General features: G+C 39.3%; 4 protein-coding genes across 5 annotated transcripts; 2 read left to right on the top strand and 2 right to left on the bottom strand.

Moving 5' to 3' along the window:
• The first annotated feature begins 46014 nt into the window (after positions 1–46014).
• RXFP1 (relaxin family peptide receptor 1) lies at positions 46015–82278 on the top strand. The gene is given in 21 exon segments (XM_086612495.1): positions 46015–46078; positions 46878–47033; positions 63576–63595; positions 63597–63620; positions 63622–63682; positions 64538–64643; positions 65843–65914; positions 67528–67599; positions 68652–68662; positions 68665–68722; positions 69527–69598; positions 70366–70440; positions 70723–70794; positions 71765–71836; positions 72598–72669; positions 74654–74725; positions 77173–77244; positions 77474–77703; positions 78977–79387; positions 79890–80108; positions 81977–82278. Coding segments are annotated over 21 exon segments (2313 nt in total).
• Positions 82279–84076: 1798 nt separating this feature from the next.
• C5H4orf46 (chromosome 5 C4orf46 homolog) lies at positions 84077–85599 on the bottom strand. The gene is made up of 2 exons (XM_086612200.1): positions 85414–85599; positions 84077–85300 (listed from the first exon to the last, which is right to left on the bottom strand). Exons 1-2 carry the CDS (start codon positions 85573–85575, stop codon positions 85145–85147), a joined length of 318 nt encoding a protein of 105 aa, XP_086468326.1. The 5' UTR covers positions 85576–85599; the 3' UTR covers positions 84077–85144.
• A 454-nt stretch (positions 85600–86053) lies between these two features.
• Positions 86054–105523, top strand: ETFDH (electron transfer flavoprotein dehydrogenase). Its single transcript, XM_086612588.1, has 13 exons — positions 86054–86118; positions 87794–87940; positions 88761–88990; positions 89893–89974; positions 90240–90358; positions 90673–90750; positions 93461–93607; positions 95413–95553; positions 97548–97691; positions 101441–101609; positions 103424–103606; positions 103953–104174; positions 104479–105523. Exons 1-13 carry the CDS (start codon positions 86085–86087, stop codon positions 104640–104642), a joined length of 1860 nt encoding a protein of 619 aa, XP_086468714.1. The 5' UTR covers positions 86054–86084; the 3' UTR covers positions 104643–105523.
• A 28-nt stretch (positions 105524–105551) lies between these two features.
• On the bottom strand, positions 105552–121097 carry PPID (peptidylprolyl isomerase D). Of its 2 annotated transcripts, none has more exons than XM_086612590.1 (10): positions 121012–121097; positions 119041–119181; positions 118493–118599; positions 113933–114121; positions 113035–113157; positions 111474–111580; positions 108766–108907; positions 106378–106464; positions 106254–106296; positions 105552–105682 (listed from the first exon to the last, which is right to left on the bottom strand). In XM_086612590.1, the coding sequence occupies exons 1-10, from the start codon at positions 121094–121096 to the stop codon at positions 105591–105593; spliced, it is 1116 nt and encodes a 371-aa protein (XP_086468716.1). In that variant the 5' UTR covers position 121097; the 3' UTR covers positions 105552–105590. The 2 variants fall into 2 exon arrangements, with proteins under 2 accessions (XP_086468716.1, XP_086468715.1); XM_086612589.1 differs by having other exon boundaries at positions 105552–105679.
• Between the last annotated feature and the right edge of the window lie 23082 nt (positions 121098–144179).

The following is a 144179-nucleotide window of genomic DNA, read 5'->3' as shown; positions in this document are numbered from 1 at the left end:
ATTGTGGCACATCTATTAATAGAAAGTAATTTCAAGATCTATTTATCTAAAGTCAGCACCCAAATAAGTCAATTTTAACACAACACTCTTAACCGTGACAGCAGCATGGTTTAGTGGGTGTGGAGGGACGTGGGTTTTTTCTACCTTGTGATACTTTTGCTACATATAGGTGAATACTGGACTTCAAAAAGAGAAAATAAAACATCCTTTATTTCCATATATTCATCCAGGAAAGCATATTTATAAGATATTTCTGAATTTTTATGCAATATTTTCATGATTTTATCATTCAGATAAAATATTCAATTCAGGTTACATATTAAAGGTATATAAAAGAAATCCCTCTGTCACACCTACCTTAGCTTTTCAAATTAGCTTTATTCTGGGCCTTCACAAAGATGCTAGCTGGCCTAATTTGGTCAGAATTCCTTCCAAGACTAGACCAGCAGTGCCCTGGTAATCCTACAACTGCATCTGCATTGCAGTAATATGAAGAACCTTTCCTTGCAACTAAGTGCTACTTAAAAAATGAGCTCATACACACCTGAGATACATGTTATAGAAAACCTGGTAATAATAAATTCTTCCATTTATCACAAGTGCCTTTGAAGAATTTTGGTATAATGGGGAGCTAATAGCTTATTTTTGCTGTTGCCAAGACTGTACCTTTTGTTCTGCTGTAAGTATTGAACTCTCTTTCATTTTGTAGTCAGAGCCACAATGGTATGTCTTGTCTTCCAGTTAGGATAGAATTTTTCCACTTTGAATAGAAAAGCTCCCAAATAATTCACATCTACAGAATTACTAGCACACACCAATTGCAACAGTGTCTGTAACAACACAGCTGGTTTGGGCAATGAGGTCAGCCTCCCCTTTGCTTTCAAATTTTGATGAAATTTCATGGGAAAACTCTCGGGGAATTTTTTTATTTTTCACCCTTAGTGAAGCCATGTTGGCTGTCACCAATCATTATAGGATGTCTGAAATTGGCCACGGGTTTCTTCAATGTTTCTATGAAGGAATTGGTCAAAGTAACTTGTTTCTAAGTTCTGAAATGCTGAAGCTGTTGATAGGAAAGACAGCAGAGCTCTGAAGCTGATGGGAGAAGCTCTCTGCTATGAGTTTTTTCCTACCAAGCCTTGGTACAAAATAAGTTTGCACTTTTATTAAAAATAAAACAAAACACACACACACACACACAAAAACAAACAAACAAACAAACAAACACAAATGTAGTGAGGTTATGTGACACTGTTTTCTGCCAGAAAAGCCTTTCATAAAAGCAACATAAAACTTGGGAGTTTCATATTTCAGAGGAAATGACAACTATTAATTTGTTCAGTGTTAAATTTGCAGTTGATTTTCTTTTAAAACCCTGAGCTGAAGCTGTTTTTAGGAACTTCCAGATATTCTTCATTTTATTTATTATTGTCTTCATCTTAAAATCATGTTACATTTTAACATGCAGCGTTCATCCACCTATAAGTTGACTTTTCACCTCAAATAACTCTGGGAATATAAAGTCATTTTGGTTCCTGTACCATATGTAACACTATGTAACAAAACACATTGTCTCTAAAACAAAATTATCTACAAATTTTTAGTCCCACAAATGGCCATTTTCTTTTTGACTGACTAATTACTGGCCAGGTGGATGACGGCGAGTAAATCATCGTTGTTTTCTGCATGTCTTTTGTAACTAGCATTTGTAAGACAGGAATTACTGTCACTTAGCAAGGTATTCAACACCTCCTCGCTGGAGATCTTAGCAGGTACCCAAAACATGGCAGTGAAAAGAGAGCATGGAATCGTTGTTGCTGAAGGCAGGGCCAGCAGGATATTTTTGGTAGAAAATGTGGATTAAAGCTTGTAAGAAGGAAGTAGAGCTTAACAGAAAGTAGAGAATTATTCAAAGCAGGAAGTGCTGTGAATAAAGATGTGAAGTCTAGGATCTAAGGAGACAGAGGAGTAATAAGTGAAAGGACTAAACAGGCAGCAAGAGGTAAATATGACAGATATAAGGTGCAGACAATCATTTAGGGAGTTCCAGCTTTAGACAAAATAGATGAAACTAATGAGGGAAGATTTTAGCAAAAGATTTCAAAGACAGGATTGATCTAACACCAACAAAGACGTTCTAACACAATCTCATTTTGAAAGAAATACTGGTGGGGAGGAAGAGACTAATAGAAAATTTTTCAATGTAAGTCGTAAACACAGCAAACAGTTGAAGAGTAATAGGAGCTGTTTTTTCATGTCACAGGAAGAATACAGTGATTTACCTTAGTAAGAACAGGTGGAGTGACAAAGACAGAGCATTACTGGAGAAGAAGACAGCCGATTAACTACGCATGAGAAGTAATAGACATTCTGGGGACATGGAAACACACCTCAGACATTGATATGAAGAGGCAAGTAGTGTTAGGAGGAAACAATTTCAAGGTATAAATAACTATAAGGCCAAAACAGAAGCAGCAAAGCTTAGACCCTGTGTACAGGAGGAAACAGACATTCAGCCCCAGTGGGTGTGAGGACAGTGCACCCCTCAAACCAAGTGTAGGGGCATGGGTCCCAGAAAAGGGGCAAACAGCAGCTCTTGCAGCTTTCTGGGACAAACAGTTCAGAGCCTAAGAGGTTGCCTTTTATGCAGACCTGGGTGAAAGCACCGGCAGCTTTGGTTTCTGTGTGATATACAAGCCCCTCCACAGAGGATAAAAGGAAACTAGCGGAAAAAATATAAGAAAGACAGGGGCATGAAAGCAAGAGAGCATGCAAAAAGGGACAGCAGATGAGTATGGTACCAATCATTCTTACCCAGCTGGACTGAGTTGAGATAATGAACTACTAATTACTAATCAACTCAAGGTACCTATCCTGCCTACAAGAGGCAGGCCATTTCCTCCTGGCTGTGGAAGATGCAACAGCGTCCCTGGTGCTGCAGCCCAGGCTGGTGAGCAACAACTGGTGACCCCGACGTGATACATCCGTGAGACCCTGGGAAGCCCTGAACTCCCTTGCTGAGCCGAGAGCCTGAGCCAAAAGAGCCGGAGCCGGGAGCTCGAGCGAGAGTCCTTCGGAGAAGAAGGTAAAGCTGCAAGCCCTGACATGGTATTCGTGGGAGGGAAGCGTGCTGGAGTTGGATGAATGGGCCGGGTCTCTGCTCACCCATAGAGCCTTTGTGAAAACAAAAAATGGTAAAACAAAAAGGGGGAATTATGGCACCAATCATTCTTACCCAGCTGGACTGAGTTGAGATAATGAACTAATTACTAATCAACTCTAGGTACCTATCCTGCCTACAAGAGGCAGGCCATTTCCTCCTGGCTGTGGAGGATGCAACAGCGTCCTTGGTGCTGCAGCCCAGGCTGGTGAGCGACAGATGAGAATATGTAGGCACTGGTAAAAACCTGGAGGAAGATGACAAGAAGGAGAAAAATAGATTAAAAAGTAAGGGAGTAGAATAAGAAAAGGAGAGGAGAGCAGAAGAAGCAACAGGTTTTAATGGTAAAGCGTATTATTTCTATAAATACTCTGAGAATCATAGAATTATTTGATTGGAAGGGACCTCAAAGATCATCTAGTTCCAACACTCCTGCCATGGGCAGGGATACTTGCCACAAGCTCAAGTTGCTCAAAGCCTCAAACCTGGCCTTGAACACTTCCAGGGATGGGGCATCCACAACTTCTCTGGGCAATTTATTCCAGTGCCTCACCACCCTCAGAGTGAAGAATTTCTTCCTTAGATTTAGTCTAATTCTACTCTCTTTTTTGACATTCAGTTAGGCATTAAAAGAAAGAGAGAAACATATATCAAAAGCCTTTTGCTCCCATTCTTTTTTAAACATGTATAAATTACTTAAAACAGGATTTCATTAAATGTGAAGTTGAGTTGTTTGGATTGCCTTTGAAAGAAACACGAGATAGAATCATAGACTCATAGAATCATGGAATGGTTAGGGTTGGAGGGACCTCAAAGATCATCTAGTTCCAACCCCCTGCCATGGGCAGAGAAACCCTCCACCACACCAGGTTGCCCAAAGCGTCATTCAACGTGGCCTTGAACACTTCCAGGGATGGGGCATCTACAACTTCTCTGGGCAACCTGTTCCAGTGCCTCAGCACCCTCTGAGTGAAAAATTTCTTCCTTATATCTAACCTAAATCTGCCCTCTTTCAGTTTAAAGCCATTGCCCCTTGTCCTATCAGTACGCGCCCTTGTAAAAAGTCCCTCTCCAGCTTTCTTGTAGGCCCCCTTTAGGTGCTGGAAAGCTGCTAGAAGGTCTCCCTGGAGTCTTCTCTTTTCTATCCTCAAGAACAGGCTCCAGCCCTTGGATCATCTCTGTGGCCCTCCTCTGGACTTGCTCCAATAGGTCCATGTCCTTTTTATGTTGAGGACCCCAGAGCTGAATGCAAAACTTCAGGTGGGATCTCACGAGAGCAGAGTAGAGAGACAGAATCGTCTACCTGGGCCTGCTGGCCACATTTCTTTGGATGCAGCCCATGATACGGTTGACTTTCTGGGCTGCAGGCACACCTTGCTGGCTCATGTTGAGCTTCTCTTCAACCAACACCCCTAAGTCCTTCTCCTGAGAGCTACTCTCAATTCATTCTTCACCCAGGCTGTCCTTGTGCTTGGGATTGCTCCAACCCATGTGCAGGACCTTGCACTTGGCCTTGTTGAACTTCATGTTCAGCTAAAAGACAGGTAAAAAGAATGTCCTGTGATCTGGATTTGGGAGTGAGATGGAGTTGAATAAAGGGAAAATTAATCACTCATGAAAAACAAATGTTTTATTCAAAGCATAAAATTATAATAAATGGTTTAATTAAATGTTGCTTACTACATATCTTGTGCATGCAAAGCATGCAGAAGTATTCCTTATCTATGAAACATTTTTTAACCAGTTACTAACTTCTGACTGTTAGATTCTGAGCTGAGAGCTAATATTGAAAAGAGAATAAGAGACAGGACTTATCTACCATGTTGGTGCCAATGCTCTATTCAAAGCTTAGTTGCTGACATTATAAATTGCAAGCTGGCCAAATGGCAGCTATGCCCGCTCTTTTTGCTTTCTCCCTCCCTTCTCCCCATCCTTTTTAAGGTTAGTGATCACACAGCAAATAGGCAAAGCAGAAGGATTTGTTTACGGAGGCCACACTTTCATACCACCTCATTAGTTTCAAGTCCTTCTGAGAACGTTCAGTAGGTGCTGCAGAAGGTCAATATCTTCTAAGAATAGTTCAATACTATTCTAGACCTTCTGCTAATTGTTCTGTACCCTTAGACATCGAATGAACAGCAAGACAGTTTGTCAGAAAATGCTTTTTATTTTATCTTGGGAACTAGGGTGAATTTTGGAGTGAATATTTTTACGTGCATAAATTCTACTTTTAAAATTTCTTTTTTTGGGGGAGGACAAAAAGTATAGATTCTAAATCCATTTATTCTTACTGTGTTGGCATTACCCTGTATTTCAAGTCAATGTGCTAAAATGCAGCCACTGAGGTATATGGTTTTTAATGTTAAGCTTTCCCGTCTTTTCAATAGGGTCAAGAGAAAGAGAAGAGAAAATTAAATAGTTATCTTCAAAGTCCACCTTGCATAGAGCCAACATGTGACCTGAAACCTGTTTTGGAGGAGTTGATGAATAAAAATGACATCAGTTGCTTAGTATCTATTTCTTATAGTAAAAGTTAATAAACTATATGAGGAAATAGATGCAAATAAAGAATGTAATAGTAACATTTGGTATGTAGACTAATGGTGCAATATGTGGATTTTCCTAACGTTTTATGACCTGAAATCATAGTGTTACGCACAGACCTGTATATTGGAGTATATGCCTAACTAGAAGCATGTGAACAGTTCTATAATATTTGAAGAATTCAGGACATAAAGAACCAAATAAACATTAGAATATACATTATGCAAAAATATTTTCAGATAAATGTTTGTTGCAACTCTTTGTTAGCAGAGACATACTGTTAAGTGCAGGCAGGCTAGATTCTGAGGCTGAAAGAAAGTGAATACCAGGAGAGAAAAATGTATCTTTTATGTCCCAACCATAATACAACAATCAGTGGGGTTATAATATAAATCTTGAAAATATGATTATACCTTTTCTCTGGAGTCAGTTAAGTTCATTCAGATGAATCTTTCATTCCAAGAATGCCTTTAATGTGCCTGAATATTTTTGGCTGAGGTTTTTGATATTCTGTTCACTCTTGCACCAAAATAAAGCATAAACTGTAACTCTCTGCATACATCAGAAGTCTTCATCAGCTACAATCACTCTCTATTCTCTTAAAAAAATGAAACAGATGTAAGTACTAAATAATATGGAAAGAGAAAGATGGAAGAAATTTCAAAAATAAGAAAAAGTATTTGTGTAAGGTAATCCTATTAAGTATGCTGTTACTAATTGAGAAAGGGATTTCATTGTTTTAAGGGAAGTTTGCACCAACTAAAAGATGTTAATATGCACTGAAAATGGTGGTGTGTCCCCACAAGGAAAAAAAGAGAAGATTTGTGAGCAACGTTAGGTGAGGCTTATGAGTGCAAGATACTTCTAGCAAGTAGCTAGAAATTCAGGGGAAAATGGAAAGGACAGGTTTTTTATCTTGTCTGATTTCAGTCCCTTGACTTAGTCAGAAAAAGTTCAGAGACATTAAACAGAATTTCTTGGATGAGCAAGTGGAAGAAGCTTTACTGTTCCTGGCCAAAATTCATGGTAATTACAGGAAAAACTTTGGGGACTGAAAATCTGTAAATGGTTTAGTGGAAAGGTTAAGATGGAAAGAAAAAAAAACACCAATTCAAAAAGAGTTCTGCAAGTCTACCTGCTCAAATCATTGAACTATTTTTTTTTTTGTTCTCCTTGTTTTTAATGATGTATTAACACATTCTATTGCACTGTGGGATCTACATATTTTTCACATCCTACTTCAGAGAAGTGATTGAAAGGAATATCTGAAATTAAAATTCCTGTGTAAATCAATAACCGTCTCTCTTGCCTTTATATAAGTGAAAATATTACATAAATATAATATACTTTGAAATCTGGCAAAACCAAGGATAGGGCTAATTTATAGACAGGTAGTTCACAAGTTCAAACCAGAATTATTCTTGTTCAGCTGTTACGATAACAAGCTTTGATTGTATAGTGTCTATATGCAAACTTGTCCATGCCTGAGTCAGGATATAGGAAATCCATCTTCTTTCCCACTTTCATTTTGAAGCTGTGTCAAGGTACTGGATTATTAGCCCTTTGTCACTACCAGTGTTTCATACACTACTAATCTATGCTGACTGCAAGCAAAATTAATTAACTGTCTAGTAAGAACATACATATTGTTGTCATACAAATGACTATTTTCGGATAATTGTGACCATTCTTTCAATAGGCCAAGATATTACCTTTTGGAAAAAGTGGTCATCATTGCTATTCACCAGTGAAGTACGGGGAGGAAATAGCTGCACCTCAGCTAAATACAATAACTTAACAAATGTGATTTTGATAGCTACCACTGGGCCTGTCACAAACATCTGTCTGGGCTATTGTGTAGGTAGGTGCATGTGGAAATATACTCCTTTGCAAAATGTATGCTACTTTTATTCTAATCACCTCCAAAGAAACTGTATTACATTATTAGGTTGTTTCATGTATCCAAGAGCATCTACCTTCTACACTATATGAATTTGTTAGCAAAATGTAAATCTTTGAGAATCTTTGAACAAGATTCTGAAACAGAGTTTGAATTTCTATTTCCCTAAGCAGATGGTAGAAAGACAGTTGGTGCGGCCGTCAGCTGTAAGCATGAGGCTTTGAAATTGGTACTTTTGTTCACTGATCCCAGTGTCTGTTCTGCAAAATGCGTGTTACCTGCTGTCCTCCCTCTGTGCAGGTCATGGAAGGTTTTATGGAGTAGGGTGAGGCGTGACTTTCTTACTCCATCTGAAAGAGCTGCTACTTGCTATCATGAGAGCAACAAACACAATTTTATTAAGGACTCATATGAATAATCCCCATCCAGACTATTGTAGCTGAGTAACATTACGGGAACAAAGATTTCTTCAGGATGTGCTTACATTACTACCTAAAATGTTAGGTGATAACAGTAGCTATCTACTAGAGGCAAAATCAAACACTTTTCAAAGCAACAACCATTATTCAGATATCAGTCAAAGTAAATTTAGCAAAGTTAATTAAAATTAACATCATTACTTTGGATTTAACAATAATCAGACAGAGACAAAGAGTACAATTATCAGATGCTCAGTATTCCTAGCTTGCGATCTTTCATTTTAATTCATCTCTATTACCAGAAGTTACCCTTTAAAACACATTCTGATGCCAGATGTTGTTCATTAAATAGTTATTGAAGATCTAAAACTGGGAGATAGCCACTAAATCATACGAGTGGACACTGTCAATGACTTAAAGCAGCAATTGTCCAGCCAATGCAACAGAAACCTTATTGCAAGGAGCACCAGGGCCACACTGAAGCAACTACTGATCGTAAACCATACTGTTTTTCTCCAGGTCTTTCCCTGTCTGAGTTACCGATATAATTATTCTTCCCCAATAGCTTTGCTCTGCGTGCCAATGTATGCAAAAAGTTTGCAAAAAGTTGTTTAAAAGGCCTTTTAAACCTTTTAGCGCTCTAACTTTTTGTTGAAATCCTACACAGATTTGAGATTTTGCATCCTTTATTTCATGCTTCTTCTGTGGTCTGAGATAAATTCATTACTTGCATGTCGAGACAAAGATATGTTGCTGCTATTTAACACACACTTTTAACTAAACAATGTCTTTACTTTAGATGTTTGTAGTACTAAAAATATGTAAATGGCTCTTAGTGTAGGTGACCTCTTTCTAAATGTTAACCTCACTGCCCAGACTATAGAAATGCTAAGTTAGCTTAATGACATGGACTATTACTCAAAACTGTAAGAAAAAGAGATAGATATTTTAATACTCATTCTACTTTACCAAAAGTATTGAAAAATTTAGGAATGGAAAAGGAATAGAATTATCTGTGAAATTCAAGTAAAGTTTAGAAAAAAAAATAAAGGGAAAGGATCACATGCATTTGGAAGATAAATTATATTAAAAGGATATTTTCCTCAGAATATTTTTTAATCAGTGTGAGGCAGATATTTACATCAGTTACCTTGTGAATATTAATTTGCTAACATTTTTGAAGTGATTAGTATTTAGCATGAGATGCTAAATATTTTTACTGTTACCAGTTAGGATTTTGTTTGAGGTTCAGTATATTTTTTCATAAACTATGTTTTTAAAGTAATAACAGGCTTAGACACATGATATTCTATATTTATGAAACAATTAAATATTTTGTCATTCCCTATTAAAAATAGCACAAGTACAGGAAGATATTTTTTTAAGCAGTAAAATGCTAGAATCCTGAAACAATCTTAAAGTGCCTTCTTTTTTTTTCCTCTCACTTTCTTTAGAATGAACAGAGTAGTCATGTAGTCCAGTTGAAGCTGCTACCACTGTACTCAGCAGCTGGATCACACGTAAGGATTTGAATCACAGCCCTCAAGACAGAATCATAAGTTGATTTTTGATCAATAAGAAAATCTATAGACTATGAGGAGGCAAGAAAAGAGTATATAAATTAAGCAAATTCTGTAGAAAAGACAGATATAAGTAACAATAAAAGGAAACAACAGCACCATCTCTGTCTTGAGATGGTAGTAGAATTAGAGAAATAATCTCAGCGAGGAGTGTGGAGCTCTATTTTCAAATAATCTTACACATCGTGACAACATATTTACTATCCTTCTGTTGCAATAATACAATAGAAAGCAATGTTTCCTGAGTTCATAAAACTGATTCCAAAGTTCCTGTACCAAGGAGTCTTTTCTTGCTTCCTTAGGATAATTATTATTATGATATTTTAAAAGAAAATGAAACTAAAGGGAAATTCATTAACTCCTTATAATATTAGAAGGTTACAATTCTAGAAAGACAGCAAACAAAATCAAAGTTTATTTCACATCTCTGCCAGAACCAGAGTATATTTGGCTATTTAAGTCTGAAAAAATGATGAATGGATCAATAAACACTGATTGTCCATTTCTATCAGTGCTGACTGTACAGCATACCTGAAGAGAGACAACATAGTGATTTTTCTTGATGGCTTTTCTTCAGTCTTAGAATGAATTGCCTGAGGAAAATGTCTGCCCAGGAAAGTGCTGGGCTTTTTAAAGAAGAGTCCGAAACAAATCTGTTTTCCAGTTCTGTAGTTTTGTGTTACTGCCCATCTATGTGCTAGCTAGAATTTCATGCTGCCAAATCTGATTGCAGGATCAAAGTCATAATTGTTTTACTTTCCTCACAGGAAAAGTAAGATGTAATCTTACATGGTGCAATCTGCTTCATTCATCTATCCCTTGTACTTAAATTGCGTGTTCTACAAAAAAAAAAGAACGAACGAACGAAAGTCAAATTTCCAGAATCTTCAGAGAACTCACTGCAGCTCTTTAAGCTAATAATTTCCACCTCTAAGTCACAGTGGCTTACAGCATTTTTCACCTGCAGGCCCCAATATTGTTTCAAGCAAACTCTAATCCTATTGCTATAGGAGGTTCTCATGGGAGGCCACTGCCATGGGTGTAAGAGTCTCTCCTTCTTTCCCCTGCTTTGTCCTGCTCCTAATTTACACAGTGGGTCCCAACAAGGACCTGAATAGCAAACCAGCATAAAACACCTGCACCTGCTCAGAGTGCAGTTTGAGTGGGCCCTGGCAGAGACTGGGCACTTATTGCGAGAAAAGTATCGTGCGGGGAAACGTGTTGCGCTGCAGAGGACACCCAAAAGGAGGAATCTGCCTTTGGGATGACTCTGTTGCTTCTCTTCCCATATAGCCACTGGGCAGTTTTCCCTTTCTCTTTTATTTTTCCTTTGTGGTTTGTTTTTTTCCCTCAAAAAAAAAGAAATTTTCACCATTAGCGTCTATGTGTGTAATCAGCCATGAACCTTCCAATAAGTCTCTGTGTACATAAGCCTGTGTAAAAAATGAATAAGAACACAATGTCATCACTCTAAAAATCCATTTTGACATCCCCTAGGACTAATATAACTACAACAGCATAATCCGTTCATTGGCAAGTGGTGTCTTGATGTTGAACTAAACTTTTATATTTAGATGTACTCTGAGGATAGCACTCTTCCTCCTTGAGTTATATCACATCTCTGCTATTTTAACCGCTGTTTTTCACTTGTTACTGTGACTAACAGCTAGAAACACAATGAGAAAAGTGCTACAGCATGAGAATATGATTGCATACAACTCCATATATCATGCAAAGCTGCAGATTTCAGGGTAACTAAGCACGTGTTTCTCTTACTCTTTACAGCTACTTTCTGAGTCTAAACAAAAATTAAAGTAATATTTGAAATACAAACAATTCTGAGGAACAACATTAAATGAAAATTACATGCTGCATTTATCAAAGTGTAGAGACTTAAGTGAACTATATAAACTTGAGTATTATTTATTATGCCTTTTTTTTTTCTCAATGCACTGACTGCAGATTTTCTCCCTGAGGGGATGAAAGCACACAGGTGCAATTAGAAAAAGATTCAGTTGGAAACAGGTGAAGTTGTATGCCCTAAGAAGCCAATTATTCTTAAAAAAAAAAAAAAAAAAACAAAAAAAAAAACCCAAATTATTGTTATTCTTACATTCTTTTATAACTTGCTGTTAAAATAATTGCGTACGCTCAAATGTTTTAAAACCTAAACTTGAATAAGTTACACTACTGAATGTATATTTGAAAAAGAACTTCTAAGATAACTCAGTTTATTTTTTTCAAGCAATATGCTTGATTTAAAGGTAGTTCTGGGCAAGAGCTTGTATAATTTCCAACACAAGGAGACTGTAATGTATCGCATTTGCTAAGCAGGAATTCTTTCTTCAGGAAAATATATCTGACATGTAAGAAAGGAGGCCGTACACAGAGCAAATTAAAAAAAGAAGAAACATCATAGGAATCCTGAGAGGGTTGTTTTCATCAAATAGATTAACTCCAGCCCAATTGAAAGCAGTCTGGCAGACTTAAAGTGCGATGTTAGCAACAGTATTTGGTGAGTATGAGTAAAAATGTAAACATAGCTAAATTTTACTTCACACACTTCAGCAGTCTCCAGCATTTTATAACGGCTGTCTAGAGCTTCTGGGAGTACATATATAGAAGCTAATTCTTAAGTATCCCATCCCAGCTCCCTCTAGTCAGCTGAGCTTTTCCAAAGAAAGTAAGAAACTTTGAATAATCCTTGTAAATTCCACTGGATACACAGTAACATGAGGTTTCTATTACACACATCTAGATTAGGTGCCTAAAGCTGGAGTATGTGAATTACCTTTCTCAGTTTCATTAATTTGCATTATTTTTTTGAGAGAAGGAGCTGTTAATACAAGTCAGCACAAAGAAATAGTTTTCTGTTTGTTTCTATACATGAGTAACCAGGGATGCTAGGAAGTCTGCTGTCTACATTTTTTAACTCCACTGTATTTGTTGCCAAATCAAATTCTCTGGATGAAACAGCTGAATTGATCCAATACCTTTAATTCAGAAAAAAATCCAGATTTAAAGCTTGATCAGCATTAAATGACTCAATTTCACCTCTGGACTCTGCAGTAGTGTTAGGAGGCCTTCTAAATATTGCTCTCTGAATCATTACAGGGCAATCGAGTTTCTCCTGATGGCCTTAGTCAAAGAAGCTGTGGTAGACTCAAATATGAGCTTCACAGGCATTACGTGTGAAGAGGTTTTTTGCATTATTGGTGTGCGGAGTCACACATTGGTGTGAGATCTCTTTAAAAGTGTCTTACAAGAACAGCCCAGCTTTTCATGACTGTTGTTCAGAGAATTTACCAACAGGGTAGACAATAAAGACGCTGACATGAAACATATGAAGGAATGTTGAAAGTAGTGATTTCTACTTTAACTCCATGTAGAAACTGGTCTTTCTTTGGGAGGACAACCCTAATGGCTGCCCCGTGATCTCACACATCAGGAATACTTATTCACCATCCGTGGCCCCCAATATATACTCAATTAGGAAACTGCATGAGGTTTAGCAGTTTCAGAGCTATGGCCAGGACTGTTCTAGCACTTGCAATTGTTTTTAGACTCCCGCTGTAAGTAGGAGGACCTGGATCTGTTTAAGATAACATATATTAACTGACTAAATGCTCCATCTAATGGGACCAACAAATGTAGTGAATGAAAGAGGAGCTTCATATGGATGCTGTGAAAAGTCACTGCACTCTTATGAAAACCATTGACCAGCACACAACAGTAGAATTCTAAGGAAATCCAGCATATGAGTACTGGCAAACGTTTTCTGTATGCCTGTGGCATGCAGATCTACCACGGTGTCCATGTTCTCGTTGTAAGTGAGACTAGGAAACCAGTGTTCAATACGGTTTAATGTCTCAGAGTGGCAAAGGAAACAAGAGATGCAGCACACAATCACCGTCCATGCCGCATGGGGAGATTTTGAATGATCAGCTACTATGTCACGTGTCATTTTGCCAATTTTGAAATATGGCGAAGCACGTTGTACTGATATGCCTCAGAGTTTTAAAGTGCCTTCTGATTGTATTATTTATGCCCCTGCAGAGAGGGAACCGCTGATCTGTAGGGGACATATTGTACCAGGTTAATTTTATAGACCATGTTGAAGAGGGACTTATGTCTTTTCTGAATAAAATTTCAATTTGAATGTAACTCTGCTTGTTAGTCTAGAAATGTGGAGCCACGTTTAATTGGCTTGCATTGATTGTTTGAAACTGCTTATTAGTTTAATACAGTGTTTTGACAAAACTGTATCTTTCTGCTTCCTTTCAAATAAATGGAAATGGAGGTTACTACTAACAGAATTCTATTCAACTTTTCCATTTCCCAATAAATGGATGTATTAAAAGCACATTTATAACCTCTGAAATTTGCTGGATTTTTAAATTACGTACAAAAATGGAACCTGAAAAAAATGAAAATGTGGAGGCTGACAGAAAAGCATGACTTGTTTCTTTTTTATGTAGTGGTTGATGTATTTGTGTCCCAAGGAAATACTAATGATTTTGAACAGACAGAAGAGTAGTGCACCAAGAGAATAAGAAAATGGGAGTCTGCAATGTCCCTTAACAGGCAATTAAGCATTTATAAAGGGTTATGTGCAACACTGAAGACAAATAAATTAGTTTCTCTATCTGCGTAAAGATTTTTCAAACCTGCTGACCATTATTAGTGTGGTGTTCAAGTAAAAATTGCCTTGCCAACTCACTAAACAACAAAATATCCTGCAAATAACACCCACTAAAGTGGGAAGAGAGGAAAAAAACCAAACAAACAAACATAAAACTGATGAAATAAGTATCACTTGATTGCTTGGACTTCCTTTGGTCTCATTTTCAAGAACCTCTGCTGAAGGGGAAAGATAAAACCTGACTGGTCTGAACATTGCCACTAGTTCATCTTTGGAAAAGCTGCAATCCTCAGGAGCTTTGCTGGAAAAAACAGGATCTGTTGACTGTTTGCAGGGTAAGGAACCACTCCCTCCAGTCACAGCTCTGTCTCTACTAGTGCTCAGTAACCCCTTCATCATGAGGTCGTAGCACAACCTTTATATTTAAGTCTTTGAGGTATACACAAGGGAAGAGAGACTTATTGCTGCCTCAGTGGTCTGGCTAATCGGGATTGTCAGAGCTCTTACCATGGTAAATTCTGCTTCAGAGCAAACTTTCAACAGTGTGATTGACTTGATTGAAGTTGTTCTGTTTTTACACCAGCCTTGCCTGCTGGCTCCAAACAAATTACACGTTCACACCTGAAGATGCCCCTACCTTTTCTTCATCTGTTGTTCACACTTTTAATTGACAACTCTTTTGAACTATTGAGTAACTATACCCATTAAGCTGTTATGTAGACTGTACTAAGCTTTACTTTGTTGTATTATGAAACTTGCAGTTTCATTTTCTAGGTTGGACTTTTGCCGAAAAGGACTTTAAAAGTCCACACTAAAAAACACTGAGTTCTTTAAGGTAACATTATTATGTTTTTATTCTTTGAAACAAAGGAACAGAGTTTTTCCAAATTCTCAGTGACATCTACAGAGCGTCTGTGGGTGAATGTGATTCTATATTACAGTATCTGCCATGCCAGAACAAAGGACATTTCAGGCTTTTATAAACTCGTTATAATCCAAATAAAATACGCATGTCTTAGCTGGAAAGTAGTTAAACTCTGATCAGGTAATAAGTAATAAATGTATATTGTCTGTTCTGAGATGTAATCTAGGGCTCCTGCACAGCGTCACTGTCCCAGATGAAAAAGCATATTTATGCTGTTGTTGGTCATGTGGATAAATGAGAAGAATTTCACAGATTTTAAGTCCATAAGCAATAGCTGTGGGGAAGAGGACATATCGCACACATAATTCTAGAGATATTTCCCCCAAATAAGCCCAAATTATATGTGTGTTGACTAAAGCATGGTTTATACAGTGCTTCCTGTGGTCGTTTATTCCACTGATTAGTGTCCTTGTCATTAGAAAGCCATACATTATTTTTTGTTTGTGCTTGTCTGGCTTTCAGCTCTTAGCTGCTGCCTCATATTACATCTTTCTCTTTTATATTAAATAGCCCATTAATACCCCAGAAAAGTAACTGCAGGAAAGTGTTTATAGACCATAATCAAGTTACCTTTTGATCTCCATTTTGATAGAATACAGAGAATGACTCACTAAAGCTTTTCTTTTTTTTTTTTTTTATGTTTTCAGCATATTTTCCTAGTTTTTAACTTCCTCTTCCACAAATTTTAGTTTATACAAAACTTCAGGAAATTAGGTCAAGTATTCATGCCCTTGCCTGTTTGCGGATATAACCATTAACATCTCTAATTGACTTAGCCAGACGCTCAAGGCACTTTGGGGTAAAGATCATTGGGCCAGGACAGTAGGAAGATATTTGACTTATTTACATATACCGCAAAATGTTCTTCACCTTTTTGCCCCTTTTTGTTGCACTTATGTTGGCCACCAGATCACCTTGAACTTTTGAGTGAAAACATCCAGATAAAGAGCATTAGACACTCTAAAATACAATTACACTAAACATCCTTCAGCAAGCACAGTCCCAGCCCTGTCCTTTCTTTTTAAATAATGTGGCCAACAATTTCTTGTTCTTCTTGATGTCCCTTGCTAGTTGCACCTCTTTTTGTCATTTTGGTTATCTGGTTTTCGCCAGCGTGCCTGATCTATACCTTTGCACTCTTTTCAGCAATCTGGTTTCATTTCCGTTTCTAGTACATTCTCTTCTTGTATTAGAGGGCAACAAAAAGGTACTGATTAAACCTAGCAGATTTTTTGTTACTCTGCCTTTCTTCCCCCCAGAATAATATTGTTTGCACTTTTATTCTAAATGCTGCATCTCTAAGGAGGTGAGGGATTTCTTCTTCAGCTTTTTTTTTTTTTTTAGATCAGTATCCCAGAAGAGTTCATCTATGAAACAGTTGATTTATGAAGTCTGCTTTTTGAAGCTTACTATTTACTGCACCAGCTTTTCAAGCCAAAGCTTCCCTGCAGCTGTATTTTCTCCAAACATGTCAAAAGTTTCAGGCCATTTATGGTTTTGTTAAATTACATGTGGATGCTATAAAGAAGCAATAACAATCAAGTACATGTAATAAGGATGCAGAGAACAATGACTGTCTAAAGGTGGCAGCTTCTTTGTCAAAGTATCTTGTGACATTTTTTATTTCAACTCACGGGGAAATCAACAGGAGAGGAAAACTTGCCTCGAAGTAAAAACTGCATGTCATTGCAGCAGAGTTGCAACATTTTAAAAGCACATGCAGTAGTACGCATGGCTAAAATCACATGCACTGGACTAAATGGGAGCCTTATGCCAAAAGAAACACAAAATTCATTTAAATCAAAACAAAAAATTAATTTTAAAAAATTTTGAACAGTAGCCTGTCCCACCTAATGACTTTTCATGATCCATTCACGAAGAAAACCTCTGAGAAAAATCTGTCTTGAGTTCTTTTAATGAAGATTACTTAGACTTATATCTTGTTTGATGACATGTCCTAGAACAGATTTGACCTGTAGCACTAGACAATGAAAAGGATTCCACAGAAATAGAAAGAGCAGATATTTCATGTAATATCTTGAACCTTTCATTCATATGAACAGATTTTGAAAACTTTTGAATAACTGCTAAAAATCTGCTGAATTTCTCTTCCCTGATTACTGCCTTATCCACACATAGAAAATCCTGGCACAATTTCTTAGAATTTCCAACAGTTACCAAGAACTTTCAAAAATGTATTCCATGTTTGACAATCTAGTCCCTCAGTCATTTATAAGAATTTTGATGCTGTGATACTTAGTTTCCATTTTTCAAGGATAATATTGATTAAAATACTCTAATTTCCCAACCCAAGCATATTTGTCTTTAAGATGCTTCAGTAAAAGGAAAGTGTTTTTTAAATTATATTCTTAGGTGATAGGGAACTACTTCCAAAATTAAGAATTAAAAGAAATGACAAGTGTGAGCCAGACCGTAACATGAGACTGACTGGTATCCAATACCAGTGCATTTCTACCACAATAACATGCTGACTTCGGCAGTTTCCTTTCAAAGTAGTAAGCATCATGAGGCTGCAGGATGAGTGAACTTAAGCCAAGCCAAATCCCTAGCTTCAAGATGGAAGTGTTATTATTAACAGCAAAGGCAATGCTATAACAATTTGTAGTATATAGAGGGCCATTTCCAAGTGCTGCCTGCATTCCCAGATTCAGATAATAGATTAGATTATCAGTGCAACACTTGCAGATATCACAGAAAAGAATTGCTCTATCTATGCTGGGAAATAGAATCATTAGTTCCTACTGGTCAGCTGCTCAAGATGAGGAGAAGAAATTCATTAATGTATCATCTAAATTCTTATTACTTTCAGTGTTTTTGTTTTGCCCGGTCCATGAAAGAACTTTTTAATCAGTTCTTATGACTAACGTAAAAGGAGACTAAAGGATTAAACTAAATGCAGGCTAAAATATGGGGAAAATATGGGAAAAAAAATAATGAGCTTTTGTTCAAAACTTGAAAAAATATTATATATTTCGTATTATTCTGAAAATTAACTTTACTGTTTAATCATTTCTTACTTGTTTTCTAACCTTTTCTGTTCTAAAAAGAAGTAAAATAATGGAAAGATTTTATAGTAAAGGTCAGGTAGGAATAAATTAATCATCACACAAGAACTATTCAAAACCCTTCCCTCAGAAATCTGTCTTTTGACGAGTGACAAAGCGTTATTTTCTCCTCTTTGTTGTTTCTATGTTGTTCTGAAATATGACTGTTCTTGAAGAAGGTGTATTTGTAATTAGAGGACACTATATGAAGCATTTTCTGCAGCCTTCTTAACCATGGAAGAGGAAACTTGATATTCAGGAGCTGTGCTCATGCTTCTTAAACGTGCCGTAATAACCATATCTAAATAAAAACGTTCATCTGGCTCAGCAGCTACTAATAAGAAACTGATTTTCAGTTTGCTGATGCGGGTAAAAGAAAAATGAGTGCAGTCAATGCAAATTTACTGTGCTACTTGTCTCAACAAATTAACTGCTGACCTGGTGCCTAGGCATCGTGTGTACCACACACAGAAAACAGAGAGATGTATTTGCACAGTGCACAGGAGCGCAGTGTATTTTCTTCATGTTTCCCAGCATCCAGAACTGCTGGATGAGGTGTGTTAGGGCATACAACCCTGCCTAGACCTTCTAGAGACCACACATGGCCTTGTAGCCCTTGGCTTTCCCTAAGACCCTTTGAACTGCTGACACTCTCAGGCTCCGCAGCAAGTGGAGTGCCTCCTGGGTGAAGCGTTTGGGCTGGAAGCAAATGCCCAAGCCCCTCCCCAGGCTATGAGAACGGACCGGGACATGGGAAACTGCTGGATCCATGCTCACAACTGCTGGCTGTGAGCGATTACACGGGAAGAAGCTGCTAAAGGTCACAGATATAACCCCTGAGGGATGGCTGGATTTCGCTGGAGGCAAAGATTGGGAATTCTGGCATCCTCATGTCAGGGCCAGTCCCAGGCCGGATGGCACCTTCCTGACCAGTTCCTGACGTCAAAAAGTATGTCCTTTTCCCTGATATAGAGAAGTTGGTCTCAATGCCTCCGGTACTGCAGGATTTGCAAGACAGCAGGATGTGAGTTTTACTTATTATGCCTTAGGGCAATACCCTGATTAGTCAGTGTTTAGATCAAGGCATAAAAATTTACGTGCTTTTCATCCAATAGTGTTTCACGAGGAAGCACATAGCTTAATGTGAGGAAAAACAATTTCAGGAGAGATTCAGAGCAGCAAGTGCTTCTCGCTCCAGTCCCAGGGGGGACAGTCTGTAAGACACTTCATTCTCCTCTTCATTTCCTAATGGCCGCATCAGAAGGGTCCTTGCCTCAGGGGCTGCTGTTTTCACCCACCTTCATCTCCCCACGTTTCACGTCTGTGACATCCAAAAGGTTGTAGTGGCAACAGCAGTTGCACTGTAGTTCTTCAGTGATTGCGGGGATGTAGCATCAGAAGTGACAAAACGTGATAATGGAGTTGATAAAATGTGGACAGTAGCCTACAGGACTGCCAAAAGTGCTACCGTAAATCACATAATCTCACGTAAGCCAGCTTTGTGTTAGCCAGGATAAGTATGGCACTACTGTGGCCTTGGGAAGACATCCCAAAAGCTTGATTGGTTTTACACTTCAAACAAAGTGTAACTGTTGTCGGTTGCAGCATTATTGAAATCTAGCTATCTGATTTTAAAACCAGATATGTGTTTGTATGGATTCCCACCACAATTTTAGATTGCAGGTTACAAATATTTTTCTAAAAAGGAGCAAATTTCCCACCTTGTTCTGGAAGGGCGCCAGTATACCTCTAGCTGTGCTGAAAGTGGATTTTCCTTACGCTGAATGCTTTGTGTTTAGGGTTTTGGATTTATACTGCATATTATTGGAATTCAATTATTTATGCTAAAATTATTTCAGCACACAGTTATTGATTGGTCTTTTATAATAAAAAATTTAAAAGCTTTATATATTGATAGAGAAATACAGATCTGGAGGAAGCCAACACTGCTAACAAGGCATTTAAATGATGCCTGGATAAAGCATGTATAGATCAGGAATACAATAATTGTTGCTCTTAGAATTATACACATCATTTCCTATTTATTTGTTTTAACATTTTGGGCAATTACAAAGTCAAAAAAGGAATAATAACTGTTAATCTGTATTTCCTCAGATGCCTGAAGACAAAAGCCTACAGGTAGAGATGTAGGTAATGGAAATATGTACATTAAATTGTACAAAATCAAAACCTGTATAAATGTACTACATCTTTTAAGCAAGGAATGAGAGCCAAAGCTAAAAAGAACATCAGATTGTTGAAATCATATAGCATCTATACAAGTAAAATTCATTGCTAAATTGCTCCTTCCAGGCCACTGGAGACCCAGTTTGTTACCTTCAGGTTAAAGCCCCGGCGAGTTTTATTTTATTTTACTTCAATGGGATCCAGAAACCAGGTATTCATCTACCTAAGCCCTGTGAAGACTTAATTTCAGAGCACACCTGTACACCAATATAGAGTCAGCCTCCATACAAAGCATAATGATGGCCTCTGCTGTTTCCTTTCACATAAGTGGGTGTCAGCACCAACCCGGACTGATCACACTGTCTCCTTTCATGTCTTAGCCCAACGTTTAAAGCTTTTGAGCAGGATGCGGAAAGTTTCATTCAATTCTCTCATATCTCAGAGAAGTGCACAAGAGATCAACGGGAAGAGAATTAACTGTTTCTTTTACTGAAGCTACATTCCTGAACAAAAAATAGTCCCAGACTGAGCCAGAAAGAGAGCATAAGATATAGCATGCCACTACAATGCTAGTGGTTCAAGCGCTTGTCTAGGATTTTTGTCGTCTTACCCCTGCCACAAGGATATTTTCTAGAATTGACATGGAAATTGTCCTAAAATACTAAAACAGAATAAATGCATTTTTTAAAATTGTCTCACTGTCTGTTAAGATTATACTTCATATTCTTAATGGTATTAGAACATTCAAGATAATCAGAAAAATTACCAACAAGGGGAAAAAAGATTTTTACAGTGTTAGTCAGCCAAACACTTGGGGAAAATACTAAATATTTTTACTTGAAATCTTGATTTTGTAGAGCTATCACTCAATCTTGCAAACCCAGCAGTTTCAGCTATATTTCAAAATAAAATCAGAAAGCAAACAAGAAAAAAGCTGGAGGTCATACCTTCCTATGGCTTAACCATGCATTCTACACAGCTACTTTGAAAATATTTTCTCCTCTTGTATCACTCCCCGTGCTTTAGAACTGTATGATTAATATTGAAATAAATTCCTCGTTTTGGCTCAAGCTGCTCATAGAAATATTGATTTTTTTTCATACACAATTTAGTTGGAAGAAAGGAAGAAAAACTCACCTAAATAAAAAAATCTCTGTTCATATAAGCTCCTTCACCACAGGCTATCAGCTGTTCCCAAAACCAACATCTTTCCTAGCTCTGTCAAGCAATTTTCATTTTACGCTTCTCAAAAGCTGCAGTATTAGATACAGATAAATGCTGTACTTTCTTTGCTGATTGCGTCAAATGTGTGTCTGTGAAAAAGAAAAAATCTAAATGGCACCCTAAAAAATGAACTCAAATTCCCAATGAGTTTAGGTCCTGGATATTTACTAACACTAAGAGAATGTTATTTACTGGTCACTTGTAATTATATAGTGATGACCTTGGGATTTCTGAATTTCACGGCTCCTTTTGCTCTTTCTGTTCTGTTTTCTGTAGGCTGTTGCAGAAATACAAAATTGGAATTGTAAATTAAGGTATTACATAAAAGCCACTGGATTGGAAATCATACCTACTTCACAAAATGTGGGTTATTTTACAGAGTTGATTTTCTTCACAACAGTGCAGTGGAAACTTCTGGTATGGCTAGTCCTACAAATAATCTCTCAAATGCATTCTTCATTTCAGTGGTTCCTACTTTTGATAGTGTCTTCCGATACTATATATTTGCTCTTTAATAAACCTTTAATAAACCTTGTTTCCTCATACTGTAACTCTCAAGGGTTGGTACTGGGACCAGTATTGTTCAACATACTCATCAATGACTTGGATGAGGGAATAGGGTGCATGGTCAGCAGGTTTGCTGATGACACTAAACTGGGAGGAGTGGCTGACACACCTGAAGGCTGTGCTGCCATTCAGAGAGACCTGGACAGACTGGAGAGTTGGGCGGGGAGACATTTAATGAAATACAACAAGGGCAAGTGTAGAGTCTTGCATCTGGGTAAGAACAACCCCATGTACCAGTACAAGTTGGGGACTGAACTGTTGGGGAACAGCACAGAGGAAAGGGACCTGGGGGTCCTGGTGGACAGCAGGATGATCATTAGCCACCAATGTGCCCTTGTGGCCAAGAAGGCCAATGGCATCCTGGAGTGTATTAGAAGGGGTGTGGTTAGTAGGTGGAGAGAGGTTCTCCTCCCCCTCTACTCTGCCCTGGTGAGGCCGCATCTGGAATATTGTGCCCAGTTATGGGCCCCTCAGTTCAAGAAGGACAAGGAATTGCTTGAGAGAGTCCAGGGCAGGGCCACAAAGATGATTAAGGGAGTGGAGCATCTCCCTTATTAGGAAAGGCTGAGGGAGCTGGGTCTCTTGGAGAAGAGGAGACTGAGGGGGGACCTCATTAACGTTTATAAATATGTAAAGGATGACTGTCATGAGGATGGAGCCAGGCTCTTCTCACTGGCATCCAATGATAGGACAAGGGGAAATGGATATAAGCTGGAACATAGGAGGTTCTGCTTCAACATGAGGAAGAACTTCTTCCCAGTAAGGGTAACAGAACACTGGAACAGGCTGCCCAGAGAGGTTGTGGAGACTCCTTCTCTGGAGATGTTCAAAACCTGCCTGGACGCGTTCTTGTGTGATCTGATCTAGGTGGTCCTGCTCAGGCAGGGGGATTGGACTAGATGATCCTTTCAGGTCCCTTCCAATCCCTAACATTCTGCGATTCTGTGATTCTGTGATTCTTCTCCTCTTCCTTCTCACTTATGAGTTTTAGAGGGTTTTGGTTTTATTATTTTTTCAGTTTAGCATGTGTTTATCCTACATGTCTAATTGGCCGTTCCTTTTCCTGAATTTCAGTTGAATATTTCCTCAATTCAATTTATACCTTGCAGGGAACACTGTGGGTTCACAAGTAAAGGCATGGATGAGTAAGGAAGACATAAGCAGTCCAGGAGGCTCTTGGAAGTGTATTGAGGATAATTTCTTAATCCAAGTGATAGACAGGCCAACTGTATGACCATTCTGGTACCACAGATCTGTTTCTCTCTGACTTTTAAGTTGGCTTTGATAATTCTTTAATGCAAAAATTCTCATAGCTGCTTTATCAAAAAGCCTTGCCTCCTCAAACCTTTTAAACTACATCTTTTTAAAGCTCATTCTATCAAAGTATGGCTTAGTTGTCAACGAAAATGTTTGGCACAATCTCATGTTAAAATATGTAAACATATTGTTAGTGAACAATTTATCAACTTCATATCTTCCAGTATTGTATATTCAGCTATTCATATTTCAGAAGTTTGCCTTTTTCTTCTAGAAACTTTGATGCTCTAAAACAAAAATTGCAGTGCCTATGGAAAAAGTGTCACACTGAAAAAGCAGGATGTCATATACAATTCTTACGACATTCCCAAATGGTATAGTGACTTATCAAAGCCATTGGTGTCATGCTTATAATCATACACAATCACAGAAATACTGCTACAATATTAATCAGTCAAAAGACTGAAAATGTCCAATTAGGAAAAGATATAATTGGCAAAGCTTATATGTTTGGTTATTTTGAAAGAAATGTATTTTCGACATTCCAGTGGCAGTTTCGAATAGGGCACATAGTGAGCTTGTATTTGATTTAGTCAAAACACCCAGCTGGAACAGACATCTGAAGAAAACTGGGGAAAATGAGAGAGGAAGTGAGTAAGTTTGTTCTGACTGAGAACCTTCCTCCACATCAGCTATAGAAGCACACAGCTGGGCAGGGTCATCAAACCACCCAGCAGCAGAGACTACCTTTTGCAGAAGAAGGGAAAGTATTTCAATGAGCTCAGAGCTAGCTAGATACTGCTGCTCATACACTATTGTCTACAGCCAATCTAGTGTCTCATTTACAAACAACAAAAGATGTGTAAGGAACAAATATTAATCCCTGAATCCTTCCTCCTCTTCTGTCTGCCTTTTTTCCTGTGGAAAAGTGAAACTCATTGTCCGTGTTCCCCTCTGTAGCTACAGCCATGGACCTAGCAAGGGAGTTAGGATGGCTCTGCAGCTGGAAGCTGGCACTAGAGCCAAACTTTCACAGAATCACAGAATGTTAGGGATTGGAAGGGACCTCAAAGGATCATCTAGTCCAATCCCTCTGCTGGAGCAGGACCATCTAGATCAGATCACACAAACTTTGTACAATTGCTTTAGCTTAAAATAAGGTTGACAGAACTGATTTATATTTTGAAACTTTTGGTGGGTTTACATATGTACTGAAAAAAAAATTCTATAATAAAGCCCTTCAGGAGAGAACATATAGCTCAGGTAGTTTTTCCAGCAGAGGAAAATCTCCTCCCCTCTCTCCGGATGCAAATGCCAGTAATCCCAGCTCAGCTGCAGCTGTGCTGATAAAGAGGGTCTGGAGAGGGGAGTGAGAAGTCAGGAGGCCCTACAGCAAAGGCAGTTAGCCTGGCCTGTTAGGCCAGGTGTCCTAGGCTATTCAGGTTTTTTGGGAGGTAAATCCTATTAAATCTCTGCAATTGTGCAATGGGGAAGAGTAATCTTTATGAAAAGGTAGCACAGTCTTACAATACTAGTTGAATTGCAAGGGTGTGAGATAGATAAAAGTACTGCAGTACAGCTTATTGTTTGGGAAGAGCTGCTGTAGATGAGGTCTTTTCTTATCTTTGTGCTTAAACTGCTTAGATATTCTTGTAGTCTTCTTAAGAGGTCCTTTAGTTTGCTTTGCTCTGAACTCAGGGAACCTGACAGTAGGTGTTAAATAAGGATTATATCACCCAAAGGTAACAGTTGCCCTGTAAAATATAAATGCCCTCTTCTCAGTTGCACTGTCTGCAGAGCATATCGACAGAGCTTTGAAAGCAATGTGAACTAAATATAATTAAGCCAATTATGTTCATTTGCACAGTTAAATCTTTTGGATTGTAGGATCGACATACATAATGGAGGATTTACATTTTAAATGCTACGTTCTGAAGTCTTATCTGTAGGCTAATTATTCACATCGCTATAATACAAAAACCTAAAGTTTGGCCATCAAATAGCTGAGAAAGCAAGAGGTTTGCTTCTTGGGGTATTGTTGCTAAATATGAGCTATACAGTCTTCATCACTGCGGGTGTCAACATGGGCCCAGTTTTACTTTCAGTGCTTCATTCTGCATTCCTTGTGTTTCCCTAGGGCAGCAAAACAGCTGACTATCTAGTTAGTATTTTCAGCTGAAAATTTATTTTGCTTAATGAGCAACTCTTAGTTATCGAACCACCATTGACATTGTCTTGTGGGTCTTTGATTTGATACATGACATAAAGCATCCTCAGAACTCTCCTTGATTAAACCAAGGAAAATTCCCACATTAGGAAAGAGCAGAAGTATCTCTGAGACCCGTACAACTTTGTACTTGGAGCAGCATGGTAACATAGAATTTGCATGCATCTATCTGACCCATATAGGCTAAAACTTAGAGATACCTTTGCTTCCACCTGTACTAAATCTGCTTGAAGCTTGTCAGCTGTAACATTAGGCATGCTAGGGTCAGAGCTTGAGGTGAAATATTTGTTAACCTCCAAGGGACTAGCCGCAGCCTGGGGGTAAGTAAACACTTTTCTTTAAGCTGAAAAGGACTTTTAACTTATTTCTACAGTAGCGATGATTTACAGCTTAGTGTATTTTTATTTTTAGTGGTGACACAACAGTGATGCATACAACTATGGTTTGTTTACTTCTATGAATATTGTTCTATGTAGCACTTAACTACAGAAAAGACTACGAGATACTAGAACTTCACTAGCAATGTTTATCTGAAAGTGTCTCATAGTTACCACTATCTAATTTTAAGCCCTGTATACTCAATTATATTTCTAACACTTTGTAATAGAAACATGAGGTGACTCTTCTTGATAACATAATAGCCATAATTATTTAGATTTAGTGAAACAGTTCATTAATGTCTCCTGCTAGTTTGTGATTTAGGTGGCACACTGTTGGTTGAGTGTCTGCGGACAGGGGTGGGAGGATGTTCCCCATAGATCTGACAAGTAGGTTCCTACAGTTTTAAAACTCTGTAATTTTAGATACCCTATAGCTATGAAGACAGAAAGTCAAATTACAAGCATTTGTCAGTAACCAGTAAAGAAGTCAAATGACACCTTTTTATTCCAGTGAATTCAGTTTAACCTGCTCATTTCTTGGAACTCAGAGGTAAAGTAAGCATCTGCATCGTAACCCACACTGGTTTTCTGTGATGTATTTGGAATTTCACTTGTGGAATTGCTGCAGAGTAGAAATACAATCAAGTACTGAACGTCCTAATGAAGTGGAATGTCTCCTCAAAGTTGTTTGAAACAAAGATGTAATTCTGATATTATTTCTTTGCTCTGTAAATAATTACCATTTAAATCCTATTGTTTTCTTGAAAAGAGAGTTCTCAAACACCAAAATGTTGTAGTTTTTTATATATCAGGCAGGAGGGAAGTGCTGGTTGCCTTTCTAACGCACAGAAGCGTTTCTTCAAAGAAGGAAATATGCTTTCAAGTAAGGTAAGTCAAAACTATTTTTCAAAAGCTACTAATGTCCTATTTAATGTTTTGCTCTAATAATGAGCTTGCCTCTTGTCCTTTTCTGCTCTGCATTCCAGAGTTCAGCAATGTGTGTGTTTGTAACTCTAGCTTCTTGGCTTAAATATAATTACTTTGAGAGAATGGGCTGGAAAGTGCTGCTGCTTCTTTATGTGTTATTATGAATGTATAAGAAATTTAGAAGAGGGAAAGTCTCAGGGTTTTTCCATAGAGCAAGTGTTTGCAGCAAAATCAACTTTAACGAGTATCCTTGCTAAAGGTTCTTGAAAAAGAGGAAGGTTGGAAAGTGACATCTCCCGTTGGGGCAGAGCTTAAGAAAATGTATGTGGGTGGTATGGATTGCATTTTGGAGTTTTCCCTATTTACCCTGAGGTAAAAAATCTTGAGCTTTTGTAGCGAGTCAAACTACTTTTTGAAATAACAACTTGCTTGATTTATTATAATATCAGGTAAAAATAATCTATTCCAAAAACATATATGGTTCCTACATATGTCAAATAGGGGTGACTAAATCAGAAGCAGAAAGTCACAGAGGAAAATATGCTAGAAGAAAAAAACTTTCTCTAGAGCATCAGTTCTGTCTCATCATGCGGTAAAGAGGAAGAGCTTTTATTTTAATTTTCCTTGAAAGTATATTTCTCTCATTCTTGACATTCTTGGTTCAGTTTCTTCCTCTTATTTTCTCACCTTGGAAGTCCTTTTCAGCTCAGTCATTAGCTCTAGAGTATCTAGATGTTAGCTTAACTCTCGAATATTTCTTTGAGGCAAGTGTGCCTCAAAGTATAAATTACTTGATATGCTCGAAAGCTAGTTCCCACCATCTTTTATAGCTCCTTAACTCACTTAATCCATTTTCGTCTGTGCACTGCCTAGTACTGGTATTGGTAGAGCAGATGTCAACATACTTTCAACATACTTGTTTTCATAGACAAGAACTTTTTGTTTCAACCCCTTCTATATTTTGTATTCTTTTATATTGGAAGTCAAGAGACTGGCAGTTCATAGTACCTATTTTATAGACAACTTTGCCATGGCAACAATGTAGACTTTGCTTTTGACTAGGATTCAGATTTTTCCCATTCTCTAAATTCACTATTTTGTGTATGTGTCCATGCAAGCATGTATTTCCTTAGTCCATGAGGCTTTCTTCCGTAAGTACCTGACATAACTGCTGACACATTACCAGTGTTCCCTGACCCTTGTCATCCTGGTAAACAGTTAAATCTATCAAGCTTTTTTTAAAAAAAAAAAATACTAAAAATTCTTAATCTCTTTGAGGGCACATAAAAATTATCTCCTCATCCTGATTTCACCTCAACTAACCGACTCATTTTGAAATACATCTTACTGTGCTGATGAGTCTTAGCATTCACACCATAAAAAATTATTTTTAATCATGTGACCGTATATGTGATGGAATATACCATGATCTACTGGTAACAGTAAAGTCAAGGGCCGGATAGGAATGTCTCCAAGTATTTAAATAAGAAGAAAATCTGCGGAAAATTTTACTCTCATACAGTATATGTTTCCGAACATCCTTCTTTGTTCTTTCAAATTGTTTTCTTCAGCATTCATCAGGGAGTGGTTAATCTGTAAAAACTGACATGCTGTTATTGGAAATACATTACATTGTGCATTTTTCCATATTTCAGTGAGTGACTGGAGTGCTATAAAGGGACTGTGTTTATAAATTTCACTTCCCCTTACTTGAGAAACCATCAGTTTTTAGTCTAAACTATAGTGAATGTTTGGTTTCAAACAGATTTGCCAAAATAAAACTGTACTTTTCAGACCTCTCACAGTATTGCGTCTTAAGGAAAAAAAAAATTGAATGATTGCTGACAGTTCTCTGGACTTGGCTGTGTTTTGTACAGCAGCAGCTTTCCTTGGGGCAGACCCATGTCCATGCGCACAGCGCAGCCTTCGCCTGCCGCAGAGCAGACCCCATCCTGTCAGGGAGAGCCTGAGGAGCCGGTGTCATCCCAAAAACTTTTGTGTGTGTGTGTGTGCCAGAGAGGGGAGGGAGAGGGAGAGGGAGACCTAGCACAAAGGAGAGTCAGGGAGGAAGGCAGGAGAGAGAAGGGAGCTTGCTTCATGCACTGCTGAAGGCTGTCAGAAGCAGACCGAACGAGCAGCACGCTGGCTGGTGTGCAATTTAAGGGACAACATTCGTTGACTTTATTCATTGAATTGCTGAAGGACAGATATGACATCCAACTGCTGCTTCTATATGTTCTTGCTTATTGGTACCAAGGGTAAGTGTATCTGGCTTTTTTTTCTTGTTTTGAACATTGCAAAGCAGGTAGCTGATAAACTTCAGTAGTGGATTTTTTAAAAAACTGTGATATCTCAGTGTTATTTTACAGTTCTTCATGGCAATCATTCTTTGATAGAATTGAAGTGTAATGCAGTCTCTCAAGGTTATTAGCTACATGTAAAGATCAAATATTTTTGTACTTAATGCTTTGAGAGTTGCTATTAACAGTTATGAGCTGAAATTAAAAAATAAGAAGCGATTTAATCATTGCACAAATACTTGCTGTAAATATTTAATGAAGGCACATATAGAACCAAATTAAATTTAAGTTTTCCTTCAGATGCAAATCCTTTCAGGATGGTGGACGTTACACTTGACCTTCTGCTTACATTAGTAATGTTTTCTTCATTTAATTCAAGTACTCTGTTTCTTAAGTGCTGCTTTTGACTTGGGTAAAGCAGTCCCTGTGAAGCTGCTGATACTGATCTATATGTTGGATTTCCTAAAGATTGTAATTTTCTTTAGTTGTAATTTTTGTATTAAAAATTGATTTTTGTTGCTTTATCAATACTAAAATAATGTTTTATTGATTTCGTAGATTACATCACTACCCTTTGCAATACCAACCTTTTTATTAGACTAACAGGAGCATAAGGTTGAATTCTGCGACCTTCTTCTGTATTGAACAATAGCTTGCTCTCTCTCCTGCTTTTAAATTAAACTTTTTGGGGTTTACATGTGCATACTATGTTGCTTAACATAAGATTTGTAAAGGGTATTGCCCACACTAGGAGTCTGGGAAACAGAGCTCCACATGAAGCTATTATTACAGTACGAAGCTTAGGTAAATCTGTGGAAAAACTCTAAGCAGTATGTTTTGGAGAAATATCTAATATGTGAGCTGCAAACATTAAGAAAACAGTGATATTAATGTATTTGGAATTAAATAGACTATGATAACGAGACCTCATCAAGCCTGTGAGCTTCATATCTGTGTTATCCGTGGGCAGTAATCCAATATTTAAAGGTAGTACTACAAGGTATGCAGAATAAAAGCTAAGGGATTTCAAACAAATTAAGTCTTTCAGATTACTGCTTCCTAGATCTAAACAGTAAAACATTGAAGCATTCTTGCAAGATGTGCAAATTATTAGTAGTATAATTTCTGCTGGGTTAAATTAATATATTTTAATAGGTTTTACAAATTCCACAGCTGAGATTAAAGTATATTGGAAAATAGGATAGCAGATGAGGACTGTGTATGAGCACAGGTCTTCTAGTATTCTAGTTATGATGGCAATTACCTTTTTAGGTGTTTATTGACTCATCATATAGAGAGTATTATAACACTTTATAAGAAAGCTACGTGGCTTATCTAGATTTCGACTAGAGCAGCAGTGCAGTCGTAGATTAAAGCATGTGCATGCCTGGAGTCTCTGTAGCCTGCCAGTGCTCTATTTCACACCAAAATTAGTTCCTGTTTAGTGCTACTTCTCCTAACCTCGCTCAGTGCACAGTTCATATTTTCCCTGCCTTTCGGAGTTTTAGCCAGCAAGCTGAATTGAAACCGCATCTACAAGTTGACTGATTTCATCCATGCAGTAGATTTAAGCTTTGCTCAAGTCTTTAGGCTAGCTGACGTTAAAACAAACACTTGTGAAGTAAGTATAGTTGTGCTTAGAAATTAGGTTTGTTGTATATGGACTGCTAGTAGTTCAGTTGTAGAATTTTTGTGGGTTTTGGTGGTGGGTTTTTTTTTATTTCTATAACTCACAGATGGTCCTAATTTTAAACAAATGAGAAATATCTGTTGTACAAAAGCTACTCTTGCCTGACCCATCCATATCAATTCAATCTACATCTGCTTAGTTTTCCATTCAACAGCTTAAGTTGCCTACAAATAACTCCAATAGCTTTTTTTTATTTTGCTCTCTTCCTTCAGATTCTTCATTAAGTCTTTTTATATGAAAACATTTCTTTCTAAAATCAAACTAAACCAAATAATCTATGTAGCTTTTTATGCACCAGCCATTCCTGGCGACTGCCTGACTACTTTCCTATATGAAATATATTATACAAGGTAGAGGGTTTCTTTGAAAACAAGGCAGCATTTATACTATGGTTTTCGTCAAAGCAACAGCATCAATTGTAACATGGAGAAAAGTAAATTTCAGACTTCAGTTGCGGAACCCGCAGCATTGAATGGGTAGCCAGGACAAATACCTGCCTGGGTGGCTCACTCACCTTGAGAAGCTAGCAGGTCATTTGGGCATGTGGCTGGCACTGCGCTGGCTGCTGCTGCATCTTCTCTCTCAGTAAAATAATCAACTGTAATTGCTACGACAACCATCGCGCATGTTTGTGCCTTTAGAGTCCCTTCGGTTAGCTTTCTGGGGACAGAAACTATTTCGTCCTCCTGGGCTTTGGCTACGTGACAGGCTCTCAAACAATTCAATTATCAATCATAGAGAAAAACAGAAGAACATTGGTATCTAAAACTATTCAAAGTGAATTCTAAAAGGTATTTGGCAGGCTCCTTGTAGAAAACAATTGCGACTGTTACTATTTTAACCCTATATGCTCTGTGCTCCTACCTGAAATTTTCCAATTCTGCTTGTGCCCACAGTTTCCCTTTCCTCCTCTTTCAGTTCTTCCCCTCCTACACTTTGTTTTCCTTCCCTCACTCTCACTTCATAAGGCCAAGGAAAACTTTCTTAACACCATCTGAAACTTGTTAGCCCTTCTGGTGCTGCATGCATGTGACAGCTGTTTTCAAGGCCAAGATCTCTTACACCAAATGCTTTCTGTTAAATGTGGGAAAGAAACCATCCCAAATCTTTTGGAGAAGTGCAAACTTATGATTGTTCAGAGTAGTGCTCTGGTTTACATAGTTTGTAACGAATTTTAAGATCCATTCCAGATTCGTAAATAAGAAAGTGAAATTACTTCAGCCTTTGCAGAAGCTCAAATAACCATTGTGTAATAATAATTTTTGGTTAATTTCTCTTTGCTTTCATTTAACTTGACCACAAATCTGACTGGCTTCCCTGTGGCTAGAAGAATAATGTCCATCTGGTATATCTGTGTTTACAAGAAAAATTAAAATCTTTACAGAAAATCAGAGATGAAGATGATTTTCTGAGGAAAATTTCCTCTAATGTCAGTTAGAGGGTAATAAAAAGTCTACACAGTGATAAACTAAAGCTCTGAATGTTAGATCATTGTCATCTGCTCAGGCTGGTCTGCCTGTGACTGCTGTGTGGGCAAGGCTGCTTGTACCTCTCCGTTAATAGTTCATGGGACTACTCAATTTGCAAACCTATCCTGACTGTTTATAGTAACTCTACCAGACTTGGACCATTTTCTCTGAAATTTTATGTGCAATGAGGACTTTTTTTCACCTTAAGCAAGGGGACAAGCAAAGCTTTATCAAAATTATTTTAATTTTTCAGAAAGTGGGGACTTGATACTTCGACTATGTTGAACGATTCTGGGAATCTTGTACTAAAAAATGCCTTTTTTTAAGTGAATAAGGGCTCTGCAGCGTTCCTCTACAAAATCACTGTGTGTGAGAGGTAGTCTTCTAACAGGCTATCCCACTAGATCTCATGAGCCTGTTCAAGCCTGGTTGCAGTAGTACAAAAATTAACCTTGTCTAATGATGTTCCTGGATTCTAGAGACCAGTGTGAAACTGATCAGAGGAACTGTTACCAGTAATGTCGTTGACTGTTTCCTGGTGGTGCCATATGTCCTATATTTTGAAGCCATCGAATCTGACTTTGAAGAGATCACATCAGACTTTGAAATGATGGATTCAAGGCAGGGAGCTGTAGGAAGCTGAGGGGATCAGGAAATCATTCTGTTGGTGTCTGAAACAGAGAGAAGGTGAAAGTGCGTTGGGAAGGACTGAGCGAGGAGATTGGAAGTAAGGCTTAAAGGAAGAGGAAGGAGGGATAAGGGAGCAGAGAGGTGAGGGAAAAGGCTAATGGTATTTAGAAAGAGAAAATGGAAATTAGAAAGGCTATTAGTCTGGGAGGGTAGAGACTGAGGACAGAGACATGTGAGAGGAACCCAGCAGGAAATGATGAATTAAGGAGAAGGACAAGGAGCTCTCAGAGAGGGGAGTGTCTGAAGAATAAAGTCAGAGGATGGTGAAATCAGAACTAGGGCGTTGTGCAGTCAGGAGGAGACAAGAAGATGGGAAGCAGGTAGTGAATAGGCAAGAAAGGATGGAAGTGAGATAAGCAGCCAGGACAAGGAAAAGGAGAGACTGAGCAGAAAAGGGAGCTGTGGCTGTTGGGGTGAGCACTGTGCTACAAAGCTGGAAGGAATCTCGAGCTTGTCCTGTTGCTTACTGTCTCCTTGCAAAATGTCTTCTCCTGCTCCATAACACCTCTGCTCAGAGGCTGGACATTAGTGTTATCAGATTGCAAGAACTTGTGCTTCTTTACTGCATTCAAAGAACGAATCAGAAACATATAGTGAACTATATGCTGCCTGTGTAACCCCCTATTCATTCCCTGTAGAGATAAAGACAAAATGTGAATGAGGCTGGGGATTACAAAATGATGGCCATGTGATGAAGGTGACAACTCCGCTGTGGAAAACTGATTTCTGTTCCTGTTTCTTGCCCCAGACAGCAATGCTTTAAGTGCTTCCTAAATGGATAATAATTACATAGCAGGTTTTCTAGTTTTTTGTCTTGATAATCCTGATGTAGCAGTGTTCGTTTCACAGCTGCCACTGAAATCTCTAAAAGCTATGCTTTAAGTAATCTGTGAAGCTGATTGTGAAAGCAGGAACCTAAAATTAGCAGAAACACTTGCCATACATATGTTAATGTCTCAGCTCCCCATCTGAGAAATAATGTCATATTCTAAACTGTAATCTAATCAATATGTGAGGACTTAAAAATGGGGAGTTTAATTATTGTAGCTGTATAACCAAACTAATGAGGAATTTAATATCGTAACTCATAAGTGGTTAGACCATAGACTAAGCAGCAGGATGTCAGTAATCCACTAGAAGACTAATCAAAGTGTAGCTAAAATGCCTATAGTATTATACAGAAGTGCATTTACAGAAATGTATGAAATGTAAAGGTATGTGACAGAATTGGAATGTATGCTGCTAATAACTGATGTTTGCACATGGTTCCTATCATAGGGAAAAAAAAAAGAAACTGGAAATCATGTGATAGCCAAGACAAGCAGACAACATACGACATAAGGAAGTGACTTTGTGTATGCAAAGAAGTAATATACAGTATTATGCTCACTACCTGCTGTGTTGTCCTCAATGCTCATGAGACATCTAGCATACAGTTGACTTGTCTGACAGGGCAAGATACAGATACATGGAGGAACGACTGATGGGAAAACATGGATTTGAAAGTCTCTGGAGCCATCAGCCCTGCCCTGTTGGGGAGAGCTGCCCTTGGGAGGGCAAGTTGTCCTTTTAGACCTGATATCAGGGGAAGAGGGTGGCTGGGGAATGGAGATGGAGAGCCCAGAGGCAGCTACACTGATGCTGCAGGACTTGTGCACATGAGATCATTTAGCAGAGTTTATCCAGAAAGGATGTTAAATCACCTGTCTCTGCATACAGGTCATTGTGTTCCACCTGTGCACCCTGTAACAATCCTAAGGCTTTATTTTGTCAAAATGTTTATTCTCAATAAAGTAAGCGTTTCCTCCAGAGTAGAGCAAGTGTCACTACAGCACTAGGAATGGCAGAGGCTGTACAGCTGGACTGAGACTCAAAGACATGCATAGGTCTGTCAAAGCAGGTGAACATTGCCTCTTTCTCCTCTGTTCTGCAGAGAAAATAAAAGTACTTTCTCGACCTGGGAGAAGCGTCTTTTTCCCATCACAAACGTGATTGTCAGTGCTGTGCCGAATGTGGGGGAAAAGGCACAGTACTTGGGAAGGTTTTGTTGTTGATGTTTTTACGTAGAAATATATATAATTTTATGTTTTATTTTACTTTGGTTTTCAGGTGCAATTAAAAAAAGAATGTTAAAAGTAGGTGAGAGAGCAACAGACAAGCTCCTCTTCATAATCAACTAAGAGCAGCATCTTTTCATGAAACTTAAAATCTGGCCACAACATAGTTAAAGACAAAGTTTGTGCTGTGTGAGGAAGAAAGAGAGTCTAGGTTAATGAATTTAAAAGCCGTGTAATTGTAGGTCAACTGCCTTGATTAGTCTGAAGAACTTAATAGTAACACTGTCAAAAAAGATGATGTGTATTTTTAGAGGTTTATTCAACAAGGCCTGTCTACCAGGAAAGTATACCTCCTGACCTCATTTCCTGGTCTCCAATTCCACGTGAAGACAGGTGAATCAACTGTTATTTTGTTTTACCTAGGAACTATAGACACTGATTTTTCAGAAACTTTCATTCTTGTATTCAAATTAACTGCAAGCTTCCAGTTCTTTTGGTATTTCTTTCGTATTTCAAGACCTGTTGTATAATAATATTAGTTTCAAAATGTTTCTGAAATAATTACTTTCAAATTCTTCCTATGGCTGGTTTGAAAATATTTTCATTTAGAAATGCTGCTTTATCTTCAGTACAGATTTCCAGCATCAAGCAGAAAGAATACAATCACATTCTTCCTTCCAAATATGTATCAGAAATGGTTATTGAATAGTTGTGCATTTCTACACTCCTAAGGCTTATACGTCATGTGAGGGTTTTCTTTTGCTTAATATGTACTTTCTTAATATGTTCCTTTTCTTAATACGTGTGTATCTTATTTTTAGATGAGTACTGATTATTTCTCTAGCATGCCTGCCTACACATTTTTAGGTTTTATCAAAATTTGATTTTATTTTCATTTTTTCTTTTTAAATTTTTCATTTACATATTCACATTTTTTACATCAGCTTTCAGGTAGATTGGTTTCTTGCCCAGATAAATAGTTCTTTTATCTATAGATGTGGATGTGCAGCTTTGGAGACTCTAATAGGTGTTTTTAAATAATACCAAGTTACAGAGGATTTAATTTTGCTAACCAGTTATGTCAACAACTGTTTTAAGTACTGAGATACGATCTTGTAAGTTACAAACATGTTATCTTGATATAATTGCCTTATTCGATAAAAAAAAAAAAATATAGCCAGATTGTGATGTCTGGTAACACAGTTCTGTTCCAATTCTCTCTCTTTTCAACACCCTTGCCACTGTCATGATACAGCTATTGCAACAGCGTCTTATGATCCGTGCTGAGATTAGGGCTGCATTTTTCTAGGCACTCTTTGGTGTGCCTTTCCTTGGGAAGCCCACCATCTGAGTCGGCAAATCCGACATGTGGTGAACAGAGACCTGATGAAAAGATGTCACAGGACCAGGGGGATGCAGTAGATCACTGTTGGAGCAAACCTCTCCTCCTCCCAGCCCTGTGTCCTGCCTCGTGTGCCACACTAGAGATGGGTCATGATAGCACTACTCTAAGCTCTGTTTCACAGAGCATGCTTTCGTTTGTGTTGACAACGAGAAAACACTCAGTGTCAGGAATAGGCATCATCATGTGTTGATTTAGCTGGAGTGAGGTTGAAAAGAAGAGAAGGACGAACTATAGATGATGTAGAGACTAATTCCATCAGTAGCCCATGTAAATGAGTTGCAGTATCTCGTCTTTTCTAACTTACTTGGGAACAATCTATATTGATAACTTCTACCTATGTGCTGCTAATGCAGCATTTCTTTATGTACGTTAATAATTGTATATAATCTAAAAATTATAATCTTAAAATCTATAAATTGTAATCTGCATGTACATTTTTATATAATTTGCAAAAGTAGTAAGCCAGATGTCTTTGATCATGGTTCAGCAAGCTAACTTTATCTACTCTGAGAAAGTCAGAAATCCTATTAGCTTGAGATAATTTCTGGTTTATGCCATTTTAACTAGAGTGCCCCAATTTATAGTGGTGAGTTATGTTTACTTATGTTAAATTTATAGTAGAGATTGGAAAACTTGTGATTTTTAAATTGAACCAAATATTCATGACTCAGATTCCAAGAATAATGTATTTATTTAAGCACAGTGTCTGCAAATTGATTTTTCTCAAAACAGTCCGATGAGCTCTTGGAGGATAAATTCTTTTTCAAATTATTTTACTTCAAAACAGAACAACAAAGGTTTCCATTTTCATGATACTTCAGGAAGGTGGAATCTTGTAGCGCATAGGAATTTATAGGGTACAACAACCTCTTAAATCTGAACTTGTATTTCTATATTAAATTTAAATTCTTAATAGTTATAAATGGTTCTTAGTAACGAAAGTATGTGAATAAATAAAATGTATCAGATAATCCTGTCCCAGGCTCACCAAGAAATAATATATTTTATTTTTATTGTTACAAAATTAATCGTAAGTATGCTTCAGAGCTTCATTTCAAATTATACTGGCTTAGTTTCATTGTAAGAACTATCATTAAAATCCTTTTAGCCTTTATTAAAGCTGCAATGAATGAAAAAAAAAAAAACTCTCCAAAAAAAAAACCCAAAACCAAACAGATTATGTTTCATATTTCAAACACGTTGTATAAGGCTCTCAAAACTATTTTTACATGTCTCTCTCTGAAGCCCTAGATAGAAAAATCTTACCTGAGACTATTTTAAAAAGATTTATTAAATATTATGTTACTTGGGAGAAGAGGAAAAATATTGTGGCTTCTGAAATTGTTGCTGATGCGCAGCTTGCTTAGTTCAAACAACTCTGTAACAAAATAAGAGACTAAAGAGCAGAAGAAGATGGAGAAAGAGAAAATAAAATTTCCTGCTGCTCCCCTTCAGGTTCTTTTCTTCAGCCTGTGGTCAGGCTTACTGTTCTCAAATCTACTTTGTTATCATCATTGCAAGATGTTAATTTTACTAGTCTCTTTTTCTTTTTTCTTTTCCCTCGTCACAAGAGCACACCAAAATTGGTATGAAAGAAGTTACAGCTAAGTCATGCGGTTTTTGGTTGGGCGGAAAAAAAAAAACATATGAAATGAAGGAAGACGATTTTGTCCATTTTGACCTAAGAAAAGTTAGGCAAAGTGTTATGATCTTCTAGATTGTTTTCTATTATGAGGAGAAGTTAATGATAGTCACTTAATTCTTGAGCTATTCTGCTCACTTACAAATAATGTATTCTCAGACCATTACAGAACTAAAATATCAGCAAGTACTTTCCCAGTTTGTTGCCTTTCTGATTTCATTCTCTTTTTCATTGGAGCTTTCTCTTAGAGCTTTGCTACAAGTACTTTTTGTCTCATCTTCTGGATTTCTTTTTACTTCTATGCATGAATGCACATGTATACAAGCTCCTCTCCTGTATATGGTATTGTGTCATGAAAATCACTTAAATCTGCCTTTTCTGTACAGAAACTTGAGATACGTGTTACATGTATCTGTTGTTTGTTAATATAAATAATTTACTTTTCACTAATCAGTGTTTTCACTTTTGCTCACTTTACATATGGCTGATTGGGTTAACTCTTGCAAGCAACAAGTCTGAAAACTTCTCTACAGCAATCTCTAATTACTGTCATTATGTATTTAAATTCAGAATGCTGGTTATTCAGATGGGGTGAATGATTGTTGAGGGACACTAATTTATTGATAACCAGCTGTCCTTGATCCTCTTGGCTAAAGTACAGTTTAAATTATTTGATAGCTCAGATTTAAAAAAAAAAAAAAACAACCTTCATTAGCTTACTACTAAGCAGTTTAGAAGATAGGAAAGTAAACGTAAGATACGTGGCAAATACTGCTAAATAGGAAACCTTTTTCCTTGGAATTACAAAACATCAAATATGCCATTGCTGATGTGAAGCTTCAGAGATCTTTCTTTTTTTCTTTTATGTATGTCTTCAAATCATTAACTTTTATAAACGCAGTGTTTCAAAGGAGGAAAAAACCACAATTATTTGAAACAGCTTTCTTTTATCTTTGGGGCTCAAAGAGCCAATCCAAGCACACTCCTCAGTGGTTGTGAGGAAGAAACAGCTCCTGGGAGGGGAGTTTTCCTTGATTTTGATGGCTAATCATTGCCTTGCTGGACCTTACAGGTGGAATGGTACTGACTAGCACAATGTATTTCAAGTGTTTACATTGGTGACTTCATTTTTGTTCTATATCTAACATCACCTGATCAAAACCCTAGTGTTTCATGCGTCCGGCTTTAGACTTGATATTTCAGCAGTGTAAAAAAGATATTAGTGAAACCGAAGGAGTTAGACTAATGCAAAACAACACTAGGACAAAGGAAATCCTACCTTGTTGGATTTTCTATGGGAAATCATGTCGGCAAACAGAGACAGAACTTATTTCTAAGCAGAAATAGTCAGACATGGTTTAAATTCTGTGTATTTCTAGAGAGGAAGAAAAGGGGAAGGGAAATGACAAAAAGGGTTGGCTCTGCTCATTAATTTGTGCCTTTGTTACACATTGTGCTGAACTCTCATCCTCAGGGAGCACCCTACAAAATTTGAGTTTCTGGATAAAATTCATTATACTACATATTTGAGCTTTTCCAAATAATATTATCTCTTTCAGCTCTTTCTGTACATCAGAATCTTTTTATTCTAAGTTCCATGTAAGCTAACAGAAAGAGAAATTAATAGAAGTTATAAGAGCCAAATCCTTTGGCAATATGCCATATGACCAAGTCTGAATTGTGGTACTGGCAATTTCTGGCTCTGGAGTGGATTTATCTGGCAGATCTTCCAGCGCTATAGCTGTATTAATTAGACTGAATTATCTGTGGCATAACTGATAACTAACTTTATCAATGTTTTTATGAGATTGGAGTCTATATTTTCCAAAAGATAATACAAATTTTCTGCTTCGGAAAATGCTTTTGAAATAAAAGCATTGTGAAATTCACAGCAAGACATAAAGTTACTATATGAATTTGAAATCCAAGATAATGATCAGATTGGTGTGAAATATAGGCAGTCATAATATATGCATCTTTGGTGCTAAAAACCTTTGCACTTTATTGTGTTTAACGAAAGCAAATGTTTTGTATACTCAGTCATAAACTTCCGTGTGCAGTTCAAGTGCTACATATTCCTAGAATGACATCTAAAATGGTCTACTAAAGATAAATGTAATGCAATAACTGAAAATGTAGTTCTGGTCGCAAGAGCGACAGCAAAAATACAAGATATTGCTAGAGTTTTAGAAATGAAGCTGTTAACAACCACTTGGGATTTTGAATTAACGGCACTGTGTCACTTGCACTCAATAAAATCTAGAATTACAAACACAATGCATACACTATACAGATATGTAGAAAATGCTATAGATGTCAGGGCTGAACAATTAGCAAAGGAGGAGAGGATCAAATTTCAAAAAAGGCAATGCAGTGATAACAGCTTAATTTTACTCCTATGGGGATCCTGTACAGATTTTTAAATATTTTAAGCCACTGATGATTTTCCTCAATGATTAATACTAAAGTACCTATTGCTGCTAGAACAAGGTCTGTTTTGGAGTATGAGTTTTACCCAGTGAGTTACTCTAAATGTGTACATCAACAGCATTGAAGTTCAAGTGCATAGTTTTCTATTCTTGTGTGAAACTAGACCTTATTTTCAATACGCCATTTCTGGACATAAAATTCTGTTAATAGAGATAAATTTAATAGTATGAGATTCTCATTACATATTCACAGAAACCACTAGAAAGCTTTTCCTAAAAGAATTATCAGGTTTAGGAGAGTCTATTATAAAACTCATGCTGAAAAAAAATGCATTCCCACTGATAAAGCTGTCATAAGTTAGATAAAAACATGCAAGAATTAACTTCATATTTCTATTCTGAAATACACTGGACTAACTTCATCCTAGTTTCTTATCACAAATTGCTCCAAATTTCTCTTATTTAGTAGAAAGAGGCTGAATAATTCAGAACAAAACTGGGAAAATTAATGTAAGACTGAACTAAATATCATTCACTTCTAAATATTATAGTAATGGACAAATTCAGATAACAAATTATTCAAAAAAGAAAAAGTAAGATCTTTTTAAGTTGTCTTTTTTTTTTTCTGCCATTTGGTGATTCAAATGCTTTTGATCAGAGTTGGTCAACCACTTGTCACTATTATTCTTTGTCAATCATTAATTAACCATCTTTTAAGTTAAATGAATTTATAGCTATAAATTTCTTTTATAGCCTTATTCTGGAGATTTATCTCTGAAAACAAAGGTTACAGGCCTATAAGGTTTTCTGCTCTGTATTACGCTAAAGGTTTTTCAAAGCCAGTTCACATGGCTTTCAAATAACTTTCAGCAGAAGAGAAATTTTTTAATCTACTGTCATCTTGAAGTATTCAGGCTAGCACAAAAATGATGGGCAAAATTGATTTCAACTTTAATGTTTTCTTTGTTGACTCTTTCTGTTTTAGTTTAAGAAAACATTCTGTTTCAAAACAAGCATTTCAAATGAAAATTGTCAGTCATCTCTTGCTCTAGCCCATTTCCCACTGTGTAGAAGTACAGCAACTAAAATAGATTTTTTTTTTTTTTTTTTTTTTTTTTTTTTTGAGGATGGAGCCAGGAAATTTTGACCATTTGATAAATTTGCATTGGCTTCTGAAAAACTTGGGCTTTTGTCAATAAAATAACTTTCCATCATAGTCAGTACCAGGTGGATTCTTCAGTACCATGGTTGTTCCTCAGTCATCATCTAAAGACTGCTTTTTAAAAATAGTTGGATACCCTCAGTGCTTTCAAAGTGAAGAAAAATATGTTAGCTTATTTGGTTAGTGGAATTTGAGAATAATTTTGTACCCATGACAATGAGTCTTCATGCGATTAAAATTACAAAAGTGTTATCCTGCTGTTACAATACGTTCTTATTTGAACCTATATGCAATACAATTGAGACCGACATCACTACCAAGTATCAAGCAGTGTGTCATGCTGCTTTGATTAGTTTAATTGCTTACAATTCTGTCTAATCAGCCCAGTATCATTTCCATTACAGAAATTGAAACATAATCGCTTGTCTTATGGAAGCTACAAGCAACTGTGTTAAGTTTATGTTCTTCTAACACACGTCTCTTATTTGATATCTCAAAAAACTTTTGTGACCCAGTCTCTGTTTTCAAAAGTTTGTGACATTTTTCGAAGAATACATAAAAATAGTGAGCTTGATGAATCAGTTTAGCTGGAAGACAAGCTGTGTTCTCCTGGGAATATCTTGTTCTTGGCTTTCCCAAACGCATTCCCTCTTTTGATTTCTTTTTACGAGAGTTTAAAGAGAGGCTGTCATGTTCTTTCCCCAGTCATTCTGCATCCATGCAACAGAGAAATGAGCCTTCCCATCTTATACTAGATGACAACCCAACTCTTGCTTATTCCTTTAAAAAAGGAAAATAGTGGTAAATTAGTCTTATGTTTTAAAGACTAGCAGGAAAAAGAATTACCTGCTTTTTCAAGCTAGAGGAAAGTTCACAGGTGTCTGCCTTAGCAATAAGTGCGTCAAAGCAGCAGGTCTGGACAAGCTTAAAAGGTGTATGACATGAATTCTTGTCTTATTTTTGAAAGTTTGAGAACAATTGGGGGATGGAGGGGGACTCTAAGTACGTGATAGCCAGAAATATTTAATTTGCAGAATGATGAACATAGCGTACTGAGTAGAACATGATTGTATATTGAGATGGCAAACATCTTGTCAAAAAGACGCTAGTTTGTTGTTTTGCCATTTGTGCTGATACCAGTTCACCTATTTGTTTTCTATTTGTTCTAGAAACATTGCAAATGTTTTAGTATTTACTCTGCTCATTATGAGAAAAAAAACGTTGCTGGTACAGTATAGCTGAAATGTGTGAAATTACTTCTACATCACTGGAAGGGCAGGACGTGGTCTTCTATATGAGATACACAAAGGAGAAATTTTTTACTTGCAGTATCTGTAAAAGTAAACTTTCTGACCTAATCAAGTCTTTCGCAGATTTATATTTTCACCTTCACAACTGAGGCCTAAACAAAACTGTCCCAAGTTCCACCTTTTCTCTGATTTCTACCTTTGTATCTAAACTCTTTATATGCAGTTTAAAAATTTTTAGCCTTCCTTTATCAGTCTACTTTAGCCATATCTCTGAAGAACATCAGTTTTTTTTCTATCAGCAGCATAGCAATATTGGCCCAAACTTACTCATTATAAAACACAAATAATTTATATAAAGCTACGTTACAGTTCAAGTTGATTGTTTATATGGTTTGATGATGCTGCTTTTTTGTGTGTTATAGGGGGTCTTGTGCTTTTACAATGCTAGTTTAGCCATAAGAAGCAAAGCTGAGATGGTCTATCTAGGGCGAGCTGTCAGTGAGAACCTATAAAATAACCTATAAAATAATAGAGGTACCTTTGAAGCTTAATACGCATATGGAGCAGAGATATAAACTCTGGATAATAAAAGTAGTACAAAATAACATTTTTCTTTTTCTTGATTTAACACAAACATGAAATAACCAGTGACATGACGTGATGAAATAATCATTAATCAATATTTTTTAGAGCTATTCTATCAGGAAATTTAGCTGCTAAAAAAAAATGGACAATGAAACAAGATACTAGAAGAGTGGTTCAATTTTTTTCATAGTGGAAAATCAATAACAGGTAGAAAAGTTGACACCTTTAATACTGCATGACAAAGCTAGCATGACAGATCGTTATCCTGGCATGATAAACTCCAGTATCTGAACAGTTTCTATTTGCAAAAACAGTTTGTGTTGCTATCTTTACCCATTTTCCTCACATAAAAGACATCATTTTAATTTCTTTAATCCAAAAGAGAATCATTTAAATATTATCTAGCTTTTTACAGTGGATTTTACTGTCTTAAATCTTGTCTACCTTTGTCAGCTTTTCCAAATATTTCCTCAGGGGGATGGGGGGTTTTCCATTCATAAATCTCCTGCAATCTGCAGAGCCCAAACTTCTGTCTTTTTTTGCATAAACAAAGTGATGTTAACAAGTCAATGGACAAAGACCAGTGCTTTCAGTGATTCAACTAGGATGAAGTTGTTAAGTGTTGATGCCTTGTTATCTTCTTTCCCAGGCAGATACTTACATGCCGGGGTAATCCGACACAGTACAAAATAAGTAATGAGGAGATTCAGAATAGATATCATCAAGGCTGTAAATTTACAGAGAATTCAAAACATCGAGCACAGTGAGGATTTATGTACTCTTTCACAAAGAATGATTTCTAAACTGTGGCAGTAAATTCATCAATTAATTCAGGGATTAGTACTATTTGACCAATTAATAATAATTTCTGGAAAATGCTATGAAAATCCATTGAACAGTACTATGAGAAGATAAATTCCATCATTTGAAATTTAAACTGCACAGAGATCAGCCGCTTTAAATACAAAGTTCATCTCAGTCTGAATATGTCTCCAGCGTGTAGGGAAAAAGGAAGTGGTTTGGTTGTTTTGGAAGTTTTTTTCATTTATGCTTAATTTTTCCATATAGTTGTCTTTTACTAGGTGTTTCAGTAGTTGCTCAGATTGTGACAGCTGCACTGAAGGGAGCCTCAGTTGTCTGTGATTTCTTTTTGCAGCATGAGGCTTTAGACATTAAGTACTATACACATTCTGTTTGCATGAGTTTTTTTGCTACTTGTTTTGGGATGAAACAGGTTAAACATAATGTTCTGAACACAAGCATAGAACAGCAGAGAGGTTTATGAACGACGTGCAAGACTGCATTCACTCTGTGATTAGAATATAGCCTTATCTTCAGTACCTGTACATAGGAGGCGTAGGGACCCAAAGCAAGTCTCTTGGAGCAATTGCATAGGTTACACAGTTGTGGATAAATCAAATCAACTTTTCAAAATCGTACAGTGATCGTTAGCTGGAATATATGACTTTCTAAGCAGGATGCTTATGACAGCAAAGACAATTCTGTGCTTATGGGCATAACAGAGTATTTATCTCCATTTCCTGCAGATACTGCTCCTAAATTTCAATTTTCCACAGTTGTAAACATTGTCAAAGGTTTAACATGTGAAAGTTCTTCCAGAAGAGATTTCTTATGAATCTAAAGTACTTGATTCAATTTCAGGCTATTCCCTTAGTCCAGGAGAAAAATGAGGACAATAATCAGATGTTGTGTAATAAAATATTCCTTGTTAATCTGAGAAAGTTGTGTAAAAGATTTTCACTTTGTCTTACGAAAATAGCTTGGAAAAATAGTTGCAAGTTTCAGAAGTGACAATTTACTATCTGAACAAGCATCACATCACAGTTAATGAAGTTTGTATAGAGTATTTCAAGTGCTTGAAGACAGCAATTAAAATATAATTTATATCGGATTTTTTATCATTCTTTTTGTGGGAGCACCCACTAAGTCAAACGCTAAATGTAATGAGGAAGCTATATTCCTTTATGAAAATACTTCAAAAATTAAATTAGCAGGCCCTTGCAGAATGGTACCTCACTAGGTAGGCTTACTGAAGCTTTGGGAACGCAAAGAGCACTAGGTAACGTTCCGTGCTGATGAGGCTTTTCGCCATTTCCAATATGTTGGAGAGTGAACAAATTGTGTTCTACAGTACTTTAAAACCTTCTCCCTCGTATGCTCCTGGGAAGAAGTTGATCTTGTATGACAAGAAATCTGAGCTGGCACCCTGTAGTCCGTTACAAAAGCAGTAGATCTGTTGCACTTACCCTTGAAAAAGTGGTAGTGGCAGAATTTGTGCCTCAAGTGCACTGGAGAGACAGGTAAGGTGTCATGCATCTACAAACTTGGGTCATCAGAGCTGCTATAGCACAGAGACCTGAGGAACAGGGGACAGGTAGAGTCCTCCAGTTGTCCTTTTTCAGCATCCCTCTACTTTTTCCTTCAGCACTGCTTGAATGAGGTCCCTGTATTCTGTGGAATTACTTCCTATAAGCAATGGGTTTAACAGAACCGCATCTGTGTATCTAAACTTCAGACAGATAGATTCTGAACAATATCGCCAAGTTTTTTGGACCAGGCTGACAAGTCTTCCAAAGGGTTCATAATGGCACTTTTGTGTCGTCTTAGTCATTCTTCAGCAAAACTGCATCACAGATTTGGTCTTACTTTCCTCATTCTTTGATCCTTGATAATTTTACATCTAGTAATTGCTTTAAAATTAGCCTACATTTAAAAATATATAATTCTGACTTTATATAAAGAGGACTCATCTATTTGGGTCTATAATTTCAGCATAAATCAATATAATCCATATCTGCCTAGCTTATCTGGTATATTACTATAATAAATTAATTTCTAGTGTAAAACAAAACAATCCTTTTAAATAGCGGCCTTAGGTTCATTTGTCTTATATGGTTAGCATTTCCATTTTATTCCTAGGATGCGTGGGAAGGAATTACCTGGTTGCTTCATCTCAAAGCAAATTTTAATTAGCTGATAATACAGATGTTTCTTGCCAAGTTGCCAAGCACTTAATATACTACTGTAATTGCATGTCCAATGAACTAATATGTATTTATCACTTGATATTCAGATTCAAATGCAAATGAGTATTTATAAACGCATAATCTTAATGATCTTTAAACATCAAGAGCATATCTTAATGTAAGCATATTATTTCTGTTTCTATTTAGTCATTCATGACTCTTTGGAAGACCATGTGTCTGGAGTCGGTGCCAGGTGCCCCCTGGGCTACTTTCCATGTGGCAATATCACAAAATGTTTGCCTCAACAACTTCACTGTAACGGTGAGGATGACTGCGGGAATCGGGCTGATGAAGACAACTGTGGTACGTGGCTTAGACTTTCCTTCATGTCTGGCATCTGCAGCCACTGAAACCTGTGCACTGCTCACTCTAAGCAGAGTTGCAGTGTTAGCAATAAGGAAGTTGAATGTTTTGCAGAGGATACCAACAGGCTATTTGGTTTTGCTAGGAAGGAAGGACCACACTTTTGTTTGTGTATGGTATCAGTTTATGCAATTTTATCTCTGCTTTAAACTTGTTTGCATGTGGTGTTTTGATGTGTACAAATAGACAGACATGATCTAGTAAACATTTCCACTGAGGAGAGGTAGACGTATGCACAAACAGAGTTTGTACTAAGCTTAATGTGACTTTTAAATCTGGTTGGGAAATGTAATTTAGAAGAATTTTCAAGATTTTTGAGAAATCTTTTATGTCCTAACTCAGGAGAAAAACTGTGGCTGTATGAGTGTGCCGTACAAGCTGTACTGCTACCTGGTTTGGCGGTTTGGAAGTGTCAAATTCTGAGGGAATACGTATTGGTGCCTGCTGTTGTGATCCTTGTCAATCCTTGCCCCGCCAGATAGTAGCTGTGAACTTGAATTGGTTTGTAAGCATTACCCTGGCTGCAAATTGAATAAGGCTGTCGTTGTTTAGCCTGGCTGGCAACTAAACACCATGCAGCCAGTTGCTCACCCTCCCCAACCGCCTGGGGAATGGGGAAGAGAATTAAAGGGGAAAAAGGGAAGGAGACTCATGGATTGAGATAAGAACAATTTAATAATAATAATGTGAAATTAATAGTGATAAAATAATAATAACATATGAATACATATATTAAAAATATGTACAAGCTAGTGGTGCATAATGTAATTGCTCACCACCTGATGACCACGAATGCCTGACCTGGCCTGGCAAGTCATCCCAAAACAGGTAAGTCCTGATAATGCAATCCCAGACAAGTGAGAGGCCTGAAAAGAAAGCAAGAGAGAGAGAGAAAGAACTCTGAGAGACTGAGGGAGTCCCATACAAAAGAATTCCGAACTTCTCAGTCAACCCTCATCTGTATACTAGATGTGGTGTTGCATGATACATGATACTCCATTGGCCAATTTGGGCCTCAATCCTAAATCTGAGTTCAAATCATAAGGGGAGTTGCGGACCCTTCGTCCTGGCTGTGCTCCCCACCTCAGACTGTTGTGTTCCTGCGCACTGGTAAAACATGGGAAGCTGAAAAGTCCTTAATGTCTCAGTACCAGCTATAAACATCAGTGTGCTATCAACATTCTTCTCACGATGACTCCCATACTAAATCCAAAACACCGAGCTCTTCTAGCTACTAAAAAGAAAAACTAACTCTGTCCCAGCTAAAACCAGGACAAAGCAAGGGCATGGGCTTTGCACTGCCACTTACCTGTCCACACTGCTTATTTCTGAGCATCGGCCTGACACAACTTTAGTCTGTGCTGAGCAGCATCTCTCAAGCAGTGCCTGGACACAGCTCAGAGGTGGCACAGACCTGGGATAGTTGTCATGGTTTGATGTGGAGCAGGGGGTGGTTCTGGTGGCAGGAGAGGGGTTTTGGTCCCTGTGACCTCCCCGGTTTTGGAACCGGGTTAGGCTTAGTTCTGGCCACCAGATCAGACTGCCATCCCCCTCGGGGTTGAGCCAATAGGGCGCCTCTGCGAATTGCCCTATTTAAGTCAGGACAAGGGAACCGGAAAAGGTGCTTCGCCCAGGATCGACCAGAGAAGGGAGGAGGGCACTGCCCCCGCTCCCTGGCTCCCGGCCGGGCAGCTGCCTGCGTCGGGCCGGCGCCGCCCACGGAGAATGGCAGCGGCGGAGCCAGCTGGGGAACTCGGGGACACCCCACTCCCGGGGTGCCCACTGGGCTGAGTTCACCTTGAGAGGACTGAGATCTGAGAGAAACAGCCGCATCGACAGCAGGTCAGTGAGGATGGAGCGGGAGGAGGTGTGCCGGAGCCGAGTTTCCCCTGCGGCTGATGGTGAGATAGCAGGCGGCCCCCCTGCAACCAGGACGGCCTCGGTGGAGCAGAGACCCACTCGCAGCCCGTGGGGAGAAGATGCCTGAGCCTGAGGATGGTCGTGTTGGGGTGCGCGACAAGGCAGAGAGGCATCTGGAGTCTGAGTGACGACCCACGCCGGAGCGAGTGGCTACAGCTCCCTAAGTACCCGAGACTGTGGTAAAGCCCACACCGGAGCAATCTGTGGGGAAGGATTGTTTCCAGTGGGCTGGACTCACGCTGGAGAAGTTTGTGGATTTTTCCTCGCGGGTAGGGGATCCATTGGAGCAGGGGAAAAGGGTGTAAGGACTCCTCCTCCTTTAAGAAAGAGGCAGCAGTAACAGCACGGAATGAACTGACCTGCACTCCCCCAGTCCCTGCCCCCTGTGCTGCTGGGGGGAGGAGGTAGAGCCGGGAGGAAAAGGAAGGGGGGGGGGAAGGTGTCGGTTTTAAGATCTGGTTTTGTTTCTTTCTGTCCTCTCGAGTAATCGGTTTTTGTTTCCCTTTGCCCTTCTAAGTAATCATTAATAAACTGTTTTGCTTTGAGAAAAGCTCTGCCTGTTTTGCCCAGGACCATGGTTGGTGGGTGCTCCCTCTGTTCTTGTCTCAACCCTCAGTCCCTTTGGTGTTTTTTTTTTCCTCTCCTCTCTACTTTACTGGAGAAGGAGAGACTGTGTGAGTTTTAGTTGCTGGATCAGCCTAAAACCACGACAATAGTCTGGGAAAGGCATCCCCGTATTTTGCGAGAAGAGAGCTTAGCCATTTGGCTGTAAGCTATGACCACAGGGAGAGAAAATCAGTGCTAGCACATTTTATTTACTGGTATTGTCAGCTCACTAACAGCCTGGATAGTTTCAGAGCTGCTCTCCAGAGCTGCTGATCCATGGCAGATGGGGAAACCATACTTCCTATTCCTTAGTAGCTTGCTTGTAGCCATGGAGGGCAGCCAGATACATGGCACTCTGCCTCACGCGCTGCCTCCAGCTTCCTGGAACCAAGCAGGTGAATGCTCTGCCTGTCCCAGCCAGGCATGCTGTCATCAGAGCTGGGGAGCAGAGTGGGAAGAACTGAAATATGAAGTGAATCTTCCAAGCTATATATACAGAAAGACATTTTCTGAAAGAAATTTCAAACAAAATATGGTAAAGGTATTTTTCACAAGTGTTCTCAGAAAAGTTAATGAGGTTTTGAAAACAGTTGTTCTCGTTGTATATATGTGAAGCTGATTTTTGTAAGTATGTGTATTATCTTATTCCTATGCCTATCAAATTTCAGCATCTTACTCCATGTGAAAGTCACTTTTAACTCTAATCCCATTTAATGAACCTGCAACTTTTTCTAGTTTTATGTTATTCACTGATGCATAAACATACTTTCCATTGCCAGTAATCAAAATCCTGAAAAAAACTGGCTCTTGTTCTATTATTTTTCTGTAATTATATTTCCCTACAGTGGCAGAAATTGCTGACAGTGGTGCTCTCTTAATGTTTAAGAAATCTAAGCACCATAATACAGTTGGTTTATGCATATTTCCTTTCTGTATAGTACCAGAAAGTCTGTCTTACAAGGACTTGCTGAAAGTGTGCAGCTTGATGAAATGGCAATTAGGTTATACACAGTTTCATCATGGGATGTACCAGACAGTATAGCCTGCAAGACAATTCAGGTGCAATACTGAAGCCTGTTCTGGGTATAGTAATTCAAGGATGAGTTGGCCTTAATTTCTGGAAGCTTAAATTACATAAGATGAAGACTCATTGTATTGACTTACTAGGAAAACTACACTATTAGTGTTTTTTACTCGTATCTTGACCCCATTTTCCCATTTAGAAATGCATGCCATGTATAACACATTAAGGTCATATTCAACAGTAGCGTTTTCTCAAAAACTAGTGTCGAAGTCAAACTTCGTTGTTCGAATAAAGGAAGAGTCACTACCCTGCTTGAGACTATGGAATGTCCTGATGAGTTTTTCTGCATCACCCCTACACTGTAGGAGGTGTGAAGATCTTTATGGCATAGTTCTGTTTTGTGACCATTCATCTTGTTTAAAGTCCAAGAAAGGAAGCCTCATTTCTTAGCTCCCAAGACAAAGAAACTATCTGGCCTTTTTTTTTTTTTCCTGCAGTTCCCCAGGATCACTTTAGTTTGCCTGCCTTATGCCAGCAGTTATATCTGATTCCTTCTACCCATTTTTTAAACATACAACTAGTTTTCAGTTGTAGTCATTGCTCCTGGTTACAGAAAAGCAGTTGAAAATGAAACTGTTCCAGTATAGTGGTTGTTTCATGCAGTAACATTAGAAATTTTAATTGTATCCACACGGTAATCTGATTACGTAGCTCAACTTTTAAATTCTTGCAAACTTTCATCTTGCATAATTTTAAATAAGAGCTTTGAGGTGGCCAGTCTACAACATTCAATCCAACAAGTGTGGAGAGGGAAAAAAAATCAGTGTAGACTCTTGAAGGAATTCAGAAATACTTTTTTTTAAGCGCCTGTATCTATCTGAAGCACGGCTAGCTAAAGCAAGGGCTTCACTAGTGATTTCTTCAGTAATGATAGAGTATTATACTAAGTCTACAGAAAAATCCTACAGTGAAGGCCTGCACATATCTTATGTACACATCAGTATTATAAGCAAACACAAAGTAAAAATCTGTCATGGAAAAAAAAACTACCTGTTCTTTCTGTGATGGAAAGAATAATACTGATGAAGAAAAGGGGGAGGGGGAAAACAACAGCAATAAAAAAACAACCGAAACAACAACTAACCAGCTCCCCCCCCAAAAAAAAAACCACCAAAACCAAACAACAACAAAAATAAACACAACTGCAACTTACTTCTTTTGAAAACCATAATGCAGTTGTTTGGAAAAAAAAAAACAGGTACTCTGGAAAATAAGAAACCCTAAGAAAATCCAAAGTCCAGCTGTTCAATACAAGCCGCTAAGTGTGCAGAATATTAACAGCAACTGCAATTACTGAAATAGCAGTTTTGAGCAGCACCAGAGAATGAAACAAGCAGAGAAGTGACTAGAATACAAAGCACACATAGATATTCTGAGAGAGAATTACTTTGTAAAAGCCTTTAAATGCCTTTGAAACAAAAAGAGCATGAGTGAAAGAGATGAATGTTATAGGAGCCTCTGAAAATACAGAAACTAGGCATTCCAAGTACCTTGTAGCAATTCTATCCTTTTTCTCTTTTAATGAGTAAAGTTCTCTTGTTCCTCACTTCATTCCTATAAGGCTAGTTATTGTAATCTTTGAGATTTGCAATATTAAAGCTGTTTCATGCAGTGCGTGCCCAGTAACAGCAAAATATGATTATTAAGTATTTAAAACTAAACTTAATCCTCACTGAGAGATCTGTTTTCAGATGTGCTGTAATTGCTGTTCACACTTAACCCAATCATGTAAAGATTGGCTTCATGGTGCCATCTTCCAACCTACTTCCTCTTTTGCTTCCACCATGCTCTCCACTTCCAAATAACAAACATAAACTAAGGCCCAGAGAAGTGAAATGACCTGAAATTAGGATCATAGGCAGAATCGGGAAGTGACTCTAGGTCTGAAACTGCCGGACTAGTCCTTAATCTCAGAGTGTGGACATCCTGCTGGTCAGTTCATCTTCAGCATTTCTTCCACTTCTGGAAAGGGATGAGTTGTAGTCAATATGACACAGTAGAGTGAAGCCACTCATCTTTGAAAATTCACGTGCCTTTTTCACCCAGTTGGGTTTCCAAACCTGATAAAATTCTGTGTGTGATATCCTGATGGGGAAGAGCTTGAGGCAACGTAGTAAACTGCAATAAGATGAGGAGGCTAGAAATTTATCATGCCTGAAGTGATGGGAGATTTGTTTTGAAATATTGTTAGGTGGCCTTAAATGTGCATGGAAAATATGATCTTACCATTTGAACTTGAAAACACAGTCCATCGAGTAGAAGCGGGTGTCTCTGCAAATTTGTCATGAATACGATATTTTAAAATAAAAATGATTTCTTTAAAGTTTCATAATTTTTCATAAAAGCTTATGGTTTTAAGGACTTCCTTTTTTAGGCTCGAGTATGGCAGTAAATTGTCCTCTGCTGTTTTGCCTCATGCTCATCCTTTCTGAAGCACTGAGTCCTTAAAAAGACCAAGTGCAATGTTAAACAGTTTCCCTTGGAGTTATTTTTGTATCTGTCAGCAAAACCCAAGATGTGCAAAAAAATGAAGCAATTCCAGCATCCTTCTGTGCCCAAGCTTGATTAAAGCTCAAGCTGGCAAAGCAGAACTTTTGATAGTGTTTGTCCTACTGAGACTATGTTTGATTTCAAATGTAATGGCTTCAGCCTAATTTTCAAGGGAACAGCTTTTCCAGTTTATTTACAGCTGTAAGATTTGATTCTGTCTGTACTTGATGTTTATAGATGGGAGGTTAGAACGTTTGTTTACTTCATTGCTTTTTTAAATGTGAGAAGGATAAACGCAAATTCTACTCACCTAATGCTACGGCAACGTTGACATGGGAATTGTTACTAAAACAAGTAGAGTAAAGAGTATTTCTCACATTGAAGGCATTACTGCTGCAACATTACTGTTGATGTATTTTAAACAATCTCTAGGCAAAGCTCTTTGAAGCTCAATGGCATAGTAAAAAATGCCAAGTATGTATTCCCAAGTACATATTCATAAAGAAGCATTTTAAAATCTCTTCTTGACAGTGACACTTAACAATAAACAAAACAAAAGTCAACAACAGAAGATAAAAACAGCAGTTGATTAACACCAAACAAAAAGAACAATAGCATTTATGATTTAGCTTTTCACTAAGGCCATATGTGTTTTATTATCTTAAAGTGTGTGTTTGTTTAGATGAACAAATGCTGAAATGTGACAAATTGCAAACACATAAAAAGTTAAACCATAACATAAACGTACTCTACTAATTTGGACAGAAGACAAGTAACGCTGTCAATAATCATCTATGGATTTTTTTTTCAAAATGTCAACACTCCGAGTAGCTTTAGACAAAAAATAATCCTTAATCTGCTCCCTAGTTAAGTATTTACATTTTTAAAATTACATATAAGCATTTAATGTTTTCTTTTTAAAAGTTTTGTGATATGCTATCTACTTAGAGGGCTGAATGAGCAAACTTTTGTCCTAGATAAGGGTCAGCTTTTTCTGAATAAAGTATTCCTACTATTACATGCAGTGATAGAAGTGTGATGTTATCAGTCCACCAACTTGGTGGCCTTTTATGATGGGGTGACAGCATCGGTGGACAAGGGTCGACCAATGGATGTCATCTACCTGGACTTGTGCAAAGCTTTTGACACTGTCCCACACGACATTCTTCTCTCTAAACTAGAGAGGCATGGGTTTGATGGATGGACCACTCGGTGGATAAGGAATTGGCTCAATGGCCGCACTCAGAGAGTAGTGGTCAACGGCTCGATGTCCAAGTGGAGACCGGTCACAAGTGGCGTCCCTCAGGGGTCCGTGTTGGGCCCGGCCCTCTTCAACATCTTTGTCGGTGACGTGGACAGTGGCATGGAGTGCACCCTCAGCAAGTTCGCCGATGACACCAAGCTGTGTGGTGCCGTCGACACGCTGGAAGGGAGGGATGCCATCCAGAGGGACCTTGACAGGCTGGAGAGGTGGGCCCGTACCAACCTCATGAAGTTTAACCAGGCCAAGTGCAAGGTCCTACATCTGGGTCGTGGCAATCCCAGGCACAAATACAGACTGGGCTGAGAATGGATCGAGAGCAGCCCTGAGGAGAAGGACTTGGGAGTACTGGTGGACGAGAAGCTCAATATGAGCCGGCAATGTGCTCTTGCAGCCCAGAAGGCCAACCGCATCCTGGGCTGCATCAAGAGGAGTGTGGCCAGCAGGTCGAGGGAGGTGATTCTCCCCCTCTACTCTGCCCTCGTGAGACCTCACTTGGAGTACTGCGTCCAGTTCTGGAGTCCCCAACATAAGACGGACATGGACCAGTTGGAGAGGGTCCAGAGGAGGGCCACGAAGATGATAAGAGGGCTGGAGCACCTTTCCTATGAGGACAGGCTGAAAGAGTTGGGGCTGTTCAGCCTGGAGAAGAGGAGGCTCCGGGGTGACCTTATAGCTGTCTTCCAGTACCTCAAGGGGGCCTACAAGAAAGATGGGGAGAGGCTGTTCAGGAGGGCCAGTTGTGATAGGACAAGGGGTAATGGTTTTAAAATAGAGGGAGGTAGATTCAGGTTGGATATTAGGAAAAAAATTTTTTACCATAAGAGTTGTAGAACACTGGAACAGGTTGCCCAGAGAGGTGGTGGATGCTCCATCCCTGGAGACGTTCAAGGCCAGGTTGGATGAGGCCCTGAGCAACCTGATCTAGTTGGAGATATCCCTGTTCCTTGCAAGGGGGTTGGACTAGATGACCTTTGAAGGTCCCTTCCAGCCCTAACCATTCTATGATTCTATGAACTTCTGTGTCGTTATCTCTTCCAGATAAAACACTGGGTCAGTTATCAATTTGTAGTTGTATCATGCTAATTACAAAGTGCTGCAAAAATTCTCAATGCAGTTAAATTTTAAATCGAGAGACTGAATATTTGTTTTTCCTTTGTTGCAATTGACCCTAATGTTCCAGCCATTCTGCTGGATAGTCAGCATGATTTGTTCACCATAACTATAAATTCACTGTGATGCTAATTTGATGTCAGTTCTTGGGAGAAGCCTCCCAGTAAATCACAGCGTAGCTTACCTCAGATCTCTTGTTCCAAAGCCACCCATCATCTCTTGAATTTAGTTTGATACCAAACTGTAAATGGAGAAATATGAAAACATAATCAGATCTCAAAAGATACTGAGCTTTTCTCCTTTCAGGGGAAGCTCTGGACTTTACATCTTACCTGGCCAATTTGAAAGCATATTTTATGATATATCTTGAAGCCTGAGATTAAGCCCTACTGCTTTGTCTCTGATGTATTTATCACTGTGTTAACATCTTGTAGTTGAAAGTTCTGAAAATCCCTTGGATGTAATGTACAGGTGCACTCATTTCTTGATAAATAGTCCTGCTCTCAGATTTAAATGTTTTTTTCTAACTTCCATTAGGGTTTGATAGTACCCAAACATGCAGTCAAAATATATGTAGTTATTGGATTTATGATGTCATGTTCTAATTTAAAATGCAAACAGTAAGACTGATATAAAATCTTCTGTTACACCACCTGGGCTTTTGACCACAACGTGCTTTATGAAGCAAGGCTGAGCCTGATGAGAACTGACTTGGACTGACTCCACTAAAATCAATGGAAAGGCTCCCACTGTCCTTAGTGAGCAAAGAATCATAACTTACCTAAGTTAGAAAACTGATTAAAAGCTCAGATGTTTCAAAAAACAATGTTTGTGACTCATGTGCTAGCCTTCCTAAATGGTACTGGATAAGATTGTTTGGAAGTACTACCAGCCCTGATTTTTTTTTTTTTTTCTTAATGGGATGAAGAAATCTAGGTTGTGATCTCCTGCAGCATGTCACAGAAATGGGAGGTATAAAATACAGTATCTGTCCATGTAGTCTGTGAGATCTGTCAAAAACACATGCCTTCATTCTTCTTTTCTTAAACTTAATCGGGAATCAAGTAGACATGGTTCATGTTTTGTTTAACATTAGAGTTACTGTCATTTTGTGATATTGAGCAGCTCTTATACTCCATCTCTGAACTGATTATTGACATAGGTTCTGCATTTATTACTAGTAAATCTCTAGAGGATATGTTTATGTGCAGATAACACAGGTATAAGTCATATTTAAAATAAAAGTATTTTAGCATAAGAAGTGTTAAAAATGCAAACACTTCAGAACTCTTATAATTTCAAAACCAAATCACATGCATCGTGTGATGCAAGCGATGCTGATCGCTTGCACCTCTGTAGACTGGACTGTTGCACTGCGAATGTGACATTAAAAAAACAGCAACTGCTGTTACATATTTGGCTATCACTCTACTTACTAGCAATAATAAAAGAGGAATGGAAAGAATACCATGCTAGGGTGTTTCATTTTATCTTCTTTCAAAAGCAGGGTCTTTAATTATGTAGTAGTTAATGGAACAAAGCAGCCTAAGCTATTTTGAGAGCACAAGTTTCCTCGGTGTTTAGAAATTTGGCTTCTGGACAATTTTGCTGATAGTTCTGCAAAACTGTTTTTTTTTGGCAGTGAGGCAATGCTTGTAGTGTGTCTGCGTTTGTTTTTTAATCAGTGTCATAGCCACATTTTTCCAGTCCAGTGAAGCAAGAACAGGCATGCAGATTTAATTTAAGATGTTTCTGACTCTCTGGAGGAGTTCTTCACCGGCTCAATGTACTTACCATTGTGTTGCTTCCAGGCCTAGGAAGGCTCTGAACAAAAGGCAGCATTCAGCTCCCCAGATGCAAAGTTCACTTATGGATGTTCATTAAGCTCTGTCCAGCTCCTAGGCTGAAAATCACAGACACAGGTTTCCAAAAGAACTGAGGCAGGGAGCGGCTGTTTGAAGTTTTGCCCCTATTTACCTCTAAAAGCACAGACCTCATCTGTTACTGCGTGCCATGCAGTCACCGGGTGACTGGCTTGCCTTATTAAATAAGTTATAATGCACTACCTCTTTCTTAAAAGGCCCTATAAAATTCAAGAGGATGAAAGTAATAACAATCTATATAGATGTCATGCTGTTTTCGTATGTGTTCTTTGAAGGTCTATAAACTTACAAAGAGTTATTGCAGTTCTATAGATTCACTAAATCATCGTCTAGATGTCCATAGCAGAAATCTAAATTTCTATGGGATGTTTCAAAGCATCTGTACAAAAGGTATATGTTTCAATATTACAAGATTGCTCATAAGGGATGAGAAATTTCAAAGGGTCTGAGTTTCTCATATTCGCCTCAGCACATTGCAGAATAATTTGGTGATTTTATATTTCAATTAATATTAATGATAAATAATGTTATAGTTAGTCTCATCTTTTCCTGGCATGGCATTTTTTTTTCCATCATACTTCAAATGTGAGATATAAGTGTATGAGACACCGAGCAGTTTTGAGCTCTAGATAGTAAATTCTGTTTACAAAGAACAAAAAAAAACAAAAAAAAACCTTGGAAGTCAGCAGTATGTTCAGAATGGAGAAAATACTTATCAAAAGATCAGATTTTTGAGCTTCAGGTGGAAATTTTTCATATATGTGCTTTTATATGGCCAGATTTTATTCTCACTGACATTACTACTTGTTGCCATTCATCCACAGTACTGAAATACTGTAGCGAAATTGCACCGAAATGATCAGGTTTACACTGTTGTGCAAATATCAGCAAATGGAACAGCTTTGTTGAAGTTCTGGAGGCTTTTAATCAATTTCATTATTGAGATCTTTAAATATTGTTTATAACTAAGAGGGAGTTTTACATTTCACTAGACTTTTGTCTCTTCTGGTCTCCATAGTAGCGGTTTACTGCTAAGGGAACTTTCAAACAACACGAGGTTTTATAGAGATATTCGTGCTATTAGATTAGTTTAATTTATTCTGTCACATTTATTTAAAAGATTGTAAATACCTCACGAAAAACCATAAAAAAATCAAATTAATCTACATAGTTTAAAAGTATTGTTATATAAACTACCAAACTCCCCTATGCAAGTGTTTCACAGGAGTGAAGATACATTATTGAGACAATGCTTATCTTTGGAAATTTGAGCCTGCCAATTTCCTTTAAAGTTGCACTGGATTAATTAAGTTGTTTTAAAATCAAGAATCAACTTGAGTAAGCAGGTAATCTAGCTCATCCACAGAAGTGTAAACCTTATTTGAATTGATCTAATCCCTGTCTGTTTTTCCTTGATTGCGCCGTCACATATAATTAGGAAAGATACATTTCAAGTAATCAGCCTGTACAGGAAGCATTCCATGCACAGTGACACACAGTTTAGTGTGGGGTAAATTGCCTTTGATAGGTGTCCAGCTTATAGGTTCTTCATTTTTTCCACTTGGGTATCTAAACTGAGGCTATGAAATTCACTCCCAGAGTCAAATGCTCCAGGCACTGCAACACTCTGCTCTGTAAAATCTCCATGTGGTTTTGGTCTTGTTGTAAGTTATTAGGCTGCATCAGTATGCCCCAGCACTGTGAAAAGGGCAATTATGTAAACATTTTAAAAGGAATTGCTTCTTGTCTGGATGGTACAGGTTTTCCTTGTTGTGTTAAAACAGATCTTTTTTAAAAGCCTGAGGTCATTTCTTACAGCAAGAGAAAGTGTATTTGAACAACTGGCAGAAAGAAATACATCTATAGGTTATGATCACCAATGGCAAAAGCGAGATCAGAGGGTGACACAGTGTCTCTTCAGAGTGCTTATGCGTTTACCTGATAGCACTGCTCTGCATAACAGCCCATGAAGACATGGCCAAGAGAAAGGGAAAGTCATATAGATGACGTTTTTTTCAAAAACTCCATACTGAGTAAGAGAGGTATCTTTAATTGAACAAAGCTGGTATTTTCTTGGATCTGTCACTGAAAGGAGTATTCAAATCTGTAGTTTCTCAAAATTAGCATACTCTTCCTCATTCCTTTCCCATCAGAAATAGTAACTGACAACTTTTAGCAAGGAACAGTGTATTAATCTGTAGTCAGATACGTCGTCTTTGTAATTACTTATTTTGCGTATCTCACATAGTGGATGCTGATGCCTTGTTTTCTCAGATCCCATTTCTTACAGAAGTGCAGCCAACATAAATCTATTTTAGAACTGGCTCAGGAAAAAGTAATTTCTCATCTAAGCTGTACTCCCCCAAATGCTAGATTTGGGATTTCAAGACCAGTACTATTACCAGTCATTTCTTAAAGTGTTTGGAGAACCCCGTCTTGACAGAGGGAAACAGGTCATAAACCTACTATATAAACTCTAAATGATCACAAAGTGATTTACAGTTCTGGCATTTAGTGCTTCACCAAACAGTTGTACTAAATATAGTTATTTGCACAATACATTCTTCTGGGATTTGACAAAAGAGTTTGTATAAAATAAAAGCTGTCCAGGCTTGGGCACAAACTTTGGCCCAAAGCAAATATTTCTGAAGGTCAGAAAACTTTTAATAACTTGTTTTGTTATATTCAGATATGTCTTTGTGTTTCTAGTAGAAGGCAGGAATATCAATGCCATGAGAAAAGCCTGTTATTTCAAATGAACTGACCAGAAACCCCAGACAACTGGGATGCTTCCAGTACAAAATAATCCATCTTCTCCCTTCTCCGTACTTTTCTCCCCCTTCTCTTTTATGGCCACTCAAAAATACACAGCTGCCTCTCAACTTCCTTGAAAACACTGGTGAACTTCCCCTTCTCAGTGAACTGCTCCCTCGTTCCCATTAGTGTAGGAGGCACTGCTCATGCTTTTTCTCTGCAGATGTGAACTGCAGCAATGGTCACCTCTTGTACATGCTTTGTCAGATGGTGAAGCACTTTAAAATACTAAAAGGTGGAATAAAATCTCATCTACCCACTCTTTAGTGTCAGAAGCAGGGAAATGCAGAAAAATCATACTTTATATGTTCATTGGCTTACAGAAGGATCAGAATTTATGACTTTTAACTATATATTTAGAATCTTCAGATAAGTGGTTAATTGTCCAATACTTTCTATGAATGTAATTATCAATTAGAAAGTCCAAAAACACTTAGAGACTGTATTACTGACTGCAAAATATTTATTTGGTATGATTATACTCCAAGAATAATGTCATTTTTAATACATCTTCACAAATTTATGTTTAAAAACTCTCAGTGAAAGATTCCTTTCTTCTTAAATCTCATCTTTTCTGCGTACATTGTATTCCCACTGCTTTCTTCTGGTCCCAGTTGCTGGGTCCAGTCCTGCAAATGAAAGTCGATGGATGTGCTCCAGTTAAATATTCAGAAATAGTGATAAGGGAAACCTTGTTACAGCCCTAACTACAGGTCAGTAAGTTTAGAAGGCACTCATGGCTTGGCAAAGGATCTGTTCTCCTCACTTCATCAGTTACAGATTCCATGTTGCGGTTTTGTGAGTTGATCCTAAAACTGAACTTCTGCTGAGCATTTAAAACAGGCAGGAGCAATATTTCTGCAGGTTTGCCAACATCTTTGCTTTTGTCCTCAATGCATTGGGCTGCTTCTGAATATCAGCTTAATGATCTAACCTGCCAAAACTGCTAACGGATCAGAGCATACCAGGCGCTCTCGAGGAAGATGGTAAAGCATGCTTAAATGCCTTCTCTGGGTGGGAAGCTGGCATTCTTGCAAGGCATGAATTAGTTCACACTAATTTTCAAGTGAAGAAGGCACTTTTCAAGTCTGTCTTTCCTCTTAATGGAGAAATTCCTGAAGACAAAGATTTTGGATTGCTCTGAATCTTTTATCTTTTCAATTTATGCATAAAACCCGAATAACTAGATAAAAGACTGTTTGCCTAAAGTTACTTAATCTTTCATAATATCTATTAATCACCATGTACAGTACATCTTTTCAGCTTAGACAGTAAAGAGGCAGGCAGCAATCAGAACAGCTCTATCTGCTCTCACTCCACAGGCAGGCTTCAGGAGATGCTGTCAAGGTAATTTCCCCACTTAGCTGAGAAAACAACTGAGTTGTAAAGTGACATGAAAAAGCAGACGCCATTTCAGAATGGGAACCGTTGCAAAGAAGTAAATACATTTTATTTCTCCCTGCCTATTTTGAAGCCAATAGATGCAGTAGTAATGCTTACTCAAATATGAAGATTTATAGAGAAATGTCCATGAGAAACGGTGTTTAAGTATAACTAAACTATTACTGTGTGAAAGAGGCAGGAAAGAGGACCATTGCTAGCATATGCTAGCTAGCAAATGATGTACTGACTAACAAAGCAGAGCCATTCTTAGAGGTCTCATATAAATGTTCTTTGACAGTAAGCACCCCTACAAAGTAATGCTTTCAATTATCGCTGATGCTTTGACTCACCAGCTAGCGAGTGCCACCCTGAGGAGCATTTACACTACTGGTGCATATTCATTACATGAGATGCTTTAAACTAAAAGGGTGTGTATTGCTCACCAGCCTGGGCTGCGGCACCAGGGACGCTGTTGCATCTTCCGCAGCCAGGAGGAAATGGCCTGCCTCTTGTAGGCAGGATAGGTACCTTGAGTTGATTAGAGTAATTAGTAGTTCATTAGCTCAACTCAGTCCAGCTGGATAAGAATGATTGGTGCCATAATTCCCCCTTTTTGTTTTAGTATTTTTGTTTTCACAAAGGCTTTATGGGTGAGCAGAGACCCGGCCCATTCATCCAACTCCAGCACGCTTCCCTCCCGCGAATACCACATCGGGGCTTGCGGCTTTACCTTCTTCTCCGAAGGACTCTCGCTCGAGCTCCCGGCTCCGGCTCTTTTGGCTCGGGCTCCTTTGCAGCCAGGGCTCTCGGCTCGGCGAGGGAGTCGGGGCTTCCCAGGGTCTCGCGGATGTATCACGTTGGGGTCACCAGTTGTTGCTCACCAGCCTGGGCTGCGGCACCAGGGACGCTGTTGCATCTTCCACAGCCAGGAGGAAATGGCCTGCCTCTTGTAGGCAGGATAGGTACCTTGAGTTGATTAGAGTAATTAGTAGTTCATTAGCTCAACTCAGTCCAGCTGGATAAGAATGATTGGTGCCATAGGTGTGAGCGTTGTCAAAGCTGAAGAGAGGTTAGACTCAAATTAATAAAACTAAAATTGGTTCGCAGCTTTTAAAGGCAAGTTCTTTTGTTGTGTTTTTTTTTTTTTCTGGTGTGTATTTGTGCCCTGTTTTGGAAGTGGTTACCCGGTCAGTTAATTTACAAATGTCAGGTTTACAACAGACTTCCAAGAAATAGGTCTGTATTTATTTCCAGCACCACTGTATCTGGAAAACCGCACTTGTGGGAAGGGAACCCAAAGATCTGCTCTTTGATTTTCACCTTTATGGCCATAAGCCACTGTTACAGTTCATCTATGTGCAGTGACCAAACTGGTAATGTGGAATAATGCTTTGTTTAAGAAGATGCATATTAAGCTTAACTTAATCATACTGACTTGAATATGTTACAATATATCACCATTTCTCTTGAAAAGCAGTGTTCATTTGGCTTTCATCTAGATTTTCAGGAAAAATCTTATAGACTGTAATAGTGTGAGACAGCCCTCTGAAAGAAGTAGTTGGAGTTATAGTAATCATTTGAGCTTTCCTGGACATTGACAAATCTGCATGTTTAAGGAGGTAGGAAAATATGGTTGCCTCTCAGTTTTAGACTCCTATGCAAACATAAAGTTCTGAAGTGGAAGATTATACTTTTTCAGTGCAACTGTCACAGAAAATGTTGGTTTTGAAGGTACAAGCTGTTCCTACTATGTAACTCATAATTTCTGTACATGCCTGTGATTAGGCAGCTATATAAAGATAAGGCCACCTAACGGTCTATGAAATGCTCTGGAAAAATCATGTTATTGAGATAAAAAATGAGGCAAAAAAAATGATGCAACTAAATTTCTGTTCTAATGTGTCTTCTATTTTTTTTTTTTTTATCAGAAGACAACAATGGATGGTCCCCTGCAATTTGATAAACATTATACAAAAGGACAAATACAATAAACTGAAATCTCTGTATGCATTTCAGACAAAGACACCTGAGTGCTGTAAGTAGTTAAGGATATCATTTGTGTGATTATTACTGATGATTCCTAGAAAGAAATACATAGCAAATATGCTTATCAGAAAGAGAAATATAGTGCAGTTTCGTTTATAGTGAAATAGAACTAATGTCTCAGACAAACAAATGCATTGGAGCTAATTTCAGTTCCATTAAGAGTGACCAATTATCTGTAAGAGAAATGTCAAACATGCCAATTAGGAGGGCAATATACACATATATAATACTATATTATATTAATACATCTGGAAAGGCCATGAAACAAGCATCTTTTGGAGTGAAAAGAAGGCAACATTCCTCCAAATTCACTTCTTGGTATGTCAATTGATTCTTGCAGATCTCCTTCATTTCTGTGGGCATTCATCCCTTTGTACAGATTTTCTGACTCTGCTGTCTACTATGAGCACGAACTTAAAGCACAGAGACAGGGAGGGAAAGGGAGTAAAGACTTCCTTACCCATTTTCATCCCATTTTCACCCGGACAGAATTATGCTTACTCTAGTAAATATAAGAGGACTGAATAATCTAGATAAGAGCCACAAAGAATCTGAAAAATGGCTACCATGCCAGATTCCTGTATATGAAGCCTAAAGCTCAAGAAGTTTTACAAGCTCTTTCACGAGGTCGGGAGGTAACAATTTTTTGTGCCTCTTTATATTTACTGTTAGGGTCTTCCCAGGTATAAATCAATTACATAAAAAAGTGTGTCTTGATTTCTGTTTAACACAACCTGGTATGTCTGTCTTTGTGCTCATTGTTCTTTTACACTGTATTTCTTTTCTCCACGGGCCATCACACCACCCCTCCCACCTTTTGCCACGACGTCTTGTTCTCGCTCAGTGGCTGGTGCTGTGCCAGCAGAGTGCACCTGCCAAAGGCTGGAGGTCTTCTGCGATGCTGCCAAATTGCGTGCAGTCCCCTCAGTCTCTTCAAACATAACCATAATGTAAGTAGAGCAGAAAAGTGGTCTCTTGCTCTGTTCAGGTTTGACAATCAATCCTGCAACTTTTTTCACTATAGCCTTGTAATTACGACCAGTTGGCTCAGCTGGTGCTTGTGAAAGCATAGAGTATCTCTGTTGACAAGCCCTTTAATGTTTTAAGTACAGATTTTCCTTGCATAAAAGGAGACAAAGAAACTAAAAAAACTGTGTGAAGTGATCATTTCATGTTTGTAACAGTGGTTTAGGCTAACAATAGTTTCAAGAAATCTAAAGAAATCTTTGAAAGAAAAGTTTCCATTTAAGACACAATGATTAGGACCTTTTTATTATTTTATGATTCTGCCAATATTCCTAGTTTATATTCCTGCCAATAAAGTCAGTAACCTTGAACGCAGTGGAACTACCTGCTTGAGCAAATCTTTTTAGTTCTCATTTCATGTCTCTGAATGCACCATTATTTAAAATTATTTATTCTGGGCTGGGTCATCATACAGATACATATATGTAAGCCAAACTTTTTGAAGAGATCAGGGAATGGTTGATACTGCTCTTAGTTTGCACATCACTGTTTGAGAGGCTGTTTTCTGTGTGATGAGCAGAGGGCAGCATCACTTGTCCTCACCTGAGGGTCTTCCCTGTAGAGCAAGGGTACGACTCTTTCTGTTCGGTACCAGTTTGGGCTCACCTGTGGCTGAGGTTCTCCTTGTTGGGTCCGTGTTCAAATACAGAATAAAGATTGACATGGAATGTCAAATATATATTTAAACTGGCTGTTGGCTCAGGGTCAAAAATAAACCCAGTTCTAGCTTTAGAAAAAGCAGTGAATTGGTTTAGCTGGCTCTCAGGCTAGAATTTTTCTAATCCAACCATGCCCTGAATGACTTTTCTTCTTGACAGGACACTTGAGTTGGAGCCCAGTGGAGATGGGGACATAGGGACACATGCACTGGGAACTAAGCTCTATATGCATTTGAAGTTTGAAATAAATCTGTGGTTTAGTTTATATTCAAATCTTTTTAACTCTTAGATTTAACTATTATTTTGTCAGTTTCTGACTCAGACTAACAGAGCTAGCATATTCAGATGGTTTAATGTTGCTTTTATTATTTAGCAGCATGAAAGCTGCTCTTACTGAAAAACAGAAGTGGCAGCACTGTAGGAACCTGGGAGAGTAGTTTCACTGTGTGCATTCCTTCCTACAGGTCTCTTCAGAGGAATCTGCTAAGGAAACTTTCTGCTGACATTTTCAAGAAATATCAAGACCTTAAAAATCTGTAAGGGAGTGCTTCAACTTAAAATATCTATTTAGTGCCTTAAATATTCATCTTCTTCCTCTCACATACACACACACAGAGCTTAACATCCAAGTGACAACTCTCATTTTATACTCAAAATTCTGTTTTGTCTTACCCTTCAGTACCTCAACTAATTGTGCAACCTGTTTGGCTCAGATAGCTTGATTCAACATCTCTCTTTTTTTGAAAAACTATGATTTCTGTATATTTAATGATTTTATGTTAATTATTGTATACCGGAAAAATGCCTAACTTTCATCGCGTCTTAAGGAAGTTAATATTTCTAATGAATAGTAATATGCCAGAAGAAATTAAAGTAACTCAGTCCATTTATTCTGCAAAGCAAAAGTTTGGAAACTTAAACTTCCCATCGTCATAGGAAGCTCACTCACATGGCACTTGGTTTTACTCTAAGTTATGTCTGGTACCAATTTGATAATGCCCCAACTAGTCAAATTGTTATGGCAACACAGTAACGCGTTGTGTTTTATGAGTGTGACATATATGTTATTCAAAAATCATAGCCTTTAACAAGTTTTCTTTATATAGAATTAGTGAAATTAAGAATTAAAAGCAAAAGTCTAGAGCAGGGCTCCTACGTCACCAATTCAGGGCATTTAACATTCCTAGAAAACTTAATGGAGTGAGAGCTTTATGGAAACTGTGCTGTACTGCAGCACCATCTGGTGTTCACAAGGCTAAGTGCCATTTATGACTTTAAAGTCCTGAAAGATACGTTTTTGTTAAAAGAAATACATCCATATCTATCTGTACAAAACAGGTGTTTTTAATATGAATTTCACACCTTTCTGATCGATAACTGTACATTTTCAGAAATCTCTTGAACAGAGTTTGATAGGAACCCATTTGTAAAAGCCGATGTCAGATTTCTTACTGAATGTGTCCGGATGCTTTATTAACGTAATTTAAGTGAAAGGATTGCTGTTTAAATATTACTCAGAGAATAACACTATAATGCTTAAAATTATTTGAAAATTATTTAATGTTTGCAATGATAATATTTGAATTCATTATTTCATCAAAATAAATAAAGAAAAACAAAGAAAACGTAAGTATACTTTAGTTTGCAGAAGATTAGTAAGATTTGTTTTACATTTTTATTATACTATGCTAAAACCGCAGCATTTTGAAAATTGTCTGATACTTTAAACAGAAAATTCAAAAATGCATTTTAATTTTACGTTTGCCATGCAAAATTTTGCTTGTAGGAGGGTTCTGGATAAACATAAAGATCAGGTCACATAGGTGAGAACTGTGAGGTTAGGACCTAAAGCAGGAGATCGCAAACTACCACTTCGTTGTTCATCTCAGGCAAACCAAGCGTCTCCTTAAATGGATTTCATAATTCTGCTGGGATGAGGGAAGGTATTTCTTTTAAAACGCCTTTGCAGTCTTTCCAGTTATAGCTCTGAAATGGTTACTGTCAAATTTATGGTGTAACAAGTTTGGCAGCTTCTTTTCAAGTATCACATGCGCATTCGGTTTAGTTGATATATTTAATGGGTTATTTCTGCTTGCTTTAACTTTGCATGCTTAGAGAATTAATCGTTTTCGGGTTTATATCTTCTTAGCTATCTTCAGAATAACAGAATCAGAGCTGTATCTGAACGCGCTTTCAAAGGTTTATACAACTTGACAAAACTGTAAGTATTGCTTTTCGAATATTGAAGTAAAAAGCAGCGACTCTGAGAGTCATTATGGATGGCTCTCTCACATTTGATTCAATATTAGGAAGCTGCAAAATGGTCCATATCTTTAACTCAACGATTGGATTGAGAAAGCAAAGTTAGGTTAAGAGTTATCTGTGCAAGTTTATCTGACAGGACAATACTTTGAAAATAGAAGTGGGCTTCATACTTCATTCCTGTTCCCCAAACTCTCAGAATGGAAGAAGGAGACAGTACAGTAGTTCCCTTGCAGAAAGTTGGAGAGAATGAAAAAGGAGTAAAACAAAAGCGAGTGCTTGTGATGAGCGAAAACTCTTTAACTTTGTATTTTGATCTACAGAAGCAAACCAAAGTAGCCAGTATTGCTAATGAAAAGAACACTTTTTTTTCTTTATTTTCAGCAGCTTTTTCAAAGGTTCTTCTAACTTGTAAGGGAAATGCTCAGTGAAAGAGATGACATAAATTGCATTTTTTCTTTCAGGGTTTTTTTTTCTGCAACGTTTTTAAAAGGAAAATTTTAAAATGTCGTACCTCTTATTTTTCCGTCATAGAAGTGTGTTGATTATTTGTTATTATAGCTGCTGTTATTACCTTCCTAGACCATTATATACCTCTCCTCCTTCATTTCTCAGCCTTTCTTTTTCCATGATTCTGGTATCTACATTTATGACTGACATCCTTAGCAAAGACTGAATAGGATCCTAGGAATATTCATGGAAAGAATCACTCCACAGAAGGAAAGTGGGAACGGCCTAAAATATGACACAGTGAAAATATTTAGCTTGCTGTGTTTTCTTATAGATAAGACAAAACGTTCTACATAATTGCTCTGAAAGTCCTCACTAGAGAGATTCCCACCTTGCTCTCAAAGAAAGGCATGAAAAATACAATAATCAAAAATGATAAATATGAATAATTTTAGTGATATTCTGATAAACTATCAAAGAAAAAAAATCTTAAAATTAATTTTAATCATCTGATGCTAATTAATCATTCCATTAATTTATCTTTGGTTGGTCTTGTTTTAGATACCTGAGTAACACAAGATAACCAGTTTGAAGCCTGGCGTCTTTGCAGATCTCCACAGACTTGAATGGCTGTATGTTGTTTTCCTCATTTGCATGTTTATTTTCTCAAGGAATAACTAAAGCAAGACAAAGAAGTATTTGGATTGCTTTCATTTGTGCATGTTACATTGTGCAAGGTAAAAAATCCAACTGACTTTGGTGAGAGCAGAAATTAGTTCCTGGGCCTTAATGGCTCCAATGGCTGATGACTTTTACAATACTAAATAATGTTTATTAGGAATTGCTTGTTACAAATGAATGCATGAAATGACTCAGATACCATACAAAAAGTAGAAAGATAATTTTTGGGGCAGATCTTTCCCTGTAAATAATGCCTAAAATATCTCAGACAAAATGACTGTCATAATCTGAAATACTGGTTTATTACTGCTTTTCAGGCAGATGAAAATGAAATACTACTTTGACTCAATAAGTTATTAAAAATAAGCAAATAATAACATGCTTAGCGTTTTTCTGTGTGTTTGGAACTGTTGGATTGCCATGGAACACTGTTATGTGGTGCTGCTTTGTTTTCACAGAGAATCCATTCAAAGCATTTTGATCAAAGAACTTTACAAACTCACAGGAAAACACTTTTTTCTAAGTTGAAAGTAATTACTTTCTCTAAGTTTTGAGGGGTTTTTAATTAAATTATTCTGAAAGGAAATTAATTCAATGAATACTCTGACCTACTAAGGAGTAGTGCATTAATTTTTTAAGTAGTTTAAATGGACATTTGAAGAAACCCACTTCTAAGTATGTTACTTTTTGTCATCTGTTCAATTTTAGGCTGCAGTCAATTATCAGTCTGACACATGATTTGCTCTAATTTACAGGATAATTGAAAATAATAAGATAAATCGGATCTCTCCATTAACATTTTACGGACTCAAATCACTTATTCTCCTGTAAGTATGGAATAAAAATCAAAAGTGTTATCTAAAAGAACAGAACAGAAATGGCAGATATATACAAAAACCTTTTATAAAGCCTGTGCTTGCTCACCCTGGAGTAATGGCAGCACACCTGTGGCTTTTCTTACTCCCAGGTAAATTGTCTGGAGTAGGAGGATTTTGGCAGCAGCGGACATGCGGTGTCTGGAAAAGTATAGGGAGATGGGTTGGAAAAATGGTAAAAAGACAATGTGGAAAAATGGAAAAAAAGATAATGCCACTGAGAGGGTAAGGAGGTGCTACAGCAATGGGTGCCAGCTGTCACTCAAAGCCGCAGTACAGGTCCCAAAGCTCCTGCCCCCAGCAGTGGCCCAGCCTCCCTCCCTGAGATTCTGTCCAGTCTCAAAAATGAGGGATACTCTTCCCCTGCAGCCTGGAGGGAAACCTCTCTCCATATCCCACTTCCTCCATCACCCATAGAAGTTCCATATTACGACCCAATAGCTAAATATTTGTATTGACTTGCTGTGTTTTATTTTAATAGCAGTGAACACCTTTCCTTTATCTGATAATTAACAAGTTAAGAATAAAATACCACTCCACAGAATGCCACGGGGAAAATATGTGGAAGTTTAAGAAAAATAATACTACCTTCAAGATTATGAGAAACTAATCAAGCTTTGATTGTCTTTTTTTCAAAAGTACAAGCATGAGGCGTGATATTTTTCTAAAATGTAATTTTTGGCAAATATAGCCAGCTATACTATTTCTCTTTTTTCCAGAGAGATGATGAATAATTCTCTTTCTCGTTTGCCTGATAAACCTCTGTGCCAATATATGCCAAGACTAAACTGGCTGTAAGTCTACCTTATTTCACTAGAAAAATATTATTTTATTGTCTTCGTATGACATTTCTGTACCACTTTTTCTAATGGGACGCTGAACCTTGCAAAGTGCCTGCTGGGTCACTGCAGGGTTGATGACCTGAAGTCATCAATCAAGTGTGTAGAAATATTATATGTCTGGTTCCCACTCTCTTCTGTGTAGTCATGAAGTTCCAGTAGTGTTTTTCTTTAACTACCTTAGAATAACTACCTGAATTTATTTTCAGTGATTGATGTTTTGTTTTTATATCCCAGAGATCTTGAAGGCAACCATATCCATCATGTAAGAAATGTCACTTTCATCTCCTGCAACACTCTAACTGTACTGTAAGTAATAGGATATGCTAGTTAGCCAGAGTGAAATACGCTTATGCTGAACAGTCAAGTGATTCATTATCGCTAATACGAAAGTTTCCTGTGTATCATGGTTATTTAGATCTCAAAGATATTAAATTAAAATGTTTAGGTTTAAACGAGTGCCATATGGAATAACTACTGCTTACATTTATAGCAAAGTTTGGTATTGATATACACAACTACATTTCGCTGAAGTGATTTTGACTGATATTGACATATAGAAATTTCTTTCTTACCTTTTTACTTGGAAGGAAGCAAAAAGGAAGCAAAAATCTCGTAATAAAAAGCAGCAAACATACAAAATGCATAGCTTGTTTCTTTGTTTTCAAGAGTTTGATTGGCTGGTTAGTTGGCTGGCTCATCAATTTTAGAATTTTCCCCAAAGTTTCTTCAGTAATGATGTAATCATCTTCAGAAAATCCTTTCTACTTTGTCATAGATTAGTAGGCTACATGGTACCTGTCACTTTCAAATTTTAACTCTTGTGCAGTACCCATATTCGTGGCTTTCTCTTTGCTTTTAAAATCCAGGTTGTTCATTTAAGGAGCAAACTCAGTGGCAGATGAAATATGAGTGAAGGAAAAGTTGCACAGCCACGGGTCTGTGCCTGAGATGCAATTAGGTCACAAGCCTTCCAGTCCACTTAATCTTCCTCCTGCCCTCAGTCAATTTATTCCAGCCTCCTGTGGGGGGTGTGTGTATATATATATCATATACATATATACACACACATATATACATATGCACGAATACATGTCTGTATAGGGAACAAATGTTATTTACCAAATGGTGAGCTTCTAGATACAATTAGCTTGTTAACTGAATTGGACAAATATTTGAAGATGCAGAGAAGACAGAATTTTTAAAGTTTATAAAAAGCTTTCTCCAAAACCAAATAGATGTCAAGAAGCAGCAACATAAGTTTGTTTTACTCTTTCAGGGTGATGAGACGAAATAAAATCAGCTCTTTAAATGAAAACAGCTTTTCTTCTCTCCAGTTGTTAGATGAATTGTGAGTAGATTTTTTCTCTTACTTGTACAAGTCATAAAGTTTTATAATTTATATTGCAAATATCATTTATCATAAATTTATCATAATTTATCATAAATATCATTTATCATAAATTCTATTTCATGTAACATGCTTTGAAGTTAGCACCAATCCTCAGGTTTCTTTCTATATATTTAACAGGCGATAAAATACATAGTCTGTATCAATAATATTAGAGGTTTTGCACACAAGATCATTATGTTACCTGAACAGAATATTAATTGATCCTACGTCACCACAGTCTACAGTGTCTTTTAGAACAGTTTGCCAGTTTCAATCAGACTGAGACCTTTACTCCCCTATCCACAGTTCCTAGGATTTATATTTTGTGAAAATGAGGAGCAAGGCAGAGAGAACTAAGGGAAAGATGTGCTAGTTAACCCATGGGAAATAATTCCCATCAGGAAACAATATATTTAACTTATTTCCAAGCTCCTACAACCCAAGTTAAGGGTAATTTACTTTCTTTTTGTTGTACCTAAAATAATAATAAATTATGTACCTAATTGCTTATCTGAACTGACTAGATCTGATGGATCTAGTTTCCCAACTTGTTTTAACAGCATCCTTTCATAGTCCAAGTTTCTGATAACCTATATTATACATAATATCCTGTTTGGCAAACAGAATAAAACTGTGTGTCTTGAAACTGCAAAACTGTTCAGTAAAATTACTGAGCCTAGCAAGAACTTATTGTATCCTACCTGTGGCTGTTTCTGCAGAGATTTGGCTAGCAACAAGATTGAATCACTTCCTCCATATATTTTTAAGGATCTAAAGGAGCTTTCACAACTGTAAGGATTCTTGATTATTATTTTTATTATATATAACTGTATATTACTCATTTGATATGATGCTTTCAGTCGTGAATGCTGGGAATGGAAAGAGCACCCTTGTTTGTATGCCTCATTTAAGCTCTGCCTAAAAAGTTCTTATCCCAAAAGTAACTCTACATAACATGTTGCCAGGAATAGTTTCGTAAAAGATGTGTATTTTCATGTCTCAAAAGACAACAAGTTCAACTTCTACTGTCATGGTTTAACCCCAATCAGTAACTGAGTGCCACACAGCTGCTCGCTCACCCTCCCCCACCCTTGGGGAATGGGGAAGAGAATCCAAGGGAAAAAAAAAAAGGAGATTTGTGAGTTGAGATAAAAACAATTTAATAATTGAAATAAAATAAAATTAGAAGTAATAATGATTAAAATAATAATTAAATGATAATATATAAAAATTAATATATACAAACAAGTGATGCACAGTGCAATTGCTTGCCACTCACTGACCAACGCCCAACCCTCCCAGCAAGCAATCCTGAAACAGAGAAGTCCTGAAATCACAATCCTGGAAGAGCGAGAGCCCCAAAGAGAGATCCAGGGGTGAGGGGGGAGAGAGAGAGGGAGAGAGAGCACGCCCCCCAGACTTCCCAGCCAACCTTCATCTATATACTGGGCATGATGTTGCATGATATGGAATATTCCATTGGTCAATTTAGGTGTCAATCTTAAGTCTAAGACCATATCATAAGCCAGGAGTTGTGGACCCTTTGTCCTGGCCATGCTTCCCCCCAGCCTGTTGTGCTCCTGCACACTGGCAAAACATGGGAAGCTGAAAAGTCCTTGATGTCTCAGTGCCAACTATAAACATCAGTGCACTAGCAACATTTTTTTGTAACAAATCCGATATGAAATCCAAAACACAGAGCTCTTCTAGCTACTAAAAAGAAAATTAACACCGTCCCATCCAAAACCAGATCATCTATCTTTTTCTAGATCTTGCTAGTAGACACAAAATGAGCTATGCTAGCTATAGCTTGAGAAATGAATAATTTGATGGGAATGCTGAATGTGATACCAGGATTTGGTTCTAAAAATAGATCATAAACATGTAAGACCATCATATAGATACTTTGTTTGCAACAACTTTTGTCCTCTGAAAGAGTTCCAAAAAAGCATGATGTATTGCAAAACCAGAAAGACAGTGTCTCTTTTTCCCATGACACATATATAGGCAAATTCTCAAACGCTGCTGTAGGAAAGTCCCAGTCTTTCTTACATAATCTGAAAGAGGCACTAGTCACAAAATGTAAGATCCCTACAGTGGAGAGGAGGTGGTATGTGGAATAATTTCTTTATATGCTTTTCCAGCATCCTTGGGATCCATCACAATACACTGCAGGAAACAAGTGTGTAAAGCTGCATTTATTGAGTGTGCCCATTTTAGTTACAATATCAAAAGGAAAACACAAGGAAAAGTTATAGGGAGAAGAAAAAGGGAATGCATCTAGAAAAGCACTCTTGCACAGTGGTGGCATCTAATGATAATGTCTACTTTTATATTCCACTCCCTCTATCTCTTGAACTCACATGAATGATTATGAAAAAATAAATTTTAGCAACTAGCAAAATCAATAGTAATTTATTTCAAAATGAAAGCAATTCAGCTAGGTTCTTTTACTTGAAAGACAAGTCCGGAAAGTTTAATAACTAGATATTTCTATAGCTGAAACCTTTAAGCATCAGGTTGGGCAAGGCAGTTGCACGTGTGTGTGTGTGTACACATGGCAATAGCATGCCTGTGAAGCATCCGACTACTCTTTCCACTGGCTTAACAAGCTGAATAACTCTAAATGAATGCTACTGTTTGCAGTTGGAACTGCCAATTGTACAAGTCCTTCCTACAGGACTGGAAAAGCAAATGGGTTATGCAGTTTGACTTTTTACAACATCTTTTTAAGGAAGATGCACAAAGTTACTTATGTCTATGTTGTATTTACAGGAACCTTTCTCACAACCCCATCAAGAAAATACAAATAGACCAGTTTGATTTTCTAATTAAACTCAAATCCCTGTAAGTATCAAGTTTTTATATTTTAGCTATATTTTCTTTGTGATTATGCACACGTGCTTCAGAAGGACATGATCCAGAATACGTTTTGTAAGAAATCGCCCTTGAAATAGTTTATAGTTATGTTGATGATCCTCAACAATTTAAGCCGTGAAAATAATGACTAGCAATACTCAAGCTTTCCTTCTTGAAAATACCAGTTTCATAATGGAAATTTTTCCAACAAAAAGAGATCGTAAAATCAGCTTAGAGAAGGACATTGCCTTTTCTGCTATTACAGAATAAGATTAATGCAACTCTCGTTTGGCCTTGCACAGTTTGTTTGCAGGGCTTAAGGGTCATGCAAGGTTCAGTTGGGGCTATTAACGCCATGGGCAGGTACCATAAGGGTATGTAAAGACAGGAACAAAAAAGAGATTTGGTATATGTACAAGTTTGGGGACATATTCCCATCCTTACAGAATCTACTGCCAACACTATGAGAAGAACAATATAAACCAGGTACAATTCAGCTGTCTTGTCAGAGGGAGATGGGAGTTTCACAAATTTTTTTTAAGAGTTTAGGGGCAGTTTTTGTGGGTGCACTAACACAGCAGCTCTAACTTGAATTCTGCCAGCAGAACTCTTCCTAAAACTGTGCGATAGTGCAGTGACAATCTTGCAAATCTGAAATTATCATGCAGTAGATTTAAGTACATCTTCACATGCCACTGCACATGTGCAATAACCAACTTGGTAGAGCACAGCATTGGTTCTTGCCAGTCATCATTTCAAAACCTTAGAATCATAGAACAGTTTGGGTTGGAAGGGACCTTTAAAGGCCATCTAGTCCAACTCCCCTGGAATGAGCAGGGACATCTTCAACTACATCAGGTTGCTCAGAACCCTGTCCAACTTGACCCTGAATGTTTCCAGGGATGGGGCATCTACCACCTCTCTTGGCAACCTGTTCCAGTGTTTCACCCCCCTCATCATAAAATATTTATTCCCTGAATCTAGACTAAATCTACCCTCTTTTATTCTAAAACCATTACCCCTTATCCTATTGCCACAGGCTCTACTAAAAACGGTTGTGGAGATCCAAAAAGAGATGTTTCCTTGGATAGGAGTGTAACAGGAGTTGATGATTTGACGTCTGAGCTGTAGCCAGCAGTGCACATGCCCTTGTTGATCAGTCCAGCTTCCTCACAGTGATTTGGAATCCAGTGGCCAAATTCAACTAAATTTGGTAAATGGCTAACAATCTGAAAATACTAAATCTGTACAAGTTTCATGAAAATAAGCAGCAGAGCTTGGAAAAGAATAATTAATTACCTCCCTAACAGTCAGGCTACAGCATATCCTTTATCCATTATTTAACACCAAAGAAGTCAAGCAATTCAGTGACCATGACCTTCCTTCTTTTGAAGTTAAGAAAGTTATTAAATCTTGAGATAGATCTATAAGAAACTGTATGTTACAGCAGTTTGTAGAACACCACTTGCCTTTTTGATAGTTTGAAATAGTAAGAATAGCTGGGGAAAGCACACCCTAAGATTCATTGCAGTTCCTAAATAAAACTAACACACTTCCATATTGGGGGCTTTTTTCTTGTCTCCTAGCAAAACTGCCCACTAGCCCAAAGCAACTAGCCAGCAAGGCTGGTGCCTTCCTCCACTTTTGCCTAAATGTGCTCAGAACTCATGGGAATATTGCGTGCAGAGCCTTGAACATTGAATTCAGATGAGTCTCCCCCAAAAAAAAGAACCAAAGACCTCTGATCGGTTGTGATTTTGAAGACACGTTGCACATCAAACTGATGGATGGGGTGGACTAGCAGATTGCAGAAACTGAAGTTCTGAAAAAACAGCTTATGTAGTTACACTTTACTGATCTAGCACTGCAGGGGAAATAATAGTGCCATTTTCAATATATTAAAAAAATAAAATAAAGTAAGAAATCCTGTCTGTGTGTCACAAGAAAGCCAGCATTCTCCCTTACATGCCATGTTCTGTGTCCCAGCTTCCTGCTGCTCTTGACACAATGAAGATTGAATTCTTGCAGTGGTTTATCTAATACAGCCCTCCCTAGGATAAAAACCAGAAGAGATATGTAAAATAGTAATATTGGATCAAGCTATTGTTTTCCCAGAGATGATGAAAGCACATCAGTAGAACAATACTTTGGAAGGGCAATGTAATAATCGGAGATGGCACTGCTGAGAGCAGTAAAAGAGCCACCTTCATGATTTTGGAAGAACAGTGAGTTTATTAGAATTAACTGCAATTCATTTTATTCCTCTTCAGCTTTTAGCAGACTTTCTGTCAAGTTTCAAAGGGATGACAGGTTAGATGTAATTAAAGTTTGTCTCTAGTTGCATATAATCATAGGAACACAATTAAACACTCATAAAGTTTGTTCTTTTACTATTGAGTTTCTATTGCCTTTTATTGAGAGTATATTGTTTACAGCAGCTTGGAGGGCATTGAAATTGCAAACATCCAGAGGAGAATGTTCAGACCCCTTAGAAATCTTTCCCACATGTAAGTAGATTATTCCAGTTTCCTTCTTTGGTCTGAATTTTACATTTTACAAAATACTGGATAATTGAATACAGAAGTGTATGAAAAGCAGCATATGAGCAGTTGTCAAATTTCGACAGTTTTTAATTAATTTTTCTTGCAGAGTATGTTTTCTGAGAAGTTACTAGAGAGTTTTGATATTCTGATGACTGAACTAGAACCATCTCCTGTTTTTCTTTCTCACAAACAGATATTTTAAGAAATTCCAGTACTGTGGATATGCCCCTCATGTGCGCAGCTGTAAGCCCAATACTGATGGGATTTCATCGCTTGAGAATCTTTTAGCTAGCATCATACAGAGAGTGTTTGTCTGGGTTGTATCTGCCATCACCTGCTTTGGAAATATTTTTGTCATCTGTATGAGGCCTTACATCAGATCAGAGAATAAGCTCCATGCCATCTCAATAATGTCTCTCTGCTGTGAGTATTCCACGCATAGAAGTAAAAACCCATTGTTTTAGTCTGCTCATAGCACATATATTTATTTTATTATAGTGACATATTTCCAGCATTGGATTAACTGAACTTTCATGCTGTTGTGACTGACAATACAAAATGCTGTACCTTATGCACCAGGAGGTCTCGTTAAACATTGCCTTTGGCAGCTGATAAATTCCAAAAGTTTCATGTTTGATTTTAATGCCGCGGGTATTGTGACAAATTACCGCTTTCTTCAGCAAGCAGAAATAAAATTCCAAATTTTTCAAAGGCTCATAAATCTAGATTTTACTATGCATTTTTGAACAAATAGCGATTTGCGCGTGTAAATATTGTGTTCAAGATAATTATTCTATTTTTCACACGAGCAAAAGGTTACTTATGTAAATACAGAAAATCAATCACTCCTAGCTCCCCAACATTAAGAGTTAGGGGGATTTATTTTAGTCCTAAAAGCAAGACAAGTTTATGGACAAACTGTCTAGCAGTAGTCACTACAATCTTGAGCACCTTGTCTCAGTACAGGGGAGTCTGTAAGTATTTCACAAATACAATTACTTGCATTTTGAAAGTTAATTGTCAAGCGTACAAAACGATTGCAATGTTCCTAAATGCATGTCAGTGATTTTGAAACTTAGTTGTTTCCATGGGAACAATCTGAACACTATGCAAACCTTCTGAATACCTGAGAATATCTAAATACCAAAATACCTGAGAAGCCTTCAGCTCTATGTTGACAGCTCCTCTTCCCCTACTAGTCTCAGAAGACTGTGCACATCAGTTTTGAACTAGCACAAGGTGGACAAACCAAAACTAAACTTCGAATCCAGCAGAGATGCCCTACTCAAAGCAAATTATCTTAAGCCAAACGTCAGTATCAAAAGGAATATGATGTAATAAAAAAGGGTCACAAGAATATTTCTATAAATGAAGTCGTATCTTTTTCTACTCGCAAACCAATTTTATCTGAGCTTCAAAAAATCAAGTTGGAAACAAGTATGAAACATAGACTGTCAGTTCAAATCAGAATTAAAACAAGAAAAACAAAAAAAAAGAGGAGTAGAAGTGAATTATACTACCTTAATTGTAATTCACAGTAGCATTCCAACTATTATATTGATTTTATATCTATCTATTAGCTGACTTATAAATACGTACTCATACAATGTGTGTATGTCTGTTTTCCAATATACATATACACAGAGAATGGGAAATTCAGATGTGTAAATAATGATGTTAAGCACTGTGCCCACAGGTGCTGACTGTCTGATGGGAATATATTTATTTGTGATTGGAGCGTTTGATCTTAAATATCGCGGAGAATACAACAAGCACGCTCAGTTGTGGATGGACAGTATCCATTGCCAACTGGTGGGATCGCTGGCTATTCTGTCTACAGAGGTGTCAGTCTTACTGTTGACTTACCTGACTCTGGAAAAATACATCTGCATAGTTTATCCTTTTAGGTGTTTGAAGCCCAGAAAACGCAGGACTATTTCCATTTTGGTTCTTATCTGGATAATTGGGTTTGCTGTTGCTTTTATCCCACTGAGCAACAAGGAGTTTTTCAGGAACTACTACGGCACCAATGGCGTCTGTTTTCCCCTTCACTCAGAACAATCAGAAAGTTCAGGAAGTCAGATTTATTCTGTTGTCATTTTTCTAGGTAAGTTGCGTTTCTTCTTTATATAAGATTAGTGCTGCATACACACTTAATTTTCAAACAAATAAGGTAGCTTTGCCGTGATGTTCACATCCCATATTTAGATGCTCCATAAGCACTTAAAGACTTTTTCCAGCCTAAATGTTCCACTGTATTAGGTAGATACTTACATATCTTAAAATGCATGAAGGGCTGAGAAAGTAGAAAGAAATTAATGACCATTAAGTTCCTGAATGAACAGATTTTGTCAGGGAAGTAGAGCAACGATAAGACCAGAGGAGAACTACGTAGTTTGGATCAGATGGCAGTCATTTATCAGGCGACGATGAACGAAATAAATACCTGAGGAGAGGTGAAAATTCAGTGTTCAGGTGAAGACAGACTCAGATCTTCCGGCCGCTTCATTCTATGGCACTAGCAGTTTAGATGAAACATTTTTCTTTACTGCCCAGCCTGTGCAGACAGGTGATGTGGAAATTATAACTAATTTTAACTTCTTAAACAGGTGTAAACTTGGCAGCTTTTATCATCATTGTGTTTTCCTACGGGAGTATGTTCTACAGTGTTCACCAAACAGCTATTACGGCTACTGAAATTCGGAATCATATTAAAAAAGAGATGATCCTTGCTAAACGTTTTTTCTTCATTGTGTTTACTGATGCACTATGTTGGATACCCATTTTTATTTTGAAACTCCTTTCTTTACTTCAAGTAGAAATACCAGGTATGTCCTTTCATTTTTTTGTGAGGCTGTTTCGACTGTATCTGTATGAAGAGTGTTGCTTCTACTTTACAAGAGAAAGAATTGAATAGGTGGAACCATATTACTCTAATGAACTTATATATCTCTATATATGTACATACAATATAATTAACTGTATAGTTTTACTACTGCATTGAACTATATTACTATAATCATCAAAGATTAGTCACCTTTGAGTCAGTCAAAAAAAAACCCTGAAATTCAAATCGTTCACATCCATCTTCATCGAATATCTATAAAATGTACAAAATGCATTTGAAATCCAAGGCTGAATTGCATTGGCTCTTCTCATCTTATGGCTTTTGCTGGTTCTGTTGCCTAAATACAGCTCAGGACAACATAGTGTTTCCTATCTTGATTTGACAATACAATTGTTATCCTGAAAATTTCTTTCTTTTACAAAATGGTACTTATATTTCAAAACGTTAAGTTATATAAAGCTCTGCTTATCTTCTTACTCTGTGAATATATTCCCATGTAAAAATAGCATAACCTAAAAGAATAAAAATTGCAGCTGATTTTTTTCTTTCTCTTTGCAATGCCAGTACATGCCAGAAAAAAATAGCCTCTTTATGCAGGGCTTGTAAACCCTGTTAGAAAGAACAGGTGAACATGAACAGTATCAGCAGTAGCGGATTCAGACTCAACCCACAGATACCTTTTGCAATACTACATTGGCGAGAAAACATTTTAGCTCAGAGGATTTTGTCTTATGTGCAGACACCAGGAGTGTTAGGAGTTACCTTTTCAAAGTTTTGAATTGCCTTTCAAATATCTGAAAGTTACGCTGGTTATGCCAAATATTTTCAGTTATTTTAAATCTTCTAAAATGCTTCTTCATGAAGTTATCAAACCACCCGAGAAATTTTAAAGAAAATATTGTGAAAACTAGAAGCAGATGTAATCTGAGTCAAGAAATCTTGAAGAAATCTTGCTGAACGGCAGGACGATCTTGGGTTCGGCAAATGAAAGTTCTGCATTAGATAAACCAGATTAAACAGCAATTATTCATTTAATAAAATTAAAGACATCACAGAGAGTTGTCTAAGTCCACAGAAGTTTTAAACCCCACTTGATAACATTTCTTTTTCTTTGGGGATACACTATGACAGCTTTTGAACTAAGCATCTACTTGTTTCCAAAGCTGTAGACAATGTTATGGGCATCAACAGGAATATATTGATATTGCAACAAAGTCGTAAAGCCAGAGAGGGGGGGAAATGGAGAGGGAATTAAGCTTTTTGTACCGCTTGGAACAGTTCCATAATTGTTTTAGAAATCAAACAATGCAACGGAGTGGGCTCAGTAACATCTTTCAGCACTTTAATCCTGTCCCTTCTCCACCTGCCCGTCAGGTAACAAGCTGACGTATCTCCCAAAGGTAAGGATGAGATCAGGGACATTGTTAGGATCGGATGTCACTAGTCACGGGAAGAGGATGGGGAACAGAGATGGCAGGAAGAGACAGGGAGCAAAGCAGAGACAGAAAGTTTAGAGGCAAGAAAACGAGGCTCAGCCAGAACAAGAAGTGTACCAGGGAAAATAGGGAGCTATGGTACAGAAAAGCAAGAGGGCGAAATGGAACTCCTGGGAGAGTAAAAAATGTCAAGTTTTGCAGGGATTCCTGGAAATAGAGGGATGTAAAAGGGCAGTGCAAGTGTAACAGTGAAAAGAAAAAGTACCTGTTGTGACACGGATTCAGCCTAGGAGTGCATGACCACCCGTCTCACCAGGAAGCCGTGCTGCATGGGCATCCAGTGCTCACATCGATTAACAGGTACAAATGCTGGAATGCATATTATGGCTGCTTTTCTTTTTCCCTCCCTAAGGTACCATAACTTCCTGGGTGGTGATTTTTATACTGCCAATAAACAGTGCTCTGAATCCTCTTCTCTACACTTTGACTACACGACCTTTCAAAGAAATGATTCATCAGGTTTGGTATAACTACAGACAGAGAAGATCCAAAAGAGGTAAAGGCAGCCAGAAAACATATGGTCCGTCGTTCATTTGGGTGGAGATGTGGCCAATGCATGAAATGCCGCCAAAGTTAACAAAGCCTGTGCTTTGTACAGACTCCTCTGATGCTTCAGTGACGACACAGTCAACAAGACTAAATTCATACACGTAAATAAATACATTTTTGAATCTTCACGGTGATGTCTGCACTGTGAGCTTCCCATCAGCGGGCTTACTGCTTTGCAGCAACGAGGAAAGATGAGGGAGGTGTGACACCTGGGTTCAGGGAACCAAGGCAGCAAGAAGCGGAAGCGGTGTGTCTGTCTGCAGGTAGAACTGACACAACAATAGTTTCACCATCTCGCTACAGGACCTGACGTTTTGACAACTCATCCTAGAGCGGAATGAGAAGTCGGTTGTTTGGTTTTCTCCTCCCAGAAGCCAGGAGTGGGGGAAAAAAATGAATTGTCATTTAAAACATCTCACTCTGAAAGCAGGATGTTTCAAAATTATCTATCTTTGAGAAGAAAAAAAAAGGTTATAGAAGGTTATCGTCATTTAACTTTTTTTTTTTTTAATTCTTCATTTCAACAGCTGAATATTTTTAAGACCCCAAAATTTCTGACTGGCTCTATTTAGGCTGCGTCAGCTCTTAAAAGCTTTAGGGAGCGACAGCCCTAAGAAAAATATTTAAATTTCATAATTAGACCAGTTTATTACATTTGTCAAAGCCAAACAAGTGAAAATTTTATTCCTTTTAAAAATTTACAAACCGTTTAACTCATGCAAAGAAAATCCTGAAATTGCAATGATTGTTCTAATTCAGGCAGAACCAGAACTGTGAGGAAGGAAAAAAAAGAAAAGGTTTTTTGTCAACTGAGTGTCCCCCAGCTATTGCTGGTGGAGGTTTTCCCCTTCAGAAGAGAATCCTTCCCCGGAAACACCGGACTGAGCATCTTAACATCTGAATGCTGCTCTTTTGCTCACGGTTTCTTAATGGGCTACCACCAGTAGCTCCCCACAGCTTGCAGACTTCAGCAAATTTCAGTCTTAAGATGTCAATCTTGTACCTGGAATAACGGGAGACAGAGAAATAGAAGACATAATAGGTGCAACGACATCCACGTTTTGATCACCTTGTGCATCTGATTGGATGCATTATGGTTAAAATTATTTAAAGAGTACAGCCATTCAGCACTTCCTGGGGCATTATTTTACTTCCCAGCATTACAAGGGTAAAAAAAAACCAGATTTATCCCACATGAAACAATCTTTTAGAGGCAGTTCCTCTGTGTACACTTAAAGAAGAGCAACTTTTCCATTATGAATTACTACGACTTGCCTAGTTCTTTCAGTACCGTACTCACAGTCTGATGGCCTAGAAGCCCACGAAGGCAAAAGAAATGCTTCTTTTGCACCGATGATTTGAAGCTTTTTAAAGTGAAGTTAAAAGATACTTCCAATTTTGCACTTAACTTCTTAACAGCGTAAGAAGTAGAATTAAAAAAAGTGTGACTCACACTTCAACTGTTTACAGAACTTTGGATTATCTTGAAATTGAAGATTGTTAAGCATCTTGTTTCCACTACTGTACGTTTTATTCAAATAAAAGATATCTGCTGAACAAAACAACTTCTTTTCCAAGTTACTTAACAACATTTTGGGTTGTGGGGTTAAAAGCAGCCAAGTGAAGTCCTGCCACGTGGACTGCCTTTAACTGGGGCAGTTAGAAGTCAGTTTAATAGAATTTGTGTACTCTGAGGGGCCAAGCCAGATTCTCAATGACTGTAACTACTTTTGATGAGAAATGCAACAATGTCTGTCCTTATCATTACTTCTGTCTTTCACTTAAGTTGATCACGGACATATTCAAGGTCATCTTTGCTTCTACGAGTCACATAAGAATACCCATTATATCAAAATTTTTTGTAACAACTTTATTGTTTTGGTAAGAAAACTACAGTTTGTCTTTTTAAAAGTTCTTCTACCAGTAAAAATAAGGCTAGCTAGCTAATAAACCATAGTACAACCATGCTTTCCTGCAGCCTCCCGTTGCCTTTCAGCATTACTTTTTTCACATTGCTCTGGTAAAGGTAGCGGAGTTTCAGTACAGGTATTTATTACAGACTAGAGATCTTTCAGACCAAAAGGTTCTGTTAACTGTAAGCTCTAGGCTAACTAACTAATCACTGCTTAAGGCAAGACATAAAAAAGGACCAAAAACTGAAAAAGCTTTAACGTGCTTCCCAAGAGATGGGTGAACACATTTCACAGATTCTTTTCTAACCGATGGAAGATTTTACTTATTGTTTGAAATAATCTATCCTTTCAGTAAACAATGCTGCTAAACTTCTACCATGCAGAGATATATGGTCCATCATAAGGCACTTTATTACAGCAAAAGATAAGCGTAAAATTGCTTGCAGTAATCAACCATCTTGCTAAAAATCTGCAGCTTTAAAGAAACATATTGCAATACTGCTAAAAATAGTACAGTTTAGGATATGTGGCTTATCTAGAGCTCATAAATAAGCCACAACTTGCCATATGATCCCATCCTCAGCACAAAGAAGTGTGCATAGAGAAAAACTGAAGTTAGTTCAGCAAGTTTCTCTGGAGTTGGCAGGGTTTCCACTGGTGACAGCTCTTAAAAAGGAGGGCTGGCAACACCTCCTCGCAGGACACCACTTCCTCACCACTAATGAGTTCTGAACATACCACACATACGAACTTTGCATCCACCACATTAGCAAAAAAAAGACAAGGGAGAGTATTTCATGTATGAGATCGCTTGAGCTGCAACGCAAGAGTCCAAAAGTCAAAACTGATTCCCTAAACAAAGTTATTTTACTCAGTGACTCACACACAACATCCATACAAGTCATCAAGTATTGCTGAAAGAACTCTGGGCTCACAGGGAGCTGCTGAGGCAAAACAAAAATCCACGTGAACTCCCTAAAAAAGGTCGCTTTAAGAAAACCCTCGTTCCAGTCCGACAGCAGCGGGCAGCTCAGCGCGGAGCCGCGGCGGGGGCAGGGTCAGCCGCTGGGCTTCAGGGACTCGTAGCCCTCCCTCAGCAGGTCCCGCCATGTTCTGAGGAACCGGGCGTTCTCCGAGCACTTGGTGGCAAGCTCCTCCACCTGAGCCGACACGGCCGACGTCGCCTCCAGGATCTTCGCCAGCGAGAAAGCAGCCTGAACGAAAAGCAGAAGGGTCGAGGGTCGCCGACGCCCGCCCGGCCCCACCGGGCGCCCTCTGTGACGGGACTCCCGCCGCCTGCCCGCCCACCCACCGCGCCAGCACTCACGTCGCCGATCTGCATCTCCACCTCCTCCAGCAGCTCCCGCGTATCGCCGGCGGGCAGCGCCGGTGGTCGCGACCCCTCGCTCCCGCCGCGGGTCCTCCGAGGCCCAACGCCAGGCGACCCCTCGGACCCCGCCGCAGACGGCAGCGGTCCCGCCTCGGCCATGTCCCGCTCCGCGCCTCGGCCCCGCCCCCCGCCCCGCCTCCCGCCCCGCCCCGCCTCCCGCCCAAGCTCCGCCGCCGGCATCCCGGCATGCACTGGTGAGGCAGCTCCAGCCCGGAGCGCAGGTTGGCGCGGCGAGCGCCGCGCTGCATGCCGGGAGCGGTAGTCTTTCCCGCCGCAGTGCCTCGCGGCAGCAGCTGGTCCGCGGTCCCGCCTGAAGCACCCGCGCCGCAGGGGCTTCGACCCGCCGCCCCGATTCCTCCGAGCGCCTCCCGTTGAAATATCAGATGAGCGAATCGGTTCGTGCGGGCCCGAGCCGTTGCCCCGTGGGAGAAGCCGGAACGGGTCTTGCCGCCGGGAGCCCTGGGAGCTGTAGTCCTGCCGGCGGGACGGGGCGGGATCGGTTCCCCTCGGCCGGCAGCCGAGTGCGCAGGCGCGGCGTGGCCGAGGGCCGGGGGGGGTGTGCGTAGGGCGGCCGCGGAGGGTGCTGAGGGGGGTCGCGGGACACCGCCATGCTGTTCTCTCGCTGCCCATCCTCCAGCCGAGGTAATGCACCGGCCTGCTCCGGGGGCAGCCGGCCGTCCGGGGAGACGGGGCTGCGGCGGCCGCCGCTCGGCGGGGCGGGGTGGGGCCGGCGCGAAACGAGAGCAAAGGTCGCGGCTGGGGCGCGCCCGGGTGTCCGGGCGGCGGGGGCGGGAGCGGGTCCTGCGGGCGGGGGCTGCGGAGCGGCGGTCGGTGCCAGCTTTGGCGCGGCCGTGGCCCCCGCCTGCCCCGGCGGCCTCTGCCCGCCCGAAGGTGCTCCTGAACCGGGGGGCAGAGCTGTGCCTGAGCGGTGGGCGAGGCTGAGCTGCGGGTTATTGGTGTGTTTTATCTGTAACGTGGTCCATAAAAAGTGTAATTTTGGGGGGAGCGATACCGGGTGTTACCTGTTTTAAAGGATAAAATAAAGGAATTGCATGCACGCCCTTACTGACGAAGTAATTGTAGAGACAACGTCCTGACAGCAGGTGTTGAAGAGCTGCGGATGAGTAAAGCTGCTTCTCGTAACCCTTCGTGCACACACGGCACTCCAAGTTACCAAGTCCGTAAGCCCGTGGTAGCACAAGCTCGGTTCCCTCGCCGGGAAGAATCTGCCTGCCCAGGGTTTGGACCCACCTTTGTAATTATCAGGCGTATTCTGAGTGGAATTTCACTTTGTTTGCGTGTGTGCGAAATGATTGATGTTTTTTAACCATACTGCGTGATTCATAGTACCATCAGTTCTGCTCAAATAAAAATATCTCAAGAATTAAGTTAAGGTGTCATGTTTTAATATATAATTGTCATTATGCTTATAAAATATGTTGCTTGTTCTCAGATCCTGCCGGGTTGCAGGTAAAGCATAATTAAGAGTCACGAGATGTTACAGTAGTAGTTTTTGTGTTAGGTTGGTGAAGTACAAATTTGCTGTTAAGAAACCGACATAGATACTGTCGTTACTACCTTGCGCGCAGAGACCAGTATTCTAACTGTGCAGAGTTATAACGAAAAATGTTTGTGCTGGCCTCACCGATCGCCGTTCTCAACATTTCAGTCATACAATGTTGGTGATTTTACTTAGGTAGTTTTGCAGAAATACTCTAAATACAATATTATCTTTCTTCACCTCTGAAATTAGAGAAGGGGAATCCTTAAAAGTAGGAAAAATATCTATCAAGATGCATTAGTTCACAGACCTTTGAATTGTAAATTCAATTGTAAATAAATGATATTTACTTTAGATGAACTGTCTGGTATCATTAGCCCAAACTGTGTGTCTTATCTTCTGACATCTAAACACATGTTAAGAACTTCCATGTCCTAGTTATACAGTTGTTTGGGCACTTTTAATGAAGTCTGAAATAAATCTTTTGAAGTTCAAAATGAAATAAGAACTTAGTGTGTGTTTCACCTGTGTACATGTCGTTATCGTATGTCAGCTGTCAGAAATGGCTGGCCAGTGTATTGAGTGGTGTTATGTGAAGAATGCTTAAAGGGGAAGCTCTTCACTTTTTTTTTTTCCTGATTATACAGTGCATTCCTAACTTGAAAACTTAAAAGTCTGTGTATATGATTCCTTATCTTCACATCATCTGGGAGCCTTTTGGGGGGAAAGCTGTCATATTTGTTGTGCCACTGTGTCTCTGAAAAGTCAAAACAATTTGGAAAATTACTGATTTGACAAATTTGTTTGTTTTTGCAGCACGTCAGTGCTTTCATGCTCTAAAGTTGATAAACAGGGACTGCCTTCCATCACTGCTTATCACAAGATGTGCCTCTACTGCCTCTGTGCCTCGCATAACTACACATTATACAATTCATCCTCGGGACAAAGACAAACGATGGGAAGGTAAGCAAAAAAATGCATTCTTGAAAAGCTTCTTTATTATTATTATTGCTCAGTTTTAAAGACACTGAAATGTGTTGCTGGTTTGTTTGTTGTTTTTTTCTTGTAGGAATTCTGTACTCTTAAATACAGTACTAATATTCCAAATGAATTTTTGTGGTTGCTATCTCACGATGAGTGTCTTTGGTACTATAAACTTTGGTACTATAAAATGGGATCAGATTAAACTTGATACTAGTTGTTTATAGAAAATATATAAGCAGCTTTTGTTTTAGTGACTATCACAATAAGATTTAATTGTCAGATTTGTATCTGTTTGATTTTTTTCAGTTGTTCATCCCATGAGAGTTTGTGAGAAAATAATATATACCTGTGGGTATTCCAGTCTCTACATTCAGCAATTTAAGGGGCTTCAATTCCAGAAAAGACACTGATTGATTAGTGTAAAATCAAGTCATGTTCTTTTTTCTTTTCTTTCTCCCTTACCTAGAGTTTCACTGACTGTCTTTAATACAGCTAGCCAACTGGGCTTTTAAGTTTAAAATTCTAAGATTATACTTATGGTGCATAGAGATTGAGTAAATGTGTTTGTGGTATATTTCCTTACAACTCAGAAAGAGCTAATTTTACATCAGGATTCTAACGTCCTTCTGCACCCTTCCAAGTACTGAAGTGGGGATTCTGTGGACTATTTAGCCTCCTTTTATGCAAAGTAATACTTCTGGGATACCCAGTACCCAGTATCACAGAACAAAATTTAGTGAGAGAGAGACTGGGAGAAATTGGAGTTTGGTTTATGTTACTATCTTTTTTTCTATTAAAGGGGTGAACATGGAAAGATTTGCAGAGGAAGCTGATGTTGTCATTGTTGGAGCAGGCCCTGCGGGTCTTTCTGCAGCTATTCGACTCAAACAGTTAGCTGCTGAGCACAGCAAGGAAATACGTGTTTGTCTGGTGGAAAAGGCTTCTCAGATTGGTGCACATACACTGTCTGGTGCTTGTATTGAGCCAAGGTCCTTGCAAGAGCTCTTCCCGGACTGGAAGGAGCGGGGGGTATGTATAAGCATATAAAGGCTGCAATTAATCACTAGCTTGTAATGAACTCCATACTCCATATCTGACTCATTCTGGTATGACATAGTACCTTGGTACTGTTGGTACTTAATACCATTTTAAAGGATGTTGATCTAAGAACAAAAAAATCCTACCTTCTTTTTAGTCTATTTTCTCTAGTTTGACAATGCCAAACTTTTATGTCTACGGATGTGCTGTGGCCTTTGCTTTTTTCTATAGTAGTCTTACTGCACATACGCAATGTGCCTGGTGCATCCTGGGGTGCGCTACACTTACTGCGTTTGAGCAGAATCCAGCTTCCATGCACAATGGGAGATCCTTAGCAATGCCAGACTTACTGCTTCTGTACAATAGTTCTTCATAGTCTCAGGAAATGATGCATAGTACACTGCTTTTTGTGCAGACATAGTGGTGTTACAGAGGCCTAAGATGCTTTTAGGAAGAAAAATAGGAAGAGTTGAGCTGCCATCTGTCAGAACAGCCACCTGACTTGCAGCTGGCTGCGCGATATCACCTGGGAGCTGCAAGAAGTGAACTGTCAACTAGTTGTTTTGTCTTACTGGGCTAAACATGCAAGTTGAGCTGCCTTCTTCAGAAAGGTCTGGAGTACTGATGTAGTACAAACTGTAGAAGTGATTTGTAAGGCCCTGTTCCATTTTTTTTAACCTCAGTAGTTGTGTTAATTCATGCCTGATGACTGCCTCATAAGGTGCTTTATCTTCTGTCGTATGATACTTTCCTACAGAAGTGCTTTATTAAACCTTTAATTAACTGCCAGTTTGACTGTTTGGGGTTTTTTTATTTGTTGTTGGTTTTGTTGGGTTGGCTAGAAAAACATAATTCTCAGTACTGTTTGTTTCTATTTTCTTTTTTTTATGTAGGCTCCACTTAAAACTCCTGTAACTGAGGACAAGTTTGGAATTCTAACAAAGAAATCTAGAATTCCAGTGCCAATTCTTCCAGGTAAAGTTTGATGAAGTGGTAGACAGTCATCTTAGAATCTTTTTCAGCTTTTCCATGAATTAAACAATTGATTTAATTTGATATAGTGCCACAAGCGTATGTAGAATGTAATGGCTTCTAGTAACAGGGTCTCTGTAGATGATGGCTATAATAACACATGATGTTGCTGTGAAGATAGTAGTTGTAGAAGAAGATATGACGTCTAATGTATACAACTTTTGCTCTTTTGCTTAGTGTTCTATGTGTGTGTGTCTTTTTTGCCTAGGACTTCCAATGGTTAATCATGGAAATTATATAGTACGTCTGGGCCACTTTGTGAGTTGGCTTGGCGAACAAGCAGAAGCTTTGGGTGTTGAGGTTTATCCAGGCTATGCAGCAGCTGAGGTAATAATGACATCAGTGTGTGTATGTAAAGTGGTTTTGCAACCCCTTCACTCGACTCCCAATTTATTTGCACATTCACAACATTCCTCTTACAAGAAGTGTATTGTGAAACCTGTGTTTCAGTGTCTTAAATTCCCTGGCACAGATACGGCAAAGCGTAAGTGGATCATAAAGCACGTAAATGAATACATAATCTTCAAGTTTGACTGTTAAAGATGTAGTGTTTAGAAGTTCTGCATTAGAACTTTATCTGAACAGACTAAAATGACAGATCATTAAAGTGTTTTTGTTTGTTTGTTTAAATATTTCCAAAGGTTCTTTTTCATGAAGATGGTAGCGTGAAAGGGATAGCAACTAATGATGTAGGCATTCAAAAGGATGGAGCACCTAAAGTAGTAGCTATCTTCCCATGACTAGGGGTCTAATTATGGGAATTGCGATATATCTGCTTCTGCTGCCATCAGTAGTCTTGCTGCAGCCTAAGAAAAAGTGCAAAATTCAGTACCTGCCTTCCTTCTCTGTATATAAAATGAATCGATTACCCGTCAAAAGTTCCGATCTCAGAATATTGTGAACTTCTGAGATTAGTAGAAAAAAGCCTTCACGGAAAGGAGGTTTGTTTCTGGGTGACTTGAGTGCAATATTATAAGGGTGCTTTGGCATAGGTGAAATCAGGAAACAAAGGAAAGGATTCCAGGAACTCCTAGAAAATAGAGGTGAAAGTGAAATGGAAAGCTGTTGTCCAGCTGGTAACTGGCAACATGTGAGTGTGTTTCTGGCTGATTTGTTTTCTTTGATATTTACAACTGCAGTCACCTTTGTCGACAATCTGTCTGCCTTGCTGGGGCAAGGTACACACTGAATTTTTATACCTTTTTGCTGGTTGGTCACATTTCTGTATCCAGAAGGTGATTCCCTGCCCTAAGTGTCAGGCTTCGGCTGATTCTTAGTGGAATCCAGAACCCGCGATAAGCATATCGTTTCCTTGTGCAATGTGTAGGGAGAATTTGGCACCTTGGAATAACTGAGAACAACGTTCATTCAGAATTATCTGACTACAGAAATTCTGGGTGCAAGTTTTTTTCGGTAAGATTTACTTTCATTTATAGTTACATAGAGTTTCAAAGAGGTATTTACTTTCACATAAGTGTGGGCTGTTTTTCCATTTAAGGCAGGGGATGAGAAGAAGAGACTCATTCTTGTTTTAAGAGAATATAGCCAGTGGAGGATGAAGGGAAAAGTGATATATTTTCCCAGTATAATGTTGTCTGTGCCCTGTAGGGGACAGGCAGGCTCTTTTTTTCAGGTATGCGTTTTCTCCAGTAGGAGGCATGAGTAATGCATACAACTTGCTGCAGTAATAAAGATTAATTTGGGATTGGGTTCAGTTTTGTTTTAAATTGGGAAAGAACTATGATTTTATTACTATTTTTTAAAGCATCCTCAAAACCTAGATTTGTTTTTTTCCCATTTATTCTGGAAGAGTGTGTCTATTAACTTCATTAATGTATGTAATTAGTGTGCCGTTACTGCAAACTTTTTTGCGTATTCCAGTGTTTTAGCTGTCAGGTAGGTCAGCTGATAATACCACCAGTGTCTAAAGGTTCACATAAATAAACGTAGTTTGTGTAACCTTCAAGACAAGAATATCTTCAATGTGTTTATACAGAGCCCTATCAAATACACTGTGGTTAATGAATAGTTTCATCTTGCAGACAGCACCAATCAAACAAAAATGCCAATCGAAAATATACACAGTAAAAGGTTGCACCTTGATTATTGTGTAGGTGCTGGAGAAGGATGTTAACTGTGAAGTACAACTTTCTCACATTACTGAAATGTTTCAAGTTCATGAATTTCTGATATTTACAATATGGAGTTGTAGTTAATGGATTTATTTTATATAAACCTCCTTCAAATTGGACAGTATTCATTTTTAATCTTTAGACCAAGTAGTAAGTCCCTGTAGTTCTCTTAGTATTTTGTCAGATTAGTTCATTTTCAGGTTGACTATCAGAAATTCAACGAATACACAAAACATTTCGCAAAGTCTTGTCTCTCCTGTTTAAAGTTAATTCCCAGCTAGAGCGAATGTTTTTGTTTGCTAGCCTTTTTTAGAGGTTTCCAACCAGTAAGTTAGAAGCAGATTGTACCTGAGACACAATTCAAAACCAAAGCAATAAGCTTCCTCTGGACCTATGCTGGCTTACCTTGAGATGGTTTTATTTGGTACTGCTGGATATCTTCATCTAAAACTGTTTTAATGATCTTTTTCAACATTAAATTTTCCAATGTAAGGGTACACGATTCTAAATATACATAATCTTGCAGAGAAATTTCTGACACAAATCAAGCTTTTTTTTCGTTTTAAAAAGTTCGAGGGTTTTTTCTCTGCAAGATTATGTATATTTAGAATCTTGTACCCTTACATTGCAAATATAATCTAGTAACATTCTTGTCTAATTTGCTTACATATGCAGATGACATGCTCATACATGAGTATGCTGGTTCCCCTTATCTAATTGTTGGAATTTTTATGAGAATTTTTTTTATTATGATATTTAATGGTAGTTTAATTTTACTGTATGCTTTAACACGTAAGATTGGTGCAATATTATAGTAACTTTATTCTGAAGTAGTGGGTTCTTTTGAAGGCGGGGGTGATACAAGTTTTTCTGATCTGGTGTTTCCGTGTAGCCTCTGTCGTGTCGGGGAGAGACAATGTTTTGTTGTAATGTGACTTCACGAGCAAAAATCAAAGCATGAAGTTATAGGTTAAAGATTATTTCTTCTGCCAGGGTTCCTTTGCACCAAGGGAATGAGCGGATGTGATATAACTATCCTCCGGTCTGGACTCTTTTTCAGTAACGGATGGTGATTCACTGTAGTGCTGCTCTACCAGAATCCTCTTAGAAGATTTGCCAAGGGTGCATCATGGTTAGATGGAAAAGACAACTGGACTCGAGCCATAGCTTGCAATGGTTTATAAGTTCTAGGCAGTGCCACAAAGTAGTGTAAAATCACTTTATTGTCCTCCATTTTCTTGCTGTGAGTTTGTTGTGGCACAGACCTAACTGCTAATGAAATGCTCTACTTTTGCAGGCTACCTTTGAAAGAGGCTTAGAACTCCATGCTAAAGTCACAGTCTTCGCTGAAGGTTGTCATGGACATCTAGCTAAACAGCTGTACAAAAAATACAATCTAAGAGAAAAATGTCAGCCTCAGAGCTATGGCATTGGACTGAAAGAGGTATCACCTGCATAATTTTAACAATTAAGGAAAATACTGTGAAGCTATAAGGTAGTTTCTATTTGCTTTCACACTAATTTGTGTAAGACATTGGAATGATAGATTTTGAATTACACTTTCAGACTTCAGAATCTTTGCTATTCTGAAGCTAATCAGAGAAGATGCTCTCTGAATGTCATGACTATTACATTTCAGCTGCTTCTTATGTCTGTGTTATAACTAGAGGTACCTGTGAATCCACTCTGTTAATGTCTTAATTTGATTTAAAATTACGTTCATTTGTGAAATCTGTTTTCAGTATGTTTACTAAATGAGAGAGATTCATGCTGCCTCATTTTAGGGATTTTTTTAGTACCTGTGGAGGAGAGGAAAGGCTTTCTGTGGGGTTTATGTATATTTATGTGTGAGAGAGGGGGAGAGAGAGAGAGAAGGGCTGTTCTAGATGATGAGTCATGGTCTGTGAAACACCTGGATGAGCTTTTTTTTCCCCCCCAAAATTCTTTCACTGGGCTTATAAAATTGGGATAGGAATCAAGTTTCCTTTTTAAAATACTTTATACTGAGAAAATATCACTCATGAAAAAGAGCTGTATTATTTAGAATATGTTCGGAGTTTGACCGTAATGTGTTCTTTGTTACTTCAAGCATATGCTTCCAGCTACAAAATATTTGTTAAATAATTAGTTTATACTTCTGTAGAGAATAACCACTTTGTAAATGTTCCTATGTATGAAATAGTCTTAGTTGAAATTTCTAATACCTAAGTTGTTGTTAAAGCAGGGTTTTGCTGTAGAGTTCCTTTGCTTCCAGATGAGACTGTGTCTGGTTTATCAAATAGTATGGTCCAATAGGAATGGATCTGTAAAATGAAATAGTTGGTGAAGATGAGCTGATATCCATGCCACATACGTTTCAGCTTTATTTTTACTTCAGACTAGCTCTGATCTAGTCCCATGGACTGAGTGCCCTTTCGTGACTGGAATGCTTTAGGCCGTTTTCTGGAGCCTGTCTGGCAGTTTAACATGAAAGGAATCCAGTTCATGCCTTCATGGCTGCTGTGCGATGTGAACCCAAGCACAGTAAGTGGGATGAATCAGGAGTCCTGCTCAAAAGCGTGCTGCTTAATCTAAACTGAAATGCTACTGTAGGTGTACCCTCCATGCTTAGGTAATGGTGCTCCACTGCACTTCTGCCATTAGACTGCACCTGGCACACAACTCCATGGCGAACAGATGTTTTGTGAAATGGGCAGAAGATTGACTGACTAGGAAACATGAAGATGCTTCTGTGAGTTCACCATGGGTCACATGGGCATGTCAGATGTGTAGGAGAGAGCAGAGAGAGGACAACCTGTTTGACAGCAAATACTTAGATCAACTCAGGCATATTGTTAAGCCTGACCTTGAAAAACTTAGGAGGAAATAGCCATGATTCGTATGAAAAAATAATATTTTTAAAGAAAAAAAGTCAATGTAAGCATTGCATTCTTTAGCAGAAGTACCTATTGATGTCACCAATATAAAGGATCTTGTGGTTGAATGAAAATTTTGGGTTTAGTGCTGGAGACTCAGTCACGTTTTCTGATGCACAACATTTCAAGAAAGAAAAGCATCAGGAAATTCTTGAATGGTAATCCAAAAAAAGTATACTTACTGCCTGGTGTTTTGCTGTATGAATTTATGTACTGGTCATAGCAGTAAAATAATTTTCTTCTATATTTAATTGTGTGTTTCTCTTTTTTATTATATTATTGAAAGACCGTTTCTTTGCAATATAAAGTCATTTTTTGGTCATCTTCATTTCAGTTATGGACTATTGATGAAAAGAAATGGAAACCTGGAAGAGTAGAACATACTGTAGGCTGGCCTTTGGACAGACATACATATGGAGGATCCTTTCTTTATCACTTAAATGAGGATGAACCTTTAGTTGCTCTTGGATTTGTGGTAAGTGAAGCTGTGTTTTTTTCATGCTTGTTTGTTGTTCTTTGGTTTTCATTTTTATGCGATTTCTTTGGTTTAATGTGAAAACGAAGCACAAGAATAGCAACAGACCAAATGTAGTACTTCCTCAATCTTAAGAGCGCTTATTCCTGTATTAGGGAAGGTTAATTTGTCATATTAATCTGTCTTTAATTCAGTGTCTTTTATTAAGAACAAAATGGAAGACTTAAAAATACACTTTTTTGTAAACCAGACAAATTTCGGTAAAGCCCAAACCAGATGATTAATCAAAACTGTGCTCACAAATTTTTTGCAAGTTAAGAAATGGCTAAATCATGTACAATTCGTACCGTTCCGTTTCCTCATTCATGTGTCAGTCTTGGGTGCACGTGCACTTCATGAGAGAAGCATGTGAAGTGGAAGCACTCTGCTTCCAGTTCCACAAGCAGCATCCCTTCCATTTCTGAGATCTGCAGTTTGTTCTTACCTGTCTTCACCCCCATTGCCCTCTTCAGCAACTGTCTTTCTGAATTGGACAGGCAGCTTCTTCCCCCTTATTGCCTCTTTATCAGAAGCTCTGAGGTCACTAGAGAGCCTGTGTCCTTCTGCCGGCCAGCAATGCAAGGAGCGATGGTGGGAGATGTTTCCCTAGCACCTGCGGTCCTAAATGCAGCCTGCGCTGTTTATTCTGTGCATGTGCTTTACGCACAGATGCTCTAAGAGTCAGGGACGCAATCTGGACTTCTAGCAGCTTGGGACTGAGGTGGCCCTTTGGTCTCCTAGATTTCAGAAGGGTTCCAGAGCGTGTGTGGGAGGGGTGAAAACTGCATTTTTGTCTAACTGTTTTCTAAGAAACATTGATAAAACTTGTTAGCTTTTCTCAGACATGCATACTTGTCCTGTGCAGATTTCCAATACTGGAATTAATAAGTATGGACAGTAGACATTCAAATCCTGTTTATTTTTAGAAGGGTAGAGAGTTTCAATCCTTACAGAGAATGATAATCAGTAATGCTCATATTATCTCCAGTTCAGATAGGAGAAAATCAACTTTTGTGTGAACATACAAGTCTTTGAACTTTACACGTATGTCAGTCTGAGCTGATTCTTATAGTAGGATTATCTTGCACTTATTTTGAAATTTGTTGATTAGCTTTATCTACCAAGGAAAGTAGATGCAAGCAGCTAAAAACAGTGAGCTACCAGAGAAATCAAGGCACTGGTTGTTGCCGTCTCATCATGTGTTTTGTTATGTGTCTCAAATAAAGCTTAAAGAAGCCAGAAATAATCCCTTTCTCAAAAGAGAAAGTTCAGCAATATAAGTCCTTTTAAGTGTATGTTAAAGATAGGAAATGCAGAGTATATCTTTGGGCAAATTCTCGAATGCATAAGGTGGGAGTCCTGGGCGTCCAGCCAATTGGCAAAGGCTTTCCCCTCCATTTTCTGCTTTCATCGTTGCTCCCCCGTGCATTATTACAATGGCTCACCTAATTGGAAATGGTAATTGACTCAGCTAAACAATGTGAAGAACCGTTTTAAATATGTGAGCACAAGGACATAACTATCTACATATAATTGTTTACCTCTCCTTCCAGCTTTTCTAGGGCAAAGAGATTTTGAAACACAAATTTAAAACAAGTTTTGTCGCTTAACCTGCCTGTTAAACCATGGCTAATTTAATTTCACTATTTTATTTCAAAGACAGGTGGAAGTTGGTTACAAAGCAATTAAATGTTTTCCATCCTTCAGGTCTCAGGTAGGACTGAGAACAGTCTTATAGCAGCAATTCTCAGATTTGCTTCTACTATACTGTTAATAAAAAATATTTTTGGCAGTAGTTTCTTTAAGTAGAAAGATCTTGAAGTTGGTTTAGTATAAAATAGATTTACAGGGTTGATGTGCTAATACGTGATTGTTTTGTTTTCAAACTGTTGTTGAAATTTCATGCTTTATTTTCATTAATGTTAAATCTTTTTTTTTCCTTTTTGTTTTTTAAGGTTGGTTTAGATTATCAAAACCCCTATTTGAATCCATTTAGGGAGTTTCAGAGGTGGAAGCACCATCCTAGTGTACAGCCTACTTTGGAGGGTGGAACAAGGATTGCCTACGGTGCCAGAGCACTGAATGAAGGTGGTTTCCAGGTAACTTTTTCATGAAGTTTTTTACTTTGAGTTCTCTACAGCCATATTTTTAGTGCTGTAGATTTGGTTTGCATCCTTTTAGGAAATAACTGAACTGTAACAAAGATGAATAAGGCCAAAAATTTTGCTAAACAGAAAAGCCTTGTTATCTTGCTGGATAGTGGGTACTGAGACTTGCTAGACTTAGGCTCTGTCATACTAAAAATCTTCTGACATAGTTACTTTACTTTCTAAATGAAACACCAAGTGCAGTTTATATTGCAATCAAATGTGTTCAGCATCAAAGAAGCTACAGATAATTCTCTGCTGTGCCTAGAACCCTGGGGAAGAAAGGGTAGCACCACTCATCTGTTGTTTTCATGGGGTTGGGGATGTCGTATTTTCCAAATTACTTGTTTATCCTAGTAGACAGAACTTCTTTCCAATGCTTGGCCCTTACGTCAGTGATGGTGCTGAAATTGTTATGTAGCTTGGCAGATAAAAGTCTTCACTTCCTCAAGTGTGGATGCCTTCAGTATCTTTGATGCACAACTTTGAATTTCTGCTTTCTTGGGAGGTGGAGTACCTTGTTTATTTTGTTCCATTAAGGAGTCTAAAAGGTGAAATTTTAAAAATGTGTTCATCAGGACTTAAGGTCATTCCGAAAGGGCTGGAACAACTTGCAGGAGAAATAGTCTAGAGTTTATATTTAACAGCTAAAGTCCTTTCAAACTGTTAGCTTCTTATGTGGGAATCTTGAAACAAGATCTTTAATCAACCTGCAGGTTGATTACTTGGTCCACTTGGAAGTGGAAATACGTCATAGCACGTGTCATATGTTGTAACACAGCTGTGTTACCAGCTTGTTTCAGAAACCCTTGTCGGTTCGCTGTCAACACAGGTAAGACACAAAATACCAAGATATTTTAATCTACAGTTGTATCCAAGAGGGGCTTCTCTTTCCACCCCTCGCACCGGTTTCTCTAGTGCAGATAGTCATTACCGAATTTCTGGCTTTGATGAAGTAGCCAGATTGTGACTTCAGTTGCATACTCTTTATACTGCTCGAAACATATGGCTGAAAGAACATCGTATTTTTGAAGTTACTTACAGACATTGGTTGTGCTAAGTCACACACAGTAGACTACAGCTCTTGCACATCTCTGCCGCATCTTTGGACTTCTTTGCTGGACTTAGAACAACATGGCACTTAGTTTGTGCTGTTTCTAATATAAAAGCATGTTTTGTTGGGTTTTTTTTGATTTCCTGTAGGTAGAATTGTCTAGTTAATCATGAAGTCACACTTTTAAACGGCTTTTTTTTTTTAAATATGTGCTTTCAGTAAAAAAAAAGCTTTATTGATGAGTCACTTAGGAAGATTTTTAAGATTAGCTCTTCTTTTGCATGTGTTGCATGGATTAATAACTGTAGCAGTCTGACTCATTTGCATCACTGGAGTCCAGGAATATTTCTTATGTAAGTTGTTCTGTAGCTCCAGTTTCATTTTGGTGACAGTATTGCCTCAAATAGGCGTGTAAAATTACCATCAATCTAAGCTTTTGTCTCTGTTACAGATACCCTTATGACTATGGTTTTTAGTCTTTAACATGTAGTGACGCTGAGTTGGTGAGAGAGAGACAGAGCGCACTCTTGGACATTTCCCTGATTCTGTAGCTTTTGGGATACGTGGAAGGAGAGGACAGAGTTTAATAGACTACATCTACATAGCTGTTATTTCTTCTGTTTATTAGAATTTTAATATCAAGCACTTAATTTTAAGAAATTCCCATGCAACCTCTGTTTTGTATCCATTTTGTCAAAAACTTTGGAAAGGTTTAAGGGTTTTGTGGAAAAAATAAGAAGTGTTGCTGATGTTGAGTGATTTACATTATTAATTATCAGAGGAAAAAAAACCTTCATCTTAATGACCCATGCAGGTGTCAAACATTAGACTCACTTAACAGGTTTTCAACTCTGAGCTGAGCTAAGGGGAGGAGAATATGGCGTTCTGTCTGCTGGTGGGGAAAACTCTGCAGGGAGTGGGCATATCCCTTTCTTCCCTCCTCCAAACCAGCCTTGTTTCGTCTTTTTGCTGCCAAGAAGGGTGGTGGCTTCTCCCAGGTGCTCAAGGTTGGAAGGGGCAGGACGGGCTTGTGCCATGCTGGCACAATGTGTTCCTTCAACTGACTGTGAAAACAGGCACCAAATGCCCTAGTACTAATAATGATAGTTACTAACAAAGCTGCAGTGCGTGTAACCTTTTGTGTTATGTGACTAATGTCATTTGTACTTTGACAGTATGTTGGTCACTATGTACCTATTAAGTGAAACAGTTGTTGCAGAAGAAAAATACTTGATCACCATCTTTTTATGTAATTCAAAGAGTCAATCTAGAAATCTTTCTATGCCTGTTATCAGTGCTGCATCATTGCATCCTAATAGATACGACAGAGTAACTATTTTCAGCCAAGGGTCTTGTGGAAAGAGAGGGCATGCTACACACTTAATTCCTTTGAAATACTGTTATGTAGCTGAACTTGTGACTTCTATTCACAGAAAAGTCTGTTAAAAGTTGTAGTTGTGTTTCAGCCTAAATTACCTTTCCTACAAACCAAATGACTGTCTGTGATTAAACAAATTGCCCAAAACACAGGGAAAATGCTATGTAGTACAACCTTTTTTATTAACTACTATATGAATATTCAAAAGTAGCCAGCCCTGGGGGAATAGTAAACAGATAACAATTGAATAAGCAGAAGAAACAAACCGTTTGTTTCAGATTGTCTTGTATTCCAAGGGATAAGGGGTTTTTTTTTGTATTTTTCATGAAATAAAACTACTTGTTTGGGGTCAAATTATTTAGGCTATTGAAAAATTAATTCTTTCAGGCAACTTTAATCAAAGCAGGATGCTAGATGCACAAGCGCTGCTCAGTACTAAAGGCTTTCAGCAGAAGGCTATGTTCATAAATTACCTTCAGCAATTTCAGACCTAGGATTTGATCACAGCTTTCTGCTCAAAGTGCTGCAGTCAATTTTGAAGCTGTTCCCTGTCTTAAATCTTAATCTCGTTGGATAAGGATGAGAATAACTATCTTGATAGTTGAGGTATTCCTCACTATACTATAACTATACTAGTTATTTCTTAGCGATTATTAGTTAATATAGGCATATAAGATGTTCCTATAGTAGACCTGATGTTTACAAATATCTGGCTGTCCTGGGCTTATGAGTTGGCTGCACTCAATGATATTATGCTTCTTACAGAACGGGAGTAAGGCAATGATTTTGCACCAAAAATATTTTTGTTGGCTGCTGAGCAACTTCTAAAATAAGTGGGGCCTGCGGGGGGATGAGGAGGACACCATGCGGTTTCATAGAAAAGATTTGTGGAAAAAAGCACTAAGTAATAAACTGTTAGATGACATGCATACAATTGAAAGAGGGAAACAGTATTGGTGGGTGATATTACCACAGTCTTGTTGCAGGTAAAGCAGCTGGAGAGAAGATAAAAAGAAAATGTTGTCCTGACATTATTTTATACTCAGCCCTAGTACAATGTCTGTGTTCTTATTTGTTTACTATGCCGAAATTCCTTGATTAAGTAGAGTAACTATGGTGTATTTTTAGATGGCACACATGCAACTCTAAAAATGTAAAGGATACTCAAGCCTTATGCCATTTTGCTTCCAGAATATTATTTTCACTTAGGAAAAAAAAAAACAAACTACAAAAATAAACAAACAAACCACCTTTCTGTTTCCTCTTCAGTCAATACCCAAACTCACCTTCCCAGGTGGATTATTAATTGGTTGCAGTCCTGGACTCATGAATGTTCCCAAGATCAAAGGGACACATACCGCAATGAAAAGCGGCATGTTGGCTTCAGAAGCCATCTTCAGCCAATTAATCAATGAAAATCTCCAATCAAAGACAATAGGTAAGATCGCTGTACTTTGATTTGTAACCACCTTGTGTTCAACTGGAATCACCGACAGCTTAGCGGGAACTGAATGTGGCTGAAGGAATTAGTTGGGAATGCAAGTAAGTCATTAAATCAGTGTGGTGGTTTAAAACATACCTGTTGTTTATTTACTACTTATACTGTTAAATGATTTAAGAAAGAAAGAAATAATAAAGTTTTGCTTAGTTATTCTTAAGTGTTGATCCTACTGCTAGAAGAAAAATATGCCTCTAATGAGCATCTGAAAAGTAAACTTACACTTCCTGTGTAAGTAAACAAGACTAGCGTATATATTTTGTTCCTAGAAACATGTTAAAAATGCTTTGTGATTCAAAAGTGTTACTGAAAGACTGCAGAATCAGAGAGAAAAAAATTAACAGATTAAGTGTAAGCAAAACAGGGTGAGATTTTTCCAGTTTGCTTTTCACTGTTTTGTTAATTGCTAGGATGCCTTTTTCCTTCAGTCCTCTTTTTCTGTCTTTAATTTTATAGTCTTCCCACTTTGAGACTACGTGTATTTCCTGTTACATGTAATTCAAGCACATCAAAGTAATCACCTGATCCTGACTGCATTGTAGCAATTTATTTAAGCCTTGGTCGTTCCCTTAAATTTGTCCATGAAGACTGTACAGAGAGAGAGAGCTCACTTAGAGTTTCAGTCGTTCTGGAGGTGGACACTGTAGCCAGGTGCCACACAATTATTCTTTTACAAATCTCTTCTCCATGGTGGTGGTTCAGTCCTAGTGAGCTCTTGTTTAGCTGAGACATGAGTACACGTTGCCACAGAGGGTGTGCTGAACAGTTAAAACTTCAACTAGTGTAACAAGGTAAAACGCTTAAAACCCATTTGAAACAATAAACATTCTTACCAGGTAGTGTGCCACTCTTGTTTGATTATGGACACGTTTCATAAGCTGTTTACAGCTTTGTCACAGCAGTAGAATATTACAGCCCACTTCCTTCTCTGTGCATAGATAACAAGCTTTTGTCAGAGCTGTATAGGAGACAGAAAATACGGACTGAAGCATGGTTTCCTGTATAGACAAGGCTTAGAACATCTTTTCCTAAACAGTAGCAATGGAGAATGGCGAAGGGGAAGCTCTCAGAAAATTTTCCTTTGAAGAAACTTTTTTTTTTTCCTGAGAGAATTACTTGTCTCTAACTACACTGCAGTAGATGTATTGTGTCAAGTGTGCTGTGTCTATTATTTGTAAAGAATATAATCAAAGAGTTTAAATCAAAAGTTTGTCGTCAAATATTTCTCATTAACTTGCTGATTACAAAGGGAGAGACGATGTTGTTTAGTGCTGGCATCATCCGTTGGGCCACAGTCATAGCTACTGAAATCGGAATGTTTGTGGTTGAGTAACTTGTAAAGAAAAAGCTTTTCAACTTGACAACCTTAAATTCCAAACATGGCTGAATCAAAGGTAAACTCTCCTGGTCAATTCTTAGATTCCATGAGCGAGTAGCAGTTTTCCCATGGAGGTGCCAATATGGCCACCTGGCCAGTTGTCGGTGTATTTTGCTGAGGCTTGAGGCAATTTAATGCTTCTTGTGGATCATTTAATAGAGGCTACAAGGGAGCAGTAGATGCCTGCTAACTGCCAGCAAAACGGGCCTCTTCAAGGGGCTGAAAGATGTTGTCTAGTATATTCTTAGCTTATTATTCTGAAATTCTCATTTTGCTGCCTTCATGGCTAACAATTGCCTTTATTCAGCAATTATTTTTTATTTCAAGGATAGTCTTTATGTACTGTAGGTACCTAACAAGTAATGTACTGCCTTAGGACTTGATGTGCAAGAATATGAAGAGAACCTCAAAAAGTCCTGGGTCTGGAAAGAGCTGTATGCGGTTAGAAACATCCGACCATCCTGCCATACCGTACTTGGTGTGTATGGAGGAATGATTTACACAGGTATATTTTATTGGATACTGAGAGGAATGGAACCATGGACATTAAAACACCCAGGTAATTTCATTATCTGCTGAAAGAAGATACTAAATGTGTATGTCAGTCATTTATGGTCTTAGTTGAAGCTGGAGCACATCTGGTCAAGTGGTGAGGCCTTAAAGTGTAGAAAAGAAATCCATGATAAGGCAATGAAGCAGACTGTGTCATCTAGCATAGAATGTAAATGAAAATTAAAACACTGTTCTACTTAGCATAGCGTTTTGTCTCATGAAAAAGGCAACGTTTTATGAAATATTGCATTCTGATCACAAGGGAAGTTAGAATAGCTTAATTAAATTGTTCTTGAGTAACTGCAAATTACAGTAATTCTGCACTGAAACTTATTTATTAAAAATATATTTAGGACCAGATTTTGCTCAGCTCAAGCCAGCCAAGGAGTGCACACCTATTGAATACCCAAAGCCTGATGGAAAAATCAGTTTTGATCTCCTGTCGTCCGTGGCTCTAAGCGGTACGAACCATGAACACGACCAGCCTGCTCATCTAACTCTCAAAGATGACAGCATCCCTGTGAGCAGGAATCTGGCTGTCTTCGATGGACCGGAACAAAGGTTTTGTCCAGCAGGTAGGTAGTAAAAATGTGTATCTGAGCTGTCTTTGCAAGATGAAAGACTGAAGTACTTCAGGGGGAGTCCACCCGCCCTACTACTTTGAGCATTCTCTCCCAGTCCACCTAGAAGAGAGTTCAAGTGCAGGTCTTAAAATATATTACGAGTACTTTTATGACAAAATAATTAGTAAACATGGAAGAAGGCACTTGAATCATACTAGTAATATACTTCCCTCATTACGCTTGCTGGTGAGTAGTAGAGCATACGTGCAGGGGGAGACTGCTCAGTGAAGTAATAGCTCTCTCTTGCTCTTCACAGGAGTTTATGAATATATTCCTCTGGAAACAGGAGAAGGATCAAGACTGCAGATAAATGCTCAGAACTGTGTCCACTGCAAAACATGTGATATTAAAGACCCAAGTCAGAACATTAACTGGGTAGTGCCTGAAGGTGGAGGAGGACCAGCTTATAATGGGATGTAAACTGATGGGAAATCTATTCAGTGACTTCTGATCACCAACAAATAAGTTGGAATATTTTATGCTGCAGTGTAATTAAAGTACAGCCCTGACTTGAATGTTAAAGAATTAGAGACTGATGTGCCATTCTGAATTTTGGGTATGACTCTTGCATTAAAATGGAAATTTGGTGCCTTCTGGTTAAACCCCAGCCTTATTTAAATAGGACTTCTTTACAGGAGTTGTGTGGCAGGCAGACGGAAGCTCTTCTCAGGAGTGACAAAGGAACTTTGGACTTGGATTTATTGCTGAAGTTCAGTGATAACAGGAGCCATATCCAGAATCATGGGTATGGTGGAAGAATTTAGTACCTAACCTTAAAAAAAACCCCTATGTTCTGTCTTTATCTGGAGTGATTTACTGCATGTAATCCTACCTTGCAGTACAGAAAACACATCAGTGTAGAAAATTGTCAGTGCTTTTAAGTGTTACACATCTTACATCAAATTTACAGTTGGTTTTTTTTTTTTTCTGATGACAATAGGGAGCCCATCTGCAATACAACCTGTGAAGTGGTTTACAAAAATAAGTGTAATACTCGCACCTTCATTGTATGTCTATCAGCATGTTTATTTCTTACAAAAAATCAGGCCTGCTCTAATAAAAACTCTTAACAGAAACTGCCTAAATTGTCTTGGTGTTAAACCAAGCTTCTTAGGAAGCACTAATTACTAAGCTGCAAGAACACAACCACTACTGATTTACACATCAGAAACACACCTGAGTCGCAAAATACAAGTTATTACAGCTTAAAAAAAAGAAGACCACTTCACCTTTGAACAGTTTGTCTTTATTAGACTTTTGAGTTGTAAACACTGAAAACCGCAGTACAGGGCAAATGAAAGAAGCAGCTCCATTTATCCTTTTGCGTGAGTTAGTGCATAGATTAAAAAGTTTAGGAAAAAAAAAAAATCAAGCAAACATTTTAGCATAAGCTGCCTTCTCTTTCTCCTTTTGGGCTTTTATCTTCTGTTTGATTCTGAGCGTTTCCGTCTGGATAGCTGCTTAAAAAGAAAATCCATGATGCAGTTATAGTAATCTCTTTACAGTAGGTCGCGTATATCAAGAACGAGTCACACTGCTGCTAATTACCCCTATTGTTTTGTATAATAGAACTGCATTTCATCTTCTATTAGGTGAGATACTAGCAGCAAAAAAAACTTGTCCCTTACACTTTGTGCCACCTGGTCAGGTAACCAGGTAGAGGAGGGTGTAGCAAGCATAGTATTGGTGTCAACCAGTTATTATTAGCTATTTATGAGCTAAAAATCCTACCCAATTAGACCAGGAAATTAAGGAAGTTCCTAAGACCCCTGTGAGACAGGGAGATGGCTCACGAGGCATGCTGTTGACCTACATAAGCAAGTTACTCAGCACACCGGAAACCACTGCTGTATTAAAAACAGATCTTCCACCAGAGTGGGCTCTGTGCTCAATGCATCAGCGTTTAAGCTGTTGGGAAACCAGCGTTTTGGGCATGGCGCAAGTATGATTTCCTACTAAATACCACCCTGGTCACTTTGTTACGGTTTTCTTAAAAAGCAAAGAATCTGGACAGAAACAGCTTTATTTTACCTTTGTCTTCAGGGGCTATTTCATGAGCCTTTTTAAGATCAGCCTTAAATAAAAGAGAAATATAAATTAATGTTCTGATGAAATGTTTTGATTTAAAAAAAAAAATAAATATTGTGATAATTACCAATGCTTGATCAAGATCTTTTATTCCCTGCCATCCTTGAGCACGTCTGTAAAGAGCTTTAGTATTTGCTGGATCTATTTTAAGAGCCTGTAAGTTTAATAAAATTGTCACATTAACATTTCATATACTTCACAGCCTCCCATCACTGCAAATGGCACAGTTCACACCAGCAGACAATCTCCCCGCACAGTTTGAGGGTAAGCTGTCAAAACATTAACTGTGTAAAAAAAGGAATGCTATATTGTAGCACATGGTATAGCTAATCAGTGTTGATACCCCTGCACCAGATGTAGTCTTTAGTGAAGGACCAGCATACATGAGGGTAAAACGGAACCTCTGTGTGTGTAAGTAGCTGTCAAGGCAAAGGTGTTGCTGCAGTTCAAATTATCCTCACCTTGAGTCCCACAGTACACCACTCTATATTGCAGATCCTTCCTTCACACCAAAAAACCCTCACACAGCATCATAAAGCAGGCATGGAGATTTCCTGTAAAGCTTTTTTCACTGCAGGCTAGGAGACATCCAAGCAACCCATGTCATGCTTCAGGAACCCTGCCAAGTTCCAGTCACCTCTGCCTTTTCTGCACAGAATGGTTTCACTCGTGTGTATGCCAGCTCTAATATGACAATATCAAAACAGGAAACGCAGCAGCTGGGCAAAGAGAATGTTCCACTATTTGATTTCTTAAACTGTGTTTTCAGGTACCTCGGTTAATCGGGCTTGCTAGCCGTTTTCTCTTCTTGCCTGTGAAGATCACCACCTTTTTTTCTTACTGCAGATAGCTCTATCGTGTATCTTTATTTATCATTATTTTAAATAATATCGTTTCTTAGTGATTAGAGGAAATTTCTTTGCACGAATGCCTGGCTTCATTAATTTCATTTATTAACTTTAATTCATTAAATAAGAATACAGACACTAGACAAAGCATCCAGATTTTTTAAAATCACTTCAGTATTGGCTGTTCATGCAAAGGAAGTATTGCTTCGGGAGCTCATCCTGATCTGTCTGCTGTAAAGCCTACAGCCTCTTCTGTGCCAGTAATTAGAAAACAGGGTGTCTGCGTGGTTTGTGCACAGGTAGCTAAAAACAAGGAACGCTCGACCATGGTGCTTACAACTATTTCAAAGCAAGGTTTGTTTGAACGGATTCAGCCACTCCTAACTCCTTGTCTACACCAAAATCATGCATCTATTACAGACTGTTAATTTAAAAGCCTTTTGGCCTTAGGAAATCATGAAAGCGAGCGTGTATAGGTTCTCATTAACAATTACCTTGACCATTACTAGTTAATCTTAGGAAACTGGTGTTCTGATTAAAACACTGACACACGATTTAACACTTCTTACGAGACATAAACTAAATGCATTACAGAAGTCTATTACAACTATGGAGTTGCCTTTACCTAACAATTCTGTAATCTCAAAAAAAAAAAAAGTTGTCTTTTCCCCACAATGGCAAGTATTATGACTAATAATTTCTATCTCTAAGACTTAAATGCTGTTTCAATTTTTACCATTTTCTAGATGACAGATATCACATTACACAGTTTTATTGTGGGTTTTTTTCTTTCCTCATCCCCCATTTGCCCATTCTAACACAGGTTTATGAAAGTTTTCCATGCGGCAACACCGCCATCAGGCTAGAAAGCAAGTCAGATCTCTAAAGACCCCTCACAAACAGATCAGCTGAGATCCCTGCTTTCAGCATGAAGCCCTCAGAGGTGCTGCTCAGGATCCTCTGCTAACAGGTAAGAGTATTTTTTACACTCAGTTTCCTTCCAAATTTGAGAGTTTTACTGAATTATTTAAAGTTTCTTCAAATGTACTAAATTCTGTCAGTATGCCTATGTCACTGTTTCTTTTTTTTTTACTTTAATTCTATTATTTTTCAGTATTTCCATATTTATTGTTTCCTTCCTTCTTTCTTCCTATTCACTGGTTTCATTCCACCACTAAGCCTACCTGAAAGGGCTTTCGTTAGAAAAGTCACTTTGATGCATAAAACACAAGACCATCAAATCTAAAAGCAAATAAAACATTTTGCTCATATTAGTTTTCCAGAGAGAAGTATTCCTCTTTCACTGAAGAGTTTTAACTCTTTATCATATAAAAATTAGCTCTGCAAACCAAACTGTCAATGACAGTGTGCATTTTTTCTGGCAGTAAGTGATAGCTCTCTTTTGTTTGTTTCTAATGAGTCATTTCCATTTCAAAATCTTTAAAAAGCCACATACTGTAAAGTTAGGAACTTGGCAATCAGCCTTCTACTTTGTTTACTTTAGAATAGTAAGTTTGTCAGAAAACTCTTTAAAAAAGCTTTGCAGTTTCAGTCTCCATTTTCTATATAGGCCAACTGTTAATCAAAATACTAGACATTAAATTTACCTCTGAACAACTCTCAATGGCTCCCTGCCAATCCGACAGTTTTAGTTTACAAGCACCAATGTTTAGAACACAGGTCAAAGCAACAATCTTCAGCTTAGGTTTGTCTGCCTCCTCTGCCACTGCTTCAGAAGCTTCTACATACCTGCAGAAAAACAGATTTACAAAGAACATGTGTTAGTGTTGCAACAGCCATTTTGTTCTGCCCTTAGCTGTCTTTCCAGACACATGCAAAGTGGCCTCTCCAAACTGGTATTTTTAAAGCAGCTTCAATTCCACTATTACAAATATTTATTAAACTAAATATATAAGGCGTACCCTGACAAAAAAGATGAAATCACTGGAGAATGTTTTCCTTTAACTGCTATCCCTCTGCTGTATCAACAGCATTCTTAGACAAATGCACTATTCTAGATGGCATGAAACCATTAGAATTTATCTCAATGGCTGTTTCTTTTCAAAAAACATGCTGCTCATCAGTGGCAAAAAGTCAACACCACCACTGCACCTTCCACATTCATGGGAAGCTTCATCTCTTCCTCAGTTCCCTCAGTTTAATTAATTTAGGCATTTATGGCTAAAAGCTGAAGCTAACTTTACTTTGTAAAGGAGGGTGTTTTATGAGCATTAGTAACTCCACCTTCTTTCCACTGTCTTCTTCATGACTTTTTTCCTGAACTTCAAAACTGACATTGGTTCAGCACTAAGCCACATCATTTACTGCATCTCTATTTCATAGGCAAACTGACAGGCAAACTGTATCTCATTCTTCTTAATTTACAGTGTGCTAATGCTGTCAAGTTTTTATTTCAAGTGGCAAAGGTCTGTTGTGGATATCAAAGTTCTAACTCTTTTAATGGCTTACTTGATAGAACTTCTGTGGTTTGTTATTTAAAAAATAAAAATCATGTTTGCATACATTCACATTTTAAGCACACCATAATTAATGCAGTCTTTGCAGATCAGTATCTAGATAAGTTAAATTTTTGCATGCCCTATCTTTTGAGTGTTGTATGGTGTGCATAGAACTTTCAACCACAGAAATAAGCAATACTTTAAAAGCAAATTAGACACAGTCCAAGTGATTTTTTTCTCTTCCTGGGCATCAAGCAACAATGAGAACCAGAAGAGAAAGAAAAGGGTAAAAAGCTAAGGAGAGTTATAATACAAAACTCTGGTATGTTCAAAACAAACAGAATACACCTATAATATTTATAAATCACACCAAAACATGAGACTGCAATCATTCTGGAAACAAAATTAGAGCTTCCAAGTCAAAGAAATCAGTAAGATTAATATAAAGGGAGACAATAGGAAGGAATATATTTTTTCACAAAAAAAAGTGTCAATTCTTACATATGAAATAAATTTTAAAAACTGGTTAAGCAACAATAAGACAAGAAAAAGAACAGAAGGTTATAATGGTTACTGTTGGTGAAAAGGAAAAACCAACATTACCAGATGGTTTGCTCAGGGAGTCACACGTAAGTCATGGGAGATACCTTGATAAGAGCTCTTCTCTTCCTATCAGTTCTGGCAAAGTGCCAGCTAAAGTACACCACCCTACCTAAAGTGTTAAATTTTAAGATAAAACAACAGTGTGACCTATGAGAAAGTGTGGAATGATTGGATTTGTTTAGTCTAGAAAAGTCACTATCCTTTCCATTCACAAGGACAAATAAGGACCAAATAGAAGCTGTCTACTCACACTGGAAGAGCCTTCATTGCATGTGCTTAAGAGTGAGCAAGACAACTAATTGTAAGGGATGGCATAATTACACTTGATATTTACCTAAGAATGAGGGGAGGAAATGGACAGATTCAACACCAAGTCCCTTAAAGATCCATTCCAGCCTTTTTTCTGAATGATTTCTAAAAGGTTTACATAGAAATCCTATTTACTTCAGGGTTTCTGTTGGACTATGATGGGCTTTTTGAGGGCAGGGGGAGATGTTGCATCTTGGGTTAATATCTGTAACTAAAGGATTCATTTTTATGCTTCAGAAAGACATCCCTTCTTTGAAATCCAGTAAGTTAAAAACCTCAGCTGAAGCATTAAATATGCCAGAATTCTTTTTCTTTCATTATTGTTACTGCTAGTTAACCAGTGATCATTAAGACAGTAGGGATAAAGGTCAGATAACTTAAAAAAAAAAGTTTTTAGGAGAAGCTCATATACATAAAGCAAGAAGTATGAAAAGAAAAAAGGAGCAGTAGGGAAACAAAAGCAGAAAGACCATGATTTTGAAGGCAAGTCTGAAATATACATGGAGTCAGGATGATGGTATGGAGCCTCAGAAAAAATAATGAATTATTAAGTGTCACATTTGGGGGTACTCTCTCTTTAACTTATCTATTTCCTAAACCTACTGTTTTTTAGAAATTAGAGAAAAAGTATCTCCCTCCTTTCCTGCTCATCAACTACCCCGTGTATTGTGCTTTTCTTCAAGAGTATGAAAAAAGGAGCATTTTGTCCGTTCCAAACAATACTTCCTGCCTATAGGAAGCTGACCTAGCAATGAGTAGAAGACTTACTTGAACAGGTAGCTAAAAATTAACCAGATGTTTTCCAGATTCAGTAGGCTCTTTTCTTAAAAAAAGAAAAAGAAAAGAGCACAGCAACAGATACTTTTTAAATGCACATATTATTGCTTGATAGCAGTATTAATTTGGGTTACAGGAACTACCTGATTGAATTATGATAGCCTTACCGTAAACTTTTACTATACTTTTTAGCTGCCACTGCCCAATTTTGCGATTTGAAGAAAGTATTTCCTATATTCTTTATGTCTTCTGCTATGGCCACAATCTTGTCAACCTAATAAAATAGATGGAAAATATAAAGTATGAATGTACTTAAGAAAGAAATCTTGAATTACTTAATGTTTAACAGTAGGATCCTCTGTCCTTCCTCTTTCAAAGATTATTATAAAATCTCAGAATAAAAATATTTCAATTTTAGACAAATACTAGCTTCAAACCACCCCTATAATATTCTCTACTTTATGAAACACAATAGTCTGAAAGATGAAATTCCTATGGGTTTTCTACAGTATAAAGGGTGAGAAAATACCAGAGACAACATAGCAGTTCAGCTCCTTCCCCTACATGCTGCTACCCACACAGAGCTATATATAAAGGTGCTGACATACATAGAAAAGAAGACATGTTAACAATCAAACTATTCAACCAAGACTGCCTTATTCCCAAGAAAATTTTGTCTTCTTCTCAAAACAGTATTAGTCACCTGAACTTTGCATGCTCTCAAACTAGAAGTTGTATCAGCACAATTCTCCTCTCAAGGCACTTAAAACATCTACAGAAGACGAAAGAGAACAACTGCCTGTCTTTACCAAAGCCACCATTTCTATTTCCAGAACGGCAGATGTTTCAAGCACCAAGTTACTTTTTCAGTGGCAACAGTGTATAATTACTGCTGTCTATACCATGGTTGTCTTAAGCTTTGTCAAATGTATATATTGCTGTCGGTAATGCTCTCGGTTTACACCTCTACCATGCTAGAATTAATGACATTGAAAAAAACTGATCCCAGCGTAAGACCAATGTCACCATGGCTTCTGTAGTTTATATGGACAAGTGTGAAGTTACAGGTGGTAGTCAGTGAGTGATCTCCCTGTCCGTATCTCGACCCATGCGCCTTTCATTGTATCTTTCTCTCCCCTGTCCAGTTGAGGAGGGGGAGTTATAAAGCGGCTTTGGTGGGCACCTGGCATCCAGCCAGGGCCAACTCACCACAAACCTGAAAAGCAAACAACTATTGGGAATCGAAAACGACTAGCTCTGACGTAGTAGTAATCTTTTAAAAAGGTTGATCCTTTATTATACCTAGTAAGTGAGGCAAACTCTTTTTAAGGGTAGGTATTTTAAAAGTTGCACAGATACAGTACAGTGTAGGTACAACATTAAGTTAGTCATCTGCAGGATGGAGTTCCAGTAATTGCTATTTGTCACTACAGCACCAACAAAAGAAAAAAGAAATGAAGAACGGAAAAAAAATCAGTGTAATAATTGCAAGTAATAGTGTTTTTAGTTCCTGGGGAAAAAATCAGCTGTAATTAGCACTGAAAAAAAAAGAGGTAGCAATCCCCTCCTACAGCATTCTCTTTCCTAAAATTGAATGTCACCATTTAATCAGGACCTTGATCAATTCCTAAGAAAAAAGGCTTAGTGAACATCATCACAGACACCATGTAACTCAGATTACCTACAAGTCTTGCATTCTGTAAAATACTTTAAAAGAAAAATACTTACATCTTTCAAGTCTATATCTGAATCTTCAGGAAAATCTGGGTGAGCATCTCCAGATCCATCCTGGGGAACAATTCCCCAATCATCTCCTTCCTTTAGTTCTCCACATTCTGCAATGACGCACAACTGAAAAAATACAGTATGAACAGCAGTATTGCTTACTGAGACAATTTCAAAAAAAAAAAAGCCACAACTTCTGTGTGCTCTTTGAAATTCGTGAAAATGCTTTTTCATCTGTTGTTTGGGTGCACTGATTTCAGAAACCCATCACATCATTAGCCTATCTTCATCAAAAGGCTTTTATCACAGAAAGTGTTGCCTTCAGAGGAGCAGCATTCCAAGAACACCATACCCACGCCCACAGAGAGGCTGGAAGAGCAACTGGCAGCAAGCTGAGCTATTCTACTGAAGTTCTACTACATTAGAGAAGATCGTTACTTTCTCAAAGTGCCAAAACTCTTAAAGTTACAGAGGTATTAGTTTTTCCAACAACCACAAACTGACATGACCTACACACTGATTGCTCTTCCAGAAATAAGACGACTTCTGACATAAAATTCATTAAGAATTACGGATCACCTAGGTAGGGTTGTGAATTCCACCTTTTAATTTCATCACCTGTCCTACACTTGCACCTGTGCATTTCCAGCTTCACCCTAGTAAAGGCTTCCACCCTCACAGCTGTGTCGAAAAACAAATCATTTGTGCAGGAGAAATTTACAGCGAAAGAACAGAAGCCTCTTAACAAGGACAGTAAAATGGAAATTTAACAGTTAGTAAAAATATCTGGTTAACATTTAATAGTTCTACTAAATATTACACAAAGCATTTAGAAGAAATGAATATACATCATATAATGGACGAATAAACATCATCTCTAAGTGCTTTGGATTTTGCCTACCTTAGCAGGATTTTCTCCTTTTACTTCAACATTTTCTAGCATTTTAACTACACCCATTCCTTTGATCACTTGGCCAAACACCACATGTTTCCCATCCAGGTGAGAAGTAGGCACCGTTGTGATAAAGAACTGAGAGCCATTAGTCCCGGGTCCTGCATTCGCCATGCTCAGCAGCCCTGGTTTGTCATGCTGTATTGGAGAGAAAAAAATCATAACCAACATATAAAAGATCTGTTATAAAACCATACAGAAGATTCTGTAAGGCTATCGATATATATAGCAAGGCCAGCCATAACGACAACTTGGTAAACCTGTTACAAGCAAATAGCAACTAATTTTACCTGTCATGACTGAAGAGGACAAATGGCCAGCTCTGCGTCTTTACTTGCCACCCAGCAGTCTAGCAAGCAGAGCCACACGTGTGACGTGATGCTCTAACACCTGCCTGCTGCTCGTGCACTCAATCCGCTGTACAGCTGCTGAGTTTAGACAGATCACCTGAGAGACACGTGAAGTTCCTCATGGGGTTATTCAAGACCACTGGCCTCCAGAAACACAGCGAAACACCACTTAAACCAGCTTTAATGTTACACTGCCAAGATGGGTATGTATTGTTAATTTTATAAGGGCTACTCACACAAAATTTGTTGTACAATTACGGGTTTTAGGGAACTGTGGTCTTTATTATGTGAAGGTTGGTGGGAGTTTTAACTCCTCCACTTTCCTAGAGACAGTTTTTGCTCTGTTGGGATTTTTAACCATCTGATCGTTTTGGCTCATGCTACCACGCCACAAACTAACAAAAATTTATTAAACAGCCCAACCTGGGAAGATATTGTTTATCTTGTTTCCCGTAAGTACTTTTTCCTTTTTTGAAATAAGAATTATTAATCACACAGATTATTTAATTTTCACTTGTATTGCATAAATGTACTTTTCATACGTGTTGTGAATCTCCTGTTAAACTGACATGACGCAGTCATTAAGATATTATTCTCCTCCAGTCAATCTGGTTATTAAGTGCAAGAAGTCTGTTTAACCTAAGTCAATATGTTATATCAAGACACTGGTACATGTTTGAAGCATGCAAGCTCTGGTATTCCTAAGAAACTTGATACTGTGGGGAGGAAGGGAGGGGAGGGGAAAAAAAAGTATGACAGCACAGACGAGATGGAAGCAGAAATTGCTGTGAAATAGACCTCAGAGCTCAACAGGAGGTTGATTAGTTTGAGACAACAGTCTGAGACAGCTGTATTTAAGCATCTGGTTTGTCCCTGTAGTCTCTACCACTACATAGAGTGTTCGGATTTCCATGGTGGCAGGGAGAACTCCTTGTCTGAGGTGTTCCATCTTGTCATATGGCACAATGAGTCTGATTCTTTCAACCAAGATTTGGCTTGGACACTCTGGTTAAAGGTTGTACAGCTGCACCTAGCCAGCAGAAAGCTACTGCAATAATCTTGACTCTGTCTCTGCTAATCTTGAAACTCATCCTGGGAATCAGAGATGGCAAATGACAGAGAGGAAGCCTGTGTCCCGCAGCAAGAGAAAGCATCTGGTAGTAAGCCTGCAGGAGCACCATCATAGTTGCTGGCAAACAAGTTAATCAGAAGGGGTTCCACCATAAAAGATTTTTTTAAATACCATTTGAGGCTGGTCACTGATTCAGTGCCCAAGAGGCAGAATAAGACCTGTCTTACTTTTTTTTTTTCTCAATGACAACTGATGCTAAACAGCAATGGTTTGTAAACAAAGAGCCAAGGAACAATAAGCTCTGGTGTTGCCTTACACCTGCACATTTACTTTTTGTCTGTGAAGATCTGGAGGACAAGTTGGAAAGTTATAGACAGCAGCCTGGTGGCTCTGATCTTCACACTTACATGCAACCCGTTTTGTTTGGGACCAAGTCTCAACATTAGTCCCATGAATAGAGTCCCTATTTATATAAAAAAAAATGTTGTCGCTCATGCATTTTCTTGCCATGAGTGTTTTGAAACATACTGCAGATAGAGTGTATTTCCCATGATGGTTTCTGCTTGTCATTTTGTAAGCTTATAAAACAAGTAAAAAAGTCCAGGCAAAATCAGATTCTCTGACAGACTGGCAAAACTATGCCACAGTAACAACACTGCTTGAGGACTGTGTAAATTGGGTATTCCACAACAGCACAGCCATTAGCTGGAGAAATGACACCAAAAAAAGCCTAGCAGGATTGATCTCACATGGTAAACTGACTACTGACAAAGTCTTGCAGTTTATTGCAATTTACAGGAAACCATACAAACAACACAAGAACAAACAGGTAGCTCCAGCATCCCGAAGCGTCAACAAGACCAACTCATTGTTTTCTGAGACACTGCTTTGAGGACACTTTGCAGGACTGCTAGATTAAGCACAAGATCCAGTGAATTTCTATGTAGTAGAGGCATTTTAACTCCCACTAAAATCCTAACATACTTGGCCAACAGGTGATGGAAATTGAGCTCCCACACTCCGTACAAGATCCAAGTGAGTTATTCAACTCATCACTGGCACACTGACAACTTTTGTTATAGCTGAGCAGCCAGAGAAGTACAGAAATGGGGATCATTTGCATTCCATTCATAAGGACATCCAGATCTCACTTGACAGCATAACCAAAAAAGTAACGATGACACAAAGTCTCCTCCTTCAAGGAGCTAGAGATCCTGAGACAAGGATCGATGCAGAAGAGTAACTTTAACCAGCAGTGCTATGGGCACCACCACAGCAAATGTCACACTTCAGAGAACATCTCTCACAAGTGTAGTTTATGATGAATGCTGGAGCTGCATTTCCAGCTGTTGCTCTGAACTTGGTAATGGACTTTGATGCCTGATTAGTGGAGATTGCCATATTTTCTTTTCCTAAAATACTGTTGCAAGCACAATTGCAGTCAGGGCTTTGTTTTAACCATGGGACAACGATATCTCTAAGTTTTTTAGTGTTGTTGAGGAGTCATTCATATGCTATCACATAATAACATGATATGAAAACAGTCAATACCAGTGCTGAGAATTGCTACACCTACAACAGCAGGTGTTCTGCCTGTTGTAAGGGTTACTTGCAGAACGTGTTATTTTTGCTGTTTCCAGGTAGTACTCCCACCTAGGCTCTAGATGTTCATACTGATAGTTCAAGCACGGGGGATTTTTTCCAGCCACACAGCCCTTTATGTACACCTGAGAACACAGATATGCACTCAGAACAATTATAGCGGTTGCCACTTTTCTCCAGAGAAGCTAAGTCTGCTAGCCAAAAAATTTAAGTCACAGTGTACAGGCAATACTTAGATTTGGAGATCTTCAAGTACTGTATAATAGTAGGCTTAAGGTACACAGACTTGCTGTACAGTATGGTGAAAAGCAGTCTTCTTCCCTTTCTGGAATACTCATATTTAAAGAAAGGTAGAACCAAAATGCTTAAAAAAAAGATTTAAAAATACAGAAGGCAAACATTTCTTCTTCAAATGCATAAAAAGGAAGTCAATCTTACTTCAAAAGACAGACCCTGGAGGCATTAACTGCATTTGATTTTGATGACAAAGAGAAGAGTGAAGAATGGTTAACAGACATTTTGAAGGTTATGCCTTTGCAAAAGAAACAAGGTAAGACACAAGACACATCGTGAGAAAACTGTTGCTCAAAACTTGTACGTGTTTTGTGTGTGAAGCACATGCAGCACCCGCAGTCTTCCTGGTGTCCCCAGGTGTTGATTTTGAGGACAAAGACAATTGTAGAATTTCCTACTCTCGCAGCACAGCTCCCTCCTCTCTTCCCACAGCTAGGCTGACAAAATTGCTGGTGGGACTGTGCTAACGGTTGCTAGTAATGAAGTAGTGAGCTCTGATACAGGACTGGGAATAAGTAATGGGAGAGGTAGGAATTTCTGCCATCAAATCCAGCATCTCTTAAAATGACATCCTCCAATTGAGACCTTTGCATATTCAAAAACTTGCTTTGTTCACAGCACATTTTTTTTAACATTTTGGGTAAAAAAAGGCTATTCTTGAACAGCCTTTTACTTCTGGTATCATTGAAAATAACTGTAGTGGCAAAAATGCTTTCTTTCAAATTTTCCTTTGGATTAATTCTGCAATCTACCATGGATTCACCACTTCTATAATAAGAAAGGTATTTCTCACATCTAATCTTATGAATGTTACTAGTATATGAAAAAAAAAGCATAAAAGCCATTTAATGCTAACATACTGTATATGGTTCAGAGTGACAAAATTTGCCTTTTTTATATTTGCCTTTTTTGCCTCTTTTAAAATAATAACCCTATTTCACTGAGAACTAAAATGTTTCAAATTAACTTCTGATGGTGAAATTAAAAAGAAAACTTAAACTATGGTTCTCTCTGTGTTAATGAGGTTGACCTCATACATGTACTTGTTCTATATTCAACAAAGACTTTAAGGACAAACTAGTCTGGGGGTTTTTTGCTGCATTCTTTCCACTGCTTAAAAATACATTAACCTTGGACTAAGGAGCAGTAATTCTTCAAAACTGAATAGAATTAGTATTTTCAATAGAGTACCTTATAATGAAAGTTTTCATCTTCAAATTTTTCACCATATATACTTTCTCCACCTGTGCCATTTTGGTTTGAAAAATCTCCACCCTGGACCATGAATTGCTTAATAACTGTAAAAGAAAATAATTATAAAATGTAGCAATGAGGCAGGAAAGGCAGGAAGAAAAACAATTCAGAGATGAAAAGCAATGCCTGTCATCAGCACCTGTGCCTAAATAAAACCAAAAAACACCTTTTATTTATCAAGCTTCCCATAAGTACCCCTTTTCAGTTAAATGGACATCACTAGATATTTAATCCTTTACCTGAAATCCATTTCAATCTATTCACAACTCACAGTAAATGAGTTTTACTATTACTAATTACTAGTAAATTTATTATTTGCTATTTTCAATGCATGGTAAAAACATCTAGTCATTAGGAGGACTTACTTTCAGTCAAGTTATTTCTTAAACTTAAGTGCTCCAAAATATTATTTAACATTATTTCAAATACTGATAATGAAGGACTTCTGTCACCAACAGGAAAGCAGAGGATTTCATAGAACTTACTTCTGTGGAAAGGACATCCTTTGTAATGGAGAGGTTTTCCAGTGGTAGGCCCTGTTCCTTTCTCTCCTGTACATAACGCACGGAAATTTTCAGCAGTTTTAGGTACAACGTCAGCAAATAATTCAAAGACAATGCGTCCAACTGAAATGACAAAAAGAGAGCGAGACACGTTTTTAAGTCCCGTTCTTGGCATGGTGATGTGTTGAGCATTATAGGGCAAAGGAAATTAATGTTTCAGACTTGATTATTTTTATTTACATTATGATTAAATTTACATTTTGGGGTTGTTTCACAGCAATCGCTGTCAGAGTTACATTAGGTTTTTAGCAAGGTTATTACCAACAATGAATTCCACTATCAAGAATAATTTAGGGGAATAAAGACAGATGCTGCCAAAAATGAAAAAACGTGTGTGGGAAATCACACACACATATATAAAGCCAAATTATGTAATTTAACACGCATACTTATTTTACATCTATTTTAACATACCTATGTAGCTTATTCAATCTAAATCAGATAAAATTTAAAAAAGACTGTTTTGTGGAGACTTTTATTTGATCAAAAAGCTTATGCCAAACATGTACACCAGCCTTACTCCTCATTCTCTTAAACCTCAATGTTGTTAGGACACAGTAATGCTTAACATGCCATATGCATAATGGCTATTTACCATTACAGACGCTGCAAGCAATCGTTAAATCCAAAAATGTACATGTTTTAACTAAGGGAAGGGAAACCTGAGCAGCTAACAGATCCTGTAATAGTCGATAAATGGATTCTGTGTAAAATTCTCGTCTTTTCACAAACTGACTTCTTGGAGAGCTATTTCTCACTCCTAGCAGCCACCATCAGTTGATGCTCCTGTTTTCTCATCAGCTTCACAGTCGCTTAATTAGGTATCATAACTTCACTCTACCGGAAGCTAAACGTAAATATATTAACTCTAATTAATACAGGAATGAAAACAAATTAGACAACTGAAAGTCAATAAAGGGCAAATCATCTTACAGGCATTCTCCTTTTATTCTTTCGAGTGGCCGAAAGAACGGAGGCAATATATCCTGACAAAAAGGCAGCATCTATCTGCACCCGTGCAAATTTTTAAAACCTACGCTTTCAAATACTGCCCCAGCTTCCATGTTGCTGTTTTCTTGTCTCGTTTTGACCGTTCGCCCACATTTTCAGTGACCTCTGGCGACGCCGGGAGAACGATGGGGACCAGCGGTTTTTCCTGAGCGCTCACCGCCGCGATCCACCGGGCCGGCAGCGGCCGGGCACGGCCCGGCGCGGCGCCGAGACCCGGGGCGGGGGCCGCGGCTTGGAGCCAGGAGCGGCCGCCTGGCAGTGGGCGGCTGTGATGGAGGCCGAGCCCGGCACACCGGCAGCACGTGGCAGCGGTGCGCGGGAGGAGCCGCCGCCATAGGTACGCCGGGGCCGACATGGCGCGGGGCACGGTGCCGGCCCGCCACACTCGCCAGGCGAGGCTGTGCGGGAGCGTGTCGCGGGGGTCACTGATGGCGGTGTACGCGCCCGCTCCTCGGCCTCACCCGCAGGCATCCCCCTCCGCTGGGAAGCGGCGGGGTGCCGACGCAGCCATGTTGCCGTTCTCTCTGTTTCCCTCGGGCCTCTTCATTCCGGCGGGGAAACCTCGGAGGAGGCGCGCAGGGCCCCGCGGGGCGGCCGCCCTCCCCACGGGATGCCCGTTGGCGGCGAGGCCGCGTTCCTCCTCCGCGGCGCCGGCTGTGCGTGCTCGCAGCCCGCGGGGACAGCCCGGCGCGGCCCCGCCAAGGCCTGGCCCGGGCATGAGCCGTGCCGCTCCCGCCCGCTCCCCGCCGCCCGGCCCGGGCCGGGCCCCGCGCGTTCCCCACAGGGGCGCCCCAGCCCCGCCGCCCCGGCCCCGGCCCCACCGCGCGGGTCTCGCCCGGGTCCCCGCGGCGCCGCGAGGGCCATTTCCCGCCCCCTCCCCACCTCGCTCGCCCCCGATGTCCACATCGAAGAAGGCGCGGGGGTTGCAGGGCTTGCTGGGCCGGGCGACGGGGGACGGGTGCGACATATCGCAGCTGCCCGCTACCGCGCTGGCTCCGCCCGCTCGGCCGCCTGCAATTCCGGCCGCCGCGGGGTCGGGGCCGCTCCCCGCTCCTCCCACCGCCGGGTTGGGTGGGCCGCGGCCGCCGAGAGGAAAGCGAGCTGCACCCGCGTTTAACGAAGGCGCGGGCCGTCGCCGTGAGGCGACGCTGAGCGGGGCTGCGGCGTGTGGCGGGCGTCTGGCGGTGCCTCCGCCACGGCCTCGCACCGCTGCCCGCGGCGCCGGGCGGAAAGGCCGCCCGCGGGGGCGGGCTGCGGGGCGCGGGGTGCCGCATGGCGGAGCCGGGCTCCCGCGGGTGGCTGCAGGAACGGTCTGCCTCGGCGTCCGGCCGCTAAGCAGCCTGGAGAGACTTGGAGATAAGTCTGCAAAGAAAATACGTTTCTTTCTTGAGGGTGTATGTGTGTGCAGGAGGCCTGGAAAGGCCGGTAAGGAGAGGGATTTTTGGTTTCGCTTGGGTTTATGTTTTATGGGAGAAATGCAGGCTTTGTGAAAAGCTGCGACCCACGGAAAAACGGGCAAATCGTCAAAAGTGACTATCACCACGTCAGTGCTTAGAAACACTGAGTAACTCCAGTCTTCTTAAGGTCTGACAACAAAACGTGTTTCTTCCCAAAGTATGAATATCACGATAATTGCTCCGAGGCAAACAATTGCTTTCAGCCACTTGTGTTGACCAAGAGATGTGAATACCATCAACAGACTTTGCTGGGGCTCCTCAAGGTGCAGAATTCCCGGACAAGTGAATGGTCAGCATGGCCACATGCTCACTGGCACGAAGGCAAGGTACAGGTTGAGGCAAAAGCAGAAGGGGCAGAAGAGTGCTGAGCTCTGACTGTTGCAGACTTACAGTCCTTCTGGGAATGCTGCTGATCAAAATGAGCCTCTCTATTCCTTGGACTTCTCTAATCCATCCCAGAAACGTCTACATTCATTGTTTGATTCACTGTATCCTCCAAAGCCTTTCTTCTCTAATTCATGTCATCTTTATATGTTTGGACTTGAGCTTCGTCAAGCTGGTTTCCATCTCTCTCTCAGTATGTTCTTAATATTAGACATGTCAGAGGTCAGTTGTAATTCCCAGATTAAAAGAGAAGATAAAGTAGCATTGACATTAATAACACTGCAGTCCATATACCGCGTCGTGATCATTCCCACAGCCTCTGTACAGATGTTTGGCTAGAAGAGGTGATCAGCACCGAGTGCTGTTGCATATTGCATCTGGGAACCCTTAACAGAAGGAAAGGCCATCTGCTACCATCTGGGAACACTTAGTAGGGAATCAGTGGAACCATGGTAAGGCATCTCTCTCTCTGAGCCAAGTCATGCAGCTGTGTCAGCGATTTCGCATGCTCCACAATGTCAAAGGCCACCAGAGCTTTGAGTCGTCTGTAAGCCACCAGGCATCTGCCCGTTGTCACTGGCTGAGATATTTTTATCGTTACTCTTGGCACAGGTGAGGTGCAGTGGTGTAGGAGAAGTGATCTCAGCGAGGCAGTTGTCAGCCAAGCGAGTACAGTCTGGAAGTGATTTCTTTAGCAGACATCAGAGTAAAGTGCGTTTTGTTGGTGTGTGTCCCCCACAAGAGCTGCTGGCAGCTTCCTCTCAGGAAGAAGTAGTGATTCATTCTTCCAGGAGCAGACTTACGTAGTCTCTGCAGCTTTTTTTTCCTGGCCAAGTTGGAATAGTCTAGGTTCTAGATTCATGTTACAGTAGTTGCTCGGAAGTCCCTGTGCGCGAGGTACTTTAGAGGTACAAAGAAAGGGGCAAGCCCTGTGCTAATTAGGGGATATGAGGTGAACAAGAGAGAAATTAAGCAACTTTCTCAGTGTCAGTAGGAGATTCTGGAAAATACATGAGCTGAATGAATATCTCTCAAGCACTGCAGTAACATAATCATTATACATACTAATTTATAGTCATTGACAGACTGTAAAAAACTAGTATGAAGTCGGTCAATTTACTGAGCGATTTTATGTTCAAATTAATATATTAAGTTATACACTACATTGATAGATAAATAATCTCTTTCAAAGTCAAACTTCCTTTATAAAGTCCTCTAAAATCTCTGTTTTCAAGGACTAAAATTGCCTTTGTGATCCTCTAATGCTTTGTGATCTTGTAATTTAAAAGTATTTCCTATCACCAAAGTATCTCCTATATTTGGACACTTTCAATAGTTTATGTAGTAAATACTTGTAAAGCACTGCATTGAAAATAGGCACTATAACTGAATTGTCTGTTAAATGTTTTAATCTAGATACTTATTTTTCTGCACATACAGCTTGGGCTACCCAGTAAAATTAGTTTGAGTGTTATCATTAGATAAACATGTGATGGGGGTGCTAAAAACTTGAAGCTGTTGGCTTCAAGTACAGGTCTCCCCTCCACCAAGTACATCACGCTTGCCGGAGTATGACACGCCAGCCTAGCTGAACTCAAAGATTGGTCAGAGCCAGGGATATGGATCTTGTATGTCCAGCCAGCTATAAAATCTTCATTTTCACCTCTTCTTCCCTCCCTGAATAAAGAAGCTGTCATTGATAAATGTAGAGCAATGCTTGTATCATTCTAAAGCTTGTACTGTAGTGGAAGACAGAATAAGCAAATTTATTTCGTAATCATTCCAGCCTGTCAAATAGCATTGACGAAAGAATAAACTGTAAAATAAGGATTATTTGTCTTTGTTGCTGATTGTGTAAGATGGGCAATTATGTACACATTCAAACTAGGATTTTTTGCTTTTTGTTTAATTTTCTTGCTCTTTTTTCAGCCTCTAAATCTATATTTGATGCTGTGAAGAAAATAGACGCTTAAACATTCCACCAGAAGGTGAGTGCTTTGACTCAGTGCAGAACTGCCTTGTCTAAGCATATTAAAAACCATTTTGGTTTGTATAAGTGTGATCGTGTGTTTGTGGGGTTTTCTCCGGACTGAATTGTTACTTCAGAATATGGTCCAGTGGAGTACTGATGGGATGCACCTGAGAAGCGACTGAAACGCATACCCCACCAGCTTTTCAGAGCAGCTCTCAAGAAGCTTCCAAAATGCAATTTTTTGGTAACAGTCTCGGCAAGGATGCTTTCACTGCTTGCTGTGAAATAAAGCAGCCACTCAGCCTTTCCTGTGCCGTGTGACACACACGGTGCATCATGTGCTGTTCCCATGTGACCTGGCACGTCGAGAATGTCACCTTTACAAGAGAGACATGAGACAGGAGAGAGAGAAATAAATCTGTTTTCTCATCATCAGGCTTATTGTTCCCCAGCTGCACCAAGTCTTCTCCTGCATACAGCTGAACAAAGAGGTCCCAGGCTAAACCCATACTGAGCAGTTAGTGACTCTGAGCTGATTCCTCTAAGCTGAATTAAAATGCAATGTTAAACAATGGAAGAACCATATGTTCTTGTCTCAGGATGTTTTAAAAAGAAAATTGTCTACACAGAGCTGACAGAATATGACAGAAATTGAGAGAAAAGTCATGCATTTACTCATTGGTAATTTTCAGATAACGCTGATCCCTAAAGAAATGGTTTAGCTAAGAACCAAGCAAAAATAATCAGACTTTTTAGCTATATATTTTAGCTCTGCTTAGAACGTGTTTTAGAGGCAAATAACCAGAGTAGCATTTAGGACCTCGGGACATGAAGAGACATGGCAGAGAGTGCCTACGACTTCTGATAACAGTACAATCCATGGCTTGCAAGAAGGACAGATCCAAAGTGTTAGCTAGCCTCTGGCCACTGTTGCCACTGTGCTGATGATGCGGGATGTTGGTTTTGTTGCTGAATTTCTGCCCTCTCTTTTGATACAAATGTTATGTCCTGTATATGACTGCGATTTCATATAAATGTATAATGTTTAGCATAGTTATCACCCAAAACGTAGTATAAATCGTGATGCCTGTGTTCTTTATTATGTAGTAAGCCCTTTTGGTCTGCGTCTGATGTGGGTAGGATGGAGTCCAAGATGCACTATATCAGCATGGATTTAAAGACAAGAGTGCAACCAGCAAATAGTAAGTCAGTCCTGCCACAGATTTCGCCATTGAAAATCTGGAACATGAGGATTTCCAGCTAGGTTTTGGATGGAGTCCTGGGCAGGAGGCTTAGAAATACAATCTACCAACACTAACAACTCTGTCGTAGAGAAGAACCAAACCATGTTCTAAACAAGTGTTTGAACATTCACAGGTATGTATGTCTTCAGGCTCTTCTGGGGGAAATATAGCGTACCTTTGCTTTAGGAAATTTGACAAGTAAGTAGATTAACAGTAGTGATCTCAGAGGATTGTAAATACCTATTACCTTCACACAATCCAGTTCTCACCATATTACTGAATATTTATATTGTGGTGATCAAAAGAAGACACGGTTCTCTGGCCTTTCTCTCTATTTTTAACACTAAAGACAGTTGAAAATCAGATGTTTCATTACATACATCAACACTTTCCGATGATTTTGAAACAATTATCTTCATTTAGCATTTCCCTTTAAACAGTCTTTCATTTTCAACTGACCATATCTTCTACATAAGAAGACAGCTAACCTGCTTGTCTCTGTTAAGGCAGCATCTTTGTGGCACTGCCCAGGGGCTGGGAAGAGCTGCTGCAAAAACAGCGCGAGTTACATCAACGCTCCATTCCGTGAAGGACGGGTGCACTGGTTTGCAGGAGGCTGCAGTCCCAAGCTCTCAGTTTCTGCCAGTTTCTGTCAAGTTTCTGCTTGCAAAGTGGAGTACGTTTTTGTAACAGGTTTTTAAATCCTCTGCGGAGAGTAATTTAGACTTACTGTGCTAAATAGTAATAATAACAATATGGAGAGAGAATGACTCTAGACATTTCTTGGTGTCATATTTTACTTGGCGTCATATTTTACAATACATATTGAAGTGGCAATAAAAAATTGATTTTATTTATTTTATAGAATCCAAAACATTGCTTGTCCATTGCAAAGCGTAGCAAGTTCATGTAACTTATACAGCATGCGTCACCACACTAAGCAGTAAGTCATTAATGAGCATCCTGGATGAACAAACTTTTTGGTAAATCTTCAGAGCTTACCTGGTCTGGCCTCTGGCTTCTGTTTGTGGTTCCTCCAAAGCCTAATTCTGACAACAGAGGTTTAGGAGCATTTTGGACTTGCGCGTTTGGGACTGAGCGGAGTGGAAGGGAAGCAGCCGTAACGGAACTCAAAGTTTCATCCAGGTCTAAGTGATGGGGAGGCTTGGTTTGTAACCCAGCCTGTCCTGGCTGTGAAACCTAGTTCCTACATTCTCAGGAGAGAATCTTCAGAGAGATGTATTCTCTGTGAAACACAGAAATATTTATCCAAGCCTTCAGCTATTCCAGGATTTGAATGATCCTTTTTAGGTATCAACTACTTTCTAATGAAGTCCAATCTGTTTCTACATTAAAATCTGGTTCCTTTTCTGACTGAAGTTTCATCAATTACATTTGTCTTTCTCTGCACACAAAGAGTCTGAGCCTTAGTCAGAATACTACAAATAAGTTTTTGAGTCTCATATGCCACATTTTAATTTCCTATATTTCCTAGAAGAGCGAGGGCTGTAGACACACTATCTTGCTGTAAACCGTCTTTGCTTCACAGCTGATATGGCTTTTTTCTTTACATCTGCTCTTATTTTGCACTCACGAGTTAGTGAAAAATCACTGCATTTACTTTGCCAGGTGTTCTTCATAGCCAAACTCTGTTTGGGGTGGGACAGAGCATAATGACTGTAAAAGTTATTTTGTAGTCCTTTACTGATTCTGCCGTGTTTTCCCTATTATTTTTCTTTCAGAAATAACCTTCAGAACACTAGTGTCTTAATGTTTCGTTATCAATTTCAGATCATAGTAACTGTCACGCACGTTAACAGAAAATATCAAGAACTAATTTTGCACTGAGCATCAGCCAGCCTGTAGGGTGCGTTTACGCTGCCATTTTTGCTCAGATCAGAAGTACATTTTTGAAGTCAATATTGTTGTCCTCACTGACTTTGTCTTGTTTCACATTTTGGACTGGCATCTGGACATACAAAGTGGATCATGATTTGGGTTGGAAAGGACTTTAAAGATCATCCAGTTCCAACCCTCCTGCCATGGGCAGGGACACCCTCCACTACACCAGGTTGCTCAAAGCCTCATCCATCCTGGCCTTGAACACTTCCAGGGATGGGGCAGCCACAGCTTCTCTGGGAAACCTGTTCTGGTGCTTCACCACCCTCAGAGGGAAGAATTCTCCTTAGATCTAATCTAAATCTTCCCTCTTTCAGTTTAAAGCCTATCACTACATGCCCTTGTAAAAAGCCCCTCTCCAGCTTTCCTGTAGGCCCCCTTTAGGTACTGGAAGGCTGCTTGAAGGTCTCCTCGGAGCCCTCTCTTCTCCAGCTCTCTCAGCCTGTCTTCATAGGAGAGAAGCTCCAGCCCACTGATCATCTTTGTGGCCCTCCTCTGGACTTGTTCCATCAGATCCATATCCTTCTTAAACTGGGGGCCCCAGAGCTGAAAGCAGTACTCCAGGTGGAGTGTCATGAGAGCAGAGTAGAGGGGCAAAATCACCTCCCTTGACCTGCTGGCCATCTTCTTTGGATGAAGCCCAGGATACGGTTGGCTTTCTGGGCTGCAAGCACACATTGCCGACTCATGTTGAGCTTCTCCTCAACCAACACCCCCAAGTCCTTCTCCTGAGGGCTACTTTCAATCTCATCTCCGCCCAGCCTGTACTTGTGCTTGGGATTGCTCCAACCCATGTGCAGGACCTTGCACTTGGCCTTGTTGAACTTCATGAGGTTCACACATGCCCACTTCTCAAGCCTGTCAAGGTCCCTCTGGATGGCATCTCTTCCCTCCAGCCTGTCCACAACACCACACAGCTTGGTGTCATCAGCAAATGTGCTGAGTGTGCACTCAATCCCACTGTCCCTGCTGCCAACAAAGATGTTAAACAGCGCTGGCTCCAATATCAACCCCTGAAGAATGCCCCTTGTCACTGATCTCCTCTTGAAACACTGCTGTTTACTGCAACTCTTTGAGTCCAGCCAACTCTTTTTCCACCGAGTATTCCATCCATCAAATCCGTGTCTCTCCAATTTAGAGACATGGATGTTGCGTGAGACAGTGTCAAATGCTTTGGACAAGTCCAGGTAGATGACGTCAGTTGCTTGTCCCTTATCCACCAACGCTGTAACCCCATCATAGAAGGCCACCAAATTAGTCAGGCAGGATTTGCGCTTAGTGAAGCCATGTCGGTTGTCACCAATCACCTTCTTTTTTTCCATGTGCCTTAGCATTGTTTCTAGGAGGATCTGCTTCATGATCTTGCTGGGCACAAAGGTGAGACTGTCTGGCCTGTAGTTCCCTGGGTCTTCCTTTTTAAAAATTGGGGTTATGAAATGGGGGATGAAGCTAACCAGATGTTTTTCAGAAATGCATTCAGTGTGCTCCAATCACTGACACTCATTCTGATGATGGGACTGGATTACAACCAGTTCAAAATAAACCCTGTGAAATGTTCGTGATGTGGACATCGGGCTCTGTAAGACAACTGGTTTAGTCTACAATTCTGCCCCCACTGCTCAGCACAACTTGCTAATGCAGACGTACTGTAGAGTGGCAGCCATGGTGTTTGCAACTTTAAGTTTCTCAGGACTGTTCTTTGAGAAACACAGTCCTGTGCTTATTTCTGGAGCTGGATGCCTAGATTCTCATTTGCTATGCCCACCATTATGTCTTTCATCTTGACCAGCCACACCCTGCTATTCACTTCCCTTTCAATGTACTGTCATCACCACGCCCTCACTTCTGTCCTTCAGCTTTGGTTGAGTGGGTTAACCGTAATGACTGGGGACATTTGGTGATGATGGTGGAAGCAAAGAATCAAAAGCAGCTACCTAGCTGGTTAAAAAGGAGCATCTGAAGTTGTGTTCTCTTGGTGGGTGCATGGTGGTGTCATCCTGCTGCTGCGCAAAACCACACAAACCCTTTTCCCCAGATTAAACGAACAAAGATAAAGCTCCAAATGACTCCCAGCTACTGTAGCATCATCTAATTATTCCGTGAATGAAACAGATCAATCAAAGAGAAATGAGAGAAAACAGGCACTGTCCCAGCAGGAATGCAAAAATGTTCTCGCTTTCCTGGTCAAAGACTGGAGTCAAAGTTCAGATTCCTGAAGGGAATCACAGTACTTCTACGGTGTTATGCCGGGCGTCTCTCCGTTACGGAGACCAGGACTAGAAAAAAAATCAGATTGAAACTTTCCTGGAGTGGTGTCTGGAATTTGTGGATGGAGCAAAATGAGGGACGTCAGCTTCCCAAAAACCCAACGGACTTGTGTCTGGCCGGGGGCTCGGTGGGCGTGAGGGAGGAGGGGGACACCGGAGCGGCCCCCAGCCCGACCGGGGGAACGGCCCCGCCTGACGCGGGCGGGTGCTTTGTTCGTGCGCGCTTCAGGGCGCGAAAAAGTCACTCAGCGTCACAAACGCGTGACTGACACGCACGCGTGCGCAGGGGACACGTGTGTGCGCACGTACGTGTGGATGCACCGACGCACGTACCTACGTGTTGAGAAATGGAACATACACGTTACACGCATGTACAGGCACATGTTTATTACTGTGGATATACAGAACATGTATAACATACACACGCGTGCGTCCGCGCGCACGTACGGGCCCACCGGGCTGCCGGCGCACGCACAGATGCACGCGCTCCACCCCTCCCCGCCACCGCCGCCACCGCCCCCCGCGGGGCGGGCGCCTGCCCCTTTAAGCCTGCCCCCGCCGCCTGACCACGTGCTGGGGGCGGGGCCGGGAGCGCCACGCAGCCAATGAGGAAAGCCGGAGGGGCGCGGCGCGTTCGCGTCTCCGTCTCCGTCCTCATCCTCATCGCGCGGTGCTGGCGCCGTGCCGTGCCCCGTCCGGCGGGCGGGCAGGAGGAAGGCGGCTGTCAGCGCCGCCGGGCGGGCTCGGCCCCTCGGTCAGGTGACGGGCGGCCGCCGGGAGCGGCGCGGCGCGGCTGAGCGGGCCGGCGCTCTCCTCGCCTCGCCTCCGCGCAATGCTGGGCGGCTCCGCGGTCGCGGCGATGCTGCTGCGGCCACCGCCGCTCGCCGCTCGCTGAGCCGCTGCGAGAGACGCGGCGGGGCCGCCGCCGGGCGGGCCGGCGGCAGGAGCAGGGCGGCAGCATGGCCCCCACCCTGCTCCAGAAGCTCTTCAACAAAAGGGGCGGCAGCGCGGCGGCTCCGCACGGCCGGGCTCCGGGGGAGGGGCCCGCCTTCAGGTGAGCGGCGGCGGCAGGGCGGGTCCGGGCTCGCCGGAGCGAGCTCCACGTGGGCCCCGGGGGCTGCCCCGGCTGTGAGGTGGGCCGGACAGCGGGGCAGGCGGCGGAGAGGCCGGCAGGGAACGAGCACGTCGGTGCCCCCGGCCGCCTGCCGAGGGGCCGCAGCGCAGGTGTGCTGCAGCCCCCGGCGGCCTTCCCCTTCGGCGAAGTTTTCCGCAGGGGCCGCGGGGAGGGGGCACCCCGGGCGGGCGCGGGGGGCGGTGGGAGGCACCGCCGCGCCGAGACGGCTCTTCCCCCGCCTTTCCCTCTCGCTGGATCTCTCAGCCATTTTACATCCGAGTTGGAAGCGGCCCGCTGAGGGGGCCGTGGGGCGCTCACCGCCCGGCCCCTCGGCAGCACCGGCGGAGAGGCGCCAGGCCGCCGCTTTCCTCGCGTTCGCGTGCGATTGCTGTAGCAGCTCGTGTTCAGGTCTCGCCGGCATAGGCGAATCAAAAAATGACTTAATCGTTGTGACATAAATACGTGTGCGTAGTCTGGTGACCCGCTGAGCACCAGGTACCTTCCCCTGCACTCTCAGCATGTGATACCGCAAATCCTTAAAGGAGCGATTTAGTCGCTATTGCTGCTTCAGGGCTCGAGTGTGTAATGTTTATATGATATTGAACAGTTTCTGTTTTCTAAATCCTCGGGGACAGCATTTTGCTCAGGCTGATGGTTTGGAGCTTTGTTACTTTCAGCATCTGTTCTTCTCACAAGACCGAAACGGTCCTGGTGAGCACAGTGACTATCACATGCGTGTCCGGTAAGCTCTGTGCCTTTTTTCTGCTCGGCATGAGTTGACTGGTCTTGTGATCAGATAGTATACAGGATTGAGTTGGAATCTGGGCTTTCACTGCTGAAGCTTTTAAGAATAACAAGGGAGAGGGATGGAAAATATCTTGATCCGCAAAGTGCCGTAGTGCCAAGCATGAAAGATCACAACCATGGAGCCGTTGTGATTTCAAAGATGATCTGTGTGGGCCATGGCCATATGCGTGGCCAAAGTTGCTAGATTGTGATGAAAAATGGAGTAACATCAAAATGGCATTAGGGCGTTAGAGTTATAAGGTGAGTCCTTTGAAAGTGGTAGGACACAGCACTGGTGCTGCATTCATATCAGAGAACAGGGCTGATGACTTTCAGAAGGCTGTAAAGTCTCTAAGATATGTTTGCTAGTTTTTGTAGTACTTACCTAATTCTTAAGATGAGTATCTCCTTTAATTTGAAAGAAAACAAATACATTTTCCACATTTGAACTGAATTACTATTCCCAACTAACTCTATTATTCTTGCCTGGCGCTTAAAATCTTACCAAGTACTCTGAATCAGAGATAAATGCTGTTAATTCTAGTTTTAATATTATTGGATTTGTCAAGAATCTCCCTGAAGGTAGATTCCTTGCACAGCGTGTCCCCCATGAGTTCAGTAAGATTGCTCCATCTGGAGTATTTTGTGAGGAGGGGGATTGTATTTGTTTTCTTCTTCTTCTTCCTATTCCTTAGGTGGGATATTCCATGCTCAGTTTTCAGGTTGAGTAACATTTAAACGATGTGACACTTCCAACAAAACCTGTTATCATTATAATACTATTGTAGGTACCCATCACTTTTTATCTCCTGTTTTCCTCCATTCCCTTGCTATTTGATTAGTTTTTGACAAAAGTTAATAAAGTTATTCGAAGCATTTTACATGTGGGAATTTTTTTTGTCTGTTAATGTTGCATTAAGCTGCTTCCTTATGACTTCTAAATGTGCTGCAATGCTTTTTCTTTCTTTCTAGTGATCTGTTGATGACCTGCAGGAGCATACTTACTGAGTCTTAGAAGCTCTACTGCAATGTTTTTAATAGACATTCTGTTGAACAGTAATCTCTGAATGGAGAGATGTGATTGGACCTAGGCAAAAAAGAAGAGTTAATCCTTTGGTAGCTTCTGTATTCAGCATATGCTGCTCGTCACTGTTGGAGGCAAAGTGATAGGATCATTTTCTGTTCTAATGGCAAGCCTATATTTTAAGGATTTTAGTTAATTTTATTCCCTCTTCATGTTTTCATTAGTGAAGTCCCTTCACAATTAGTATGTCTTGCTGGATGTAGCTCTTTTGAGCGGCTCTGTAAGACCAGTAACAATCTGTATCCTTGGCCTTTGAATTGTTGTGAAAGTTTTGAAAGTCTAAGTGTATTCACACACCTTCCTTACCCAGAACAATAGCAGAATCACCAAAAGTCTCTTTAGTAGATAATACCTCTTCAAATTATCTTAATTTGACCACTTTTTTTTCCAGTACGTTGTTAGGAAGCTTTGCATTTTCTAGTCTTCCCAGAAACACCAGAAGTTCTGTTGCAGAGAGCCATCAACCAGGCTTGAGGTTTGCCTGTAACAAGTACTGTGTGTGCTTGTTCCGTTGCCCCCTCTCCTTTAATGGGAGCTAAATCTTGACCAAATGTCGGTGTTGCTTCCTCTCTTTGGCTCTGAAGAAAACAGCAAACTACGTGGTCCATGCTGCTTACCAGGATGAGCTGGCACGCCTCAAAGAGAAAGAGACGTGGTGCCTATAGCTGCATGTGGAGCCACAGGAAATGGTTTCTTGGGTGCATGAGCATTAACATCTTAATTTGGATCAGGAGTGCTCTTTTAAAGAAAACCTCTCAATTGTCTCCACTTATTGCGCTTTGGCTCAGGTAGCCAAGTGGCTTTGGTGTGTAAACTGGATTCCTTTTGAAATGAATGAAATTAGAAAGCTCTTCCAACCACTAATGGGCATTCAATTCCTGGGACCAGACTATGGCTGGTCAAAAGTAAAACCCCAGAACACTGTGTAGTGTGGGTGTCAGGTCCTCAGCACCAAGTAACTCACTCTGCATATCTAGTCCTGTTGGACTGTGCTGCGTGTTCATGTAAACACAATCGCTGGGTGAGGAGAAAGTAAACACGAGGTGTAGATGTTAGTAGAGCTATTAGGATAGTAGTACTTTCTACTGGCCTGTGTGTCCCTTCAAAATAATGACAAGTATGAAGTGGTAGAAAGGTAGTAGCTAGAATTGTAGAATATTTTAGTTCTTTTTTTTTAAAAAGAGGAATTATAAGCCAGCTGGAGAACAGATGGGTATTAGTGACATGATATTATATTTGTTCTAAGCAGTTTTGTACAAAAACCTTCAGCTTCTGGTTTCTGTTACTACCACTTTTTGCTTCCTTTGACTAAAAATATCTATATATGTGTTTGTGTATATATGTGTGTAATGCATGCATAAAAATATATGTGTATATGTACACTCATACATGTACCTTTCAACAGAGACATTTGAGTGACTGTGGTTCAATGTATTTCTTTTTAGCCTCTAACTCTCTGATGAAATCCTAATTTGTGTATGAGAAATGGCTATTTATGTGACTAAATTCCCCTAATATTTCTTATTTCCTTATCAAATGTTACTTCCCTTACAAAATTGATTTAGAGTAGTTTGTACAGGTTTGTGGAGTGCTACCAGAGTCATATGCTCAGCAGAATGGTAGCTATTACTGCAAAAGCAAAGCATCCTACTCCCCATGAATTTTAAATTGTAGGGACTGATTATTTTATAAGCACGTAGTGTCTCAAGTGCTAAGGATATGTTTGTAAAGTATGGGGGGGATGGCTTTAAGGAAATGGATATGGGTTGCAGATAGTTTGATTGTACTTAAATTTGTAGCAGTTCCTCTGTAATTGTGTTTACTTGATTCTAGAATGAGATTTCACATCAGTGCTTTTCTGTATTTTCCAACGGGCAAGACTGACGTTATTCTTAAACAGAGAGCTATGGTTTCACACTAATTTCAGTCTTTGACAGTTTTGGATGTTTTTTAATGAATTACCTATATCCAAGGATGTAAGGACAAAAAGAAATGCCTTGGAGTTTTTGGAAGACTGTGCTTTCACTGCCTCGTGTAATTTCTGCATTGCAACCTCTGAAATTCTTTTGCTATTGGTATGTTTAGTGAAGGAATGTTGTAAAACAGGGAATAATTTCATTTTATGTGGATTCTATAAAAAAAAAAGGTTGTGTTATTTCAGCTGTGTCTGAAACTTGCAAATGGGCTGTTTCTTCAGCTTTAAGTATCAGCTGCTCCTTCTGGTGTCTATAATGGAGCGGATGTCATGTTGTAACTGCGGGATATCTGTCTGGTAACAGTTTGTTAGCTTTGGTATATGAGATCATTTGTTTGGCAGCTGATACTAGTAATTCCTTTGGTCACAGCGCTGAAATGGTTGGTGAGATCCTACTCGCTAAGCATTATTTCACAGCATTTATTACCAGCCTGGCAATGTTCCACCTTCTGAAAAAGGAAAGAAGGCAGTAGTGAGCTTTGAGTCTGCTTGCATGTCAGTTTGTTATATTGTTGTTAAAATGAAACACTCTTCAGTAAATTCTTGTAGCCTAATTGGGTTTCTCTTGAGCTTCTTGCAGCTTTGTAGACATTCACACAGCAATAACTCTACTGAGCACCCATGTACATCTTCATATATGGAAATACCATTAAACATCTGTCTGTAAAGCCTTCAAAAAGCATTTGAAAGAAAACCACTATTTTATGTGTTGTAGGAAGGGCGATGCAGCCCAGGGCCAGATCTGAGCATGGGGCAGGGAAGGTTAAACAGCAAGTCTAAGCCACACACCTCTTCACTGACAGCTGAGGGTCAGCCTTAAGGTGCAGTGTTATACCTCTGCTCTGACATTACCCTTTCCTCAATAATGAGAGCTAAAGAGTAAGTTCTGCAGAAAGAGATTTTTTACTGTCTCACTCAAGAGAATAGTGCAGAGAGGAAGTGATTGAAAGTATGGTCTTTTGGCTTGAAAACCACACTTCCAGCCTGGGGCTGTTTTGAAGGAAAAGAAACAAACCTCAAGTCCTCTGGCTTTTGAGCTTTGCAGGAACCAAGGCTGTTCTCCTTAAATTGTTTGGACTTCCCCTCCCTACACACTTTTGTCACTGAACAACTTGGTTTCCTCTAGCTTTCCTCTGAGACTAACTCTCATTCTCAAAGTTGCAAGAAGATGCTCCCTTCTTTTTTATATTTTTTTTTTTTTGCCACACATTGCTAAAAATCTGTGTGGAAATGCATAAGCTACTGACGTTCTGAGAGGGATGGATGTACCTTGGTTATTTAATTTAATTTCAAGGAAAGATGCCTTCTTACCTGAGTGATAAAATCAGTTTTGCCAGTGGGTTATCTTATTTCTGATTTACGACTAACTTACCCATGTGGCATAGCCAGTTAGTAGTGTATTTCCTACACATCTGACTCTTAAATTGATGTGCAATTGGGTAGCAGGTGCTCAATTCCTTATTCTTAGGGTACTTTTGCTGTTTGTGTGTTCAAAACTGGGTAGGTGAGTACTCTGCTACATACTGTGCTCAGTAGTAGGGATTTGGGGAATAGTAGCAACAGTAAGCCTTGGACCTACCTTCCCTTGTCGGTAGCACAACTTGAAACAGAACACACTGCAATCTAGAGCAGTGATGCTAATGCTGTAGGGGAACATTTGTCTATTGATGTAGATGGAGTGATGTCAGTGTGAAAATAGAGCTGCTTGGGGCTGAAAAATGTGGGCATTCGTTCATAACAGCTGAACTTGTAAAGAAACTTTAAAAGCTAATGCAGAGCTTTATTGCCAGTAGGGGATGGCTTCATGTAAACTTATGCGAACTTCTTAACTTTTCTGATGTAAACTTAGTTGAAGTAGCAGAATAGCTTTATTAAAACATGAGAGAAAAGGAAGATGGAAGAGGTTTGATGAGGTTGTAATCATAAGTCATCATGTCATCCCACTTGGATGTTGTGCGATGTAGGTGTTGCAGTGCGTAGTTGTGGCCTTTAGCTGGTCTGAACAGTGAGTAACAGCAGACTGAAAGCCTGGAGAGAGTAGATGTGACAAAATAGCTGGGGCCAGAGGGACCAGAAAATGTAGTAATTGTTTTCATAAAAGCAATTTATTTCTTGTTCTGGCATTTCAGTAATATTGAAGCTGCTGAGGACTTCTTTTGCGAAGAGAATTCTTCGGATTAATTCTGACTATGTGTGCTACAAATCTTGGTGACTTACCTGTTCCTTTAGGTATTTCTTCTGACTCTAACAATCATATGCTTTCATCTGATCTACTTTGCACCTTAGTGATGTTCAGGGATGGCGTCTGAAGGGAAGACTCGGGTTTAGAGCCATGTGTTGTGTTTCATATTTGTCAACAGTTGTTCCTGCTAAGTACACCCTTGATTAAGAGCACGCTGTCATCTTGCATGCCACTTAGATGTGTTTTAAGAAGAATGTTCTTATGCTCTCCTAATTATCAGTATTTGCTGTGTGAAGGTTTCCGTGGGTACACTTGTTAGGCAAAAGATGAGGAATGCAGTTCTGTAGGATGGTGGCTAACAGGCTTACTGGAGAGAATAAGTGAGAAAAGGAGGATATGGAGTTGGGTACTTCTCGTATGAAGACAGCAAATGTATCTGTCTGCACCTGTGCATGCATTTCCTGCGATAATGTCAGATTGCTCCTGATCTGATGAACAGACATGGAGGTGGTTGTTCACCGTGGCCTGTCATGAATCATCTCTGTGTGTGCTCTGCCTCCGCTTCTTAATTTTCAGGCTGAGGTTCTTCTTGGTTCTGCTTTCTCCTCTCTCCTCACCTTAACAATGCTTGCTGCCTTTCTTGCCTCACTCCGTTTTCCCCATTTGCGTGCATTTGTCGCTCAAATGCCAGAGCAGTGTCATGTTTTTACATGAAAGATTGAGGTCACAAGACAAGCTCCAGTGCAGACTGCAAAGCGTTCTTCTGAGGCACTGAGAGGACCAGCTTAAGAGTTTAAGTAATAGTGCCTGCACCTTCCTGACTACAATTAGGGCAAGTATGGATGCTTTTACATGACCAACAGCCAAAATAAATATCCATTTTGTCAGTCAGCATGCTTACTGGATATCGGTGAGATTCTTAGAATTGTACTGATGAGGGCATGAGGGCTTTACATCACACTTGCTGTTAAAACTGACTCATGGTTTTCCTTCCATAGACTGTGCTGAAGTGAAACTTGATCTGTGTGTGATGTAATTACTGAATCAGTATGGAGCTTTCTCTGCAGCATGTTCTCACTTCAGTGCAATACACTTCAACTTTTCTTCTCCAAGGTGCTCAGCGGAGCTTCATGTGCTCTGATGAAATCAGCTGTATTAAGTAAACAATCTGACAATACTTGTTTACTTTTCTAGTAAAGGTGCTAACAATCCGAATTTGGTATTGGCACTTTCAAATTAGGAATTTGAACACTTTAGTACTTCATATTTTATAATGAAGTCAGGAAGTTTCTTACAATAATAACTCCTAGCTTTTATTGTCATTAAGTCTACTGACTTCTCTGAAAGAAAACAGTGGCTCGAATGAACTCAGTGCCCTGGATTTCTGTGCAGACTCTTTGCACCGAATTCTGAATCCAGATATTATCTGACACCTGAAGTTGTTCAACTTTTGAGGCTTAGTATGTGAATGCACAACATCAGGGGTACAGAAAATCTAGGCAGAGTACATTAGATGATGTTTTTGAAGGAAACTCCGGAGAGAATGGTTTCCAAACAGTTGAACACATAGTTCTAAGCAGGTTAAATTGTTATGCTTTCGCTGAATGTGGATGATTTTACAGAATTTAGTAGAATGTAATGGTAAAGCCGTCTGTGGTCTGAAAAAGACAGTTATGGAAACTTTTAAAAATCTGCACTTCAAAGGAGTTAGCTTATGTTCAGACAAACTTTTGTGCCTGTCTTCTGTTTTACTGTGTGGGCATATAAGCTCGTCCAGCTGTCACTGAACATAATTGGTGCTTGTATCTCATCTTTCCTTGCCTTGCCTTTCATGTTCTCACAAAATGACCTTCTAAATCTTCACATTTAACACTGTTCTCTCTAACTTGCGCTCTAAAATGAGTTGTGCTTTTTAAGACAAATCCTGCTATAGGAAAGGTCACAGGCCTTTTGTTTCTGAAGTCCTGGCTTGTTTAACATGACTGGATTAAACAAGCTGGGCAAAGACCTGCTAAGCTGCCGGAAGGGAAGATTGGTGACCTCTGGTGCTGGCACAAGGAAGAAATGAGTTAGGTGCAGAAACCACTTCGCCCAGCTGTACAGCAGTGGGGTTAGTCCGTGTGTGTTAAGGCTCTGGTCTTGGCAAATGGCTGCAATGGTACAAGATGCTATTGGATTCTCTGAAATTGATTATTTGCTGGACACTTGTCACTTCCATGGTGGTGTTGACAGAATAGAGCGTTAGGAGCCCTCCTCGATCATGTCTGTGTTAAGATCAGTGATATAACCTTCTCTTGCAGTAGTTTGCGTTAAGCTGTCAGACTTCATGCAGAAATGGTTATGGAGGGCTCGTATGTTCTAGTCCTCAGCTGTGCTGAGAAGACTGGAATAAAGAGCTGGGAATTAGTAACTGCTTCATTTCACTTGGCAGACAACTGTAGTGACATGCATCCGAGCTCTTACTTGATCCTGGCTTTTAGCCTGGAGGAGGGTTGCTCTCGCATGGTACCGAGTTGAAACAGCTTCAGGAGTGCCAACCTCTGCCTTGCCAACTGTTAAGAGTTTCTAAATCACATCAAGTTAGAGTTGGAAAAATTAGCCCTCTCTGATTATCAAGATATCTATGACATCTGGCTGTGGATATATAGCATGCTTAGTAAGCACTAAAATGATTTTGCATATGATTCCAAGTTCTAGAGTGGGTAATGCTGGATGAATTCAGTATTTGGGAGGCTCAAGGATGTAAGTCAATCATTCACTGTAGACTAGATCAGAGTACAGTTTAATTCAGAAACAATTCAGGTACTGAACTGCTTGTGTTCAGAAGTTCCTGTGCGCAGACTTGTTCGTAATATGTTTGGGAATGCTTTTGAATGGAACTAGGAAAGTAATGCTTGTTTGAAAACCAGCTTTTTCTGTTTGTCACTGTATGGTGGCACTTGGTAGCTGTAAAATGCCTGTGTGTAGCTGGACTGGATAGTAGCTCCAGGGGTTGGTATGCGATGGAGAGGAAAATGAGAACAGAGCACTGTATTTTGTAGTGGACATGGGTTTTTTGAAACGATCAGTCAACTCAATGAACCTGTGTATGCATTGGTACTACATCTGCCTGATTTAATTGGTTTTAAGTGAAAAACAACTGGGTAGAATGTCAAAGATAACTTGGACCTCTGAAATAAACTTTATTTACTACTTAAAGAAATAATTGTGTATTTGTATTGAAATGTGGTGTTGGCATGTGAACTAGAAATCTGATTGAAGCAGTGGCTTTACATTTGCATAACTGAAGTGCTAAAAGTTGGCTAGAATATAGACTTCATTAGAGTTGTATCCTTGGGCCCTGTTTTGACTAGAAAAGACAGTGAGAGTTTAGATTGTTTTTTTAATGAAATTGTCCTGAGTCTGTAATTGTTAAGAAGGCTCTTAGGGGGTCTGCTCTAGTAGACTTCATCTCAGGAGAAAGTCAGGTCCATTATAAAGGACTTTCTTATGCAGTGTTTTACTGAGAAACACTAAAGGAGCTTGGCCAATTCTTACCTTTTCATGAGGAGGAGAAAGGTTTCTAATTTGTATAAATAGATAATTGCTACATAAGCTTTCTGGCTGAAATTTTAGTTTGTTTCTGTCACTGAATCTTCAAAGTGTGAAGCATTTTCCTACTGCATGATAAGGTTGCAACTGGCTCTTTTTCTGTGACTTTTATTTTTTGTCCAGATATTTTGATAGGCTGCTGCTTGGCAGCCAAATCTTAGCATGTTACTGGGTGTGGTCAACTGTAGTTGTGTATAAACCTAGCTGTATAAACTTTTAAGTCTAATGTAATACTACCATTTTTGTGAAAACATTTAGGATTTTATGTGAGTAGTTAGAGCAGTTGGCCTGCTTTAAGGAGGAGGCCATTTCATAACTTAATGACTATTTATACATTCAAAGTCCTACGCAACTGGTGGTAAACAGAATGTAACTCTTGCGTAGTGTCTTGCAGCAAGGTTAGGTTTGCCCAAGCCAGTCAGCTGCAGGACTGTGGTTTGTTTTGTTGGTTTTGTCTGTAGCCTTTTTCATTGAGAAGGTATTATTATGGTACGAGTTATTTAATTACCCTGATCTTCTCTATGGGGTCCTAAGTTGTCTCCTCCTTCCCTTTCCAGTGAAACTTGAAAATAAATATGTGTGAGCCTTCAAGATTCAGTGTTTGTTTCTGGAAAGCTACCTTCCGCACTGTCTATGAGAGAGGGTTAAGGAAAGTGTTTTGGGTGGAATAGGCGAATTATCATAACAACAACAAGAGGAGCAAAACATATTTTTGGCTATAACTTGTGAAGAATGCCGAAGCTGACGTTATATCCGTCCGTGTTATCACTTCATTCAATCTAAGCCAGGATTTCCTGGCATTCATCTGGACAGAGGCGATGGACTTTGCTGTTCATGCTATAGCAACTTTTGGGTGGTCAGGTATGGCTTCATGTGTATGTGTTCTTTCCCATATCCTTGCCAGTTGGGTAGATCAGTAATTTTTCATAAATATTCAAGATGTTTAGTTTTGCTTCATTTCTTTCCTCATTATTGCAGACTAACTTTTCAGTTACAATCTCTATTTTAAAACAATCAAAAACTGTCTTGCTCTTACAACATGACCATTTGCAGAGGGCTCACCAATATTACATTAGCTGATCAAAAAAAAGGGCTGCTTCAGCGCTCGGCACTGCTAGAGAGCTGCATCTGATATCTTTGGTTTAATGTGTTATGGGGATGGGAGGATGCACCTAGAACCAGAAAACTTTAAATATTTGTTTTTAGTGAAATCATACTGCTGAGTATGTGCTTTTGGGTTAGTTGAAACTGACCCCTTCTGGAGCAATTTCCCTCAGCCTTGCTTGAGAGCTTTCTCTTGTGTGGTGGGAGTGCATGTTCAGAACAAGGACGAGGAGGGGATTTGCAGTGCTTTCTGCACCCCTGGGGAGAGTACCCTGAACTTATTTGGCTGCAAAGTTTGAGAGAGAATGCCATGTCTTCTGAAGTTTACAAAGCCTCCTTGTGAAACGTAGCCTTTTCATAGCAGGAGCGGAGGAAATTTTGTAAAGAAACTGTTTCTGTTAATATGTGGCTATTTTTAGTTACTTCATGTGAAGATGTTCGTGTTTTAACAAAAGGAATATTTTTCAGCTAACTAGAAAAAATCAGGGACATCAAACATTGTTGTTCATATCTCTGTATCAGTTGGTGTTAATATGTATTTGCTTATGTCTAATAAATAATGTTGTTTCTTAGTCATTTTGTTTAATTTTCATATTCTCAAACTACCCCTTTGTACGGAGGCTTGAAAGCTGCATACAGACTTTTTCTTATTAAATTAAAAAAAAATAAATAGGGCTTTACAGAGAAGGAGAAGGAACAGGAAAGAGCAGGCAACCAAACCCATGCCTCGGGATACGGCCCCTAAGGTGTGGTGGCGATGTCTGTGCTGGCCTGCTCGTTTATGTAGGAGATGTTAAGGTCTGTGATCCATCACTACTTTCACGCAGCATTGACACGCATCAAGAGCTGATACAGCATTATAAATACCAGATTCTGCCTTGTGTTATTGCTCAAAACTCTGTCAGATGTGCAGTGTGTGGCTCTTCCTTCTGTTCGAGGGAAGGCGGGGAGAGGCAGAGGCAGTAAAGCTGGTAGGATAAGAGACTTCTGTTCATCCCATTTTCTGGCAGAGGCAGTTCTCAGACGTGCCTTGGCAGTGTCTCTATTTAGTAGCTGTGTTCCTGGATGCTGGCCCAGTCACATGGCACCGCTGGAACAAGTGACATGGGAATGGTGCATGAGCTGAGCCTCGGCGCAGTGCAGTGTGCCAGAGGAGGCAGAGGTGCCGGACCAAGCACTGCCTGCTCCCATCCGGCTGCTGCCCTTTGGCTACAGTGAAAGCTGGAAGTTGGGTACTGGAGGTGCCTTTAAAAAGATAAATGGGAGGGAAACAAATAAACAATATCGTCTCAAAACCAACCAAACCCTGAAGAGCATTAAATTAACAAGTAAACCTTCAGTTCTTTTGAAATGATAAAGATTATTGCTGTGAAACAACTTCTGCAAAATATCTGAATCCATTTAGATCAACTGAGCTCTGGTAGCTGTTGGAAGCTGTGGGGGTTACTGGAGAAAGTGGGATGGAAGGTGGAAAGTTGAAGGCTAAGCAAGGCTTTCTGTACTGAGGAAGGGATTAGGTGATGGATCTAGGGTGCTAACCTTGTTGCGTACTTTACCTTTGTTTAAAGTCCTAGTTTAACAAAATAAACACGCTAAATGATAAAACACGATTAAACATATACACCTTTTCCTGCAATTACAAGTCTTGAGCTCTTCACTAGTGAGGAATTTGATTTCTGGGGTTAGCAACTGAGAGCACTGTCTGTCTGCTGTTTATGCTGCTACTTCAAACACACTGTTTTTGTTGGGTTTTTTGTTTGTTTGTTTAGGTTGGTGTTTGGTTGTTTTGGTTTGTGTTGTTTGGTTTTTTGCTTTTTGTTTTTTGTGGGTTTTTTTTTTTTTTTTTACATTATCACTGAGGCACTGTGTGAAACCTAGCTCCCAAACTTCTAACTTGTAGGTAAGCCAACGAACAGTCAATCCAAACTTATAAAGGTTGGCTGGGTTGTGAAACACTGGTTTATTAGGCTGTTCTTGATGTTTGTGGAAAGCTGATGCATGCAATTTATGGTGACTTTTAACTTGTATAGATCTGTTTGTTAGCCTCTATCAGGTGTGTGTGGTTTTTGTGGTCATTTTTTGTGCATGCGTGTGATGATATTGCTTTCTAGCAACAAAGATCATGAAAAATGATTCCAACCTTGCAAAAATCCAGTATATTCTCCTTCCCTAAGCAGGTAGTCTGTCGAATTCTAACTTTTCAGTGAACAAATGTCAAATGTTGTTTTGCTTTTCATACAGTAACATATAGAATTATTGCTAAAAAAAGTAATCTTTATGTACTGTGAGCTGGTATTGAAAACTTTTTCTTCACTAGAACTCTTTGTACAAGAAAATCTAAACTGAGAGGGAGAAGTGCTGCGAATAACATGTTCCTTCACTTGTTGCATGACTAATCTGCAATGTATCCTGCCTAACTTGTGTGAAACTAGTAACTATGTATCATGCTTGAACAAAGTGGTTCATCTGAGGTTAATGTGCTTTACCATATTAGGACTACTTTAAATGATCGCGGAAAAAGAATGTGGTGTGGCATCAGCACAACTCTTCCATATCCACAGTTTTAAAAATAGCAGGAGCAATGCAGGGTAAATACTTCAAATTGGGAGGGAGGAAGGGAACCTACATCTTCTACATAAGTGGTTCAACAGACTAAAAGACGGAAATTCGTTGTTAAGCAATCCAAAATAGATTCCCCTTCACCTTTAAACATGTGTTCTGGCACTCGTCCTGAATGTCTGGGTCGTAGGCATTTTTGTGTATCAATTTTGCTAAGTGTATGTTTTGCAAAAACAGATCCTCACTGAAACAGCAGATATGATTCAAACTTTCTGTTTTCCTACGCTTCTCTAGCCTGCTTCTAAATGCTGTTTGGAAAATAAAACCTTACAGGGGGCTCTGCAAATATTCTGTTAGATTTGAAAACAGTGCTTAAGTTTCAGTGGACAGCTGTAGCTTGTACAGAAAATTATTCTTAATTAGATAACTCCA

Source organism: Tauraco erythrolophus, chromosome 5 (assembly GCF_009769465.1).
Source record: "Tauraco erythrolophus isolate bTauEry1 chromosome 5, bTauEry1.pri, whole genome shotgun sequence".
NCBI classification, from domain to species: Eukaryota; Metazoa; Chordata; class Aves; order Musophagiformes; family Musophagidae; genus Tauraco; species Tauraco erythrolophus.
Note: the sequence above shows the minus strand (reverse complement) of the source record. Positions and strands in the feature narration are given on the sequence as shown.

Excerpts from the sequence above, each read along its gene's own strand:
- C5H4orf46 (XM_086612200.1), bottom strand. The coding sequence starts at position 85,575 with ATGGCCGAGGCGGGACCGCTGCCGTCTGCGGCGGGGTCCGAGGGGTCG. Across the intron at positions 85,301-85,413 it reads TGGAGATGCAGATCGGCGAC|GCTGCTTTCTCGCTGGCGAA; the intron begins GTGAGTGCTGGC and ends CTTTTCGTTCAG.
- ETFDH (XM_086612588.1), top strand. The coding sequence starts at position 86,085 with ATGCTGTTCTCTCGCTGCCCATCCTCCAGCCGAG. Across the intron at positions 87,941-88,760 it reads CAAAGACAAACGATGGGAAG|GGGTGAACATGGAAAGATTT; the intron begins GTAAGCAAAAAA and ends TTTCTATTAAAG. Across the intron at positions 104,175-104,478 it reads ACAAAGGTTTTGTCCAGCAG|GAGTTTATGAATATATTCCT; the intron begins GTAGGTAGTAAA and ends TGCTCTTCACAG.
- PPID (XM_086612590.1), bottom strand. The coding sequence starts at position 121,096 with ATGTCGCACCCGTCCCCCGTCGCCCGGCCCAGCAAGCCCTGCAACCCC. Across the intron at positions 114,122-118,492 it reads ATGAAAACTTTCATTATAAG|CATGACAAACCAGGGCTGCT; the intron begins GTACTCTATTGA and ends TCTCCAATACAG. Across the intron at positions 111,581-113,034 it reads CAGATATAGACTTGAAAGAT|GTTGACAAGATTGTGGCCAT; the intron begins GTAAGTATTTTT and ends CTATTTTATTAG.